The 141,437-nt window shown below is 51.2% G+C and overlaps 2 protein-coding genes and 1 pseudogene across 6 annotated transcripts in view; all 3 read left to right on the top strand.

The window, feature by feature from the left end:
- Positions 1–5,419, top strand: part of LOC146356710 (DLA class II histocompatibility antigen, DR-1 beta chain-like) — a 9,688-nt pseudogene extending 4,269 nt beyond the window's left edge. The window contains exons 2-5 of the transcript XR_014787126.1: positions 1–88; positions 1,712–1,740; positions 3,349–3,632; positions 5,323–5,419. The exon at positions 1–88 is cut by the window's left edge and continues 81 nt beyond it. The product of XR_014787126.1 is annotated as a DLA class II histocompatibility antigen, DR-1 beta chain-like (transcript). The remainder of the gene's footprint in view (positions 89–1,711; positions 1,741–3,348; positions 3,633–5,322) is intronic.
- Positions 5,420–38,507: 33,088 nt separating this feature from the next.
- On the top strand, positions 38,508–59,400 carry LOC146356709 (H-2 class II histocompatibility antigen, E-S beta chain-like). Its single transcript, XM_084831921.1, has 6 exons — positions 38,508–38,665; positions 44,484–44,762; positions 52,302–52,583; positions 55,572–55,685; positions 56,683–56,706; positions 57,751–59,400. The coding sequence occupies exons 1-6, from the start codon at positions 38,575–38,577 to the stop codon at positions 57,762–57,764; spliced, it is 804 nt and encodes a 267-aa protein (XP_084688047.1). The 5' UTR covers positions 38,508–38,574; the 3' UTR covers positions 57,765–59,400.
- Positions 59,401–83,281: 23,881 nt separating this feature from the next.
- On the top strand, positions 83,282–107,247 carry LOC146356708 (uncharacterized). Of its 4 annotated transcripts, none has more exons than XM_084831898.1 (6): positions 83,282–84,204; positions 95,860–96,138; positions 103,056–103,337; positions 103,895–104,008; positions 105,152–105,175; positions 106,249–107,247. In XM_084831898.1, exons 1-6 carry the CDS (start codon positions 83,538–83,540, stop codon positions 106,521–106,523), a joined length of 1,641 nt encoding a protein of 546 aa, XP_084688024.1. In that variant the 5' UTR covers positions 83,282–83,537; the 3' UTR covers positions 106,524–107,247. The 4 variants fall into 4 exon arrangements, with proteins under 4 accessions (XP_084688024.1, XP_084688025.1, XP_084688026.1 ...); XM_084831899.1 differs by having other exon boundaries at positions 106,245–107,247; XM_084831900.1 differs by lacking the exon at positions 95,860–96,138.
- The last annotated feature ends 34,190 nt before the right edge of the window (positions 107,248–141,437 follow it).

Here is a 141,437-nt window from a genome sequence, read left to right as displayed (position 1 = left end):
CCATATATGGCCAGCAGAACTTTGCCCACTTCGACAGCGCTCTGGGCAAGGATGTGGCCGACGCAGAGTGGGCTGAGCGCGATGTCCAGTGATGGAACAAAGACAAGGACAACCTGTGGGATTGGATGGCCCGGGTGAGGTCTGCCGGTACAATTACGACGGTATCTACAGGCCTTTTGCCCACAGGCTGCAGGATGAGTCTGGGGGCTTCTCCACATGGGGCTTTTATCCTGCCATTGAGATTGGTTACTCACGGAAGTTAGCGGGTCATTTACATGATGTCGGCAACCTCCAGGGTGTCTCCTGGGCGAAATGACCTTTATTCCGTTTTTTAAAAGATCGGAGATAATGAGCTATCAAATTACAGCATGTTGAGTTTCCTGGTAAAAAGAGGAAGTTGTGCAATACCACAGCGCCATCTAGTGACTGTATAATGATACATATAGAATACGCAGATAAGGGGGGAAATGGAGGGGGGGGAGGGAAGCAAGTGTAAAGACAGCCCGTTGAGATGCTGCATTTAAAATGGAAGTAGAAAGCCCAGGTAAAGTTTCAGGATTTCAGCTTGGTATAGAAATGTTCCAGAAGGCTCCTGCCCAGGGCCAGGCAACCAAGTGGGGGGCGGAGAGGAGAGGAGAGAAGGGGCATCTCTTCCAAGCACTGGGGGTAGGTGGGTGGGGATTCCATCCCCTTCCTGCTGCTGTGGGTGGGGGCTGCAGAGAAGGCCGCCTTTGAGAAAAGCCTCCCCTATTACTCTCCCGTCCCCAAACTGACTTTCTGTTCCCCCACCTCACCAGCCCCTCCCTGCAAGTTCCTCAGCCAGGCCATTTTTTAAGGCTTTGAGAGGCCAGGGGCGGGGAGGGGTTGAATATTAACTTGCAATTTATTATTAACATTTAGATGCCCCCTTGTTGACTAAAAAGCCCTCAAGGCCATGCACAGCCATTTAAAACAATAAAAATAAGGTTGAAAACTACACAATTTAAAAGGCTAAATTCAAGAGATGCACCTTCCCCCACCCCTTTCTCAAAGCCAGGAGTGGGGGCAATAATAGTCCTTGGGGTGGCATTGCAGAGTTTGGAAGCGACAGGGGAGAAAGCCCTTCCACACCTCCCTGGCGTTCCGCGTACAGGACCCTTTTTTTCCTATTTAAGCAACTCATATGAACATCAATAAAGTTAAACGAAAATGTGCAGTATTTATTTGTAATATTTATACTAATATTCATATTTATTTATTTATATTAAGTCATAATGACAAATAACATTCAGGTTACTGTAAAATTTATCATGTCACCCCACCCCCACCCCGCCCACACACACACACACACACACACACACACTTTTCTGTGCAGCAAATTCCGGTTTGTGATGGGCAAAAGCAATTTCTCTTAGAAGAGCCCAGTCTATTCCCAGAGCAGGTATCAGTGGCAGTCTTGACAGCAGCATTGTTGACCTGAATTTATTTTTCTGAAAAGATCGTTCGGAGAATGCGCTTTTATTTCTTCTTCACAATCTAAAATGGGGAGAGTTAGATAAAGGCAGAAAGCCCCCCCATCACAAATGAGAGATTGGGGGCAGCGGGGGGGGGGAGGATGAAGGAAGGAAGGGTTGGGCAGTGAGGAGGACACCGAGGGAGCTGGGGAAGGGGAGGCCGAGGCGGGAGGTGAGTGGGTTGAAAGGGTCCCCCCCTCTGTTTCTCTGCTCTGCAGTTTCTGGGGTTTGGTCTCCATGTGGGGGGGTACTTGTGACTCACTCCCCCCCAATACACAGATATAGACACAAGCAGAGCAGGCTCAGAGGCCCCAACTGAGCGGCCCCTCCCCACAGGCCACGGGGCAGCACAGGGAGACACACACAGAGCAAGAGCAAGCGGGAGCCCTGTGGCACCTTCAAGGGGAGCCATATAACACCCACCCACACGGACACACACAAGTCCAGGATCCGCCGGGGTACCTGGAAAGGACCTCCTGCCTGGACTATTTCACTTTATAGGAGGGTGAGAAACAGGTTTTTCCCTCTTTCTCCCCCACTCATCTCTCTCTGACCTGGTTCGCATGACATGGCAGCCCATCGTGGCTTTATTGACCCATGGGGGCGGCTGCATTGTGCCCGGTGCCAGCGGGTGCCATTTTTGCATGGCGCCTGCGGGCATCAGGCTTGCTGTAGCTCACCATGTCATGCGAACCCAGAGGACAGGAGTTGTTCGATGGTTGGACCACCCTTAGATAGCCCTAAAACCAGCCATGGCTTATTCCCCAGAGGCCACGGCCTAAGGGAAGGGCCAGAGGTTCCCCGTGGCTGTTCTTGATGGTAAAGTAGCTTCCTCATTCCAAAAACAACAGAATCCTCCCATCGTTTTCCATAGATATTGCCTCATAGCTAATCTGATGTCCTCCCCCATAAATCTGAGCTCACATCAAAACTCCTAGAAGATTCCCATAAGATTAAAATCTACAAAGAAGACTTCAACATACTCCTTTCATGGCAGATACAGTTTATTTTGAAGTATATCTTTGAGAAAACAACCCTTTATTCAACCTTTACTAAATCTAAGTACATAACTCTTTCTAGACATCGATATATCAAGCTTTTTAATTATCGTGCCTTGCACAATATTTTTTGCTCATTAATGGATATGTGAAAATGGTGCACCTTTACCCAGAATGAAACATTCTTACACCTCGTCCTCCTCCCTCACATAACTCTTTTCATTCTGAGTACTGAGATGAAACTCAGCATTTTCCTTTAAATGGATAATATCCCCCTGGCCTTGCCAATCAGCTTTTAACAGCAGTTACTCAGAATTCATCCAGTATTGTGAACTCGCCTCTGCCTTTGTGTGCCTTCTCTTTCCTACAATCACAATTTTTTACTTATTCACCTTTCCACTTTTTCAATCATGTATCATTCAGCATTTTCAGTAGTGCTTCAGTTGGCGTTTCGTAACAAGACAACTTTTCTTGCTTCGAGGGAGGGGAGTTACCCGTTTATCCCTGGACGCCTTCGCAATTCCGATACAGCAAAACCAGCCCTGTCTTAAACTCTGTGACAGACCCACTTGTCCAAACCGACGTGGCCTGAGAGATACCTGCAGCCTCCCTGTGCGAATGCAGCTTCCCTCTGAAGAAGGCCAGGTGTGGGGGAAGCCAGAGGGAGGGGCTGCGACCTCCCTGCCCTATTTGTGGACCCCCCAGGAGGGCGTCTGGCTGGCTGCAGAGGGAAAGAGAACGTTGCTGGCATTGCTGTGCCCAGAAAACCCTCCTCCGTTTTCTGGATCTCTCTCAGCTTCTCTTCCTTCCCCCTCTCACCCCCCTGGTGTCTCACACATGTTCTTCTATCCTTCCAGTTAAGCCCACTGTCTCCATCTCCCCCACCAAGGACGACCCCCTCTCCCCCCACACCCTGCTGCTCTGCACTGCGGCCAGTTTCTATCCCCTGGAGACTGAGATCAAGTGGCTGAAGAACGGGCAGGAGCCGGTAGGAGGAGGAAGGGGTCGCCTATGGGGAAGAGCTCTGGAACAGAGACTGGACATACCAGTCCCAGGTGATGCTGGAGACCACGCCCGAGCGGGGAGACATCTACACCTGCCAGGTGGAGCACCCCAGCCTGGAGACGCCCATCACTGTGCAGTGGGGTACGAGCCCCCCCCCTCTCTCCCCGTTTCCCCTGGAGACCCAATCCTGCAAACAGGTGGGAATTCCGCATACCTGTGTCACCCCTGACCTGCTCAGGATCCAGAAAGCCCACCCACCCCTTCTCAGGAGGTTCTCTGTTCCGATGGCTGTTGTAGTGAGAGCTGAAATCTGGAGCTGTCCCTCAATCCCCGTGCCACATTCCTGAGGATCAGCCAGGAGTTCCTGTTGTGCTTATTATTATTTATATAGTGCCATCACACAGGAACTTACAATCTAAAAATCAACATGGGAGGCAGAAGAAGGGCAACAGTGTGTGCAGTTCTGGCTACCACACCTCAGAAAGGACATTGTAGAGCTGGGGAAGGTGCAGAAAAGGGCAACCCGAAGAACCAAGGGACTGGAGCAACCCCCCAACGAGGAAAGGGCTTTAACATTTGGGTTTTTTTTTTTTAGCAGAGGCGAGTAAGGGGTGTTAAGGAAATATCTAAGGCAGGTTAGGTTGAACAGACAGGAATTTATTAAAGCACATCATAGCTGTGGGAGAGTCAGTCAAAACTAAGTCTCACCAAATACAAAAAACAGGATGCATTTATACAGACTGTTAGTTGGGGAACAAAGAAAATACACTATGCATGCTCAAGAGCTAATTTAACTCTGCAAGGGTCTTAGCAGCACAGCTGCATTCTTATCTTCAGGGATGAGCTACTTTGGTGGATAGGAATTTCCTGCTTATAATGAGCAAGCTACAATGACCTTCTCATGGTCATTCTCTCAATCCCATCAGGCACCTTGCCTGAACCAAACTACTTATGAAGCCTAGTTAGGCCTGCTTTTATGGGGGGAATGATGGAGGTGTAGAAGATTATGCCTGGTGTGGATAAAGTAGACAGGAAGATCTTTCTCTCTTTCTGTCATAATACTAGGACCCAGTGGGGTTATCCCATGAAGCTGAATGGTGGGAGGAATGGTTTATTCAGGACAAATAAAGGGAAGCTGGGTGAATGGTAGGTAGTAGAAGGATAAGGCGCATTGAGCCAATGAAGACATCACAATAGCACTCTCTTAACTATGCTCACGAGATTGTGAGGGGGCCTCAGGATTTATGCACCCCCTCTCCCTGGCCCCTCCCGTCTCCCACGATTTTGCCCCCGGCCCCATCAGCCTTGATTTTAGTTTCGTGTTACATCAGGACTAAGGTCACCTGCCCTTAACGCTAATGAAATTCCCTGCAAACTCTGGAAACAGCCTCCAATTTGTTTATTTGTTTATTTAATTTATATCCCGCCTTTTTTCCTCCTTAAGGAACCCAAGGCAACGTACATAATCCTCCTCTCCATTTTAGCCTCACAACAACAACCCTGTGAGGTGGATTAGGCTGAGAGTCTGTGACTGGCCCCAAATCACCCAGTGAGCTTCCATGGCCAAGTGGGGACTAGAACCCGGATCTGCTGCCTCCCAGTCCAATCCTGGGTCTGGGTTAGGGCTGGTACGAGAGATTGGAGCCAGACAAGGGGAGAATTGCGCCATCCCACCTTGTCTCCCAATCATTGATTATGTGAGTTGTTTTTAAAACTGTGGCTTGTTTTAACTGCTGTTGGGTCTGTTTCTTAGGTTGTGCCTTATTTTTACATTATTTTGTAGTATGTCGATTTGTGTAAGCCCCCTTGTGTACTTTTGTGAAAAGGTGGGGCGAGAATTCGTTCATCATGCTAGCAACAGCAGTGCAGGGCGCGTTGTTGAACTGTAGACTCCGCTACCACAAGGCGGAGGGATGGCCCTGAACTTGGGGGGCTTTAAAAGGGGATCAGACAGGATAAAGTTATCCATGGCCACTAGTCCTGATGTCTCCATGCCACCACAGGCAGGATGTCTCTGCGTGAGGCTTTTCTTATAGAATCATAGAATCATAGAATAGTAGGGTTGGAAGGGGCCTACAAGGCCATCGAGTCCAACCCCCTGCTCAATGCAGGAATCCAAGTCAGAGCATCCCTGACAGACGGCTGTCCAGCCTCGTCTTGAATGCCTCCAGTGTGGGAGAGCCCACCACCTCCCCAGGTAATTGGTTCCATTGTCGTATTGCTCTGACACTCAGGATTTTTTTCCTGATGTTCAGCCGGAATCTGGCTTCCTGTAACTTGAGCCCATTATTTCGTGTCCTGCACTCTGGGATGATCAAGAAGAGATCCTGGCCTTCTTCTCTGTGACAACCTTTCAAGTACTTGAAGAGTGCAATCATATCTCCCCTCAGTCTTCTCTTCTCAAGGCTAAACATGCCCAGTTCTTTCAGTCTCTTTTCATAGGGCTTTGTTTCCAGTCCCCTGATCATCTTTGTTGCCCTCCTCTGAACCCTCTCCAGCTTGTCTGCATCCTTCTTCAAGTGTGGTGCCCAGAACTGGACACAGTACTCCAGATGAGGCCTAACCAGTGCTGAGTAGAGCACTGAACTCAGTGCTGAGTTCAACTAGTGCTGAACTAGTACTTCCCAGGATTTGGAAGCGATGCTTCTATGAATGCAGCCCAAAATAGCATTTGCCTTTTTTGCAGCCACATCACATTGTTGGCTCATATTCAGCTTGTGATCAACAACAATTCCAAGATCCTTCTCGCTCATAGTGTGGTTGAGCCATGTATCCCCCATCTTGTAACTGTGCATTTGGTTTCTTTTTCCTAGGTGAAGAACTTGGCACTTGTCCCTATTAAATGCCATTCTGTTGTTTTCTGCCCAGCACTCCAGTCTATCCAGATCACTTTGAATTTTGTTTCTGTCTTCCAAAGTATTAGCTATCCCTCCCAATTTTGTGTCATCTGCAAATTGGATCAGCATTCCCTGCACCTCCTCCTCCAAGTCATTAATACAAATGTTGAAGAGCGCTGGGCCCAGGACTGAGCCCTGCGGTACCCCACTCGTTACCTCTCCCCAGCTTGAGAAGGTCCCATTGATAAGCACTCTTTGAGTCCGATTCTGTAGCCAACTGTGGATCCACATGATCGTTGTTTCATCTAGCCCACTTCGAGCTAGTTTGCTCATCAGGATATCATGGGGCACTTTGTCGAAAGCTTTGCTGAAGTCGAGGTATATGATGTCTACAGCATTCCCACGGTCTACAAGGGAGGTTACTTGATCAAAAAATGAGATCAGATTTGTCTGGCAGGACTTGTTTTTTGACAAATCCATGTTGGCTTCGAGTAATCACGGCATTGTTGTCAAGGTGCTTCCAGATGGATTGCTTTATGATCTGCTCCAGAATTTTCCCAGGGATTGATGTCAGACTGACTGGTCTGTAGTTCCCAGGTTCCTCCTTTTTACCCTTTTTGAAGATAGGGACAATGTTAGCCCTCCTCCAGTCATCTGGCACTTCCACCGTCCTCCATGATTTCTCAAAGAGAATAGACAGCGGTTCTGAGAGTTCTTCTGCCAGTTCCTTTATGACTCTAGGATGCAGTTCATCTGGCCCTGGAGATTTGAACTCATTCAGAGTAATGAGGTGTTCCTTGACCATATGCCTGTCGATCTCAAGCTGCAATCTTCATCCTGTACTTCGCCTTTGCCAGGGGGGTCATAGACCCTCTTTTGGGAGAAGACTGAGCCAAAGTAGGAATTGAGCACTTCTGCCTTTTCTTTGTCATCTGTTATCATTTTGCCATCCTTATTTAATAGCTGAACAACCATTTCTTTCCTCTGCCTTTTACTATGCACATAGCTGAAGAAAGGCTTTTTGTTGTTTTTAACATCCCTTGCTAACCACAGCTCATTCTCAGCTTTAGCCTTCCTGACGCCATCCCTGCAATTCTGTGCTACCTGCCTGCACTCTTCCTTTGTTGCTTGGCCTTCTTTCCACTTCCTATATGTGTCCTTTTTTGTTTTCAGGTCATCCCTAAGCTTTTTGTGAAGCCACATTGGCTTCTTCTGTTGTCTTCCACCTTTTCTTCTTGTTGGAATTGTTAGTGATTGTGCCTTGAGAATTTCCTTTTTTAAAAGCTCCCACCCATCTTGGACTCCTTTTCTCGCTAGCATCGCTTGCCAGGGGACCTTACTGATCATTGTTCTGAGTTTATGAAAATCAGCTTTCCTAAAATCCAGGGTACGCGTTTGACTACACTCGGCATTTGCTTCCCTTAGAACCAAGAACTCAAGTACAACATGGTCGCTTTCCCCCAGAGTTCCTGTAACTGCTACTTTCTCCACTAAGTCATCTCTGTTGGTTAGGATCAAGTCAAGGATAGCCGATCCTCTAGTTCCTTCCTCTGCTTTCTGTAGGAGGAAATTATCCGCCACACAAGTCAGGAATTTCCTGGAGGGGCCATGTTTTGCAGAATTTGTCTCCCAACAAATATCAGGGAAATTGAAGTCCCCCATTACTACTACATCATGCTTCCTTGAAACATTGGCTATTTGCTTTTCAAAAGTTTCATCCTCGTCTTCTCCTTGATTGGGTGGCCGGTAGTAGACTCCGACCACCAGGTTCCTTTTATTCTTTGCTCCATTTATTTTGATCCAGACACTCTCGATGGGGCTACCAAGCTCCTCCTCCTGTATTTCTGTGCAGAGATATGTATTTTTCACATACAGGGCAACCCCACCTCCCTTTCTGTTCCTCCTGTTCTTTTTGAACAAGTGATATCCTTCCATTGCTGTATTCCAGTCATGAGAGTCATCCCACCAAGTCTCAGTTATACCTATCAGGTCATAATTTCCCTCTTGTATTAAGAGTTCAAGTTCGTTCTGTTTGTTTCCCATACTCTGGGCATTCGTATATAGACATCAAAGACCATGTGCTTCATAGTCTGGCTTTCTTCCTACATGTGTCTGAAGACTATTACTGGGCGCTATCAGAGCTGTTCTCTCTGTTGCAGTGCATGCGCCTATGTCCATTGTTACCCCCAACATTACATCTCCCTTCCCCGTAGGATTCAGTTTAAAGCCCTCCTGATGAAGTTCTTCATGCTGTGGCAAAACACATTCTCCCCAGCCTTTGTGAGGTGCAACCCATCCCTAGCCAACAGCCCATCTTCCAGGAAGTATAGCCCGTGGTCCCAGAATCCAAATCTCTCTCGTCGGCACCACCTTCGTAGCCAGTCATTCACCCGGAGTATTTTTCGTTCCCTTTCTATCCCTCTTCTAACTACTGGAAGGATGGATGAGAAAACTATCTGGGCCCCAAAGTTCTTGAGTTTCCTTCCCAAAGCTTCAAAGTCTGACGTGATCTCTTCGTAGCTCCGCTTGGCGGTATCATTTGTTCCCACATGGATGAGAAGAAAGGGATACCTGTCAGTGGGCTTTATGAGTGCAGGCAACCTTTCAGTCACGTCTCTAATCTGTCCTCCCGGGAGACAACATACCTGGCGAGTCCATGGGTCTTCGCGACATACTTGGGTCTCGATCCCACGCAGCAAGGAGTCTCCCACTACTACCACTCTTCTCTTCTTCTTCTTGTAGGCCTGGCTTTCATCGCCTCTGTTTGACTGACCTTTAGCCTCTTGCTCACTCTCATGCAGGTTCCCCTGTGATTCTTCCTCTGCAGGCTGTCCTCCAGTCTCATCCGCAAGTACCTGGAATTGGTTCCACAGCTCCACTGCTTCCACTGGCGCAGAGTGGCGTCTAGTTCTTCTTCTCCTAACTGTCATCGTTTTCCAAGGAGTATCCTCTACTCCATTTTTCTTCACCTCAGCATTTCCCACTGCCTCATCTTGCTGTTTCTCTTCAAGCTTCTGGTCTGCCCTTTGCTGCTGTAGTTCCCCCATTCAGTCCAAGAACTCTTCGTGTTCTCTTATTCCCCGGAGGGTCGACAGTCGCCGCTCCAGTCCACTTACTTTTTCCTCCAGCAGCGTGATCAACTTGCACGTGTTGCAGGTGTAGGCCATGTTGTTCTCAGGCAAGAAAACAAACATTGCACACACCTTGCAGGTCACCACCACTGGAGAGTCTTGTCCTTCCATAGCCTCTTTTCCCTTTTTGTGTCTAGCTTTGTGATTGTTCTAGACTAGCCTGTGCCTGCTCCTCTTCTCAGTAGAGGTTAAAAGCAGAGTCCCACTGGTGTGGAAGTGTGTGTTACAAGACAAATAAATGGAAAAAAGTTAGTAAAAAAATAAAAAAAAAAGTTAGGGGCTTCCCCCTTGACCTCCCCTGCCGCACTCCCCTGGCCAACTCCTGTTTGCTCCCCCTGTCTGCTCGCTCTGGTCGCTCGCTCTCTGGGAGCTTGCCTGCTTCTGTAGTCCCTGGACCAGCTGGAGCAGCTTGCTGCTCTGCTCTGCTCAGCTGGGAGGCGGGAAACAGACTGAAGCTTCCCGCCCAGTCAGCTGCTGGGAGTACTCAGGCCACACACTCCCAATTCAGTTGGAGCTCTCAGGAGCACCTGGTGAGCTCACAGCCAGTCAGAAGGATAAAGGGCAGCCCGCTGAGCTTCCTGCAGCCCACTTACCTCTTAGCCTCTGTCTCCTTTGTCTCTTCAACCACTGCAACTCCCCTGGCCAACTCCCGTTTGCTCCCCCTGTTCGCTCGCTCTCTGGGAGCAATCGCCCTGCCTCGTTGACATAATTTTATGGGGTTTCAAATGACGATTTGCTTTTGCAACCCTCCCATATTTTCCCGCCACTTCCTCTGTCTTTTTTTTCCTAAGGAGGGTAGGGCTAGGGGCTCCCCACCTGGAAGCATCCTCTCAGTGCCAGTTTCTGGGGTACAAGAGTGGGGGGGGGGCTGTTGCGCTCATGTCCTGCTTCTGAGCTTCCCATTGGGGCCTCTGGTTGGCCACTGTGAGAACAGAGTGCTGGACTAGGGAGTCCCTCGGTCTGATCCAGCATCAGGGCTCCCTTTATGTTCTCATGGGAGAGAAGGGGAGGCAGGAGTAGCCATATGTGGTTGTTTCAGGGAACAAGGAAGCAATATGTGGTTGTTCCAGTTGCACGTGCTTGGGATCAGTTTCAGGGCCTGAGAAGCTGGGGGTTGTGCCAATGGCTTCTGGGACAAGGGCAGAGCCTTTTGAGGCAGGACACTCACTGATGGGGATGGGAACCCACCAGCTCCATAAAGCCTCCAGGAATAGGAGGTGCTCCAGGCTCTTGGGCTTTTTAACTCCCATTTCATAGAATCATAGAACAGTAGGGTTGGAAGGGGCCTACAAGGCCATCGAGTCCAACCCCCTGCTCAGTGCAGGAACCCAAGTCAGAGCATCCCTGACAGATGGCTGTCCAGCCTTGTCTTGAATGCCTCTGGTGTGGGAGAGCCCACCACCTCCCTGGGGAATGGATTCCATTGGTGTATTGCTCTAACAGTCAGGAATTTTTTCCTGATGTTCCGCTGGAATCTGGCTTCCTGGAACTTGAGCCCATTATTCCACGTCCTGCACTCTGGGATGATGGAGAAGAGATCCTGGCCTTCCTCTCTGGGACAACCTTTCAAGGACTTGAAGGGCGCTATCCTATCACCCCTCAGTCTTCTCTTCTCAAGGCCAAACATGCCCAGTTCTTTAGATCGCTTGAAAGTGCTCTGGAAGTGGGAAGTATTATTGCTGCCTGCTCTGACTGGCCATGGCTCTCCAGGGTCTCGGGCAGAGAGAGAAGGATCTCTCCCATCAGCTCCTCCCTTGCGTTCCTTCTTAGCTGGAGATGCCAGGACTGAACCTGGGGCCCCCTTCTGCCTGTGAAGGAGTGCTGAGCTGCGCCCCCCCCCCCAACTCTCATGCTGGGAGTTACACAGGCCCTGCCCAGGTTCCCAGCAGAGTTTCTGACACCAGGAAGGGGGTCCTTGTGCTTCAGTGCCACCCCATCTGCCAGGACAGCAGGAGGCCTCTGAGGAAGGTTTGCTTAGAAATACGCCCCTCAGGTAGAGGTCAGTTCAGCTGCTGGGTCCGGAAGGGAGGTTTTGTTTGGCAACAATATGGGAGTCTGGCTGGGCAGAGAAAAGAGGTGCGAGGGATTTACGCTTGAGGGGCAGTTCAAGGCCTAGTTCTGACCCTCCCAAACACCCCTCCGTGGATGAAACTGTGTCCCCATCCCTCTCTCTCTTTAGCAACACCCACCCAACCACCTGCAGGTAAGGTCTCTCCACACCTCTTCCCCCAATTCCTTGTGTGTATGTTTATCTTGCCTTTGCAGAAACATTTGTCCGAAGTAGCTTACGAATGTTTCCAAAAGACCACACAAGTCAGTATCCAGAGTGCAGCTCCTCTGCAGCGTGCAGAAACCCCTGCTCTGCGAGTCTCTTGGAGAAGAAACAAGCAAGCGTCCTGTGGCACTTTGAAGGCTTGCAGATTTATTCTGGCAGAACCTTTTATGGGCAGAACCCACTTCCTCAGATGCAAGATGGGTTATCCCCAGTTGTTTATTTATTATTAAAATTTACATACTGCTTAATATAATAAAATCTCTAAGCAATTTACATATAACAATATTAAAATTACAGCTTAAAAGACAGTATTAAAAACAACAAGTGCAATTACAACAATAAGAACAATACAAAAACAGCAACATAGTACATCTGCATGTTTAGTTATGATGATTAAAAGCCGAATTAATTGCAAGCCAGTTGACAGATGTATATGGATTGTTGTTGTTGTTGTTCAGTCGTTCAGTCGTGTCCGACTCTTCGTGACCCCATGGACCATAGCACGCCAGGCCTTCCTGTCCTGCGCTCTCTCCCAGAGTGTGCTCAAGTCCATATTCATTGCATCGGTGATGCTATCTAGCCATGTCATCCTCTGCCGTCCCCTTCTCCTTTTGCCTTCAGTCTTTCCCAGCATCAGGGTCTTTTCCAGAGAGTTTTCTCTTCGCATTAGGCGGCCAAAATAGTTGAGCTTCAGCTTCAGTATCTGTCCTTCCAATGAGCAGTCAGGGTTGATTTCCTTGATGATGGACTGATTTGACCTCCTTGCAGTCCAGGGGACTCGTAAGAGTCTTCTCCAGCACCACAGTTCGAAGGCATCCATTCTTTGGCGCTCAGCCTTCCTTATAGTCCAGCTCTCACAGCCATACGTTGCCACTGGCAAACCATAGCTTTGATTAGACGGACCTTTGTCGGCAAGGTGATGTCTCTGCTTCTTGCTATGCTGTCTAGGTTGGCCATAGCTTTCCTACCAAGGAGCAAGTGTCTTTTAATTTCATGGCTACAGTCACCGTCTGCTGTGATCTTGGAGCCCAAGAAAGTAAAATCTGTCACTGCTTCCATTTCTTCCCCTTCTATATGCCAGGAAGTGATGGGGCCAGATGCCATGATCTTCATTTTTTTAATGTTGAGTTTCAAACCAGCTTTTGCACTCTCCTCTTTCACCCTCAACAAGAGGCTCTTTAGATCCTCTTCGCTTTCTGCCATTAGGGTGGTATCGTCTACGTATCTGAGGTTGTTGATAATTCTCCCAGCAATCTTAATTCCGACCTCTGATTCATCCAACCCGGCGTTTCTCATGCTGTACTCTGCATATAAGTTAAATAAGCAGGGTGACAATATGCAGCCTTGTCGTACTCCTTTCCCAGTTTTGAACCAATCAGTTGTTCCATGTGTGGTTTTTACTGTTGCTTCTTGACCCTTGTACAGGTTTCTCAGGAGACAGGTAAGGTGGTCTGGTACTCCCATCACTTTAAGAATTTGCCACATTTTGTTGTGATCCACACAATCAAAGGCTTTAGCGTAGTCAATGAAGCAGAAATAGACGTTTTTCTGGAATTCTCTTGAAATCCAGTCAGAGGGGCTCAAAGTCATTGAAATGCAGGGGGTGTTCTGAGCAAACCTCTCATGTATCCAAGAAAAGCACACTGATAATTCAGAACTGGAAGAAATTGAGATAATACAGCCTTCCTAGTTTGACTGTGTTAATATAACACTACCAAAGGGGGAGATGCATCCTTGGTCTCAATTAAGCCCCTAAATGAACACAATCAAACTTGGTATGATTCTAGTTCAGCCATTTCATTCTGGAGCCTCTCTTTACAGCGGGTCTGTCATAATACCATGACCTTTTGGTTAGCAGCAGAGTATCCAAGGAGGCTGACGTGGTGGGGGTCCCCCTCTCTTGGCTGCAGCGCCCTGCCCTGCCTAGAATGATATTCTGGACCATCCATCATTCATTCTGAGTGGGTTGGTGGTGTGGTGTGAGGGTCTGCAGGGGGAAGGGGGTGGATGGTAGAGCCCCTGGGCAAGTCAACATTCCAGACCATTGTCTCTTCTTGTGCATCATCCAAATATGTACGTTTCTATTTACTTATGTTGTTTACTATACATTTCTATCTTCTCTCCTGCCTTTCCCCTCACAGCACTGATCAGCTAGTCCTTCCAGCTCTGAGCCCCAATACAGAAAACAGCCCTTTTCATAGCTCTTCCTTTTATTTCTTTCCTTGGAGGATGCAAAACTGGAGGGGGAGAAAAAGGGCTTCATCACACAAGGCTAAAAATCCTGCAATTTACTGGGGCTTCTGCTTCTGGAATCTTCGTGGGATCAGATCCGGTCCTTTCCACGTGGCATTAAAAAAACCTCTAAACTCCGCAATGAGAGCTATGCGATTCATCACAAAGCCACTAGGCAGCGCTGTTGTTTTATTTGTAATAAAAGCGACTTTAAACTGTACACCCTCATTTATATCGACCCCACGGAGGGGAAATGCCAGACTTGCCTCATCATGGAAAACAGCGCAATAGAGCTCACAAAGAGCGGGAGGTTCCTGGATGAGGGCTGCGTCATGTACAGGACCCACAGACTTCCGTGAGTAAGCAATCTCCATAGCAGGATAAAAGCCCCGTGTGAAGGAGCCCAAAGAGGAAGGACAAAAGAGAATCTGCAGCCTGGACCTCCTCCTGCTTGGACCTTCCGTCACTGGCTGGCTTTCCTGCTTCTGTTAATTTGTTGTGTGTGTGTGTGGGAGATAGGAGAAGGATTCATTCTGCCAAGTGCTGAGAAGATCCTTATCCTTCCCTGGATTTCTGATCAGGAGCAGAGAACTGGTCAGAGCCCGTTCCTCACCTGGCAGAACCATGCAGATGACCCCCTTCCCAAACGGGGTGAGACTCACTCCGGGGTCAGCTGCCTGCATTCACCTGGAGCTGCTGCATAGCATTGCGTCTGTCTGCGTTCACCTGTACTGCGTCTGCATTGCCAGCGTTCTGAGCAGCATCCCCGGGACACGCCAGCGGATTCCACTCTGAGTTGATGGATGGCTAATTAGAAGTGCTGCTGCCTGTTGCTGGAATTGCAGGAAATCACAAGGGTTAGTGGGATGGCATTGAAAAAGCTCACCATCTTTACTGGGCGGGGGGGGGGGAAGCTGCGTGGAAGAGGCTCTGCTTAGCATGCAGAAGGTCTCAGGTTAAGCCTCCTGCAGCAGGGCTGGGCGGGGAGCTGACAACCTGGTGCCCTTCAGATGTCTTGGGCTATGATTCCCACAATCCCTGAGCATTGGCCATGCTGGCTGGGGCTTAGGGGAGTTGTAGCCCAAAATATCTGGAGGGCACCACATTGCCTCCCGCTGGTGCAGACAGTGCTGAGCAAGGTGGACCAGGGCTCTGATTTTGTGTAAGATGGTGTCTTATGTACTATTGCAGCCTGGAGACCTCCCAATGTGTTGGACTGCAACTCCTTTCATAACCAGCCAACACAGCCTTTGGGGATGGTGGGACTTGTAGTCCATCCCATCTTGAGGGCACCAGGATGAGGAAGGGTGTATGTTGGTTTCCAAACCTGAGACATAGATCCCTTTTCACTTTGATTAGAGGAGAAGGGTTTTCAGTTCCCATATTAGAGGCAAACATTCTAATAAAAAACAGAATCCTTTTTGGTGGAGAGCTGCATGTGTGTCTTGGAGCAAAACAAGAGTGGTCTTTGGGAAAAGGTGGGGAGTTCTTAGGGTTTGAGCACCTGTCCGGTGGAGTGGGACTGGGAGGTCTATTCTGTGGAAGCGGCGGGTGTGTCTGACACAAAATACGTTTCCTGACAGTGCTGTCCTGTTTCAGGAGAGGCGCTCTTGAGGGGTTTGCGGGGCAGCATGCAGGCCTAGGAGAAAGGAGCACGTCCCTGGGAACTCAGGGTGAGCTGGCATCAATCTCCCGTCTGCTCTAACCCGAGCGATGTACTCCCTTCCCCTCCCAGAGTAAGTCCAAAACCTCTGCTGGCTTCCTCTGGGCCCAGGAGTCCTGGCTCCCCCTCCCCCCCGCCCTCTGCCGCGTTCCCATAATGGTCACCCCGCTCTGCCTTGAACTGCAGGGGGAACTGGCAGAAGGAGGCGGCCCTTTTACAGGGTGAGGTCCAGCAGCGCCTGGCGGACCCCCCTCTCCCTGGATCCCCTGCGGGAGGGTCGCTGAGTTTGGCTCCCCAAGGTGGAAGAGTGGGACCCCCCCCCCCGCTGCTTCCTGGCACTTCCATGGGTTTTGGTGGGCAGCCCACCAGCGGGCGAAGGGACCAGTCTGGGGGGGGGTCTCCCTGGGGTCCGACTCAGCGTTGGCCCTGCAAGCACGGCTGAGGGTCTTCGCTCGCAACTCTGAGAACAGTACCAAATCGCATAGCTCACCAAATTTGCGCAGGTCTCCCCGGCGCCACCCCATTCAGCCGCCTTGCAAATGAAAAAAAACCAAACCCATTCGGGGAGATTTGCCCGGCGGCGGCGGCCGGCAGCGGGAGAAGCGACAACCGCAAGCCCCCGCAGGCGTTGCTCCGAAAAGAGCCGCGAAGGGCGGAGCCGAGAACTCCCGTTCGCCGCCTTCAGGGGGACTCGGGGAAGCGTCGAGAGCCGGGGGACAGCGGCGCGTGTCGGCTCGAGTCCTAATGGCGAGCAGGTAGTGTCGCCGGATGGGAGGCATCCCCCGCCTTCGGAGCAGTCACTCCTCCCACCCCCTTCCTCGGTGCTTCTGAGCTGCACGGACGGGTCTGTATTTTCCCTTCGTATGACCCCCCTTCAGAAGTGCAGATCCGCCTCCGGGCAGCCTCACCATCTCGATTTCCTAGTACAATTCCCTACCGCACTTCTGCGCCTCGCTGGCACCTGTAACTACAAGGAAGGTGACGGGGTGAGGCTACACATAGAGGACAGGCGGATCCGCGCTTTTGCGCGCTCGTGGAAGACCGGAGCGGGGGGGGGGGGTCTACAGTCCCATTTGTGTCCTTGCAAAGCGGCGGAGGAAAACTAAAGGAGATCCATAGAAGTCTCCTAGCTCCTAGGTGGATTAAAGTTGGTTCAGAAGTGCTATTTGACACCAGTGAGGTTAGCAAAAACGAACAAGAATCTATCACTCTTGTGTTGGAGAGGATGTGGAATTAACGGTACTCCAATGCATATGTGGTGGGAATGTAGGAGGGTTAGAAAGTTCCGGGACAAGGCATTTCAAGAAATAGAAAGAATTACTGATCAAGAGATCTGTAAAACTCCAGAACTAGCTTTATTGAATACGTTTGTAAAAGAAAATAGAGAGATTAGAGAAAAAAAACATGAATTGGCTTCTTGTTGATAGCCGCAAGGCAATTAATTGCAAGTAATTGGAAGACAGCCTGGATGTTAACAATATCTATATGGAAAAAGAAAATCTGGGACATAGCAATAAATGAAAAATTGACACCGAAACTAAGAGTCTACAGAGGAATAAAGAAAAGAGACACTTTCAAGAAGGAGTGGCAAAAACATATAGACTGTATGAAGAGTACTTTGGCCACATCAAAAACAAGTCCTGCCAGACAAATCTGATCTCATTTTTTGATCAAGTCACCTCCCTTGTAGACCGTGGGAATGCTGTAGACATCATATACCTCGACTTCAGCAAAGCTTTCGACAAAGTGCCCCATGATATCCTGATGAGCAAACTAGCTCGAAGTGGGCTAGATGAAACAACGATCATGTGGATCCACAGTTGGCTACAGAATCGGACCCAAAGAGTGCTTATCAATGGGACCTTCTCAAGCTGGGGAGAGGTAACGAGTGGGGTACCGCAGGGCTCAGTCCTGGGCCCAGTGCTCTTCAATATTTTTATTAATGACTTGGAGGAGGAGGTGCAGGGAATGCTGATCAAATTTGCAGATGACACAAAATTGGGAGGGATAGCTAATACTTTGGAAGACAGAAACAAAATTCAAAGTGATCTGGATAGACTGGAGTGCTGGGCTGAAAACAACAGAATGGCATTTAATAGGGACAAATGCCAAGTTCTGCACCTAGGAAAAAGAAACCAAATGCACAGTTACAAGATGGGGGATACGTGGCTCAACCACACTACGAGCGAGAAGGATCTTGGAATTGTCATCGATCACAAGCTGAATATGAGCCAACAATGTGATGTGGCTGCAAAAAAGGCAAATGCTATTTTGGGCTGCATTCATAGAAGCATCGCTTCCAAATCCCGGGAAGTACTAGTTCCCCTCTACTCAGCACTGGTTAGGCCTCATCTGGAGTACTGTGTCCAGTTCTGGGCACCACACTTTAAGAAGGATGCAGACAAGCTGGAGAGGGTTCAAAGGAGGGCAACAAAGATGATCAGGGGACTGGAAACAAAGCCCTATGAAGAGAGACTGAAAGAACTGGGCATGTTTAGCCTTGAGAAGAGAAGACTGAGGGGAGATATGATAGCGCTCTTCAAGTACTTGAAAGGTTGTCACAGAGAAGAAGGCCAGGATCTCTTCTTGATCATCCCAGAGTGAAGGACACGGAATAATGGGCTCAAGTTACAGGAAGCCAGATTCCGACTGAACATCAGGAAAAACTTCCTGAGTGTCAGAGCAATACGGCAATGGAACCAATTACCTGGGGAGGTGGTGGGCTCTCCCACACTGGAGGCCTTCAAGACGAGGCTGGACAGCCATTTGTCAGGGATGCTCTGACTTGGATTCCTGCATTGAGCAGGGGGTTGGACTCGATGGCCTTGTAGGCCCCTTCCAACCCTACTATTCTATGATTCTATCATGAGAAGACAGGAGACCCTGGAGAAGATGCTGATGCTAGGGAGAGTGGAAGGCAAATGGAAGAGGGGCCGACCAAGGGCAAGGTGGATGGATGATATCCTGGAGGTGAGGGACTCGACCTTGGGGGAGCTGGGGGTGGCGACGGCCGACAGGAAGCTCTGGGGTGGGCTGGTCCATGAAGTCACGAAGAGTCGGAAGCGACTGAGCGAATACACAACAACATGAGGAAAGAGTCAAATGGAACAACCTTGGTGGAAGCCTATAGAAATCTATGGGACTCATGAAAAGAAGAAGACAATAAGGGAATGAAACAGGATGAATTATTGTTCTGGGACAAAAAGAGAAAACAAAGGGAGAAGAAGAATCCTGAAACCGTTTGAGCAGGGAGAGGGATTGGGGAGGGATCTTGATTCAATATTAACGGGTGTGTGTGTGTTTTTGTTTGTTTTGTAATTTCTTTTGGGGAAAAAAAAGTATCCTAGCTGAAAGGTTGTGTTGAAAGAAAAAGTGTAGTTGGCTTCAGCAATACTACCTCCTCAAATACGCTAAGAATCTCGGGAAGGCCCAAAGTTACAGACACATCAGGGACAAGGATATATTGACATACAAACCCTTCCAGAGCATAGCGAAGCTCATAAACACCATATAAATCATCATGACTAATTCTGGTTTTTTTTGTTTCTCATACTTCCATTTATTTTTTATTTGTAAGGAGATTGTTACCTTGCCGTGGTGCTGGAGCTTGAGCACCTCAATGATGCCATGAGCTAAACCATGAAGGGACAGCCAAGATGGGAAGGTCATGGCAGAGAGGTCAGACTAAATACGACCCCTGGGGAAGGAAACGGCAACCCACCCCAGTATTCTTGCCATGAAAACTCAATGGATCAGTGCAACCAGAGATACGTTGGTATACCATCGGAAGATGGGACTCCCAGGTTGGAAGATGGTCGAAATGCTACTGGGGAGGAACAGAGGATAAGTTCAACTAGCCCCAGATGTGATGACGCAGCTAGCTCAAAGCCGAAAGGACAGCTAGTGGCCGATGGTGCTGGTGGTGAACGATGAATCCGATGTTCTAAAGATCAACACACCTGTCAAGGAGGTTGCCCCTGCTGCCTTCTGAAATCCTCAGGTAGCCAGAATCAACACGCAGACAATAGGGCTCTTTTCCAAGGCTTTATTCCCATTCAATCTAATGACGCTTACAGATGCTAATTGCTTGATCCTACGAGTGAGACTTAAGAGAGCTGCCTACTCGGGGGTTCTAACCTTAGGAATTAGTTGATCTCCATTTGGAGGGAAACGCAGGAAACCTCTGTACTTATGAGCTAGGAGGACTGAGTCTACCCCTCTCCCGTGGGGCATCGGGGCGTCGCTGTTGCTGTCGCCCCAAGCAGGCTGAGGGCCTCCCTTGGTAATTGGTTCCATTGTCGTATTGCCCTAACAGTGAGGAGGTTTTTCCTGATGTTCAGCCGGAATCTGGCGTCCTGTCACTTGAGCCCATTATTCCGTGTCCTGCACTCTGGGATGATCGAGAAGAGATCCTGGCCTTCCTCTCTGTGACAACCTTTCAAGTACTTGAAGAGCACTATCAGATCTCTCCTCAGTCTTCTCTTCTCAAGGCTAAACATGCCCAGTTCTTTCAGTCTCTCCTCATAGGGCTTTGTTTCCATCTTTGTTGCCCTCCTCTGAACCCTCTCCAGCTTGTCTGCATCCTTCTTAAGGTGTGGTGCCCAGAACTGGACAAATTACTCCAGATGAGGCCTAACCAGTGCTGAGTAGAGGGGAACTAGTACTTCCCGGGATTTGGAAGCTATGCTTCTATTAATACAGCCCAAAAGAGCATTGGCTTTTTTTGCAGCCACATCACAGTGTTGGCTCATATTCAGCTTGTGATCGACAACAATTCCAAGATCCTTCTCGCTTGTAGTGGGGTTGAGCCACATAACCCCCATCTTGTAACTGTGTATTTGGTTTCTTTTTCCTAGGTGCAGAACTTGGCATTGATCCCTATTAAATGTCATTCTGTTGTTTTCTGCCCAGCGCTCCAGTCTTTCCAGATCACTTTGAATTTTGTTTCTGTCTTCCAAAGTATTAGCTATCCCGCCTAATTTTGTGTCGTCTGCAAATTTGATCCACATTCCCTGCACCTCCTCCTCCAAGTCATTAATAAAAGTGTTGAAGAGCACTGGGCCCAGGACTGAGCCCTGCGGTACCCCACTCGTTTCCTCTCCCCAGTTTGAGAAGGTCCCATTGAGAAGCACTCTTTGAGTCTGATTCTGTAGCCAACTGTGGATCCACCGGATCGCTGTTCCATCTAGCCCACTTTGAGCTAGTTTGCTCATCAGGATATCATGGGGCACTTTGTCGGAAGGTTTGCTGAAGTTGAGACATATTATGTCTACAGAATTCCCACAGTCCACAAGGGAGGTGACCTGATCCAAAAATGAGATCAGATTCATCTGGCAGGATTTGTTCTTGACAAATCCATGTTGGCTTCGAGTAATTCCTGCATTGTTTTCAAGGTGCCTACAGATGGATTGCTTTATCATCTGCTCCAGAACAAAAAAGCTTTCTTCAGCTACGTGCATAGTAATAGACAGAGGAAAGAAATGGTGGTTCAACTATTAAATAAGGATGGCAAAATGATAACAGATGACAAAGAAAAGGAAGTGCTCAGTTCCTACTTTGCCTCAGCCTTCTCCCAAAAGACGGTGTATGAGCCCCCTGGCAAAGGCAAAGTACAGGCTGAAGGGGCAGGATTGCAGCTTGAGATTGGTAGGCATTCAAGACGAGGCTGGACAGCCATCTGTCAGGGATGCTCTGACTTACATTCCTGCATTGAGCAGGGGGTTGGACTCGATGGCCTTGTAAGCCCCTTCCAACCCCACTATTCTATGATTCTATGACATGTGGTTTCTGTGGATGTTTTGGAGCTTATTATATCAATCCCATCTAGTAATGTGTGAGTGGTGAGTTTGGTTGATTTGGATCACTCAGGAGTTGCCATTCCAGCCTGTTTTCTGGAATACAGACTATGGCCCAGAACAGCTACTGAAATGTGGTTTACGTGGAAGTTTTGGAACTTTTTACATCTGTCTATCTAGTCTGGTGTGACTGGTGAGTTTGGTTGATTTGGCTCACTTGGAAGTTGCTGTTCCAGGCCATTTTTCTTCAATGCGGACTATTGCCCGGAACGGATATCAGAATGTGGTTTCTGTGGATGTTTAGTTGCTTGTTGCATCTCTGCCATGGAGGTATGTGTGACTGGTGATTTGGGTTGATTTCACTCATTCAGAAGTATCCATTCCGGGACATTCTGTTCTGTTCCGGATGTGTTCTGGGCGTTATGGTGTCAATAATAATACAATATTGCAAGGGTTTTAGTCTTAAAATACTGTACTGTCATCTGTCTGCAGCCTTCATGACCCTTTGGGTCCCTAAAATTTTACTCCAGCGTGCCATTATGAAAGGCTCTGGGACTCCCTGTGGTGACAGTTCGGGGAGTGCATTCATTCCCCTGCCAGTCGCTGCAGGATCCATGCTACATCGCCTTTCGGCCAAGGCATCCTGTTGCCAACAGGTTCTTCTCCACTGCCTCTGCAGAGCAATTGCTGAAGGGTTCCATTGGGCCAGGGGCCCCTTCTCCGCATAGCTACAGAATGCCCCTCCCAAGAGTACAATACTTGCGGAGGGGGTTAGCTGGATGGTTGTCGTCCATACTCAGAAGACGATTTTTCCAAGTTCATCCATGTTTCATATGATCTATAAAATCTGATCAACATATCCTACATCTTAGAAAGTGTAATGCATGAACTTATTTATTTCTTCTATTACATTCATATCCACCTTTTTTCCTCCTTAAGGAACCCAACTGGCCCAAAGTCACCCAATGAGCTTCGATGGCTGAGTGGGGACCAGAACCCAGATCTCCCAACTTCCAGTCCAACACTCTAACCGCTACACCACACTGGCTCTCTGAGATATGAGATAATTACGTGCTGAAACCCTGTGTACCCTTATCAGAGAGGCAGGTCTGGCTGCAGTAACCAGGCAAATAGATTCTTGTTCACAAACATGAATTGCTGTCATGGAATGTGTGGATAGGAGATCATTATGGCATTGTGGTGATACACACTCTTTCAAAAGGGGACAAAACTCGGATGCATTCAGACAAACACAATCTGATTTATTTAAAGTTCAGAAAGGTGACCGCATGAAAGTATGCGAGAGGTGTGTGTGTGGGAGGGCACAATGCACAGGCCCCACAGGAAATATGGTTACAGGGCAAAATCACTCCTCAAGACCCTCCCCCAGCACATGCAAACCAACTCTCGGGGTGCTTCCGGATGAGGCTTTTATGGTGCCATCGTCCTGCCCCATTCACTAGATTTTACATGGGGTCCAGATGTTGCCATCTTCCACTTGTAACCCTCCTGTCTTTTCCTACTGCTTTTTCGATCTTTTCTCTTACTGCAGAAAATCCATTAAAGAGTAAAAAACAAAATAGCTGCACAATGCCCTTCTGTCTGGAAGCACCCCTTATCAATTATTGACCAAACAAGAACTTGTTGCCACGAGTGATTTACCCAAGAGGAAGCCTTGGGGGAGGCATTTTCCTGCTAACAGATAGATCTAATAATGCTTAACATTCTAATGAATGAGCCTGCACCGTGACGAAGCTGCCAAAAAAGCCAATATGATCTTAGGGTGCATTTAATAGAAGCCGAGTGCCCAGATCACAAGTAGTTAGAGCTGGACGCTCGCTATTCTGTGCTGGTTAGATCTCATCTGGAGCACTGTGTCTCATTCTGGGTGCCACACATTAAAAAGGATATGGAGAAATTGGAACAGGTTCAGAGGAGGGCAGTGAAGATGGTCAGCTGTATGGAAAACAAGTTCTACAAGGACAGGATGAAAGAACTGGGCATGTCCAGCTTGGAGAAGAGAAGATGAAGGGGAGACATGACAGCCATCTTCACATATCTGAAAGGCTGCCATGTGGAAGATTGAGCAGGTTTCCTCTCTGTGGCTCCAGAGGGCAAGACCAGAATCAATGGGAGGACAGGGCAGGGAAGCAGATTTTGGCTAAACATTAGGAGCACTTCCGTAGCACAGCCTGACTGCCTTGGGAGGAAGCGGGCTCTCCTTCACTGGAGGTATTTAAGCAGGGTTGCTGTAGCTGCACTGTGCATCAATCCAGGGATTGGACTAGATGATTTGAGGTCCCTTCCCACTGTTTGCTTCTAATGCCAGGAACCAGAGCAGGCTCTCACCAAAGCCCTGGAGAGGCAGGAAGAAGTGGCCAAAATGCTCCACCTGAAGCCACCCAGGATCTTTGCTGAGCTTCTCTGGGACCAGGAATGTGGCATCCTCAGAAAGCCCCAGGGAGCGGAAGGAGACAGACAGCCTCTCAGGGCATGTCCCCCTCCTCTGCTCCCTGGAGGGAGTTGTCTGCAGGGTGCGGTCCTTCCCTCTTGGGGAAGGATGTTGGAGCCACTGGAACAGAGCCGTCCTGGAAGCAGGAGCTTCTGGATCCCAGGGATCCCATCCCAGGCAGGCGCTTCCTGCCAGATGTGCAGGAAGTGGTGACAAAGCTGAGGGGTGGCCTGGCAGGGCGGGTGGAGCCCCTATGCCGGGAGCGGAGAGGGCATACATGTTGGCCACCATGTGCTATCCCACCTCAAAGACGGCCTTTGGGAGAACTCCCTGACGGGGTGGCAGGAATCCTGCTGGGGCAACTGAGGGAGGCAAAGGCGAAGAGGGCTGGGGCAGGTGCCAGGGTGGGGGAACAGGGCACCATTTCTTCCAGCAGCAGCACGCCAGCAGGACCACAGGCCAGGGGTTCTGGGCCAAGGCAGTGCAGGCCGTGGTTGGGCAGAGAGGCACCCACCCCACCTGCCAGGATGACGCCGACGTTACCTGGCAGAGCCCACGGAGGACCTGTCCACAGACCCCAAGGCCTGCTGGTCGTCCCGCAGCCAGGTTTGGCCAGACCTGGCTCGGGTGGCCAGGGAAAGGCTCCACTGCCCACCGACCAGTGTCCCAAGCAAGAGGGCGTACTCTGTGGTGGGCGACGTGGTGACAGCCCACCACTCCTGCTTGGACGCTGCCTGAGTGGAGCAGCTGGCCTTCCTCCAAGTCAGCCTGCCCCTGCTGGGATGCCCACCCTCCAGCCCTCGGGCCAGTGGGCGGCACACTCCCTCACCCTGCTCTTTCTCCTAATTTGGGTAGCTTTTTTGTCTTTATTTGAGTCAGGCAGGGCATCACATTTTATATTATTATTATTATTATTATTATTATTATTATTATTATTATTATTATTATTATGGCTGCGCTTTCAGTACAGTAACTCAGCTCTGAATGAACCGAAGGGGATGCTCCTAGCATCTCTGTGTCTGCACCGGTCCTCCAGCCAGAGCATCATCATCAGTATAATTACTTCTGTATTGCCCTTCGGCTGTGCTTGCAGCGCAGGGCTGTAGCTCTGCCTGCAAGGGGAGGCTGTAGCATCTCTATGTCTTCCTCCGACGTCGCAGACGTCTGCCCACATGGCATGGGTCTGCTATGTGGATGTGCCCGCCTGGCAGGGCTGCTGTGTTTCCTTCCTGCCTCAGTGAAGACAACTGCCGTCATTATTGTCCAGGTGCCCGCCTTGCATGGGTGGATTTCTGCTTTCAGTGCTGCTCACCCCCAGGCCCCTGCTTGACTCTGCCCATGGGCTGCCCACTGTGCTTTGCCCTGGGCCACCCTCAGGCCCTCCCTTGCCACCCCCCCCTTTCTGGCTGGTGCCCCTGTGCCCCTGGTGCCTTCCCTGGGCACTGACTTGTTCTCAGACTTGCTCCATGGTTGCCCCAGTGCTGGGCCTGATCTCGCCATGGAAGACAGACATGTGGGGACAACGGTCATGCCAGAGAGGAGGGGCGGGCCCCCCTCCGACACGCTCACTGTCAACGTGGAGGGTTTCTCTCTCTCCCAGATGCTTCTGGGTTCTCCTCCAGACCCTTCAGGGAGCTAAAATGGCAGCAGAAGGCAAAGGGGCCTTTCTGGGCACCCCCCCACCAGTGTCCAGTGCTGTTGATGCTGGTGGGTGCTGAGCCTGGGTGAGGGAAGGGGGCAGCAGCCAAGGGGGTCGCTCTGAGGGGCTGGCAGGGGGGGCACTTATGGGTGGGGCCCGACTGGGGCTGGAGTTGCAGGCACAATTAATGGGAGAGGAGAAGGACGGGTGGGGCCACTCCCATAACTTTCGGCAGTGAGACAGGGAGACCAGAGACTACTGCAGGGGGGGGGGGCTTACAAAGCTCCTGATGGGAAACCAAATCCCCATAAAAGACCCCCTAATTTGGTCAGAAGCTCCACTCCAAATGACTGGGTGTGGTGGGGTCTCCCTTGCTCTCTCTCATCAAAGGGGGATGCTTGAATTCCAGGACTGGTGGGGGGGGGGGATAACAAACTTCATACAAAACGAGAATGCAAGACGTCCCTGGCGGAATGAGGCCCTGACCCCATTCTGCAAAAGGGGGCCAGTTTGGATGCATTTTCCTCAAGCTGGTCAACACCTCAACAGTCAGGAAGGGATTGTTGTTGTTGTTGTTGTTGTTCAGTCGTGTCCGATTCTTTGTGACCCCCTGGACCACAGCACGCCAGGCCTTCCTGTCCTGCGCTCCCTCCCGGACTGTGCTTAAGTCCATATTCATTGCATCGGTGATGCTATCTAGCCATGTCATCCTCTGCCGTCCCCTTCTCCTTTTGCCTTCAGTCTTTCCCAGCAGCAGGGTCTTTTCCAGGGAGTTTTCTCTTCGCATTAGGTGGCCAAAATATTTGAGCTTCAGCTTCAGTATCTGTCCTTCCAATGAGCAGTCAGGGTTGATTTCCTTCAGGATGGACTGATTTGACCTCCTTGCAGTCCAGGGGACTCGTAAGAGTCTTCTCCAGCACCACAGTTCGAAAGCATCAATTCTTCGGCGCTCAGCCTTCCTTATAGTCCAGCTCTCACAGCCATACATTACTACTGGGAAAACCATAGCTTTGATTAGACGGACCTTTGTCGGCAAGGTGATGTCTCTGCTTCTTACTATGCTGTCTAGGTTGGCCATAGTTTTCCTCCCAAGGAGCAAGCGTCTTTTAATTTCATGGCTACAGTCACCATCTGCAGTGATCTTGGAGCCCAAGAAAATAAAATCTGTCAGTGCTTCCATTTCTTCCCCTTCTATATGCCAGGAAGTGATGGGGCCAGATGCCATGATCTTAGTTTTTTTAATGTTGAGTTTCAAACCAGCTTTTGCACTCACGGCGGGGGTGGGGTGAGGGAGAGATATAATTTCTTGGCAGAATTGGGTATTTGCAGGCACAGCTGCCCCTTCTGAGGGGAACAGTCCTGCCAGGGTTCAGACGCATAGGTGCAGGGGGTGTTGCACAAAGGCCACCTCTCCAGGTCAGGCATTTCCAGAAAGGGATGTTCTTCTTGCCCCTCTTTTTGGTGGGCAATGGCTTTGAAAATGACACACCGGTGGCCCTAGGCAAGAAACCCGAGAAGGGTCCCTTATTTCAGACACACGTTCCTTCCTGTCCGCAGCGCAGACCTTGCGCTCTGGTCCCCCGGTGCTCAGGCCTCCTCGGTTTTCCCAAAGACAACTCCTGCTTCGCTCAGTGTCACGCACGCCGCTCTCCACCAAACGTGTTCCTTTTTACTAGAATGTTTGCCTCTCCAATCCAGGTGAGAAGGGATCATGGACACGAACTTCGGAAGCACCCTTCCCCAGCCCGGCACCCCCAAGTTGTGTGGGGTGGCTGTGCTGGCTGAGGATGATAGGAGTTATAGTTCAACACATCGGGAGGGTGCCCAGTTGGGGAAGGCTATAATAGGACACAGGAAGTGGCCTTGCACAGTCAGACCCTTGGTCAACCTAGCCCAGTATTGCCTGCACTGACTGGCAGCCGCTCTCCAGGGTTTCGGGCAGAGAGAGGGAGAGAGAGAGAGAGAGAGACAGAGGCCTTTCCCAGCCCTGCCTGGAGATGCTGTGGCAGATTCAGCCTGGGACCTGTTGTATTCTGAGCAGGGCCTCCAGCACTCAGCTACAGCCCCTCCCCTAAAAGCAGAGGGGGATGATTTTTTTCAATGCCCTTCGACTAAATCTTGCAATTTCCTGCAACTCCAGCAACTGCAGCTTCAATTAGCCGTCAATCAACTTAGAGTGGAATCCGCATGCAGGTCTCAGGGATGCTGCTCAGGACACCCAGCAAGCCGCTCCGGGTGAAGGCAGGCAGCTGACCCCGGAGTGACTCTCACAGCCTTTCAGGAAGGGGGTTGTCTGTGTTGTCCGGCCAAGTGAAGAAGAGAATCTGACCACTTTTCGGCTGTTGATCAGAAATCCAGGAAAGAGAGGAAGGAAACGGATCTCCTCTGCACTTGGCAGGATGATGCCCACCCCATCGACTCCCTCCCACCCACGTGCCCCAAAACAAGCTCAAAGGCAAAGCTGGCTGATCTTAGCAGGAGGAGGTCCATCTGCAACCCTCTTTCTCTTTTCAGTCTGCAGTTTTTCAACCCCTTCAGCTCAGCATCTTCAGTGGAAAGAAGCGAAGGGCCGAGCTTCATTAGTATAACCAAATGTCCTTTTCTACCTGCACCCCGGAGGACTAGCTGACGAGTGCTGTCAGGAAAGAGAGAAGAAAATCAAAATGTGGAGCACAATGCATAAATACAGGGGAGAAAATAGATGTCTGGGAGCTGTGCAGGAAGGAAAGAAGGTGGGGGACGCTGACTTGCCTTGGGGGGCTTAACCAGTCAACCCCCCTTCCTATTGCACCCCTCAGGGCCCACCACCCACCCACTCTGAGTGACTGAGGGACCTTCCAGACTGGCAGGCTATGCAGGGCAGGGGGCTGCAGCCCAGTGAGGGGGACCCCACCCCGTCAGCCTCCTCGGATGCTCTGCTGCTGACCCAAAGGTTATGATAGTATGACAGACCCACTGCAAAGGGGGGCCCCAGAATGAAATTGCTCATCTAGAATGAAAAGCAAGTTTGATTCTATTTATTTAGGGCTTAATTGATACTGGGGATGTACCTCACCCTTTGGAAGTGTTAAATTAGCATAGCAAAACTAGGAAGCCTGTATCAACTCCTTGCAGTGGTGAATTGTCATGTTGCTTTTCTTCTGCACATGAGAGGTTTGCTCAAAGCAGCCCTCACATTTCAGTGCCTTCGGGTCCCTCTGACTGGATTTCCACCCTCTCTTTCTGTACCGATCTGTCAGCTGGCTTGCAGTTACTCTGGCTTCTAATAGTCATAAATGTATCATGATGTCGCTCCATTGTACTGTTCTGGTATTGTTCTTGTTGTTTTAGTAGTTGCAGTTGTGTTTAATATGGTATTTTAAACTGTGATTTTAATATTGTTTTATGTAGACTGCTTGGAGATTGTATTATATTAAACTTTATGTACATTTTAGTAATAAACAAACAAACAAACAAACTGAGCATAACCCTTCTCACCTCCAAGGAAGGGGGCTCTGCCCATACACGGTTCTGCCATGGTAACTCTGCACCTCTTCGAAGTGCCACAGGACGATGGTTGTTTCTGCTGCAAGAGACGAACCGCGCAGCTGTGTCTGAATGCCGCAGGGGAGCTGCGCTTGGGAGACTGGCCTTCTGGGCTCATTTTGAAAATCCGTCAGCTGCTTTGGAGGAGTGTTTTTGGAAAGATGGGATAAAAATAAAAACCAAGGAACTGGGGAATTGTGGAGAGACCTCACCTGCAAGCTGTTGGATGGGAGTAGCTAAAGGGAGATTGAGAGAGAGAGAGCGAGAGAGAGAGGGACACACAGCTACATCCAAGGATGGGGCGGGGTGCCGCTTACTGGCAGGATTAAAACAAGACCCTCCTCCCCTGGGCCCTGAACTGCCCCTCAAATCACAAATGTCTCCTGCTTCTTTTCTCTGCCCATCCAAAATTCAGTATTGTTGCAAAACACAACCTGCCTTCTCAACCCAGCAGCTGAACTGGCCTCAGCTTGAGGGAAACCTTTCTAAGCAAACCCTCCTCAGAAGCCTCCAGTTGCCCTGGCAGATGGGGTGGCATCGAAGCACAAGGACCCCCTTCCTGGGGTCAATGACTCCCCTGAGAACCTGTGCAGAATCTGTGCAACTCCCAGCCTATGGATTTTGGGGAGGGGGGGATGTTGCTCAGTGTCCCTTTGTGTGCAGAAGTTCCCCCCAGGTTCAATCCTGGCATCTCCAGTTAAGAAAGAATGCCAGGGAGGAGGTGATCGGAGAGATCCTTCTCTCTCTGCCCAAGACACTGGCGAGCCACTGCCAGTCAGAGCAGGCTGTAATAATACTTCTCATTTCTACAGCACTTTCAAGTGATCTAGACCTTACAACAACAACCACCCTGTAAGGTGTTATTGTGAAATATGGATTTCAATTTACCCAGGACCACTCAGTTGATCAGCCTGAGAGGTTTGGGATCTTATGAGGTGGAGAAGAACACGCACACAACCGATGTAGATGAAAGAAAAGGAGGTTTATTGAAATAAAAGAAATAAGCAAAAGTAGAACCTCCCCAGAGAGTTACACGCTCTCTGAGGCTGAAGAGGTTACACGCTACAAACAGGTACGAACTCAGTTACAGAGAAATCTCAAAGAGTTTCAGGCTCTCTGAATCTCAAGAGGTTGCATGCCTCTTACATAAGAGCCCCAAACTAACAATCCTCAAGAAGCTGCGCCCTTCTCTGAGGCTTAAGAGGTGGCGCGCCTCGTAGGTAGGAACTTAGTTACCCAAATGTGGTGCATTAAATGACTAAATATACAGTTAGCCCCTGTTTGTCGCTCAGTTCCAGATCGGTCCATGCCACAAAATGGCCCACTGAAGCAACGGTGATACAGCGTCAGCCAGGCCCACGCCTGCTGCCTGATATCCAAACCAACAGTGAGTATGACGGAGCAAAGATAGCTGCACCCTGTCTAAGCCCTGGACAGTCAACTCCTCTCCCTGAATTTCACCCAGCACATACTCACCACAATGCTATCAGGTACATGGCCAGAGCACTCAATGCGCGTCCCGTGGGTCAAGGGTACTGTTGGTATGTGCACATACAACGATCCAGATGCAACACGCCCCTCCTGAACAATGGCAGATGCAGGGGTTTTATACCCTTTTTTCCTCCGTTGGGGCTCATGGGATCAAAGAGGGGTTCAGTATGCTCTTTGTTGATAATACATCATGTTCCCAATTTCCAGGATTGACATTTGTTGTAGACAGCCTGGCACCTCCTTCCGACTCCCCAACATTTCTCGAGGTTGTTCCTGTGGTCATAACTTGCCGTCCTCCGTTTTTATTGGCCCACGTCCATCTTCTGTAACTGATAGGTTGGCAGTCTTCAGCACATGCCAGAGCACCCCCGTCTGGCCCTGCTGCAATAAAACCATTCATGCTCCATTCACAGCTCCCCTTCCTGATCTGGGCTATTCACACGACCATGGACTGGTTTAGACTGTTGGCCTTTTCACATTTCATAGTGTTCTCAATGGACACTTAAATGTTTTGGGTGATAAAATACATTTCAGGATTTTTACAGTTCAGGCTTGTATTCAGGGTCAAACTTTGCATTCTATTTCTTTTCACACCACATTTGTTACATTGCAAAGAAAGCAAGAGTACACTGTGGTGCCTGATGTCCACAAGGTTATCTATTAGGAGCAGGGGGAGAAGTTATAGAGAGAAGCAATCTTTATGGACAAAAATCAAGTAAAGGTGGATTTAAGGAATAAGAGAAAATTAATAAAAGAAAATTAAGAAATAATAAAATTAAGAAAGAATAAGAAAATTAATAAATAATTAAATAATTAAAATAAATATAAGATGTAAGGGAAATATAAGTGGATATGAGGAGACATTAGAAAGACAACTTGAAGAAAAATAGGAAAAATAAAATCATTCTGTGTCATTATGATCCCTCATGCTGCAGGTGGGTGGACAGAGGCTGAGAGAAAACAGCTTGACTAAAACCACCTGGAGAGTTCATGGCAGAGGTGAGATTCAAACTTGGGGCTTCCTGAGCCACTGCTCAGTCTTTCAGCTGCTATCCTTGGAGAAGGGTGGTCTCTTTCCTTGGATCAGGCCCCAAGGTTTTGCATGGGTCTTATCCAGGTGGATGCGGGGGGAGCAGAAGCTGGGAGATTCCTGGGCAGCTTCTGCTGGGAGATGAGGAGGGGGAGCTGCACAGACAGACCCTGTCCAAAATTCCTTGATCCCTTCCCCACAGGGTTCCTCTGGTGCTACTCATCTCTCTCTCTCTCTCTCTCTCTCTCTCACTCACACACACACACACACACACACACACACTTGATTACCTTTCCTGCTCTTCAGGTCTGAGGGACAGTCCCACGAACATGAAGACCACACCCAGCACGGCCCCCACAGCCCCCATCCACACTTTGCTCCTGGCACAGTCTGGCCTCCGTGGCGCTGTGGAAGGAGGAGGAGAGGGAGCCTCATGTTAGCAGGAGGATCAGGGGCAGTCTGGCCTCTCAGCCTCCAGGTTTCAAAAGGAGGGTGCATTACACCCAGGCAGGTATTTTTCAGTCCCCAAGGCTGACCCCTCAAGGGATCCCAGATGCCAGATATCCCACTTTTCTTCATATTCCAGCTTATCGCCATTATTTTTGAAAGTGGGATAAACGAGAAAAGGCATGGGAGACGCCCTGGAGGCTGACAATGTCGTGGTAAGGACTCGCACACTTCTGAGTGTCCAGTCATGCGCATGCAATAAATTGCTCTTGTGGAGACACCATGAAATATACAATGGACAGGTGTGGGGTCTTCGTATGGGCTGACTGTGGATGAAATGGGAGTTTCCACACACAACAGCCTGGAGCGCCTCTTATTCCAGGGGGATATTTGGAGTCTGTGAATTCCTATTCCGTGGCCATTTGTACACGAGGCATTTATTGGAAGTAAAAAAAAGTGAGTTGGAAGTTTTTAAAAAGTGAGTTTTGGGGAGCCACTAGATGGCGCTGCTCCATCGCAAGCAATGGAAAGCCCCCTACGGCCGCCAGGAAGCAGCGTTTTCACTTGTGCCTTGTGGGAGAGTGCGCCCTCATCCTGCCGCCGGAGCAGAATGCCCTGCGACAGCTGCAGAATGTCCTTTAATGCAGAGGCGCCTTGTGTGAATTCCCACCCCCATCAGCGAGTGTTGGAGACCCTCACCATCCAAAGGCCTCCCACTCCTCCCCCAAAGACGCCGCCCATTCTCCCTTGCTGCCCTGGGTGCTCTGAACTGCCTCGCAGGACACCTGCCTGATGCCACCTCGACGACTCCCTCCACACCCCTCCTCAGAACCCACCTTTCCCCTGAAGCCCCTGGCACAACCCCCAACAACCACGTATTGCTTCCTTGGGGACATAGTAAAACAAATGACAGTACCTGCCCATAGGGAAAGTATGAATGCCCATGGGGAAACATAGGCTTCTACCTGCCTGTGGGGAGATCCCGAATGCCCATGGGGAGATCCCGAATGCCCATAGGGAAATGTAGGTGTCAGGGTGGACACTGAGCCCATAGAATCCCAGAGTAGTTCTGATTCTGAGGAAGAGGAGTCGCTCCTGGGAGAGGAGCGTGCTCATCCTTCCCAGGGCCAACAGCTGACGGAGATTCCTCCCACCAGCATTCCTAGCTTAGATAGCAGTCCTGGGAGTGACAGAGCGAGGGAAGCAGACTTGATGGATGCGCGATGCAGACACAGAGAGCGGCGCCAGATGGAGGGCGCGGAAAGGAGGCGTAGTGCCCAGTTGGTGTGCAAACAACGGCTGCGCCCAGAGGATCCAAGGGAAAAAGGGAGGGACTCTCCCTAGTCCTTAAGTTTAGGGGTCTGCCAGTAATTCCCTTTCAAACAGGGACCAACTGTTCCAACGTAGGGCATAGGTACTCTGCTGATCATATCTAGTTGCTAACAGTAGAATTGTTAAGTTGTAAAAGAGGAATAAAGCTTTGAAAAGAATCCCTTTGTCTGTGTCTGGACTTGGCTACTGGATTAGACTGAGAGAGGCCTCCAAGGAGCCCTTGACAGCTTGGTCCCCATTCCTCTTTTTTTCCCCTCTCTCTCTCACTCGCCCACAAGGAAGCTCGCGCCGTGCCGCACGGGGCCTTTCCAGATTACGGCCCAGATTAACCCTGTTGCTTTTTGCCTGGCTCTCCCCTCTCCATGAAGATCCATCCTGTTTTTCATCGGTCCTTGCTGTCCCCCCTGGTTTCTGGCGACCCTCATCACTCAGTCGGCTCCCCCTCGCCGCCAGTGCTGGTGGAGGGGGATGAGGAGTTTGAGGTTGCAGAGATTCTGGACTCCCGCCTTTCTCGTGGCCGCTTGCAATACCTGGTGGACTGGAAGGGGTACGGGCCTGATGAGCGATCCTGGGAACCCATGGAAAATGTGCATGCTCCGTTGCTGCTGAGGCGCTTCCACCAGCTATACCCCCACAAACCCGGGGCCCCAGGGGAGGAGCGAGAGGGGGGCCTCATGGGAGCGGGGATGATGTCAGGGTGGACACTGAGCCCATAGAATCCCAGAGTAGTTCTGATTCTGAGGAAGAGGAGTCGCTCCTGGGTGAGGAGTGCGCTCCTCTTTCCCAGGGCCCACAGCTGACGGAGATCCTCCCACCGGCATTCCTAGCATAGATAGCAGTCCAGGGAGTGACCGAGTGCGGGAAGCAGACTTGGTGGACGCGCGACGCCGATGCAGAGAGCGGCGCCAGATGGAGGGCGCGGAAAGGAGGCGTAGTGCCCGGTTGGCGCACAAACAACGGCTGCGCCCAGAGGTTCCAAGGGAAAAGGGGACTCTCCCTAGTCCTTAAGTTCAGGGGTTTGCCAGTAATTCCCTTTCAAACGGGGACCAACTGCTCCAACGTAGGGCATAGGTACTCTGCTGCTCATATCTAGTTGCTAACAGTAGAGTTGTTAAGTTGTAAAAGAGGAATAACGCTTTGAAAAGAATCCATTTGTCTGTGTCTGGACTTGGCTACTGGATTAGGCTGAGAGATGCCTCCAAGGAGCCCCTGACAGTAGGCTTCTACCTGCCCATGGGGAGATCCCGAATGCCCATAGGAAACGTAGGCTCTGGGCAGCCATGTAGAATGCCGCTCCTGGCTGCCTTAGGAGTTTCGTGCTTTGGGGGGGAGCAACTTGTGGCCCTCTGGAGGTTGTTGTACTGCAACACCCATCCTGCTGGCCGTGCTGGCCGGCTGGCTGTAGTCCAAGAACATCTGGAGGGCCACATGAACAAAATGCACCCACAGAACAGAACGGACCCTCTTTGCCAGGTGTCAAGGTGATGCCTGCACAATACAGAACACAAAATGCCGGCGGACGAGCCACCCGGGCGAAGCTTCTCAGTGCCATAGTTTTCTGTGAGAGGAACCTTCTTTTCCCGAGGGAGCCTCTGGGCATAGGAGCCCTCACCTCTTCCGAAGGGGCACAGATTAGGCCCTTCCTGACCCAGGGGTGGCAGGCAGCAGGACCTGAGCGTGGGGAAGCAGCATCCATGAAACGGCCCCCTCCTGCAAAACGGGCCGGGCTGCTCCCCGCTCGATCCTTCCTGCGAGCCCGAGTGGCGGGGGGCTCCCCTTGCTTGTGACGGCCATTCCTAGGGCCTCCCTCCCGGAGAAAATGGGGATGCAGGCCCCCGCTGCGGGGGGGGGGAGGGTGCGCGCACATGGGTTCCAGGGGGCGGGCGGGGGGTGGAAGCTGGAGGGGCTTTGTGAGGAGGCTCCGCTCCGCTTTTTGCTGACCACCGTCGCTTGGATCGTGGCCAGTTTCTCTGTTTCACTTCCAGGAACGCCGAGTCTGGCTGGGTGCGCGGGGAAGCGAAACCTGAGCGCCTCCGCAGCGCCAGCGGGAGTTTCTGGGGAGAGAAGGATGCGGCTGGGGGCTGGGGGACGCCGAGCGCTCAGGTGCTGCTTCTGCCCCCAGAGAGCTGGAAACAAATGGACGGGGGGGGGGGTGACTAGTCCCTGTGACCAGTGTGCATGAGTGCGTGTGTCTGCCCTGCCCTTGTACGTAGCTGGAAAGAGGTACAGAGTGCTGGAATCTCAGGATCTGACCCTGCACAGCCACCCCCCTCCCTCGCTCACTTCCCTTCCTTTCTGTTCACAGTCTTGGTGAAGCAGGATCTGCATGTGCCCTAGAATGAAGTGGTAGAGTAGACTAACTCCCTGCAAGTAGAAATCTAGCACACTGGGGAGAGAGGTTGTAGTTCAACCTGTTTCATAAGAACAGCCAAGGTGGATCAGACCAAAAGGCCTCTCCAGCTCAGCAGGCCGTCTGGGCTCTTTATCTTCCAAATTAAGTCTGGAAAATCAAGGTTAATTGTGGCATTGCACACATTTAATGGTTGAAATATGGCCCCAAAGAGAGAGATAATTATTTATCTTCTATTACAAAAATACAAATATTTAAATAAATGCACAAGGACAACAACATTAAATAGGAACTTCTAAAAAGAAGTGAAACCTAAATAGTTCCTCTGAACTGGAACAACAAAATAGTTTCTTATGATTGCAGTGAAAAAGCTGTACAAGAATTAACATCCATTTCATGATGCCTGTTCATAAATAAGACAAACGGGTCCCAACATGCTCCAAAGGGTTCCCACGGCTGTGCACAATCTTATGAGCGGACAAAAGTGGTGAGCTCAGCGTGAGGGCAAAACGTAAGACTACAAAGAGACCCATGCTGGATCAGACCACAGGCCCATCCAGTTTGCCACAGTGGGCAACCAGAGGCCCCAGTGGGAAGCTCAGGCAGGGCTTGAATTCAGTAGCAGACCCTCCTGCTTGTGTTCTCCAGAAAATGCAGGTACTATATAGCCTCCATGACTACTTTCCTATCTGCAGATAGGTTTTTCCCCACAGAGGGGAGCATTACAAAGGAAAGTGACCCACCAGCTGAAGTGGTACAGTCCATTCTACCACATTAGGAGGACTCTACCACCTCATCCTCTCCTCACCCATCCTGAGAAAGACTAGAGTGGGAATTCCGTTTGAACGCTGACGGTTCACTCATCAGGCTGTATCAGGGGTGGGGGTAGGGGGGCAACTGGACCATAGCACAGCTGGCTTGGGCCTCAACCCCCAGGACGTGTGGCACGAGAGATGGGGCTGTCTCCTGCTAAACTCCTCCCTCCCATGCCCTCCTGGCACCCTGTCAAAAATGCTGCTATGCCGATGTGTACAGGGCTGGACCACAACATACAGCCGAGTTTGCCTGCGCTGCTACAGTCCTGCACCTGCGTATAGCCTTCAGGGAGGCTCAGATGGCCAAGGCCTGGCAGGCAGGACGACCGGCACGGGTCTTTCATCGCCGCTGGGGGCTCAACCACTGCAAGGTGCCCGAATGCTGTCTATCAGAAGCCAGCTTCGTGAGCTGGACTCAATGCCTGGAGGCGTGTTTCTTTCCACCTGCACGCCTGCATGGCACGCAAAGGTTGCAACCCCGGAAGCGTCTGCAGGTGGGGCTGGGCGAGGCCTCCCCGCAAACCCTGAGAGCCCCCCCCGCAGTCCGTGGAGACGGTTCTGCTCTGGAAGGGCCGGAGGCTTCAGTCGGGGGTCAGGTGGCTTCCTCCGTTCCTCTTCGCAAGTGACCCATTTTGAAAGGACCCATTTTGCCAGCATTCGGTTCCGTGCTGAGTCCAGGGTTGTGTCTCACCCTGGGAGGCTCCTGCTCTGCAGCCATGTCCGTGCCGGGCCCCGCCTGGCTGCTTCCCTCGGCCCGCTTGGGCAGCCTGGTCCCTCTGATGCTCACCTGTGAAGGGGCCTCGGGGCTTATTTAATCTGAGCCCAGGGCTGGAAACGCTTTTCCAGACTGGTATTCGCCTCAGGATCGAACATGTGGTGGTAATAGAAATGTGCCCCTGAGCATGCGCAGAGTGCATTTACTTCCCTGTGGGGTAGCCTCAACAAGCTCAGGCACAAGTATCGGACACGTGGAGGACGCTGATTTTCCCAAGGAAGCCAGAACTGCTTGGCCCAGGCCTGGGCGGGAAGCAGGTCGGGTGCTGCCGGCCTTGTCTCGCCTGGCCTTTCCCTCCCCACCCCACCCCACCCCGCCCCACCCCGGCCCGCACGCTGGCTCTGCGCCGGGGCTTTCCAGGCCCGGCTGGTCACCGGATGCGGCCCCTGCGTGCCTGTCTGTCGAGGTTTCTGTTTCGCGGGGACTTTCATGAGTCGAGACTTGAGCTGCACCAATCGCAGGCTCCGGGCCGGCCCTGGTCATCGGGTGCTGGCAGGGAAGGCCTCGCCTTGCAAATCCGTCCCTCGAACGGGTCTTTCCAGGCGGCCCTGAACCTCTCAGACTCCTGCGGGCGGGACAGACTCGCTCGGGGTGTGTGGGGGGGTCAAAAATGAACCACCGCCAAGCCCCCCCCCCCGCCTCTCTGGGCCAGGCGTTCCACGTGTCCTGCTTTGGGCATGGAACACACGGGTGAAACCCACTGAAGGTCTCCCATGACAGGCCCCCAGAGCAGATTCGGGGGTCTGCGGGGGTCTGCAGGGGAAGAGCGGCCTGCCTGCCTGCCAGACCCCTCAAGGAGCGGGGGGAGCCCGGCCCCATCGGGAGAGCAGCCCCCTCCTCCTCCCACGCCCAGCACGGCCCCAATCCCAGGCCACACGTCCCGCCCGGCATCTCCGGGCTGCTCGTCGCCAAAGCCCATCGGACCAGCCGGCCGACTGACGCTCCGCTCGAGACGCGGCTGCCTCCTGGAGCCCCTCGGCTGCAGCCCCCCGGCCTGGAAGGAGGAGGAACCGGGGGGGCTCCTTAACCCGCCCCCCCCAGCCCAGACACAGAGGGCGAGAGAGACGCGGAGCCTCTCTGCCCCCCCTCCAGCAAACCTTCTCATACAGGGCGAACCGGCCGCGCTTCTGCCGGAGACGGATGACGCGGCTGAGGGGCGAATTCTCACTGGTGCGTCTCCCGCCCCCTCCGGGACTAAGGAGAAACATCGCTGCCCCCCATCACAGACCCCAAAGTTTCCCTCTGGGGCTGGAAGCAGATTTCTCTCCCGTCCTTGTGGGGCTGCAGCCATGGGGCCGGCCTGGGCTCCCCTGGTGACGATGGTGCTGCTGCTGGGGCCGTCCTTGGTCCCTGGGGCTGGAGGGAGGAAGGCGCCCCCAGGTAAGGGAGGGGGGCGAAGGGGGGTGGAGACAGACCCCTCCCGATGCCCCTCACCATCCCAATGGGACCCCTTAGGCCCAAAGGCAGGTGGTCCCTGGGGAGAGAAAAGGGGGCAAGAGGGGCCCAGGGAGGGGTGGGTGGAAAGGCGAAGCGGGGCCCCCGGGATCCTCAGCCAGCCCCCCACTTCTGCCTCCGCCCATTGCCTCTGGAGCTGCCTCGAGAGGAGTCGGGCACTGGAGGGTCTGTCGCCCCCAAGCAGGACCCTTTGGAGCGGGGGCGGGGGGAGGGTGAAAGAGGAAGAACAGAGCAGGGCAGGACGGGGGCAGGGAGGAGCTGGTGGCGTCTGCGCTGAAACGGCGCACTGAGCACACTGTCCTTGCTGGATCCGGCCAAGAAGGTCTGTCTAGTTCTCCCCCTTTCTCCAAGCGTGGCCCCCACGTGGCCCCCGCGTGCTCACAGAGCCACTTCCAGCCGCCCTTTCCCCTCCCGACGGGCAGAAGGGCTTTGCTGCCTTCACGAGGTGGGGGGGCCTCCCCAGAGAGAAGCAGGGATGGGTGGGGTGGACCGAACCAGCCCCTCCCATCGTCTGCCCCCCTCTGGGCTCCCCGCTTGGCAGCCTCCTCTTGAGCAAAGCTCACCAGAAGTGGGGAGAGGCTCTTCCGCCCACGCTCACCGCCTGCCCTGGCATCAGCCGAGAGCCCTTGAGCAGCCAGGGGGACGGGCAGGAGCCCAGCCTGCACCCAGCAGTCCCAGCAGGGAGCTGCAGTGATGAGGGACGTCTGCACCTGTGGAACTTCTGCCTGGCCCGCAGCTCTTAAGGGCAGAAGAGCCCTGCCAGGAAAGGGACGGTGGCCCCAACCCTTCTCCCGGTCGCTGCCCTTCCAAACTCCCCCCCTCCCCCCCCTCCCAATATGTGTAGAGTCCAGAGTGGAGGAGTTGAGGGTTGGAGGAGGGGACCCCCCTGCAGGGTCTGCCGGTGGTGGTCCTGGGAAGGCACTGCTCAACCCCCCTCCCCACTCCACGGCCCTCGGATGGGGTGGTGTCAGGGCCGGTATTTTTGGGCCTGAATTGTTGTGTTATGTCTTGATTGCAGGCTGAGGGAGTAACTTACATCAACCCTGCAGTGTTGTCCAGTGCTGTTTTCCTTAAACTGCAAGTTGGGGAAGAGAGTCGGGGAGGACAACCCTGCAGTGCAGACTAGTGTTATTATACGTCTTCCAGAATGGAGGGGCCTGTGGCCATGAGAGAAGGGGATAGGGCATCCCTGCAGTGTAGTCCACTGCTGGGATGGAGGCTGGTTGGGACCACCAGCCAAAGCTCCTCTTACAAAACAGCCTCAGCTTGCAGCACAGGTCCCCCGCTTCACTGGCAGCCCCCTCAGCCCCCTCCCGAGTCCAAATCAAGCCCTGAACTGCAGGTAGAATCTTCTTCCTCCATGGACTTGCAGTGTTCAAAAGCAAAACAGGAATGAAATGTTTTCGCATAAAAGGGGACCTGAACAAGGCTGGGGGGGGGGGACTCCTCCCTCTGCTGCTGCATTATTTTTCTGTGGGGAGAGGGAGCGACGTTCTGGGCACCTTCCCCTTCTGCCCCGCAAGAGAAGGAATCATGGAATAAGGTCTACTCAAACTGGTCCTTGGAGGGATCTGTCCAGGGCCACCCAAGACATTTTGCTGCCTGAGGGGAACCAGAAAATCTGCCCTGCCCCGTCTGTGCTCGGTGCGCCCCGCCTCCCCATGCACACACTGTCACACACTCCTCAGATGTCCGGTCCAAATTCCAGCTTCCCCATGAAGCTCCTGGGATCCCTTTGGCCCAATCGCAACCTCTCAGCCTGACCTACCACACAGGTTGTTGTGAGGATAAAATAGGGGGGGGGGAGAGAGGATTTGTACACCACCTTTAGTTCCTGGACAAAAAGGTGGAATATAAATATAATCACATAAAGTTAAGAGTAGCTGTGGTCGCAAAAACAGGATTCTGACAAAATGCTATAAACAGTTCAAAACAAGCCACCCAGTGTGCAAAGTGACCATGTGTGCATTGCACGGCTGCTTATGATGCGCACGCAGGGACACCCATGCACAAAGATGAGATGCATCAAGCGATTCTTAATAGTCCTGATGGAATTTGTCAGTTGGATGGTATATAAAGCTAAGGAAGCAATGCATTAAAATACCGGACTCTGAGATTAAATTTACAGAGACCTCGGGAAGGCAGCTAAGGCTGCAGTCCTGTGCACATTAACCTGGCGGAAAGCCCAATTGTACAGCCATCAGGAGTTTTAGGCGTCAGAAGTTTTAAGGGTGATGCAGTCGTGAGAGGCCCCCCCCCCAATCTCAGTTAAGAGTGTGCAAATCAGCTTTATGAGTTTGCTTTTTAAATAAAAGGTTCAAACGATGGGGGCATATTTGCAAGAGCAGGACAAGGGTCTGGCCATTCACAGCTCCAGACCCTCACTTCCTAAAGGCACATTATATCTAAAAGGGGTGACAAAAAAGGAGTAAATATAATTATACTAATGCTAACAATAAAGTTTATATAACCCAAAATTAAGTTTCAAACAGCTGTTCAACCTTTAACCGTGCATGAGATTGGGTTGATAAGGACACTGTTTTATTTTTTAAATACGTGAATGCCTCCTGTTCCCTTTACAGTAACATTTCTCTTGGGAACGGATTAAGCGCACCCAGAAAGAAAGCTGTGCTGGGGAATTAGAAGGACAAAAATGCAGGAGGAAGGGAGAGTTGCAGCAGACATTTATTCCTCAGAGACTGAATGTCAAACAGCGATTCTTTTTGCTCTTTGCTTCGAGAAGGACGGACACTAGTTGAGAGTGCTAGTCTCTGATTTTTTGTGTTTTCTTATCTTGCCTCTTCCTTTGTGCTGCCGCGTGCTTCCATACCTTACCTGGGGCCCTCCAGATGGCTTGGAATTCAACTCCCATCAGCCCCAGCCAGCATGGCCAATGGTCAGAAATACTGGGAGTTGTAGTCCAAAACACCAGGAGGGCACTAGGTTGGGGGAGGCGTGGGTCCGTCAGGTTGATTTGGGTTGCATTGTGTGAGATTATTTATAACGTATCTATACACACACAGAGAGGGAGAGATAAAGGTTTTCCCTAAAAGGTGCATTAAAAACATTTAAATAAGTAAATAAAAATATGGGATGATATGGCTTGAAAGGGGGGTTAGTCCCTGGAGGAGAAGCTTAGCAGTGGCCACTAGTCATCACGGCTATTTGCTGCCTCCCATCTCAGAAGCAGCATGCTGGGGGAGGTGGGCGGGAGGGGCGATTCTTCTCCTGCTCTGCCTGTGGGGCATCTGGCCAGCCACTGTGTGAACAGGATGCTGGACTAGAAAGGGCTTTGGTATGATCCAGCATCAGGGCTCTTCTCATGTCCTTAGTGTTGCATTTTCCTTCCTCTCCTCTTCCCTGCAAGCCCCCCCCTCCATAGCCCACAGTCTACTCCGGAGGGTCCCCAACTAGTGTCCCCAACCCCCTGGAGAGTCATGGATGACGTTCTGTCATGTGTGTCAGGGGGAGACACTAGTTGGATACTCCTCCCCCCACATATCCCGCATCATAAGGGGATGTGTAAAAGCCAGAACGAAACAGACCGGAATGGCCCCTTCATTTAAAAAAAAAACCAAAACACCATGCCCCAAATAGCGGCCTGTGTTAGAGGCACTTGGGGAGAATATTTTTTTGCTATTACAGGCAATAGTTCATATTCAAGACAAACAGCCCAGGACGGCAACTTCTAAGTGCGCCAGATCAGCCAAACTCACCAGTCACACATCGCTATATGGGACTGATAGAACCAGTCACAAAATGTCCACAGGAAGCGTGTTTCTGCAGCCACTCCAGGCAACAGACGGCACTCCGGAAAAATAGCCTGGAACGGCACCTCCCAAGCAAGCCAAATCCGCCAAATCCACCACTCAGAGGGATGGAATAAGCCGTTGAACCTCAGCAGAAACCTTATTCCAGCCTCTGATCAGAGGAATGGTCCATATTCCTAAGAACCACCAGGACCGATAAGTTCCAAGGGAGCCAAACAAAGCAAGTTCACCAGCTACACAGAACTGTTTGGGACTGATGCAAGAAGCCACAAACCCTCCACAGAAACCACGTTCTGGTACCAGGGAATAAATGGCCCGTCACACCAACTGCTGAGTGAACCAACCCGACCAAAATAACCAGGGGCACACACTGGATGGAAAACCTCCACACAAACCAGGTTCTAGGATTTGTTCCAGGCAATAAATATTATTCTGGGAAAATGGGCCAGAATGCAAATTTCCGAGTTAGCCAAACTAAATTCCCCCACGACAAAAAATCAGAACACATCCTCAGGAACCACATTCTGAGATCTGTTGCAGGCAACCTAACATATTTTTGAAAAATGGTCTGGAATGCCAATTTCCCCGATCGTGAAACCAACCAAATTCAAACATTGGACACTGACTGAAATTATCTATGACTTAAATAAGGGTATATGGGGCAATAGGCCATTGAGGAGGTCAGATTGCCGGTTCCGATGCATCCTTGCCCAGAAATTGTCATACGGTATTGGATCCAATGGGAGTACGTAGCCTAAAAGGCTCAGGTTTAAAGCCTCCCAAGCCATGTAACTTTCCACTGTCTGACTTGCACACAGGAGACATGCTGGAATTGTTTTCTGGGGTAAATTAGACCAAAATAGCTGGTTTAATAGACAAATTTAATTTGACGATGTCAAATGCTACTTAGTAAGGCTAAGAGTTAAAGGCAAGTTTCTGTAAATGTTTGAGTGTTTCGATTCCGTTACATTCCTGCAATAGCCATTAAAGGTGGCTTTTCAGTCTGACAATGAGTGGTTTCTCTGGACGCTTTGTGGCTTATCGTATCGATCCCATCCAGTCTGGGCTGCCTGGTGAGTTTGGCCCGGAACGGCAACTGAAACGTGGGTTTCCTTGAAGAGGGATTGTTGCCCAGAATGGATACTGGAACGGGGTTGCTGTGGATGTTTTGTGGCTCATTGGGCCGCCACCACGCAGTGATGTGCGACTGGTGAGTGGGGTCGATTTCGCTCATTCGGAAGCGGCCGTTCCGGGCTGTTCTGGGCATTACGGGATTAGTAGTAATACGGTGTTGGAAGGGTTTTCGTTCTAAAGTATTGTTCTCAAGAGTCTCTAACACCTGCCGCTACTTTTGGCATGGCTGTTTTTTTTCCCTCAATCCAGGGCCCTTTCTGGCCGGTTGTGGCTTTCACACCGTCCCGTCGTCAGTGTGCCCGGGGCTTCACAGAGCACGAGCGGGGAGGTCCCTGCCCCAAGGAGCTTCCAGTCCGGAACTGGGCCTGGGGAAGCAGCAGAGGGAGGGGAGGGGAGGGGAGGCCGGGGGGGGGGGAGAGGCTCACGAGAGGAAGGACAGAAGCGCCTCTGGTCCCGGGGGCGGCGCACGGCCCCGTTCTTCTCCACCGGGGAGGCGCACAAAAGGGGCTCCCTGACGGCCCCAGACGTGCCTTCCTGAGCCGCAGGTGTGTCGGTCTCCGGGTTAAAAACCTCTAGGCTGAGAGCCCCGCTGCGGCGCCTCCCGCGGGCTGAGGGCGGGCGCAGGTCCTGCCCCGCCGAGGGGCTGGCCGGAGTTGGTGGACGTGGGGGGCAGCGGGGTCTCCCTGACGGCCCCTCCCCGCCCCCCGCAGCCTCCCAGTTCCTGCACCGGGACAAGCAGCGGCAGCCCCTGCAAGGGCGGTGTGCGGGGGCGGGGGGCCTCCCGGGAGCTCTCGCCCCCCTGACCCTCCTCTCCCTCCCCCCCCGCCGCCCCTCCCCAGGGCATTTCCTGTACCAGGCCAAGGCCGAGTGCCGCTTCGCCAACGGGACGGGCCGGCAGCCGCAGGCGCGCTTCCTCGACAGGTACTTCTACGACCGGCAGGAGCTCGTGCGCTTCGACAGCGACCGCGGGGTCTACGAGGCCCTCTCGCCGCTGGGGGAGCCCGACGCCGCGTACTGGAACGGCCGGAGGGAGGTTCTGCAGGACGCGCGGGCCGCGGTGGAGCGCTTCTGCCGGCACAACTACGAGATCTTGGGGCCTTTCGCCCACGCGCGGCGGGGTGAGTGGGGCCCGGCAGGGCGGGCGGGCAGCAGGAGGGGAGAGGAGGGGTCTCTTGGGAGCGTCTCCGCGGGGGGGGCAGCCCTCTCTCAGGCGGCAGGGAAGACTCCGGTGAGGAAAGCCCCCCCCCCCAGATCAAAGGCGGTGGCGGGAAGGGAGGCAGAGGCGGGGTCGCTGGGTGGGTGGGGAGGGTCTCTCTCCCCCCTCCCCCCTCCCCCTTTCCCTGCACCCGTAAGCCCCCCAATACACAGACCTGCGCACAAGCCGGCTCAGAACCCCCCCTTGAGGCCCCCTCCCCACGGGCTGCACTGCAGGGCAAGAGCCACCACTTGCCGGGTGGCACCCTCAAGGGGACCCTGACAGCCCCCCCCCCAGAACACAGCCAAGTGCAGGATCCACCGGGGTCCCTGGGAAGGGCCTCCTGCCCGGACCGTTTCACCCTATAAGGGGGCGAAAAACACACTTTCCCTCTTTCTCCCCCGCTCATCTCTCTCTGACCTGGAACTCGTGAGACCGCAGCCCACCGTGGCTTCATTGAACCGTGGGGGCTGTTGCATCCCGCCACGTGCCCAGGGCACCATTTTTGCGCGGCGCCCGTGGGAGCCTAGCTTGCCGTGGCTTGCCGTCTCATGCGAACCCAGGCAGCAGAGGTTGTTTGAGGGTTAGGCGACCGTCCAGTAGCCCTGGAACAAGCCAGGGCTTACTCCCTTGGGGCCATGGCCTAGAGAACGGGCATTTCCTCCTGGAACGCCCTTGCCGGCCAGAGGTTCCCCGTGGCTGTTCCAGATGGTAAAGTAGCTTCCTCATGCCAGAAGCAAGGCGAAGCCCCACCTCTTTCTGTCCATGTGGCCTCATAGCTAATGTGATCTTCTGATGTGGAGCGGCATAGAAATATTGTAAATAAATAAATAAATAAATAATCTCCTCTCCCATAAATTTGAGCTCAACAGTCTCAACTCTTAGAAGATTCCCATAAGATTAAGAGCATAAGCAGAGCCCTGCTGGATCCGACCAAGGTCCATCTAGTCCCCCATTCTGTTCACACAGTGGCCAACCAGCTGTCGACCAGGAACCCACAAGCAGGGCATGAGTGCAGCAGCACCCTCCCGCCCATGTTCCCCAGCAACTGGTGTACATAGGCTCGCTGCTTCTGGTACTGGAGGTAGCACATAGCCCTCAGGACTAGAAGCCATGGATAGCCTTTTCCTCCAGGAATTTGTCCAACCCCCTTTTAAAGCCATCCAAATTGGCGGCCATCGCTACATCCTGTGATAGCAAATTCCATAGTTTTAACTATGCACTGTGTGAAGAAGTCCTGCCTTTGGTCTGTCCTGCACCTCCCACCAGTCAGCTTCGTAGGATGACCCCGGGTTCCAGTAATTTGAGAGATGCTGCAGCCCCTTGATCATCTCAGTTGCCCTTTTCTGCACTTTTTCCAGCTCTACAATACCTTTTTTTAGGTGTGGTGACCAGAACTGTACACAGTATTCCAAGTGTGGTCGCACCATAGTTTTGAATGTGGCAGTATGATCCTGGCAGTTTTATTCCTTTTCTAATTATGCCTAACATGGAGTTTGCCTTTTTTACAGCGGCCGCACACAGGGTTGACATCCCTGAGCTCTCCATCACACCCCCAATATCTCTTTCCTGGTCAGTCACCGCTAGCTCAGATCCCATGAGGTTATACTTGACGCTGGGATTTCTTGCCCCAACGTGCATCACTTTACACTTGCTTACATTGAACCGCATTTGCCATTTGGATGCCCTTTCTCCCAGTTTGGAGAGATCCTTCTGGAGCTCTTCACATTCCCTTTTTGTTTTAATCTCCCTAAATAATTTGGTGTCATCGGCAAACTTGGCCACTTCACTGCTCACTCCGAATTCCAGATCATTGATGAACAGGTTGAGAAGCATTGGTCCGAATACAGATCCCTGTGGGATGCTGCTATTTACTTCCCTCCCTTGGGAGAATGTACCATTTATTCCTACTCTCTGCTTTCTGTTCTTTAACCGGTGAGTGATCCATAAGAGGACCTCTCCTCTTATTCCATGCCTGCCAAGTATGCTCAGGAGTCTTTCGTGAGGGACTTCGTCAAAAGCCTTTTGGAAGTCCAAGTAAACAATATCTACCAGATCACCCTTGTCTGCATGTTTACTGACACTCTCAAAGAAATCAAAAAGCTTGGTGAGACAGGACTCACCAACCGTGCGGAAGCTGGGTCGATTCTTTCTCAGCAGGGCTTGTCCTTCTGTATGCTTACTAATTTTATCATTAATAATGCCTTCAACCAATTTGCCTGAAACAGACGTTAAGTTAAGCGGCCTGTAATTTCCCAATCCCCCCTGGATCCCTTTTTGAAAACTGGTGTTACATTGGCCAACTTCCGGTCCTCTGGTATAGAGGCTGAACTTAGGGACAGGTTGCATATTTTGGTCAGAAGATTAGTAATGTCATATTTGAGTTCTTTGAGCACTCTAGGATGGATTCCATCTGGGCCCAATGATCTCTTTGCTTTCAGTGTATCGATCAGGGTGAGAACTTCATCCTTTGTCACCACCATTTGCCTCCGTTCCTCAGACTCCCTTCCCGAAAACATCAGTTCCGGCAAGACTTCCATTTTCTGAAGAATGCTCTCTTTTCTCTAGTAGCTTCGTTCGCGCTGCTCGTAAACCATGCTGGAGACCTCTTGGACTTGGTGCTCCTTTCCTAACCTGTGCTACACATGTTAGCTGGGCTTCTATTATTGTGGCTTTAAACCTCCAAGCATTCTGAAGGGATCTAATCCTCTTGACTGCCCCTTTCAGTGTCCTTTTCACCGGTTCCCTCATTTTAGAGAGGTTTCCTCTTTTGAAGTCAAATGTGACTGTGCTGGGCTTCCTGGGCAATTTTCCACTTAAATATACATTCAGTCTGAGAGCCCTGTGATCACTGTTTCCAGTTGGTTCAGCAACATTTACATCTCACACTAGGTCCTGGGAGACGCCATTTAGGATTAAATCCAAGGTCGCCTCCCCTCTGGTCGGTTCCATGACCAACTGTTCTAGAGCACAATCGTTTAGGGCGTCGAGAAGTGTAACGTCCCTGTTGCGGCCGGAACATGCATTTATCCAGTCAATGTGGAGCTGACTGAGGTTGCCCATTATTACAACAATTCCATGGTTGGAGCTCTCCCTGAGTTGCTTTCTATTTAAGGGCCACTCTGAGCATTCTGGTCTGGGGGACAACAGCATGTTCCTAGCACGACATTAGTTTTGGAGCCTGGTGTTGTCACCCACGGCGCTTCTGGGGAAGAGCCAGCCCTTTCAGGTGCTCGACACTATGCCCGTTGACGTACAGGCCCCCCTCCCCAGTACGCCCTTCCCCGTCCTTCCGATAGAGCTCATATCCAGTGATGACCGCATCCCACTGGTTCTCTCTGCTCCACCAGGGTTCTGCAATGCCCACGGTATCCAGGTTTTCCTTTAAAAGCGAGCACTCCAACTCTCCCGCTTGGCTCAAGCCTGCTAGCATTTGCATCGAAACACCTACACGCAGTGTCCCTCCCCAGATGCCTCTGGTGTGTGCATCGCTTGCTGTGGGACTTTGGCCGCTCTGATTGGCTATTATGTTCTGCCACGTACTCCTGGCCTATTTCCTCCCCTCCTACATTTGGGCAATTGGACACATTTTCAACTTCATCCCTTTGGGATGATTTAACCCGAACCAGATGCTTCCCAGCTCTGGTCGGCTTCCCCCAGGGTTTAGTTGAAGAGCTGCTCTGCCCCCCTTCTAATGTTTAGCGCCAGCCGTCTGGCTTCATTTTGGTTCAAGTGGAGCCCATCCCTCCTGTACAGGCCCAGCTTGTCCCAAAGCTTTCCCCAGGCCCTAACAAATCTGAGCCCCTCCTCCCTGCACCACCATCTCCCCCATGCATTGAGACTCCTCAGCTTTGTCTGTCTAGCTGGCCCTGCGCGTGGAACAGGTAGCATTTCCGAGAAAGCCACCTTGGGGGTCCTGGGTTTCACCCTCCTACCTAGCAACCTAGATTTGGCTTCCAGGACCTCACGACTACATTTTCTCGCATCATTCGTACCAACATGGACCACAGCCACTGACTCTGCCCCAGCACCATCTCCTAGGGTATCTAGAGGGCTCGTGACATCCGCAATCTTCACACCAGGCAGACAGTTCACCATGCGGTCCACACGCCCATCACAAACCCAATTGTCTAAGTGTCTAATCATTGAATCTCCCGCTACCACAAGTCCCCCTCCCCCAGGAGGCACATCCTTGGTGCGAGAGGATACTTGTTCGTCTTCCGAGAAATGGCTCCCTTCCACGGGATCATTTCCCTCGTCCTCAGAATGACGCCCTCCTTCCCCTAGACCCGCATTCTCCGTGACAGCAGAGGAGCGGTCACCCTGGGAGTGGGACAGCTGATAGGTCCCTGAAGGTCTCATCCACCCACCTCTCTGCCTCTCTTAGCTTCTCCAGGTCAGCAACCTTGGCCTTGAGGGAGCGCATTTGTTCCCTGAGGGCCAGCAGCTGGTTACACCGAGCACATGCCCAGGATGCCCATCCAGCAGGCAGATAGTCGTACGTGTGGCACTCGGAGCAGTGCCCTGGATAGCCCCCACATACCAAAACATGCCAAGAAGGCTTCAACAGGAAGGCTCCTTTCAGGCTAGATACGTCCTGAAGTTTACCTTTGAGAAATCAACACTTTCCTCAACCTTTCTGTATTAAACCTCAGTAAATAAATCTTTCTAAACATCTGTATATCACACTTGTTAGTGATCATGCCTTGCGCAATATTATTTGCTCATTAATGGGTAAGTAGGAACGGTGCCCCTTTGGCCCTGAGTGAGGCGGTCTTACGCTCCTCATCCCTCCCATGATCTGGAACTAGGTGTGAGCAGGGAAGTGGCCCAAGTTTGCTGATGACACCAAATTATTTAGGTAGTTAAAACAAGAAGGGGTTGTGCGGCGCTCCAAAAAGATCTGTCCAGACTGGGAGAATGGGTGTCATTAAACATCAATATGACACCGCTGGGGGAGGTCCTCCAGAGAGGTGGACTGAGGGGTCGCCAGTCTGCAGTTGACCCCCAGCTCTCTCTCTGCTCTTCATCAAACCCGGTGAGGCAGTGGCTGTATGGAACCAGTGCCTGGCTGCGGAAATGGACTGGATGGGTGCCAGTAAACGGAGACCCAGTCCAGACAAGATGGAGGTACTGCTAGTGGGTGGTTCTTCCGCCCGGCCAGCTGATGCTCAGCCTGTTCTGGAGGGGGTTGCCCTCCCCCTAAAGAATGAGGATCATCGCTTGGGGGCGCCCTTGGACCCAGAAGAGTCAGTCGAGGAGCAGGTGGACTCGGGGCCATGGAGCACCTTTTATCAGCTGATATCCAACTACGTCCCCATCTGGGCAGAGGCAGCGTAGCTACAGTTATCCACGCTCTGATAATCGCTCGTCTGGATTGCTGCAGTGCGTTATACGTGGGGCTGCCTTTGGAAACAGACTGGAAGCTTCCGCTGGTCCAAGATAGGCAGCGAGACTGTTAATGGAGGCTGGCCAGCGTGGCCATATTATGCCAGTACTTTTCCATCTGCACCGGCTGTCAGCCCATGTCCGGGCCCAATTCAAATTGCTGGTGTTAACATGCAAGGCCCAAAATGGCTTGGGGCCATGTTACCCGAGGGATCATCTCCTCCCATATACACCTGCCTGGACCCTAAGTTCAGCTTCAGCAGCCCTTGTCTGGGAGCCCCTGCCAAGGATGTGAGGTGGGTGGCTACCAAGAAGAGGGCCTTTTCTGCTGTGGCACCCCAGTGGCGGAATGAGCTTCCCAGAGAGGTTCTCCTGGTGCCTGCACTGTGCTGTTTTTGGTGACAGGTGAAGGGCTTTTTATTTTCTCGGGCATTTTAGTTTTTCAGTTTCTGTTCTAAATCTGGGATTGTGTTTTAAATCTTTCCACTGTGGCTAGGTTTAATTTGTTTATTATACTGCAGTTTTAAACTTTAGAAGTTTAATATCCTATTTTATTGCCTTCTATTTCACGGTTTTTAATTGTTGTGAACCGCCCAGAGAGCTTTGGCTCTTGGGAAGTATGAAAATGTAACTAACTAAATAAAGAAAATGGCAAATGCGGTTCAGTATAAGGAAGCGTGAAGTGATGTGCCTTGGGGCAAGAAATCCCAGTTTCAGGTTAGTGCGCAGCCACTGTGAAAAGGTAAATTCCATGTTAGGCATAATGAGAAAAGGAACTGAGAATAAAACTGCCAAGATCATACTGCCCCTGTACAAATCCATGGTGAGACCACACTTGGAATACCGTGTCCCGTTCGGGCCACCACACCTAAAAAAGATATTGTAGAGCTGGAAAAAGTGCAGAAAAGGGCAACTGAAATGATCAAGGGGCTGGAGCATCTCTCCTATGAGGGAAGGTTACAGCAGCTGGGATTATTTAGCCTGGAAAAAAGGAAGGTGAGGGGAGACATAATAGAGGTGAACAAAGTCAAGCCTGGTGTGGAGAATGTGGGTAGGGAGACATTTTTCTCCCTCTCTCAAAATACGAGACCCCACTGGGGTCACCCCATGAAGCTGGATGGTGGGAGATTCAGGACAGAGAAAAGAAAGGCCTCCTTCACACAGCGCAGAGTTAAACTATGGAATTTGCTACGTCAAGATGTCATGATGGCCACCAGTTTCAATGTCTTTAAAAGGGGGTTGGACAAATTCCTGGAGGAGAAGGTTATCCATGGCTTCTCGTCCTGAGGGCTCTGTGTTACCTCCCGTAGCAGAGGCAGTGAGCCCATGTGCACCAGTTGCTGGGGAACATGGGCAGGAGGGTGCTGTCACACTCGTGTCCTGCTGGTGGGTTTCCCGAGGGGAGGTGGTGGGCCATTGTGCTTGGTCTGATCCAGCAGGGCTTGTCTTATGTTCTTGGTAACCCTTTTCATGTTGAGTGATGAGGTTAAACTCAGCAATTGTTTTGCAGATATTATCCAGACAGCCTTATCAACTAGTTTCTAATATCAGTTTACCAAAATTGATTGTGAACCTGCTTCTGTTTTTGTGTGTCTTCTCTTTACTACAATCACTCCTTTTGTCTTATCCACTGTTCCAAATTTTCGGTCACGAATCATTCAGCCTTTTCAATAGTGCTTCTGCTGGCGTTTCATAGCTAGACAGGCTTTCTTGCTTTGAGGGAGGAGAGTTAAGCATTTATCCCTAGACGCCTTAGCAATTCTGATACAGAAAAATCAGCCTTCGCCTTAAAATCTGTGACAGTCCCACCTGCCAACACCTGTGAGGCCTGACAGATACCTGCAGCCTCCCCGTGTGAGTGCAGCTTCCCTCTGAAGAAGGCCAGGTGCTGGGGAAGCCAGAGGGAAGGGCTGCGACTGCCCTGGCCTATGTTGGACCTCCCAGAGCGTCTGGGTGGCTGCAGAGGGAAAGAGTTTGCTGCTGTTGGTCTCCTCCATTTTCTGGATCTTTCTCAGCTTCTCCTGTTTCCTCCCCTCCCTCCCCCCACCATGACGTCCTTCTTCTTCCCTTCCAGTTAAGCCCACAGTCTCCATCTCCCCCACCAAGGATGACCCCCTCTCCCCCCACACCCTCCTGCTCTGCACTGCGGCCAGTTTCTATCCCCTGGAGATCGAGATCAAGTGGCTGAAGAACGGGCAAGAGGAGAAGGAAGGGGTCGCCTATGGGGAAGAGCTCCGGAATGGAGACTGGACATACCAGACCCAGGTGATGCTGGAGACGTCGCCCGAGCGGGGAGACATCTACACCTGCCAGGTGGAGCACCCCAGCCTGGAGACGCCCATCACGGTGCAGTGGGGTACGAGCCTCCCTCCCCCTTTCCCCTGGAGACCCAATCCTGCAAAGAGGGTGGGAATTCCACATTCCTGTGTCACTCCTGACCTGCTCGAGAGGCTGAAAGAGAGGCCCCAGCACTTCTCAGGAGGTGCCCCGTTCTGATGCATGTAAGCAAAAGCCAAAGTCTGGAGCTCCATGGGAGATCATTGCACCCACGACTTCCATCCAGCAGGCAGATCATCTTGCATGTGGCACTCGGTGCAATACACTGGATAGCCCCCGCCCCCCTGCCAGCGTTCTACATTCATAACTGGTTTTTTAGTTGGGTACGTTTTCCCTGGAAAACTTAGTTGTTTACTACAAGAAGGTGGGGAAATTATTTATAGTTATTTATTTACGTTACTTACTGTGAGTATGGAATAGGGAGGAAAGAGTTCACTGCTTTGGCTTCCTGGCACTGTTGCTAAACTCACACAGTTGCTTAACTCGCTTGTTTCCTGAAGCCTTGTCCCTGGGGCTGAGACGCTTCGTCCCTGGGGCTCCTCGCGCGGGGAGAGCTGGCTCCCTCGCACGCATGCCTCCCTAAAGAGACAGGCCCAACTGCGGCTGCAGTGAATCTGATTGGAGGGCCTCGTTTGAAAAGCAAGGGAGGCTGTGTGTGAACTCCTGATCAGCCCTGGCTTCCAGTGGCTGGGAATGTAGGCAGTTGCCCCCCAGGGAATGGTGATGCCTATCTAGGAAGGAGGACCATTAACAATATTGAATGGGAGACCTGTTGAGGGGAGATCCTCTGCTCAATGGGTCATTGGAGGGGACAGCAGACAAAGGGGAGGCGATTTGGGGAGGCTGTGGGTTGCGAGGTCTGGATCCTTTTCTGTGTGTTTTTTAAAGCTTAATTGATATGCTGTGTAAATTCAGTCCTGCTTAACTTCAGAAAGGAAGGAAAGGAAAGGTTCCTCCTGTGCAAGCACCGAGTCATTGCTGACCCCTAGAGGGGCGCCGCTTGCGCTGGCGTTTTCGTGGCAGACTGTAGTGGGCTGGTTTGCCCTGGCCTTCCCCAGGCGTGACCACCTTTCCCCCAGCAAGCTGGGTCCTCATTTTACCGACCTTGGAAGGATGGAGGGCTGAGTCGACCTGAGCCGGCTACCCAAGACCCAGCTTCCGCTGGGATCGAACTCAGGTCGTGGGGAGAGTTTCGGTTGCAATACTGCCGCCTACCACTCTGCGCCACACGAGGCTCGACTTAACTTCAGAACCAGCACTAAATGGGTCTGAAGCACCCCGGTGGGTAACCCAGCCAATTTCAACAGACAGACATTACTACAGACAAAATTGTAGACTGAAATCTATGTAAGGCTTTATTTCAGGAAAATACAAAATATAAAGCAAGTGGCAGGGTGGTTATATGAGCGCTAGAAACTTTCTCTATAATTACAGGGAAAGAAAGCTATACAAATAGAATATTAATTAAAGGAACGGCAGTTGCCAAAGCTGGTATTACGAATTTGGCTGATAGGGTAACGGCTTGAGCTTCTCGCCTTGTTATGCCTCCTCCGTCCAACTTTGTCCTGTTCACTGCTTGCGGTTTAAAGCTAAACTAAAACAAAACTAAACGTAACTAAAAGGTGTTAACTCTCCCGCTACTTCCTCCTGCACTTGACTTGGATATGAACACTATGCTAGAGCATTACTAAGTTCCTCGAGGCCTGTGAAGAATGGAGGTGGAAGTTAGCGTGAAAGGAAAAGCCCAAGACTTGGAAATAATTCTAAGCACCACCTTCAGACACAACTCCTGAGACTCAAGCTCAGAAATAATTCTAAGTTCTGCTTTCAGAAAATACTCTTAGTCCTTAGTTCAGAAAATATTCTAAGTTCCAAATAATAAGAGTCTCAGGAGGTCCACAGTGACCCACATCCTCGGGCCTGGTGGCGAGGCAGAAAGAGCGCAGTGAAGCAGCAGGAACAGCAGCGGGGATGGGCTCTCCCTGCCTGTCCTTCTGTACCCCCGCTCCGGTAAAGGTGGGGCCCTGAGGAGGGAGGAGAGAACCATCTCCCCATCAAAACGGGGCGTGTGTGGTTGGACCACCTGCTCACCAATCAGAGGTCCGGGGCCTCCTCTGTCTCCCACAGTTTCAGGTGTTTGGGAAACATCTCTGGCACCACTGCACATGGGTTACTTTGAAATGTCCCCAAACGTGGCCCGCAGCCCGCCACCTGGGCATGTTACCTGACTGACGCATTTCTCCCTGGTGCATCTCCTTTGATGCCACGGCCACCTTTGCCCGTCTTTGGCCATCTCCGCCCAAACACCTCCTGCCAGCTGTCGCTCGTGCGCAGGGCTACAGCTCCGCCGCCCGACTCGCCTCAAGGAAGGCCGCTCTCGTGTCAGCAGGTGTGCACCGCGAGATGCCGAAGCAGCCCTTCTCCTCCTCTTAGTGGGCCCCTGAGCAGGCTCCGTTCTGCCGCTCATCTCACTCACGCGCTCTGCCAGCGCTCCGTGGCCTTGCAAACCCTGTGAAGCCGCCTGTGAAGACAGCTGCATTTCCCCCCCTTCCTTCAAAGACAGTCCTGCCAAACCTTAAGAGTCTTAGCTAGTGAGATAAAATCCAGCAGCACAGAATCAGACCTCAAGGTCTTTTTGCCCAGGGGCCAAGAGCCTGGAATAGAAGACTGATTCGTAAATCCGAGTCTGGGGTCTTTCAGGGGCTCTTCTTGTAGGTCTCCGCAAACCCTCACTCAGGTCATTCAGCCATCCCAGATCAAATTGGCCACCCCAGTCTTTGTCAGCAATGCTATTTGACCCTTTCAGTGCCAGATTAACACCCTGTACTCTTAAACTTGCTTTACTGAATGCAAGAGACTGAGGAGAGGGCAGCAGCGTGGGCTGAAAAAGGCCCTCCCTGTGTGTAGCGCATGGAACGGATCCCCCTTTCGAAAGCTGGAGGCTGAGAGGCCAGACCTGCCCCGATCCTGCTGCTCACGTGAGGCTCCCCTTCTCCTCCTCCCACAGAGCCACGGAGGTCGGACTCTGCCAGGAGCAAAGTGTGGACGGGGGTCGTGGGGGCCGTGCTGGGCGTGGTCTTTGTGGCCGTGGGACTCGCCCTCTACCTGAAGAGCAAGAAAGGTAATCGTGTGTGTGTGTGGGGGGCGGAGAAGTGGTGGCACCAGAGGAACTTTGTGGCGAAGGGATAATTGAATTTTGGATGGGGGTTGCCTGCCTCGTCCACACCCTCATCCCCCAGCAGAAGCTGCCCAGGATAAGGTTTTCTAGCATCCCCCTGCAGAACGCCCTTCTAAAAGCTCCATGGGGCCTGTTCCAAGGGGAGAGGGAGAGCACCCCCCTCCAAGCACAGTGGCTTAGAGGTTGAGCTCTGAATCGGGAAGCCCCCAGGTGGAATCTCACCTCTGCCATGAACTCACAGGTGGCCTTAGGCAAGCCGCTCTCTCTCAGCCTCCGTCCTCCCACCTGCAGCATGGGGGACTACCTGACAGGGTGGAGGTGGTTGTCGTAAGGATGACAGCTGGGCAGTGCATGTGAAGCGCTTCGCATAGTTCAAAGCGCTGTGGAAATGGGAAGTGTTCTTGCAGCCTGTCCTGACTGGCGGCGGCACTCCAGGGCTCTGGGCAGAGAGAGAGGGGTCTCCTCCATCACTTGCTCGGGCCGGGCACCCTTCCTTCCCTGGAGATGCCGGGAAGGACCTGGGCAGAGGGACCTTCTGCATGCAGAGCAGGGGCTCGAATACTGCAGCCCCTCCCTTCCCACAATGCATATGCTAGAGTCGCACAGATCCTGCACCGGCGCTCAGGGGAGCTTTTGACCCCAGGAAGGGGGTCCTTGTGCTTCAGCGCCATCCCATCCACCAGGACAGCAGGACCCTCTGAGGAGAGTTTGCTTGGAAAGATCCCCCTCAAGCAGAGTCAGGTCAGCTGCTGGGTTGGGAAGGCAGGCTGCGTCTTGCCACAATCCCGGGTTTCGGCTGGGCAGAGAAAAGAGGCAGGAGGGGTTTGTGCCTTGAGGGGCAGCTCATGGTGGAGGGAAGGAGGGTCTCGCTTTCCTCCTCCCATAAGCAGCACCCCCCCTCCATGGATGTAACTGTGTCTCCGTCTCTCTCTCCTTTTAGCAACGCCCATCCAACCACCTGCAGGTAAGGTCTCCGCACCTCTCCCCCAATTCCTTGTGTTTATTTTCATCCTGCCATTTCAAAAGCATTTGTCCAGGGTAGTTTCCAAGTGTTTCAAAAAGACCCCGCAAAGCCGGCGTCCAGAGTGCAGCTTCTCTGTGGCGTCCAGAAGCAGCTGCCCTGCTAGTCTTTTGTAGCCGAAACAACCAGGAGTCTTGTGACACTTTAAAGAGTTTACAGATTTATTGTGGCAGAACCTTTTATGGGCACAGCCCACTTCCTCAGATGTCAGACGGGCTGTCCTCAGTGTGTGTGCTTATTTGTTTATCCTGAATAAAATAAAATAAAATCTCTTGAGTGGATTACATATAACAGTATTAAAATCACTGCTTAAAATACACCATAAAAACAATTGCAGCTACAACAGGAAGAACAATACAAAAACAGGAAATGGAGCAGCGTCATGAATAATTCCGATTATTACAGGCCAGATTAATTGCAAGCCTGTTGACGGATGTAGATGGATTCAGAGGGGGGAAATCCACTCAGAGGGGCCCAAAGAGATCAAAATGCAAGGTGCTTTCAATATAAGCACAGTGACAATTCACAAATTGAGATAATTTAGCCTTCCTAGTTTTGCTATGCTAATTTAGCACTTCCAAAAGGGGAGGTACCTCCTTCGTCCCAATTAAGTCCTAAATGAATAGAATCAAACTTGCGGGTCATTCTAAGATAGCCACTTCATTCTGGAGCCTGTCCAAATATGGTCTGTCAAAAATGTCTCCCTTTGGGTCAGCAGCAGAGCATCCGAGGAGGCTGACGGGGGGTGGTTCTCCCTCACTGGGCTGCAGCCCCCTGCCCTGCATAGCCTGCCAGTCTGGAAGGTCCGTCAGTCACTCAGAGTGGGCTGGTGGTGGCATGTGAGGGCTGCAGTGGGGAGGGGGGAGATGGGAAAGCCCCTGGGCAAGTCAACATTCCCATCCCTCCCCTCTTCTTGCACATCATCCAAACATGCTTTTTCCTATTTGTTTATGTGTTTCACTGTACGTTTTCATTTTTCCCTCCCAGCACTCATCAGCTAGTCCGTCCAGCTTCGAGTCCCAACATGGAAAATAACTCTTTTGAAAGCTGCTGGAGCTCTTTCCCTTACTTCCTGGAAGATGCAAAACTGGAGGGGGTGAAAAAGAGAGCCTGCCGCCTGGACCTCCTCCTGCCGCCACCTCCAGCACTGGCTGCCTTCTCCTGTGTCTCTGAATGTGCTTCTGGGGCTTTCTTTGGGGGTGGGGTGGAGTGGGAGGGGGATTCCTCCTGCCAAGTGCTGAGAAGATCCCTCTCCTTCCCTGGATTTCTGATCAGGAGCAGAGAACGGGTCAGAGTCCATTCCTCGCCTGGCAGGACCCCGCAGACGACCCCCTTCCCAAGCGGGGGGAGACTCGCTCCATGCTCAGCTGTCTGCATCCAGCCGGAGCTGCTGCGTCTGCATTGCAGGCGGTTCTGAGCAGCATCCCTGGGACCCGCCAGCAGATTCCGGTCTGTGCTGCTTCACCGCTGATTAGAAGTGCTGCTGCCTGCTGCTGGAAGTCACAAGGCTTAGTCGAAAGGCACTGAAAAAACTCTCCGCCTTGTACTGTTAGGGGAGGGGCCGTAGCTGCGTGGTAGAGCCCTTGCCTAGCGTGCAGAAGGCCCCAGGTTGAGTCTCCAGCAGCATCTCCAGGCCGGGCCGGGCTGGCAGCCTGGGCCCCTCGGATGTCTCGGACTCTGACTCCCGCCGCCCCCACCCCGAGCACTGGCCATGCTGGCTGGGGCTGGTGGGATTGTAGTCCAACGCATCTGGAGGGCAGCGCATTGCCTCCCCCGGTGCAGACACTGCTGAGCGAGGTGGACCAGGGGCCTGGCTCTGCGCACGGCCTCATATCTGCGTTAGGCCCGTCCTGTCGCCCGTGTGATAAATGCGGTTAAGCCTACAGGAGTTAAATACCAGTGGGAAATGAATCTGGAAATTTTTTCTTTCATGTTTGTGCTAATAGTTTGCTGTGATATATTATTCCAGGTCTAGGTCCAGGCGCTTACTGGAACCAGACAAGTTAGTGCTCTTTCCCAGCTTTTCCGATCATTACTAATTATAAGATCTGAATCTAAGAGAACTTTACAGGGCTTGCTTAATATGGTTTCCTGATTTTGTATCATCAAAATTTCAAAAGCGTTTTTTTCCCGGAGAGACCCGGCTTTCCTTAAGAACCTTAAGGCTATGCTTCTAAGCTGTGGATGCTGAAAAAATAAAGGTTGGGAGTACTGCATTTCATTCTGTATTTGTTCGTATGATTTAAATGTTCCTTTGTCTATGACTGCGGTTATTTCTATTAGCCTATGATGGTGCAATAAGGACAGGCTGCCTAACTGCGTTTCATCTGTCATCTCTTCACTGTACATAATAGCTGTTAATGGAGATAAACTGGACTTAATACCCTTTTAAATTTCAACCAGTTGTTAAACATGGTTTTGGTACATGGGTTCATTCTTAATATCTTTTTGTCAAATTTATTACAGGACCATAGAGTATTTTTCAACTCTGTTGAGACATGTTTTAATTCAGTTACTCTATCTGGATTAAACCATGTCTTCAAATGCATAAGCATAGCCGCAACATAATCATTTTTTATGGATGGGAAGGCCAATCCACCCTTCTCTGTTGCTTTTATTAAAGTTTTTTGTGCTCCTCTTGTTTTTTTCCCATTCCAGACAAAATCTAAGATTGTTTGCCAGTCTCCAAGTATCTTTTGTGGGGGGTAGCGCTCTTCAAGGACTTGAAAGGTTGTCACAGAGAGGAAGGCCCGGATCTCTCCTCGATCCTCCCAGAGCGCAGGACACGGAATCATGGGCTCAAGCGGCAGGAAGCCAGATTCCGGCTGCACATCAGGAGAAACCTCCTGACTGTCAGAGCAATACGACAATGGAACCAATGACCTAGGGAGGTGGGGGCTCTCCAAGCTGGAGGCGTTCCAGGCGAGGCTGGACAGCCACCTGTCAGGGATGCTCTGACTTGGATTCCTGCACTGAGCAGGGGGTTGGACTCGATGGCCTTGTAGGCCCCTTCCAGCCCTACTATTCTATGATTCTATCAACTAGTACTTCACTTGATTTGGACACTTTGTTGTTCAGTCGTTCAGTCGTGTCCGACTCTTCGTGACCCCATGGACCATAGCACGCCAGGCCTTCCTGTCCTGCGCTCTCTCCCGGTGTGTGCTCAAGTCCATATTGATCCACTATACTTCTATTAATGCAGCCAAAATAGCATTTGCCTATTTTGGGCTGCATTTTACACCATCCCCCTGGCTTGTCTCGACTGAGGAGATGGTTTTGGCTGCAAAAGAAGGCAGAGGCAGCTGTGTGTGTGTGTGTGTGTGTGTTTGCGTGCATGCGGGTGCGGGGGGGGGGATTAAAGCCCCCCCCCGTTCCTCCTCCTGCCAGGCTAAAGGGGCTGGGGCCAGTCAGTTGGCCTGTTCGTCTGGTGATCTGTGGCAAACAGCAGCTCTGAGATGCCCAGCAGGCCCCGTGACCTGGGATGGTGCACTCATTCAGCTCTTAGTCATCATGGATAAATCCACACATACTGAGAAATGCATGTGTGAATACATGACTCAACAACACTACAAGCGAGAAGGATCTTGGAATTGTTGTAGATCACAAGCTGAATATGAGCCAAAAATGTGATGTGGCTGCAAAAAAGGCCAGTGCTCTTTTGGGCTGCATTCATAGAAGCATAGCTTCCAAATCCCGGGAAGAACTAGTTCCCCTCTCCTCAGCACTGGTTAGGCCTCATCTGGAGTACTGTGTCCAGTTCTGGGCACCGCACTTGAAGAAGGATGCAGACCAGCTGGAGAGGGTTCAGAGGAGGGCAAGAAAGATGATCAGGGGACTGGAAACAAAGCCCTACGAGGAGAGACTGAAAGAACTGGGCATGTTTAGCCTTGAGAGGAGAAGGCAGAAGGGAGGTAGGATAGCATGATAGAATCATAGAATAGTAGGGTTGGAAGGGGCCTACAAGACCATTGAGTCCAACCCCCTGCTCAGTGCAGGAACCCAAGTCAGAGCATCCCTGACAGTTGGCTGTCCAGCCTCGTCTTGAACGCCTCCAGTGTGGGAGAGCCCACCGCCTCCCTAGGTCATTGGTTCCATTGTCATATTGCTCTAACAGGAAGTTTTTCCTGATGTTCAGCCGGAATCCGGCTTCCTGTCACTTGAGCCCATTATTCCGTGTGCTGCACTCTGGGATGATCGAGAAGGGATCCTGGCCTTCCTCTCTGTGACAGCCTTTCAAGGACTTGAAGAGCGCTATCATATCTCCCCTCAGCCTTCTCTTCTCAAGGCTAAACATGCCCTGTTCTTTCAGTCTCTCCTCATAGGGCTTTGTTTCCAGTCCCTTGATCATCTTCGTTGCCCTCTTCAAGGACTTGAAAGTCACTCACTGGGTGACTTTGGGCCAGTCACAGACTTTCAGCCCAACCCACCTCACAGGGTTGTTGTTGTTGTGGGAATAGAGACGAGGAGGATTATGTACCCTGCCTTGGGTTTCTTAAGGAGGAAGAAAGGGGGGATATGAATGAATGAATGAATGAGTGAAGAATAAAAAAGCTAGTTATAAAGGCACGTAAAGTGGCAGGAGACCCAGCAAGGCAGCAGGAGAGACAGGCAGCCCTGTGGCACTTAAAGACTGGCAAATGTATTGACGATGACGATGAACCCTTCTATTCTGTGATTCTGTGATTCTAGGATCTCTTTCGAAGGGGCAGAATTGAGACCCCTCGTCTCCCTCGGCCCTTTGAGAGGAAGGGGAGGGCCTCCGCTCGCTGGCATGGCGCCCGCCTTGGACGCAGAGGGTGCTGGGTTCAGCTCCCGGCACCTCCAGTTAAGGCTGGAAAGGCCTGAACCCCTGCAGGGCCACTGCTGTCGGTCAGTGTCGATGCTACGAAGAGAGGGGCTGAGGGGGCATTTTGAACGGCGGCCCATCCGTTTGAGCAATACATGAAGTAAACATGACTCTGTCTAAGATCACAAGCTGAATATGAGCCAACAATGTGATGTGGCTGCAAAAAAGGCAAATGCTATTTTGGGCTGCATTAACAGAAGCATCGCTTCCAAATCCCGGGAAGTACTAGTTCCCCTCTACTCAGCACTGGTTAGGCCTCATCTGGAGTACTGTGTCCAGTTCTGGGCACCACACTTTAAGAAGGATGCAGACAAGCTGGAGAGGGTTCAAAGGAGGGCAACAAAGATGATCAGGGGACTGGAAACAAAGCCCTATGAAGAGAGACTGAAAGAACTGGGCATGTTTAGCCTTGAGAAGAGAAGACTGAGGGGAGATATGATAGCACTCTTCAAGTACTTGAAAGGTTGTCACAGAGAAGAAGGCCAGGATCTCTTCTTGATCATCCCAGAGTGCAGGACACGGAATAATGGGCTCAAGTTACAGGAAGCCAGATTCCGGCTGAACATCAGGAAAAACTTCCTGAGTGTCAGAGCAATACGGCAATGGAACCAATTACCTGGGGAGGTGGTGGGCTCTCCCACACTGGAGGCCTTTAAGACGAGGCTGGACAGCCATTTGTCAGGGATGCTCTGACTTGGATTCCTGCATTGAGCAGGGGGTTGGGCTCGATGGCCTTGTAGGCCCCTTCCAACCCTACTATTCTATGATTCTATGATTCTATAAGGCAGCCGGCAACGTTGCTGATCCAACGGGAGAGGATGCTCTGGAACGGCCATTACGGCTACTCCCAGGAAGAGCCACGCAGACCGACTCCCCCGGCTGCTTGGGCTGGATCCGGGGGTGGCGGACGGCGCAGGGCAAGCAAGGGCCCAGGAATGGCTGCCTCCTCCCTAGAAGGTGGAGGCTCTGCGTCCCTAAGAAGGCCGTGAGGTTCTGCCCAGGCCTGGGCGACCCACAGGGGCTCGTAGCCTTCAGCGGCAGGCCCTCCAGACGGCTCGAGCAAGTGCGCCCAGTCGCGTGTTTCAGGGGAAGGCAGACGTCCCCCAGACGCGGGAACCCTTCCTGGCCCCGGGGTGGCGATCCGCCAGAGCCTGAGCGTGGGGAAACGGATCCACGGAACGGCCCCCCTCGCAAATGGGGCCGGGCCATGCTCCACGCTCAGTCGGCCCTGTGAGCCTGGGTGGCGGGTGGGCTCCCCTCGCTTACGGCGTCCACGCCCAGCCATTCCGGAGGACCCCTCCGGGGGAACTGGCGACGTCGGTCCCTGCGGGGGAGGTGTGTGCGGGCGGGGCACTGGTTCCGGGGTGGGAGCTGGAGCGGCTTTGCGAGGAGGCTTCGCTTGTGCTGGCCACAGCCTCTTGGACTGTGGCCAGTTTCTCTGAACGAACGCTGAGCCCCGCTGGGTGCGTGGGGAAGCGAAACCTGAGCGCCTCTGCCGCGCCGGCGGGGGTCTCTGGGGAAAGGATGCTGCTGCTGGGGCGCGGGGGGGCAAGCACCCAGAGTTGCTGCTTCTGCCACCAGAGAGGTGGAAACACATGGACGGGGGTGGCGGTGACTAGTCCCCGTGACCAGTGTGCATGAGTGTGTGTGTCTGCCCTGCCCTGCCCTTGTATGTAGCTGAAAAGAGGTACAGAGTGGCGGAATTTCAGGCTCTGATGCTGAAGAGCCACCCCCCTCCCTCGCTTACTTCTCTTCCGTTCTCTTAGAATCATAGAATAGTAGGGTTGGAAGGGGCCTACAAGGCCATCGAGTCCAACCCCCTGCTCAATGCAGGAATCCAAGTCAGAGTATCCCTGACAAATGGCTGTCCAGCCTCGTCTTGAAGGCCTCCAGTGTGGGAGAGCCCACCACCTCCCCAGGTAATTGGTTCCATTGCCGTATTGCTCTGACACTCAGGAAGTTTTTCCTGATGTTCAGTCGGAATCTGGCTTCCTGTAACTTGAGCCCATTATTCCGTGTCCTGCACTCTGGGATGATCAAGAAGAGATCCTGGCCTTCTTCTCTGTGACAACCTTTCAAGTACTTGGAGAGTGCTATCATATCTCCCCTCAGTCTTCTCTTCTCAAGGCTAAACATGCCCAGTTCTTTCAGTCTCTCTTCATAGGGCTTTGTTTCCAGTCCCCTGATCATCTTTGTTGCCCTCCTTTGAACCCTCTCCAGCTTGTCTGCATCCTTCTTAAAGTGTGGTGCCCAGAACTGGACACAGTACTCCAGATGAGGCCTAACCAGTGCTGAGTAGAGGGGAACTAGTACTTCCCGGGATTTGGAAGCGATGCTTCTATGAATGCAGCCCAAAATAGCATTTGCCTTTTTTGCAGCCACATCACATTGTTGGCTCATATTCAGCTTGTGATCGACAACAATTCCAAGATCCTTCTCGCTTGTAGTGTGGTTGAGCCACGTATCCCCCATCTTGTAACTGTGCATTTGGTTTCTTTTTCCTAGGTGCAGAACTTGGCATTTGTCCCTATTAAATGTCATTCTGTTGTTTTCTGCCCAGCACTCCAGTCTATCCAGATCACTTTGAATTTTGTTTCTGTCTTCCAAAGTATTAGCTATCCCTCCCAATTTTGTGTCATCTGCAAATTTGATCAGCATTCCCTGCACCTCCTCCTCCAAGTCATTAATAAAAATGTTGAAGAGCACTGGGCCCAGGACTGAGCCCTGCGGTACCCCACTCGTTACCTCTCCCCAATTTGAGAAGGTCCCATTGAGAAGCACTCTCTGAGTCCGATTCTGTAGCCAGCTGTGGATCCACCGGATCGTTGTTTCATCTAGCCCACTTCGAGCAAGTTTGCTCATCAGGATATCATGGGGCACTTTGTCGAAAGCTTTGCTGAAGTCGAGGTATATGATGTCTACAGCATTCCCACGGTCTACAAGGGAGGTGACTTGATCAAAAAATGAGATCAGATTTGTCTGGCAGGACTTGTTTTTGACAAATCCATGTTGGCTTCGAGTAATCACGGCATTGTTGTCAAGGTGCTTCCAGATGGATTGCTTTATGATCTGCTCCAGAATTTTCCCAGGGATTGATGTCAGACTGACTGGTCTGTAGTTCCCAGGTTCCTCCTTTTTACCCTTTTTGAAGATAGGGACAACGTTAGCCCTCCTCCAGTCATCTGGCACTTCCCCGGTCCTCCATGATTTCTCAAAGAGAATAGACAGCGGTTCTGAGAGTTCTTCTGCCAGTTCCTTTATGACTCTAGGATGCAGTTCATCTGGCCCTGGAGATTTGAACTCATTCAAAGTAATGAGGTGTTCCTTGACCATATGCCTGTCGATCTCAAGCTGCAATCCTGCCCCTTCAGCCTGTACTTCGCCTTTGCCAGGGGGGTCATAGACCCTCTTTTGGGAGAAGACTGAGCCAAAGTAGGAATTGAGCACCTCTGCCTTTTCTTTGTCCTCTGTTATCATTTTTCCATCCTTATTTAATAGCTGAACAACCATTTCTTTCCTCTGCCTTTTACTATGCACGTAGCTGAAGAAAGCCTTTTTGTTGTTTTTAGCATCCCTCGCTAACCTCAGCTCGTTCTCCGCTTTAGCCTTCCTGACGCCATCCCTGCAATTCTGTGCTACCTGCCTGTACTCTTCCTTTGTTACTTGGCCTTCTTTCCACTTCCTATATGTGTCCTTTTTTGTTTTCAGGTCATCCCTAAGCTTTTTGTGAAGCCACATTGGCTTCTTCTGTTGTCTTCCACCTTTTCTTCTTGTTGGAATTGTTTGTGATTGTGCCTTGAGAATTTCCTTTTTTAAAAGTTCCCACCCATCTTGGACTCCTTTTCTCGCTAGCATTGCTTGCCATGGGACCTTACTGATCATTGTTCTGAGTTTATTAAAATCAGCTTTCCTAAAATCCAGGGTACGCGTTTGAGTACACTCGGCTTTTGCTTCCCTTAGAACCAAGAACTCAAGTATCAGTCTCAGTCTCAGTGAAGCAGCATCTGCACATGAAGTGGTAGAGTAGACTAACTCCCTGCAAGTAGAAATCTAGCACACCAGGGAGAAAGGTTGTTGTTCGAACTGTCGAACTGTTGCTGGATTAGACCAAAAGGCCTCTCGAGCTCAGCACGCTACCTGGGCTCTTTATCTTCCAAATTAAGTTTGGAAAATTACCGTTAATTGTGGCATTCCACACATTTAATGGGTGGAATATAGTCCAAAAGAGAGAGAGAATTATTTATCTTCTGTTACAAAGATGCAACAGATTCCAAAATTATGTGTTAATGGAGGCTGATATCTTCCAAGTATCTCTCCCAATTTTGATAGTTTGTTAGCTGTAACTTCAGTATCACAGGAACTGAAGATACCTGCCCCAGTTCCCATAGCTCTCAGAATAGTGCCTCGTAACTCCCGCTTCCTTCTGTGGAGGATCTTGCTTGTACCTTGATTCCACCATCCCTCAAATATAGGATCAGCTGAATGTTTGCACTGTGGGTGGGTTCTAGTTCCATTCACATTATGGAAATACAATAATACAGTGTCTTGGGAGATTCGAGGGGCTTCCAAAATTCTTTGTTGTAACTCTGTTCTGTTAATTCAGGCTATATGAGGAACATGTTTAAATTAGGGATGTTGGATAATTTCACACGGACTCCAGAGAGGCCGGATTCTTTAGAATCTAGCCTCCCGGAGTCTGTGGCGGAATGGACTACCCCCCACACCCCCCGAAATCCTCCCCGGAATGGACCTATGTGGCTTCGGTGGCGGCAGCTCTGGCGGCGGCTCTGGGTTGTCTTCTGGCGCTGCTGGCCGGGCTGCAACCGCAAATGGTGGCCGCTATGCCAGCCGCCATTTGCAGCCGCAGCAGCCTGGCAGTGGCCGGAAGTCCGGCTGTGGCCGGCCCTGGCTGGCGGCTCTGCGGCCTTGCCGCAGAGTGAAGCCAGCCGGGGACGATTCCGGGGGGGAGGACCGGGTCGCCTCCCTCCGCCTGTGGACCCCAGCGGAACAAGGTAAGTGGGGTTTCGTACACCCCTAGTTTAAATATAGGAGAAGCTCGAGCCTTCAAATAAAATGTGTCCACATATATGGTTGTTGTTGTTGTTGTTCAGTCGTTCAGTCGTGTCCGACTCTTCGTGACCCCATGGACCATAGCACGCCAGGCCTTCCTGTCCTGCGCTCTCTCCCGGAGCGTGCTCAAGTTCATATTCATTGCATCCGTGATGCTATCTAGCCATCTCATCCTCTGCCGTCCCCTTCTCCTTTTGCCTTCAGTCTTTCCCAGCATCAGGGTCTTTTCCAGGGAGTTTTCTCTTCGCATTAGGTGGCCAAAATATTGGAGCTTCAGCTTCATTATCTGTCCTTCCAATGAGCACTCAGGGTTGATTTCCTTTAGGATGGACTGATTTGACCTCCTTGCAGTCCAGGGGACTAGTAAGAGTCTTCTCCAGCACCACAGTTCGAAAGCATCAATTCTTCGGCGCTCAGCCTTCCTTATAGTCCAGCTCTCACAGCCATACATTACTACTGGGAAAACCATAGCTTTGATTAGACGGACCTTTGTCGGCAAGGTGATGTCTCTGCTTCTTACTATGCTGTCTAGGTTTGCCATAGCTTTCCTCCCAAGGAGCAAGCGTCTTTTAATTTCATGGCTACAGTCACCGTCTGCGGTGATCTTGGAGCCCAAGAAAGTAAAATCTGTCACTGCTTCCATTTCTTCCCCTTCTATATGCCAGGAAGTGATAGGGCCAGATGACATGATCTTAGTTTTTTTAATGTTGAGTTTCAAACCAGCTTTTGCACTCTCCTCTTTCACCCTCAACAAGAGGCTCTTGAGATCCTCTTCGCTTTCTGCCATTAGGGTGGTATCGTCTGCATATCGGAGGTTGTTGATAATTCTCCCGGCAATCTTAATTCCGACCTCTGATTCATCCAACCCGGCATTTCTCATGATGTACTCTGCATATAAGTTAAATAAGCAGGGTGACAATATGCAGCCTTGTCGTACTCCTTTCCCAATTTTGAACCAATCGGTTGTTCCATGTCTGGTTCTTACTGTTGCTTCTTGACACTCGTACAGGTTTCTCAGGAGACAGCTAAGGTGGTCTGGTACTCCCATCCCTTTAAGAATTTGCCACAGTTTGTTGTGATCCACACAATCAAAGGCTTTAGCGTAGTCAATGAAGCAGAAATAGACGTTTTTCTGGAATTCTCTTGCTTTCTCCATGATGCAGCGAATGTTGGCGATTTGATCTCTAGTTCCTCTGCCTCTTCGAAACCCAGCTTGTACTTCCGGTAGTTCTCGGTTCGCATACTGCTGAAGCCTAGCTTGTAGGATTTTGAGCATCACCTTGCTGGCATGTGAAATGAGCGCAATGGTGCGGTAGTTTGAACACTCTTTGGCGTTGCCCTTCTTTGGAATTGGAATGTAAACTGACCTTTTCCAGTCTTGTGGCCACTGTTGAGTGTTCCAGATTTGTTGGCATATTGAATGCAGCACTTTAACAGCATCATCTTTTAGGATTTTAAATAGCTCGGCTGGAATACTGTCATCTCCGCTAGCCTTGTTGTTACTAATGCTTCCTAAGGCCCACTTGACTTCACTCTCGAGGATGTCCGGCTCAAGTTCAGTGACCGCACTATCATGGCTATCAGGGACATTCAGATCTTTCCTGTATAGTTCTTCTGTGTATTCTTGCCACCTCTTCTTAATCTCATCTGCTTCTGTTAGGTCCCTGCCTTCTTTGTCCTTTATCATGCCCGTCTTTGCACAAAACGTTCCCTTGAGATCTCCAATTTTCTTGAAGAGATCTCTAGTCTTTCCCATTCTGTTGTTTTCCTCCATTTCTTTGCATTGTTCATTTAAGAAGGCCTTCTTGTCTCTCCTTGCTATTCTCTGGAACTCTGCATTCAGTTGGGTATATCTTCCCCTTTCTCCCTTGCTTTTCACTTCCCTTCTTTCCTCGGCTACTTGTAAAGCCTCATCAGACAGCCACTTGGCTTTCTTGCATTTCTTTTTCTTTGGGACGGATTTCGTTGCTGCCTCCTGAACAATGTGACGGACCTCCATCCATAGTTCCTCAGGCACTCTGTCTATCAGGTCTAATCCCTGAAATCTATTCCTCACCTCCACTGTATATTCATCAGGAATATGATTTAGGTCATACCTGAAAGGTTTAGTGGTTTTCCCTACGTTCTTCAATTTAAGCCGAAATTTTGCAAGAAGCAGCTCATGATCTGAGCCACAGTCAGCTCCAGGTCTTGTTTTTACTGACTGTATAGAGCTTCTCCATCTTTGGCCTCAAAGGACATAATCAATCTGATTTCGATATTGACCATCTGGTGACGTCCATGTGTAGAGTCGCCTCTTGTGCTGTTGGAAAAGAGTGTTTGCTATGATCAGCATGTTCTCTTGGCAAAACTCTATTAGCTTTTGTCCTGCTTCATTTTGTACACCAAGGCCATGCTTGCCTGTTATCCTGGTGATTTCTTGACTTCCTACTTTAGCATTCCAATCCCCCATGATGAAGAGGACCTCTTTTGTTGGTGTTAGTTCTAGAAGGTGTTGTAGGTCTTCAAAGAACTGATCAACCTCAGCTTCTTCGGCATCAGTGGTTGGGGCATAGACTTGAATTACTGTGATGTTGAATGGTTTGCCTTGGATTCGTACTGAGATCATTCTATCATTTTTAAGATTGTACCCCAGTACTGCTTTTCCCACCCTTTTGTTGACTATGAGTGCTACTCCATTTCTTCTAAGGGATTCTTGCCCACAATAGTAGATATGATGGTCACCTGAATTAAATTCGCCCATGCCTGTCCATTTTAGTTCGCTGATTCCCAAGATGTCGATGTTCAATCTTGCCATCTCATGTTTGACCACCTCCAGCTTACCTTGATTCATTGATCTGACATTCCAGGTTCCTAAACAATATTGTTCTTTACAGCATCGGATTTTCTTTTCACCGCCAGACACATCCACAGCTGAGTGTCCTTTCGGCTTTGGCCCAGCCGCTTCACTCTTTCTGGCGCTACTTGGAAATACCCTCTGCTCTTCCCCAGTAGCATATTGGACACCTTCCGACCTGAGGGGCTCATCTTCCGGCGTCATATCTTTTAGCCTTGTGATACGTTCCATGGGGTTTTCTTGGCAAAAATACTGGAGTGGGTTGCCATTTCCTTCTCCAGTGTACCACATATATGGTACACGAAGTAAAAGATTGCAAGTCATGTCTTTACCTTCTACCTTTACCTGAAAATTATCTTTTCCATGAGTGATTGTTGTCCACGTTATGCTATTATTAATTTAACCCACTGTTGTTCAATAGGACTTTTACTGGTCCATTTTTCCAAGGACTTGTTCCACATTTGTACTGTGAAACCTAATGTGGACGGTAAACTTAGGCTACTTGTATGCAGATCAAATTGGAATGTTATATTACTTTTCTCTCCAGTTATGATATGGTTATCGCCATCTTTTGTCCACCATACACATCCCATTGGATCTGATATCTGCACAGTCATTATAGGACTTTGTGTTGTACTGTGGCTGTCTTTCCACTTCCAGGTCATGTCCGTGTGCTTCACTAACATTAAGATAAGCCGTGTGTTCTTAGCGTGGTTCCCTCAAAGTCCGACGTCATCTACTTCAGGTCCCCCTGTGCCTTGTCCAGGGGGAGTACGGCTTGGTCTTGGGATGTCAGCTACTTCGGGCTCCCCCCTTCCTGGGCCAGGGGAGTCCCTTTTGTTGGCTAGCGGGTTGGCTAGCAAGTTGTCGTCTGGAGCCTCAACCCTAGGTACCCGGGCGCAGTGGGTACAATGGATCCATGGGTCCTCGCCAGCAACCTTTAGAGCAGTATGGGTAGTTAATAGTACAACATGTGGCCCAGTCCACCATCCTTTCAAGCCGCTTGAGGTCCAAGCTCGAACGTAGACTTCTTCTGGCTGGAACTGGAGAGCTGGCACATCTAATGGCCGGCCCTGGTGTGCAGACACACATTCGCGGAGGCGGAAGAACTGGGCCTGTAACTGGGTTACATAAGAGGTTCGTTCTTCATCCCCCACCCAGCAATGAAACGTGAGGGGTGCCATACTCTCTAGCTACAGCTGGTGGCCTCCCATATAACAGTTCATGTGGAGACAATCCTAAGAGCTGCCTTGGGGCTGTTCGAACTGAGTACAAGGCCAAGGGCAGAGCTGTCACCCAGGTGAGTTGACCTGTTTTATAAATCTTTAACAGCCTAACTTTAAGGGTGGAATTCATTCGTTTTACTTGCCCAGAGGACTGCGGGTGATAAGGGGTGATAAGGGGTGTGTCGTTTCCAGGCCATCTGTAACAACCTTGCTAAGTGCGGTATAATTTCTGCAGCGAAATGCGAGCCCGTGCCACTTTCAATAATGTTGAAAAACCATCTGCATGGGTAGAGGCTTATCCTTGCTGAAAAGCCACAGCTGCAGAGGTGGGGAAAAAGCTTCTACAAGAGGTGGTGCCACGATTTGCCCCCCCCCCGTAGAAGCTTTCCCCCCACCTCTGCAGCTGTGGCTTTTCAGCAAGGATAAGCCTCTACCCATCCAGACGGTTTATCTACAACCACACGGAGATGTTGGCACCCTTGACGCTTTGGCACGCAAGCAAAACGGCAACTGAGCCCATGGCCTCCCCGCTTGGGGCCCCGGTGGCTCTGCTTCGGCATTTATTTTTGCTCAGGTGCCACGAGCCTGTAGTACACGCTTCACCACCTGATGGGTTCCAGGGGTGAACCACGCACGGCTGCCTGCCTTTGCTACACCTGCGGTGCCAACGTGACCCAGGGCACGCTGTGCCTGTGCCACCACACGTAATCCTGCCTTTGGGAGTACCAAGCGACCATCAGGGACCCGCCACGCTCCTTCCACAGTTTTTCTCATTCCTGCCTTAGCCCATATGTCGATCTTGCCTTGGCCGGCTTTGTCCCACCAAGATTCTAACTCTGCTTGAACCATCGCCTGCTGGTGCATTTCCTCGCCCCATCTTGTCTTGAGCTCCTGTGTGCGCCCTGCAGTGAACCACTGCTAATTCAGAGGGGGCATGGATGGCTTCTAGGAGTCTGGCAATTTCAGGACCATTAGCTATAGATTTTCCTGCAGCAGTCAGGAACCCTTGCTCTTTCCAAATGGCTCCAGTGGCATGACACACTCTAAACGCATACTTGGAATCAGTATAAACAGTAAGTGGCCTGTCTGCAGACATGGTGCAGGCAGCAGTTAGAGCTATCAATTCCGCTGCCTGCGCACTTTCATTGCTTGCCAAAGGGCGAGCGTCCAAAACTTCACAGACAGATACTACTGCATATCCAGTTTTCTGCTCCCCATTTACAATGTGAGATGACCCATCTACAAACTACATGTTGTCTGCCTTTGGCAGGGGAGTGTCCTTGAGGTCATCTCTACAGCTGTGGCTTTTTGGCAAGGATAAGCCACATTTAATTTCAGCATTTAATTTACACAACAAATCTCGCCTCAACAAATTCACCGGGCTATGATCCATTAGTACAAAGGCATGGTCTACTGTAAATGGGCCCACAGAAACCATGACCTCTGCACTAAGGGATTGAGGTCAAGGTTTCCCATCAATTTCCATCATATATTCTCGGCGTCCCGAGAGAGGCAATTTTGATGTATTTAGCATTGAAAATGTGGCACCAGTATCTATAAGGCATGGAAATGTCTCTCTATTCACCTTCAGATTCATTAAAGGACTAGAAGTTTTCAATTTCCAGCTATTCGGCGTGTCAGTTAATTCACCAGAAGTATCTACATAGATATCTCCCTCGCACCTTCATTGTGCACTTTTCATGGCTCCCATCAATGCCCCTTGGTATCCACCCACATTCTTTCCTTCTCGGGGCCAGTAGGGGCAGTCCTTTTTCCAATGGCCTGGATTCTTACAATAATTACAGATGTCTCGCTCATCTATATTTTGCTGAGACCCAGCACCAGATTGCACATTGGAAAAATGGCCTCCACTGCATCCCCTACCCCTTCCTCGACTATGGCCCCTGCCATGGCCTCAGAAGTCTGGGCCACCCAAGGCAGCAGCCAACATTTTGATGCTTGTCTCTTGTTCCTTTTTCCTCTCTTTCTTTCCTTTTTCCTCTCTGCCATTGAAAACATGACTTGCAATACTTAAAACCTTATCCACCGTTTGTTGAACAGCCTTTATTTTTGACCAATTCACTGTCTTCTTTCCCATTTGACACAATATTCTCATCATAGACTCTTGATACGTTGACACTTTTGTCCACCCAGCTGGAAATCTATAATCTCAAGTAGGTTCATTGTCTGGCCATTGATTTAAACCATCGACTGGGGTGGCATGCAACGCTTCCCCCAAATGCTGCCTCAGTTCAGAGAACTGAGCCGGGGTTAAAAGAGCTTCCATTAACTGGCGGCAATCCAAAACCGTGGGATTATAGGTTCGCAGAGTAGCTCTCACTTTTTGCAAAAAGTTTTCTGGATCTGCTTTTATATTTGGAGTTTTATCTTGCCAAAGAACAATATCCGCCGGATTAAATGGGAGATGTTATCTGGTGGCCACAGTGCGAATCTCTGCTGGGACAGCTGGGGGCACGTTATTGGGGCCAGCCGGAGTACCCGGGACAACTACTGAAGAATTTGTTACCAAAAGAGGGTAGAGCCCTTCCTCTGGACCACTGGGATATGGGGGCGGCCTTGATGGTGCCTGCAAAGGTGCCTTAGGGATTGACCCAAATTCCACTTCTGTACTTCGTTTTTGTCTTTTAGAAGCCTCATTTGCCCACAGATACCAGTAATCCATTTATCCTGGATATTTTTCTTCCAGGACTAGTCTCAAATCTCCTGAAGTGGATTGATCAAAGGATCCTATGTTTGGCCAAGTATGTGCTGTCCTGTCACTGGCCACCCTTCACTACACAAAATGGACATGCGCCTCTTTGACAAACCAACAGTACCAGATAAAGTATTCCAGATTCTCACCATTACATCCAAAGGCGACCCCAAAGGAACGCTACATTTGCTCCCCATTCTTCAGGTTAATAATTCCTAATACACGTATTTCAGTCACAATATGAATGACAATTAGGATTATTAATAGGAATAGTCACTGAGGCGCTCAGTGTCACTGAACAGAATCCACTCACCCTTTAGGACCTGGCCTTACTGAAGTCCCTCTGTCCCTCCATCTCCTCCAAGTTACCCTCAGGTGAACTCACCTAGTGCTGGCTGGGTCTTTGACGGAGTTTGGAGACAGAAGAACGACAAGCTGACTGGTCCTGCCACGGTCACCAATTGTGGCAAGAGGGGCAAAGGCCCCTCGGTATTCGATGGCCAGCTGATGTTCCAATAGATCAACTAGACACGGGTAAGCTTCTGGATCAAAAAGGCGTTTATTTGCTTGAGCAAAGGCAGAAGTTCTCAAAGAGAAGATCAGCCCTGAATATGGGGCGGTTTGCACCTTTATACTGTGCAGTAAACAAGTCACTTTGAAACAGAAGATCGCAGTTTCTAGGCAGTTTGCAGATGTTATCTCACAAGCATCAGGCTGTGGTTAACAAGTCACTTGAGCATAACACTACTTAGAAAAGCTTCGAACTGTTGTGTTGGGGCAGTCTCTGGCACATAAACAATCCCATCAGCCTCAGCTAAGGTTATACAGCAAACAAACATGGAATCACTTTGGTCAAGCTAGAAATCGCTTCCAATCAAGTTAGTGGTCGATTTTGGTGACAGTTCTGCTCAGCATCTAAACAGGTTACCTAAATCCGTGGGCCCGGTGGCACGGCAGAAAGAAGGAAGTGGAGCAGCAGCGGCAACAAAAGCACCCCCCCAGAGCCCCCATTCCCTGGGCTTTTATACCCCTGCTCTGGTCAAAGGTGGGGCCTAAGGAGCTATGAGACAATCAGCCTCCAGTAGGAAATGGGGTGCACGTGGTTAGAGCATTTGCTCACCAGTCAGAAACAAGGTGTCCCATCTACCTCCCATAATTCCATGTGTCTGGGGAATGTGTCTGGCACCATTACAAATGGGCTACTTTGAAATGTCCCAACATATGACTGAAAGTCTACCATCTGGGCATGCTATCTTGATTGACGCATTTCTTATTGGTATATCTTCTTTGAACTCTCAGTCATCTTTGGCCATTTTGGGTCATATCCGCCCAGACGCCTCCTCCTAGTTGTTGATCGTGCTCAGGGCTACACTTCCCTGCCCTGATCGCATTGCGTGGGGACATCCTCTTAGCATCGCGTCGGGACATCCTCTTAGCAGCAGGGGTGCTCCATGAGAAGTCAAAACAGCCCTTTTCCTCCTCTCAGGGGGCCTCTGAGCAGGCTCTATTCTGCTGTTCCTCTCACTGAGACACTCTGCCAGCACGTCGGGGCCTTGAGCAAGCTCTGTGAAGCTGCCTGCGAAGACTGCTGCATCCCGCCCTTTCTTCAAAGACAGTCCTGCAAAATCTCAGTTAGAGTCTCAGTTAGTGAAATAACATCATTTAGTATAGAATCAAACTTCACGGTCTTCTCGCCTAGGGGTCAAGAGTCTGGAATATAAAGCTGGTTACGAGTCTGGGGTCTTCTAGGGGCTCTTCTTGTAGGCCTCCCCCAGATTAAATCAGCCAACTTCTACTCTTTGCTAACCCTTTTTAGCACCAGATTAACACAGGGGGCTGGAGGGATGGGGTGTATGTGAGAGTGGACCGAACCAGCCTCTCCCATAGCCTGCCTCCCTGCAGGCTCCCCTCTTGGCAGCATCCTCTTGAGAAAAGCTCACCAGAAGTGCAGGAGATGCTCTTCTGCCCACACTCATCACCTGCCCTGGCATCAGCCAAGAGCTCCTTGATCAGCCAGGGAGCCGGGCAGATGTCCAAACTCTAGTTTGGCCCCAACAAGCTTTTTGTGAAGCCACATAGGCTTCTTCTGTTGTCTTCCACCTTTTTTTCTTGTTGAAATTGTTTGCAATTGTGCCTTTAGAAAAGATTCGTATAAACAAAGCTATGGTTTTCCCAGAGCAACATATGGCTGTGAGAGCTGGACTATAAGGAAGGCTGAGCGCCGAAGAATTGATGCTTTCGAACTGTGGTGCTGGAGAAGACTCTTACGAGTCCCCTGGACTGCAAGGAGGTCAAATCAGTCCATCCTAAAGGAAATCAACCCTGAGTGCTCATTGGAAGGACAGATCCTGAAGCTGAAGCTCAAACATTTTGGCCACCTAATGCGAAGAGATAACTCCCTGGAAAAGACCCTGATGCTGGGAAAGACTGAAGGCAAAAGGAGAAGGGGACAGCAGAGGATGAGCTGGCTAGATAGCATCACCGATGTAATGAATATGGACTTGAGCACGCTCCGGGACAGAGCGCAGGACAGGAAGACCTGGCGTGCTATGGTCCATGGGGTCACGAAGAGTCGGACATGACTGAACGACTGAACAACAACAACCCATTTTGGACTCCTTTTCTCACTACAGTCGCTTGCCATGGGACCTTACTTCTCTTGTTTTGAGTTTATTAAAATCAGCTTTCCTAAAATCCAGGGTACGCGTTTGGCTACACTCGGCTTTTGCTTCCTTTAGAACCAAGAACTCAAGTATAATAACATGGTCGCTTTCCCCCAGAGTTCCTATAACTGCTACTTTACCCACTAAGTCATCTCTGTTAGTTAGGATCAAGTCAAGGAGAGCCAATCCTCTAGTTCCTTCCTCTACTTTCTGTAGGAGTTTCCTGAAGGGGCCATGTTTTGCAGAATTTGTCTCCCAACAAATGTTGGGGAAATTGAAGTCCCCCATTGCTGCTACATCATGCTTCCTTGAAACATTGGCTATTTGCTTTTCAAAAGTTTCGTCCTCGTCTTCTCCTTGATTGGGTGGCCGGTAGTAGACTCTGACCACCAGGTTCCTTTTATTCTTTGCTCCATTTATTTCAACCCAGATGCTCTCGATGGGGCTACCAAGCTCATCCTCCTGCATTTCTGTGCAGAGATAATTATTTTTCACATCTAGTGCAACCCCACCTCCCTTTCTGTCATTCCTGTTCTTTTTGAACAAGTATCTATTGTGATGATTTGTGAATACATTTCTGAAACTGATCCTTTTGTATTAACTATATGTTCCAATAATATACCTTCAATTTAAGGGGAGCTTAAAAAAAAAAAGTGACCCACCAGCTAAAGTGGTACAGTCCATTCTACACATCAGGACGACTCTACCACCTCATCCTCTCCTCACCCATCCCTAGAAAACTAGAGTGGGAATTCAGTTTAAATGCACAAAATTCAAATATTTTAACCGTGACTCATCAGGAGGTATTGGGGGTGGGACTGCGGGGGGGAATGAACAAAGGTGCAACCTGCTTTGCGCCTCAACCCCCAGGACGTGTGGCAGGAGAGATGGGGTTACCTCCTGCTAAACTCCTCCCTCCCACGCCCTCCTGGTACCCTGTCAAAAATGCTGCTATGCTGGTTTGTACTAGGGCTGTGCACCACTTTGGTCTGAATCCCGAATCCTGAAGTGAAGCGGGCTGCTTTTGTTGTTTGTCTCTCTCCCCCCGCCTTTCTGAATTATTCAACCATCTTATTTGTTTTCTTTGTCTGCCTTGATTCTTTATTAAAAAAGCAAGAGATTTTGAAATAGTTGGGTTTTTCCTTGCCTGGCCATATTCTTTGGCCCTCATTCTCCCGCCCCCCCCCCCGCCGCCATCCTGTTCTAAGTCAACTATTTCTTTGTAGTGTTCTGACTAGATCCTTTCTTAAAAGACACAAAAATATATAGAAAAAGTATTTCCCTTTCCTTGTCCTTGGCTCTCCCCCCACCCGCCCTTCACAGTTCCCGTATTCCTTCCCTTCCCATTTTGGAACTCTGCTTGGAATATAAACCCCTTGCTTCTCAGTAGTTCTGTATTCACTTCCCTTTTGCTCTGGTGTGTCTGTGTGTGCGCGCCTGTTGTGTTCAAGCAAAGCGCTGGGCCCACATTTCAGAACACCGTGGGTGAAGCACTGCACACACATCAACAGCTCTTGTTTCAGTAACATACGACACTGTGTGGCATTGATTCCTGGTGGTGAAGGCTGAGGAGGGGACCCCCCTGCAGGGTTTGCTGGCGGTGTTCCTGGGAAGGGGATTTTTACACCCCCTCCCCACTCCACGGCCCCCTCCCCTGAGTGGGACGGGGTGATGGCAGGGCCGGCCCAAGACATTTTCTTGAGGTGCTGTGTTACATCCAGATTTCAGATTGGGGTTAGGCTGAGGGAGCAACTTACAACAACCCTGCAGTGTTGTCTAGTGCTGTTTTCCTTAAACTGCAAGTTTGGGAAGAGAGTTGGGGAGGACAACCCTGCAGTGCAGACCAGTGGTATTATACATCTTCCAGAATGGAGGGGCCTTTGGCCATGAAAGAAGGGCATAGGGCAGCCCTGCAGTGTAGTCCACTGCTGGGGCTGGTTGGGACCATCAGCCAAAACGCCTCTTACGAGACAGGGCTCACGTCCGCCTGCTTCACTGGCAGCCCCTCCAGCCCCTCCCAAGTCTCTATCAAGCGCTGAACTGCAGGCAGAAGCTTCTTCCTCCGTGGACTTTTCAAAGTCCACAAACAAAACATGAGTGATTTTTTTCCCACATAAAAGCGGACCTGAGCGGCGGGGGGGGGGGGGACAACACTCTTCCTTTTGCTGCTACCTTATTTTTTTGTGGGGAGGGGGCGCACACCCTGTTCCCAGTGATGGCAATGTTCTGGGTGTCTTTCCCTTCTGTTCTCCCGGAGAAGAAAAGTGAAATAAGGTCTACTCAAACTGGGAATTGCAGGGATGTGCCCAGGGCCGCCCAAGACATTTTGCTGCCTGAGGGGAACCAGATAATCCCCCCCGGCTGTGCTCTGTGCGCCCCCGCCTCCCAATGCACACACTGTCACACCCTAGTCAGATGTCAGGTCCAAATTCCAGCTTCCCCATGAAGCTCCTGGGATCCCCTTGGCCCAATCACAACCTCTCAACCTAGCCTACCTCACAGGATTGTTGTGAGGATAAAAATGGGGGTAGGGGGGAGGATTTGTACACCATCTTTAGTTCCAGGAGAAAAGGTGGAATATGAATGTAATCACACAAAGTTGAGAGTAGCTGTAGTTGCAAAAACATGGTTCTGACAATATGTGATAAATAGTTCAAAACAAGCCACCCAAGTGTGAAGTGACCATCTGTGCATTGCACAGTTGCTTATCATGCACACGCATGGACATACATGCACAAAGATGAGATGCATCAAACGATTCTTAATAGCCCTGACGGCGTTTTTCAGTTGGGCGGTATATAAAACTAAGGAAGCAATGAATTAAAATACCAGACTTTGAGATTAAATTTACAGAGACTGTGGGAAGGCAGCTAAGGCTACAATCCTGCGCACACTTACTGGGAGGAAGCCCAATGAGCAATTGGACATAGTGGGACTGACCTGAGTAAACATACACAGGATTGTGTGAGAAATCCTAAAAACTGGCACAATGGATAGTAATGCCTCAGTACTGGAAAGACCTCATCTTGCCCCCCATCTGTCGCCATCTTTTTCATGAGCATCAAGATGTGAAAGGAACTTTGCTATGAAATTTCTCCACCTGCCCCCTGCACTGTAAAGCACAAAAAGGCCCCAATCCTAAACACCCTTGCTGACGTAGGCTCCTACCTGCCCATAGGGAGATCCTGAATGCCCATCGGGAAACATAGGCTTCTACTTGCCCATAGGGAAACATTCAGGATCGCCCCATGGGCAGGTAGAAGCCTACATTTCCTATGGGCATTCATACTTTCCCTATGGGCATTCATGGTTTTCCTATGGGCAAGTCCTGTCACTTGTTTCAGTATGTCCCCTTGTTCCCTGAGATGACCACATATCACTAGAGCCCTGATGCTGGATCAGACCAAGGGACCCTCTAGCCCAGCATTCTGTTCCCACGGTAGCCAACCAGATGCCCCCGTGGGAAGCCCACGAGCAGGACAGGAGAGCAACAGCCCCTCCTGCCCCTGTCCCCCAGCAACTGTACAGAGAGGAGGAGTTTCGAAGAGGCAGAGGAACTAGAGATCAAATCGCCAACATTCATGGAGAAAGCAAGAGAATTCCAGAAAAACGTCTATTTCTGCTTCATTGACTACGATAAAGCCTTTGATTGTGTGGATCACAACAAACTGTGGCAGATTCTTAAAGAGATGGGAGTACCAGACCACCTTACCTGTCTCCTGAGAAACCTGTACGAGGATCAAGAAGCAACAGTAAGAACCGGACATGGAACAACCGATTGGTTCCAAATTGGGAAAGGAGTACGACAAGGCTGCATATTGTCGCCCTGCTTATTTAACTTTTATGCAGAGTACATCATGAGAAACGCCGGGTTGGATGAATCACAGGTCGGAATTAAGATTGCCAGGAGAATTATCAACAACCTCCGATACGCAGACGATACCACCCTAATGGCAGAAAGCGGGGAGGATCTAAAGTGCCTCTTGTTGAGGGTGAAAGAGGAGAGTGCAAAAGCTGGTTTGAAACTCAACTTTAAAAAAACGAAGATCATGGCATCTGGCCCCATCACTTCCTGGCATACAGAAGGGGGAGACATGGAAGCAGTGACAGATTTTATTTTCTTGGGCTCCAAGATCACCACAGATGGTGACTGTAGCCTTGAAATTACAAGACGCTTGCTCCTTGGGAGGAAAGCTATGGCAAACCTAGACAGCATAGTGAGAAGCAGAGACATCACCTTGCTGACAGAGGTCCGTCTAATCAAAGCTATGGGCGTGCTATGGTCCATGGGGTCACGAAGAGTCGGACGCGACTGAACAACTGAACAACAACAAATGTATGGCTTTGAGAGCTGGACTATAAGGAAGGCTGAGCGCCGAAGAATTGATGCTTTTGAATTGTGGTGCTGGAGAAGACTCTTATGAGTCCCCTGGACTGCAAGGAGGTCAGATCAGTCAATCCTAAAGGAAATCAACCCTGAGTGCTCATTGGAAGGACAGAGACTGAAGCTGAAGCTCAAATATTTTGGCCACCTAATGCGAAGAGAAAACTCCCTGGAAAAGACCCTGATGCTGGGAAGGATTGAAGGCCAAAGGAGAAGGGGATGGCAGAGGATGAGATGGCTAGATGGCATCACTGATGCAATGAATATGGACTTGAGCACACTCTGGGAGAGAGCGCAGGACAGGAAGGCCTGGTGTGCTATGGTCCATGGGGTCACGAAGAGTCGGACATGACTGAACGACTGAACAACAACAACATTTACATTTCACCAATGTCAGCAGCAGGGGAGCATGGGTGAGAAGGTGCTATTGCACCCATGTCCTGCTTGTGGGTTTCTCATGGGCATCTAGTTGGCCACTGTGTGAACAGAATGCTGGACTAAATGGACATTGATCTGATGCAGCACGGCTCTTCTTATGTTCTTAAACAGAGAGTACCTCTGAGCATATGCAGAATGCTTTTCTTTCACCACTGAGCACTTACATTGTCCCCCAACCAATTCTATTCCCCTCCATGCAACCATCCTTCCTCATCCTACCATCCTCCAGCAACTCTCCTCCACCTCCGTGTTGTTATGCACAAGCTCTCATTGTATCTTCTTGCCTATAACTTCATTTGTGTCAAGACATCACCAGGATTCAGCCAATGAGTCTCTTTTCAAAACTAGGGCTAAGTGATGGAGAAACTCTGAGCCTGCACTAAATGCCTTTCCCTCACCACTGAAGCCAGAGTCCATGCACCCCCCCCCCCAATGACAAAACATGCATGGGACTGAGCTGGAAGGGTGGTCAGTTCATTAGACGGAATTGGGTAGGCACTCTATTAAGCCTGCAGTACCCTGCTCACAACTGGGGACTTATTTCTGAGTAAACATGCAGAACATCAAGGTGCAAACCTCCCTGCAAAAGTGACTTGTGCTGGAATCCTATGCACACTTTCCTGAAGGTAAGCCTCATTGCACATAATGGGGCTTCTGAGTAGGCATACATAGGCTGGCATAAATGAGCAGTATTTATCTCGCCTCCACTTAAAAATCAAACCGAAACTTCTCAAAGACTTGAGTGAGGAGGAGGAGGAAAACCAGCCCTCCTGTCTGTTTGTATGAAGTCAAATACAGTTCCGAACTTCTCTTGCTCACGGAAGAGAATTCTCTTTAAGAATTCTCCAAGATATGCTCTGAGCGGAATAAAGAAGAGAGAGAAAGAACAGGGGAGGGGAGGGGAGGGGAGGGAAGACGAAAGGAAGAATGGGGATTGGAGGTGCGGGGTGGTGGTGGTGGTGGAGAGAATTCCCTAAGCCTAGTGGCTCCTTTCAGAGAGGTGGTACTTCAGAGGAATTTAGGAGGCTGTGGAGGGTTTGTAAGGATTGCACGTACTTAAATGAGGTGAGGTGGCCCACATCCACAGCCCCTGGCCACGTTCTCCCCATGACAGGGCCACCAGCCTGTGTCTGGGCAGGCTGAGCCGAGGGTGCAGGGAGGGCTCCCCCTCCCTCAGACCGGTGTTCTGCCATGATGGGCTCCTTCTCCATGCAGGAGAGAGAGAAAAGCACCCTCCATGTGGAGAGCGAGCAGGTGGGGGGGGGGCTCCTCCTCACCTCCTCTCTGGCATGACCGTTGCTCCTGCACGTCCATCCTTGTGGCAAGTCCAAGGCAAGTCCAAGAGCAAGGTGGTGCCCCAGCAAGGGCCAAGAGCCCAGCGTCACCAGGGGAGGGCCTGAGGGTGGCCAAGGGCAAAGCAGAAGTGGGCAGCCCATGGGGCAGAGTCAAGCACGGATCCAGAGGTCAGCAGCACAGAGGATCCCCAACAAGAAGCCGGTAGAAAGAGGCTGATTCCAGCACTGGGGAGATTTCAACTGAAGGCCTTTGTAGCCTGAGCTCCCAGAGCCCCACCCAGGGCTCAGCCGCAGTTCACCACAGGCCCTCTTGCAAGAGCCCTACTTGTGAGGAGGCCCTACTCACAAGGAGACCACCTTTGCTGCTTCTCATGACAGGTGGTATCCCCTCCATGGGGGCTGACAGATCCCCAAATTTCATGCACGTCTGTGCAACCAGTGTAAAGTTATAGCTCTTTGCTTTGAGAGTTTTTGTTGAAAAAAAGTCAAATTTTACCTATGCCTAGCACAAAAACTACTGGGCCAAACGGTCTGAACTTTGGCAGGTGGAATCCGCTCCAAGGGAGCTGAGAGCTCCCCAAATTCCATGTATTTATCTTGGAAACTGAAAACGTTATGGCTGTTTCTATTTTCCAAAGCACGTCAATGGGAAAATGTCATAGCAGAATGATTGGCATATCTGAATCATGCTTCAGATCTGAATCCGAAATGAAGCCGATGGTGTCCGAAGCGGTCTGAAGTGAAGTGGGGGGAGCGGGGTCTGTGCACAGCCCCAATTTGTACAGGGCTATACCACAACATACACCTGTGTTTTAAAAGCCCTTGGCCCAGGCCTGGGCGGGAAGCAGGTCGGGTGCTGCCGGCCTTGTCTCGCCTGGCCTTTCCCTCCCCACCCCGCCCCGCCCCGCCCCACCCCGGCCCGCACGCTGGCTCTGCGCCGGGGCTTTCCAGGCCCGGCTGGTCACCGGATGCGGCCCCTGCGTGCCTGTCTGTCGAGGTTTCTGTTTCGCGGGGACTTTCATGAGTCGAGACTTGAGCTGCGCCAATCGCAGGCTCCGGGCCGGCCCTGGTCATCGGGTGCTGGCAGGGAAGGCCTCGCCTTGCAAATCCGTCCCTCGAACGGGTCTTTCCAGGCGGCCCTGAACCTCTCAGACTCCTGCGGGCGGGACAGACTCGCTCGGGGTGTGTGGGGGGGTCAAAAATGAACCACCGCCAAGCCCCCCCCCCGCCTCTCTGGGCCAGGCGTTCCACGTGTCCTGCTTTGGGCATGGAACACGCGGGTGAAACCCACTGAAGGTCTCCCATGACAGGCCCCCAGAGCAGATTCGGGGGTCTGCGGGGGTCTGCAGGGGAAGAGCGGCCTGCCTGCCTGCCAGACCCCTCAAGGAGCGGGGGGAGCCCGGCCCCATCGGGAGAGCAGCCCCCTCCTCCTCCCACGCCCAGCACGGCCCCAATCCCAGGCCACACGTCCCGCCCGGCATCTCCGGGCTGCTCGTCGCCAAAGCCCATCGGACCAGCCGGCCGACTGACGCTCCGCTCGAGACGCGGCTGCCTCCTGGAGCCCCTCGGCTGCAGCCCCCCGGCCTGGAAGGAGGAGGAACCGGGGGGGCTCCTTAACCCTCCCCCCCCAGCCCAGACACAGAGGGCGAGAGAGACGCGGAGCCTCTCTGCCCCCCCTCCAGCAAACCTTCTCATACAGGGCGAACCGGCCGCGCTTCTGCCGGAGACGGATGACGCGGCTGAGGGGCGAATTCTCACTGGTGCGTCTCCCGCCCCCTCCGGGACTAAGGAGAAACATCGCTGCCCCCCATCACAGACCCCAAAGTTTCCCTCTGGGGCTGGAAGCAGATTTCTCTCCCGTCCTTGTGGGGCTGCAGCCATGGGGCCGGCCTGGGCTCCCCTGGTGACGATGGTGCTGCTGCTGGGGCCGTCCTTGGTCCCTGGGGCTGGAGGGAGGAAGGCGCCCCCAGGTAAGGGAGGGGGGCGAAGGGGGGTGGAGACAGACCCCTCCCGATGCCCCTCACCATCCCAATGGGACCCCTTAGGCCCAAAGGCAGGTGGTCCCTGGGGAGAGAAAAGGGGGCAAGAGGGGCCCAGGGAGGGGTGGGTGGAAAGGCGAAGCGGGGCCCCCGGGATCCTCAGCCAGCCCCCCACTTCTGCCTCCGCCCATTGCCTCTGGAGCTGCCTCGAGAGGAGTCGGGCACTGGAGGGTCTGTCGCCCCCAAGCAGGACCCTTTGGAGCGGGGGCGGGGGGAGGGTGAAAGAGGAAGAACAGAGCAGGGCAGGACGGGGGCAGGGAGGAGCTGGTGGCGTCTGCGCTGAAACGGCGCACTGAGCACACTGTCCTTGCTGGATCCGGCCAAGAAGGTCTGTCTAGTTCTCCCCCTTTCTCCAAGCGTGGCCCCCACGTGGCCCCCGCGTGCTCACAGAGCCACTTCCAGCCGCCCTTTCCCCTCCCGACGGGCAGAAGGGCTTTGCTGCCTTCACGAGGTGGGGGGGCCTCCCCAGAGAGAAGCAGGGATGGGTGGGGTGGACCGAACCAGCCCCTCCCATCGTCTGCCCCCCTCTGGGCTCCCCGCTTGGCAGCCTCCTCTTGAGCAAAGCTCACCAGACGTGGGGAGAGGCTCTTCCGCCCACGCTCACCGCCTGCCCTGGCATCAGCCGAGAGCCCTTGAGCAGCCAGGGGGACGGGCAGGAGCCCAGCCTGCACCCAGCAGTCCCAGCAGGGAGCTGCAGTGATGAGGGACGTCTGCACCTGTGGAACTTCTGCCTGGCCCGCAGCTCTTAAGGGCAGAAGAGCCCTGCCAGGAAAGGGATGGTGGCCCAGCCCTTCTCCCTGTTGCTGCCCTTCCAAACTCCCCCCCTCCCCATATGTGTAGAGTCCAGAGTGGAGGAGTTGAGGGTTGGAGGAGGGGACCCCCCTGCAGGGTCTGCCGGTGGTGGTCCTGGGAAGGCACTGCTCAACCCCCCTCCCCACTCCACGGCCCTCGGATGGGGTGGTGTCAGGGCCGGTATTTTTGGGCCTGAATTGTTGTGTTATGTCTTGATTGCAGGCTGAGGGAGTAACTTACATCAACCCTGCAGTGTTGTCCAGTGCTGTTTTCCTTACACTGCAGGTTGGGGGACAGAGTCGGGGAGGACAACTCTGCAGTGCAGACCAGTGTTATTATACGTCTTCCAGAATGGAGGGGCCTGTGGCCATGAGAGAAGGGGATAGGGCAGCCCTGCAGTGTAGTCCACTGCTGGGACGGAGGCTGGTTGGGACCCTCAGCCAAAGCTCCTCTTACAAAAGAGCCTCAGCTTGCAGCACAGCCCCCCTGCTTCACTGGCAGCCCCCTCAGCCCCCTCCCAAGTCCAAATCAAGCCCTGGGCTGCAGGCAGAATCTTCGTCCTCCATGGACTTTCAGTGTTCAAAAGCAAAACAGGAATGAAATGTTTTCGCATAAAAGGGGACCTGAGCAAGGCGGGGCGGGGAGGACTCCTCCCTCTGCTGCTGCATTATTTTTCTGTGGGGAGAGGGAGCGACGTTCTGGGCACCTTCCCCTTCTGCCCCGCAAGAGAAGGAATCATGGAATAAGGTCTACTCAAACTGGTCCTTGGAGGGATCTGTCCAGGGCCACCCAAGACATTTTGCTGCCTGAGGGGAACCAGAAAATCTGCCCGCCCTGGCTGTGCTCTGTGCGCCCCCGCCTCCCCATGCACACACTATCACACACTCCTCAGATGTCAGGCCCAAATTCCAGCTTCCCCATGAAGCTCCTGGGATCCCTTTGGCCCAATCACAACCTCTCAGCCTGACCCACCTCACAGGGTTGTTGTGATGATAAAAATGGGGGTGGGGAGAGGATTTGTACACCACCTTTAGTTCCTGGACAAAAAGGTGGAATATAAATGTAATCACATAAAGTTATGAGTAGCTGTGGTCGAAAAAACAGGATTCTGACAAAATGCTATAAATAGTTCAAAACAAGCCACCCAAGTGTGAAAAGTGACCATGTGTGCATTGCACGGCTGCTTATGATGCGCACGCAGGGACACCCATGCACAAAGATGAGATGCATCAAGCGATTCTTAATAGCCGTGATGGCATTTGTCAGTTGGATGGTATATAATACTAAGGAAGCAATGAATTAAAAGAGAGATTAAATTTAAATGAGATTAAATTTACAGAGACCTCGGGAAGGCAGCTAAGGCTGCAATCCTGCGCACGCTGACCTGGCGGAAAGCCCAATTGTTCAGGCAACAGGAGTTTTAAGGGTGATGCAGTCATGACAGCCCCCCCCCCCCGCCCATCTCAGCTAAGACTGTGCAGATCAGCTTTATGAGTTTGCTTTTTAAATAAAAGGTTCAAACGATGGGGGCATATTTGCAAGAGGAGGACAAGGGTCTGGCCATTCACAGCTCCAGACTCTCACTTCCTAAAGGCACATTATATCTAAAAGGGGTGACAAAAAGGAGTAAATAAAATGATACTAATGCTAACAATAAAGTTTATATAACCCAAAATTAAGTTTCAAACAGCTGTGCAACTTTTTAACCATGCATGAGCTTGGATTGATAAGGACACTATTTTGTTTTTTAAATATGTGGATGCCTCCTGTTCCATTTACAGTAACATATCTCTTGGGAACGGATTGAGCACACCCAGGAACAAAGCTTGCGGGGGAGAATTAGCAGGACAAAAATGCAGCAGCAAGAGAGAGTTGCAGCAGACATTTATTCATCCGAGGCTGAATGTCAAACAGGGATTATTTTTGCTCTTTGGAGAAGGACGGACACTAGTTGAGGGCGCCAGTCACTTATTCTTAATGTGTTTTCTTATTGCCTCTCCCTTCATGCTGCCGCGTGCTTCCTTGCCCTACTGGGGCCCTCCAGACTTCAACTCCCATCATCCCCAGCCGGGATGGCCAATGGTCAGGGATACTGGGAGTTGTAGTCCAAAACACCAGGAGGGCACCAGGTTGGGGCAGGCTGGGGAGGCGAGGGTCCATCAGGACTTCTGTCTGTGTTGGGTTTTTCTGCTGCTGCTGGTTGATTTGGGTTGCATTGTGTAAGATTATTTATAACGTATCTATACACACAGAGAGAGGGAGAGATAAAGGTTTTCCCTAAAAGGTGCATTAAAAAAGTTTAAGGAAATAAGTAAAAATATGGGATGATATGGCTTGAAAGGGGGGTTAGTCAAAGCATGGAGGAGAAGCTCAGCAGTGGCCACTAGTCATCATGGCTATTTGCTGCCTCCCATTTCAGAAGCAGCATGCAGGGGAAGGTGGGCAGGAGGGGGCGATTCCTCTCCTGCTCTGCCTGTGGGGCATCTGGCCAGCTACTGTGTGAACAGGATGCTGGACTAGAAAGGGCTTTGGTCTGATCCAGCATCAGGGCTCTTCTCATGTCGTTAGTGTTGCATTTTCCTTCCTCTCCTCTTCCCTGCAGCCCCCCCGCCCCATAGCCCACAGTCTACTCCGGAGGGTTCCCAACTAGTGTCCCCAACCCCATGGAGAGTAATGCATGACGTTCTGTCATGTGTGTCGGGGGGAAACACTAGTTGGATACTGCCCCCCACCCACATATCCTGCATCATAAGGGGATGCGTAAAAGCCAGAACGAAACAGGCTAGAATGGCCCCTTTATTTAAAAAAAAAAAGACCCACCATACCCCACACAGTGGCCTGTGTTAGAGGCACTTGGGGAGAATATTTTTTTGCTGTTACATGCAATAGTCCATATTAAAAAAAATAGCCCGGAACGGCACCTTCCAAGCAAGCCAAATCCACCAAATCCACCACTCAGACGTGACTCCATGGGAGGAATGGAATAAGCCGTTGAACCTCAGCAGAAACCTTATTCCAGTCTCTGATCAGAGGAATAGTCATAGAATCATAGAATAGTAGGGTTGGAAGGGGCCTACAAGGCCATCGAGTCCAACTCCCTGCTCAATGCAGGAATCCAAGTCGGAGCATCCCTGACGGGTGGCTGTCCAGCCTCGTCTTGAATGCCTCCAGTGTGGGAGAGCCCACCACCTCCCTAGGGAATGGGTTCCAGTGTCGTATTGCTCTAACAGTCAGGAATTTTTTCCTGATTCTCAGCCGGAATCCGGCTTCCTGTCACTTGAGCCCATTATTCTGTGTCCTGCACTCTGGGATGATCGAGAAGAGATCCTGGCCTTCCTTTCTGGGACAACCTTTCAAGGACTTGAAGACTGCTATCCTATCTCCCCTCAGTCTTCTTTTCTCAAGGCTAAACATGCCCTGTTCTTTCAGTCTCTTTTCATCGGGCTTGGTTTCCAGTCCTCTGATCATCTTTGTTACCCTCCTCTGAACCCTCTCCAGTTTGTCGGCATCCTTCTTAACGTGCGGTGCCCAGAACTGGACACAGTACTCCAGATGAGGCCTAACCAGTGCTGAGTAGAGGGGAACTAGTACTTCCTGGGATTTGGAAGCTATGCTTCTATTCATGCAGCCCAAAAGAGCATTTGCCTTTTTTGCAGCCACATCACATTGTTGGCTCATATTCAGCTTGTGATCACCAACAATTCCAAGATCCTTCTCGCTTGTAGTGTTGTTGAGCCACGTATCCCCCATTTTGTAACTGTGCCTTTGATTACTTTTTCCTAGGTGCAGAACTTGGCATTTATCCCTATTAAATGTCATTCTGTTGTTTTCTGCCCAGCGCTCCAGTCTCTCAAGATCACTTTGAATTTTGTTTCTGTCTTCCAAAATATTAGCTGTCCCACCCCATTTTGTGTCATCTGCAGATTTGATCAGCATTCCCTGCACCTCCTCCTCCAAGTCATTCATAGAAATGTTGAAGAGCACTGGGCCCAGGACTGAGCCCTGCGGTACCCCACTCGTTGCCTCTCCCCAGTTTGAGAAGGTCCCATTGATAAGCACTCTTGGTGTCCGATTCTGTAGCCAACTGTGGACCCACCGGAACGTTGTTTCATCTAGCCCACTTTGAGCTAGTTTGCTCATCAGGAGATCATGGGGCACTTTGTCGAAAGCTTTGCTGAAGTCAAGGTATGTTATGTCCACAGCATTCCCACAGTCCACAAGGGAGGTGACCTGATCAAAAAATGAAATCAGATTTGTCTGGCAGATTTGTCAAGAACAAATCCATGTTGGCTTCGAGTCATCACTGCATTGTTGTCAAGGTGCTTACAGATGGATTGCTTTAGAATCTGATCCGGAATGTTCCCAGGGATTGATGTCAGACTGACTGGTCGGTACTTCCCAGGCTCCTCCTTTTTGCCCTTTTTGAAGATAGGGACAACGTTAGCCCTCCTCCAGTCATCTGGCACTTCCCCCATCCTCCATGATTTCTCAAAGAGAATAGACAGCGGTTCTGAGAGTTCTTCTGCCAGTTCCTTTATTACTCTAGGATGCAGTTCATCTGGCCCTGGAGATTTGAACTCATTCAAAGTAATTAGGTGTTCCTTGACCATATGCCTATCGATCTCAAGCTGCAATCCTGCCCCTTCAGCCTGTACTTCGCCTTTGCCAGGGGGGTCATAGACCCTCTTTTGGGAGAAGACTGAGCCAAAGTAGGAATTGAGCACCTCTGCCTTTTCTTTGTCATCTGTTATCATTTTGCCATCCTTATTTAATAGCTGAACAACCATTTCTTTCTTCTGCCTTTTACTATGCACATAGCTGAAGAAAGGCTTTTTGTTGTTTTTAGCATCCCTCGCTAACCTCAGCTCATTCTCAGCTTTAGCCTTCCTGATGCCACCCCTGCAATTCTGTGCTATCTGCCTGTATTCTTCCTTTGTAGCTTGGCCTTCCTTCCACTTCCTATACGTGTCCTTTTTTGTTGTTGTTTTCAGGTCATCTCTAAGCTTTTTGTGAAGCCACATTTGCTTCTCCTGTTGTCTTCCGCGTTTTTCTTACCTTTGTGGAAGCCTTGTTGATTCTTTTTCAGCAGGGCTTTTCCTTCTATATGCTTATGAATTTTATCTTTAATAATGCTTTCAACAAATTTACCCAGACCAGCTGTTAAGCTAACAGTCCTGTAATTTCCCAGATCCACCTTGGATCTCTTTTGAAAAATTAGTGTTACATTGGCCATCTTTCAGTCCTCTGGTACTGAGGCTGATCTTGGGGACATGTTGGATGTTTTGGTTAGAAGATCAGCAATTTCATATTTGAGGTCTTTGAGAACTCTAGGATGGATACCATCTCGGCCAGTGTATTGTTGTTGTTCAGTCGTTAAGTCGTGTCCGACTCTTCGTGACCCCATGGACCATAGCACGCCAGGCCTTCCTGTCCTCCGCTCTCTCCCAGAGTGTGCTCAAGTTCATATTCATTGCATCAGTGATGCTATCTAGCCATCTCATCCTCTGCTGAGGTATATGATGTCTACAGCATTCCCACGGTCTACAAGGGAGGTTATTTGATGGAAAACTGAGATCAGATTTGTCTGGCAGGACTTGTTTTTGACAAATCCATGATGGCTTCGAGTACTCACTGCATTGTTTTCAAGGTGCTTACAGATGGATTGCTTTATCATCTGCTCCAGAATTTTCTCAGGGATTGATGTCAGACTGACTGGTCTGTAGTTATATCCACCTATTATCCACCTATATCAACGTATTAGTTGTTTCACCTAGCCCACTTTGAGCTAGTTTGTTCATCAGGATATTGTGGGGCACTTTGTCAAAAGCTTTGCTGAAGTCGAGGTATATTATGTCTACAGCGTTCCCACAGTCCACAAGGGAGGTTACTTGGGGGTTGGACTCGATGGCCTTGTAGGCCCCTTCCAACCCTACTATTCTATGATTCTATTTTATGATCCAAAAATGAGATCAGATTCGTCTGGCAGGATTTGTTCTTCACAAATCCGTGTTGGCTTTGAGTAATCACTGCATTGTTTTCAAGGTGCTTCCAGATGGATTGCTTGATAATCTGCTCCAGAATGTTCCCTGGGATTGATGTCAGACTGACTGGTCTGTAGTTCCCAGGTTCCTCCTTTTTACCGTTTTTGAAGATAGGGACAACATTAGCCCTCCTCCAGTCATCTGGCACTTCACCCGTCCTCCATGATTTTTCCAAGAGAACAGACAGTGGCTCTGAGATTTCTTCTGCCAGTTCCTTGATTACTCTAGGATGCAGTTCATCTGGTCCTGGAGATATGAACTCATTCAAAGTGATTAGGTGTTCCTTGACTATATGCCTATCGCTCTCAAGCTGCAATCCTGCCCCTCGCTAACCTCAGCTTGTTCTCAGCTTTAGCCTTCCTGACGCCATCCCTGCAATTCTGTGCTACCTGGCTGTACTCTTCCTTTGTTGCTTGGCCTTCTTTCCACTTCCTATATGTGTCCTTTTTTGATTTCAGATCATCTCTAAGCTTTTCGTGAAGCCACATTGGCTTCTTCTGTTGTCTTCCGCCTTTTCTTCTTGTTGGAAGTGTTTGTAATTGTGCCTTGAGAATTTCCTTTTTTAAAAGCTCTCACCCATCTTGGACTCCTTTTCTCATTAGCATCGCTTGCCATGGGACCTTACTGATCATTGTTCTGAGTTGATTAAAATCAGCTTTCCTAAAATCCAGGGTACGCGGTTGACTACGCTAGGCTTTTGCTTCCCTTAGAACCAAGAACTCAAGTACAACATGGTCGCTTTCCCCCAGAGTTCCTGTAACTGCTACTTTATGCACTAAGTCCTCTCTGTTGGTTAGGATCAAGTCAAGGATAGCCGATCCTCTAGTTCCTTCCTCCACTTTCTGTAGCAGGAAGTTATCTGCCACACAAGTCAGGAATTTCCTGGAGGGGCCATGTTTTGCAGAATTTGGCTCCCAACAAATATCGGGGAAATTGAAGTCCCCCATTACTACTACATCATGCTTCCTTAAAACATTGGCTATTTGCTTTTCAAAAGTTTCATTCTCATCTTCTCCTTGATTGGGTGGCCGGTAGTAGACTCCGACCACCATGTTCCTTTTATTCTTTGCTCCACTTATTTTGATCCAGATGCTCTCGATGGGGCTACCAAGCTCATCCTCCTGTATTTCTGTGCAGATATATGTATTTTTCACATACAGTGCAACCCCGCCTCCCTTTCTGTTCCTCCTGTTCTTTTTGAACAAGTTACATCCGTCAATTGTTGTATTCCTGTCAGGAGAGTCATCCCACCAAGTCTCAGGTATACCTATCAAGTCATAATTTCCCTCCTAAAAGATGATGCTATTAAAGTGCTGCACTCAATATGCCAACAAATTTGGAACACTCAGCAGTGGCCACAAGACTGGAAAGGGTCAGTTTACATTCCAGTTCCAAACAGGGTCAAATCAGTTAATCCTAAAGGAAATCAACCCTGACTGCTCATTGGAAGGACAGATAGTAAAGCTGAAGCTCAAATATTTTGGCCACCTAATGCGAAGAGAAAACTCCCTGGAAAAGACCCTGATGCTGGGAAAGATTGAAGGCCAAAGGAGAAGGGGACGGCAGAGGATGAGATGGCTAGATAGCATCACTGATGCAATGAATATGGACTTGATTACGCTCCAGGAGAGAGCGGAGGACAGGAAGGCCTGGCGTGGTATGGTCCATGGGGTCACGGAGAGTCGGAGACGACTTAACGACTGAACAAAAACATCAAAAATTAAGAGTTCAAGTTAGTTCTGTTTGTTTCCCATACTCTGGGCATTAGTATATAGACATCAAAGACCATGTGCTTCATTGTCTGGCTCTCTTCCTACATGTGTCTGAAGACTATTATTGGGCGCTATTAGAGCTGTTCTCTCAATTGCAGTGCATGAGCCTTTGTCCATTGTTACCCCCAACTTTACATCTCCCTTCCCCGTAGCATTCAGTGTAAAGCCCTCCTGATGACGTTCTTCATGCTGTGGCCAAACACATTCTTCCCATCCTCTGTGAGGTGCAACCCGTCCCTTGCCAACAGCCCATCTCCCAGGAAGTATAGCCCGTGGTCCCAGAATCCAAATCTCTCTCATTGGCACCACCTTCGTAGCCAGTAATTCACCTGGAGTGTTTTTCTTTCCCTGTCAATCCCTCTTCTAACTACTGGAAGGATGGATGAGAATAATATCTGGGCCCCAAAGTTCTTGAGTTTCCTTCCCAAAGCTTCAAAGTCTGACATGATTTCTTTGTAGCTCCACTTGGCGGTATCATTTGTTCCCACATGGATGAGAAGAAAGGGATACCTGTCAGTGGGCTTTATGAGTGCAGGCAACCCTTCAGTCAAGTCTCTAATCCATCCTCCCGGACAACAACATACCTGGAGAGTCCATGGGTCTTTGGGACATACATGGGTTTCGATCCCACACAGCAAGGAGTCTCCCACACAGTATTCTTCTCTTCTTCTTGTTGTGAGCCTGGGTTTCATTGCCTCTGCTTGACTGGCCTTCAGCCTCTTGCTCGCTCTCATGCAGGTTCCCCTGTGATTCTTCCTCTGCAGGCCATCCTCCAGTCTCATCCTCAAGTACCTGGAATCGGTTCCACAGCTCCACTGCTTCCACTGGTGCAGAGTGGCGTCTAGTTCTTCTTCTCCTAACTGCCACCCTTTTCCAAGGAGTATCCTTTACTCCATTTTTCCTCACCTCAGCATTTCCCACTTCTGCCTCAGCTTGCTGTTGCTCTTCAAGCTTCTGGGCTTCACTTTGCTGCTGTAGTTCCCCCATTCTGTCCAAGAACTCTTCGTGTTCTCTTATTCCCCGGAGGGTCGACAGTCGCCGCTCCAGTCCGCTTACTTTTTCCTCCAGCAGCGTGATCAACTTGCACTTGTTGCAGGTGTAGGCCATATTTTTAAGAACCACCAGGAACGATAAGTTCCAAGTGAGCCAAACAAAGCAAGTTCACCAGCTACACAGAACTGTATGGGACTGATGCAAGAAGCCACAAACCCTCCATGGAAACCACGTTCTGGTACCAGGCAATAAATGGCCCGTTACACCAACTGCTGAGTGAACCAACCCAACCAAAATAGCCAGGGACACATACTGGATGGAAAACATCCACACAAACCAGGTTCTAGGATTTGTTCCAGGCAATAAGTATTATTTTGGGAAAATGGCTCAGAATGCAAATTTCCTAGTTAGCCAAACTACATTCTCCCACAGCAATAATTCAGAACACATCCTCAGGAACCACATTCTGAGATCTGCTGCAGGAAACTTAAAATATTTTTGAAAAATGGTCTGGAATGCCAGTTTCCCAGATGGTGAAAACAACCAAATCTAAACATTGGACACTGACTGAAATTATCTATGATTGACATACGGTATTGAATCCAATGGGAGTACATAGCCTAAAAGGCTCAAGTTTAAAGCTTCCCAAACCATTTCACTTTCCACTATCTGACTTACACACACAGGGAAAGATTCAGGAGACATGTTGGACTTGTCTTCTGGGGTAAATTAGATCAAAATAGTTGGTTTAATAGACAAATTTAAGCTGATGATGTCAAATGCTACTTAGTAAGGCCAAGCATTAAAGGCAAACTTCTGTGTACTGGAATGTGGTTGCAACAATCCCTATTCAAGGAAATCCACGTTTCAGGTGCTGTTCCAGGCCATAGTCCATCTTCTGCAAAACAGCCCGGAACGGCAGCTTCCAAGTCAGCCAAATCAACCAAACTCACAAGGCCCACCAGACTGGATGGGATCGATATAATAAGCCATAAAACGTCCAGAGAAACCACACATTGTTAGACTGAAAAGCCATCCTTAATGGCTATGCAGTAATATAACAGAATCGAAGCACTCAATTACAGAAATTGTAATTTTGCTGTGGATGTTAACAGTTGCCACTATTTTTGGCATGGTTTTTTTTTTTTAAATTAACGGCCCTTTCTGGCCGGTTGTGGCTTTCACACCGTCCCGTCGTCAGTGTGCCTGGGGCTTCACAGAGCATGAGTGGGGAGGTCCCTGCCCCAAGGAGCTTCCAGTCCAGAACTGGGCCCTGGGGAAGCAGCAGAGGGAGGGGAGGGGAGGGGAGGGGAGGCCGGGGGGGGGGGAGAGGCTCACGAGAGGAAGGACAAGGGTGCCCAGGGTGGTCCTGCCCTCGCCTGAGTCCCGGGAGGGGCTTTGCTTCTGCCGAGTTGCAGCAGCAGTAAAAGCCCGGAGTTCTTGAGGCCGTTTTCTGCTTCGGGACACGAGGATACCTGAAGAGCCCCGAGGCTGGATCAGGCGCACGGCGCGCCCAGTCCGGCGTTCCGTTCACACTGCGGCCGCCCGGCTGCCCGCGGAACCCACCAGCAGGGCCCGCGCGCGGCAGCGCCTCCCGCCATGCTCCCGGCACGTGCCGCGCTCGGCTCGCTGCCTCTGGTCCGGGGGCGCCCTGACGACCCCAGGCCTGCCTTCCTGAACCACAGGTGTGCCGGTCTCCGGTTTAAAAACCTCTAGGCTAAGAGTGCTCGCCGCGGCGCCCCCCACGGGCTGAGGGCGCTGACAGGCGGGCAGACCCCTGCCCCACAAAGGGATTGCTCAGAGTTGGTGGACGTGGGGGGCAGCGGGGTCTCCCTGACGGCCCCCCCCGCCCCTCCCCCCGCAGCCCCCAGTTCCGGCACCGGGACAAGCAGCGGCAGCCCCTGCAAGGGCGGTGTGCGGCGAGGGGGCCTCCCGGGAGCTCTCCCCCCTGACCCTCCTCTCCCTCCCCCCCCGCCGCCCCTCCCCAGGGCATCTCCTGGCCCAGGCCAAGGCCGAGTGCCGCTTCGCCAACGGGACGGGCCGGCAGCCGCAGGCGCGCTTCCTCGAGAGGCACGTCTACGACCGGCAGGAGCTCGTGCGCTTCGACAGCCACCGCGGGGTCTTCGAGGCCCTCTCGCCGCTGGGGGAGCCCGACGCCGAGGACCTCAACAGCCGGAGGGAGCTTCTGCAGGGCGCGCGGGCCGCGGTGGAGCGCTGCCGGCACAGCTACGTGACGGCCCAGAGCGGGCGCGTGGTCGGGAGGAGAAGTGAGTCTGTCCGGGAGGGGGGAGGGCGACCCCCGTCTCTGCAGCCCCCGCACTGAACTGGCTTCCTCGGCCTCCTGCCGCCCCGCCCCCTCCCCAGGCCTCCCGCAGCCCAGCCCCTCCCTCGGAGCCCCGCCCGTGGCCCCCCAGCTGCGACCCCCCCCACACTCCATCCCCACCGCAGCCGCCGTGCATAACAGTGATGGTGGCAACAGCAGGGCAGCGGTGTCTCTTTCCTGCAGCACCGCCCGGAAGGGCTTCGCACGTTTCGAAAGAGGCATGTGAAAAGATCCCCCCCCCCCCGTGCATGAAGCATCTCTAATGAGAAATGAACTAGCCAGAAGAAGAGGTAAAGAAGCCACGTCCCAGTACAACAGGGGTGATTCTGGCCACCAAGACATCCCAGTGGGGACAGCGGTGCGCTCCTTGACACTAGGCCAGGGCGCAGACCAGCGATCCGTGTGCACAGGTCGAACACCGCTGGAGCATGACAGTGAGCGACTGAGCAAGGGCCTGTCTCCACACGCCACACATGCACTGAATGGGACACGTCAACCCCGTAGCTCATCCATTCAAGAACCCTGTCCAGGCACTCTTCACAATAACACACCCCTTTGTTCAGCACATCCAGGGCACAATCCCAGGCACGTTTAGACAGGAAGAGAGCCCAACGGTATCGGGAGCCAGGCTAGGGAACGCTGGGAGCTCTGCACCTTCTTCTTTCTGAACATACTTTGATTGCGCCCTGCATTTTCATCTTCCCTCCTGCAATTGTTGTTTATTCGGTCAGTCGCTTCCGACTCTTCGTGACTTCATGGACCAGCCCACGCCAGAGCTTCCTGTCAGCCGTCGCCACCCCCAGCTCCCCCAAAGTCAAGTCCGTCACCTCCAGAATATCATCCATCCATCTTGCCCTTGGTCGGCCCCTCTTCCTTTGGCCTTCCACTTTCCCTAGCATCAGCATCTTCTCCAGGGTATCTTGTCTTCTCATGATGTGGCCAAAGTACTTCAGTTTTGCCTTTCATATCCTTCCCTCAAGTGAGCAGTCTGGCTTTATTTCCTGGAGTATGGACTGGTTTGATCTTCTTGCAGTCTAAGGCACTCTCAGAATTTTCCTCCAGCACCACAGTTCAAAAGCATCTATCGTCCTTCGCTCAGCCTTCCTTATGGTCCAGCTCTCGCAGCCATAGGTTACTACAGGGAATACCATTGCTTTCACTATGCGGACCTTTGTTGTCAGTGTGCTGTCTCTGCTCTTCACTATTTAATCCAGTTTTGTCATTGCTCTCCTCCCACGAAGTAAACGTGTTCTGATTTCCTGGCTGCAGTCAGTGTCTGCAGTAATCTTTGCACCTAGAAAGACAAAGTCTGTCACTGCCTCCACGTTTTCTCCCTCTATTTGCCAGTTATCAATCAAGCTGGTTGCCATAATCTTGGTTTTTTTGAGGTTGAACTGCAACCCAGCTTTTGCACTTTCTTCTTTCACCTTTGTCAGAAGGTTCCTCAGCTCCTCCTCGCTTTCAGCCATCAAAGTGGTATCATCTGCATATCGGAGATTGTTAATGTTTCTTCCAGCAATTTTAACTCCAACCTTGGCTTCATCAAGCCCAGCACGTCGCATGATGTCTTCTGCGTACAGGTTGAATAGGTAGGGTGAGAGTATACAACCCTGCTGTACTCCTTTCCCAATCTTAAACCAGTCCGTTGTTCCGTGGTCTGTTCTTACCGTTGCTACTTGGTCGTTATACGGATTCCTCAGGAGGCAGACAAGTTGACTTGGCGTCCCCATACCACCAAGAACTTGCCACAATTTGTGATGATCCACACAGAGGCTTTAGAATAGTCAATAAAACAGAAATAGATGTTTTTCTGAAACTCCCTGGCTTTCTCCATTATCCAGCGGATATTGGCAATTTGGTCTCTAGTTCCTCTGCCTTTTCTAAACCCAGCTTGTACATCTGGCAATTCTCACTCCATGAATTGCTGGAGTCTACCTTGCAAGATCTTGAGCATTACCTTCCTGGCATGTGAAATAAGTGCCACTGTTCGATAGTTTGAACATTCTTTGGTGCTTCCCTTTTTTGGTATGGGGATATAAGTTGATCTTTTCCAATCTGGTGGCCATTCTTGTGTTTTCCAAATTTGCTGGCATATGGCATGCATCACCTTGACAGCATCATCTTGCAAGATTTTAAACAGTTCAGCTGGGATACCGTCATCTCCTGCTGCCTTGTTATTAGCAATGCTTCTTAAGGCCCATTCAACCTCACTCTTCAGGATGTCTGGCTCTAGCTCACTGACCACACCGTCAAATCTATCCCCGATATTATTATCCTTCCTATACAGATCTTCCGTATATTCTTGCCATCTTTTCTTGATCTCTTCTGCTTCTGTTAGGTCCTTGCCATCTTTGTTTTTGATCATACCCATTTTTGCCTGGAATTTACCTCCAATGTTTCTAATTTTCTGGAAGAGGTCTCTTGTCCTTCCTATTCTATTATCTTCTTCTGCTTTCGCACATTGCCTGTTTAAAAATAATTCCTTATCTCTTCTGGCTAACCTCTGGAATTTTGCATTTAATTGGGCATATCTTCCCCTAGCACTGTTGCCTTTTGCTTTCCTTCTTTCTTGGGCTGCTTCCAGTGTCTCATCAGACAGCCATCTCGCCTTCTTGGTCTTCTTTTTCTTTGGGACTTTTTTGTTGCCGCCTCCTGAACAATGTTGCGAACTTCTGTCCATAGTTCTTCTGGGACCCTATCTACTAGGTCTAGTCCCTTAAATCTATTCTTCACCTCCACTGCATATTCATGAGGAATATTAGTGAGCTCATATCTGACTGATCTGTGGGTCTTCCCTATTCTCTTGAGTCTGATTCTAAATTGTGCAATAAGAAGTTCGTGATCTGAACTACAATCAGCTCCAGGTCTGGTTTTCACCAACTGCATAGATGTCCGCCACCTTTGGCTACAAAGGATGTAGTCAGTCTGATTTCGGTGTCGACTGTCTGGTGAAGTCCATGTATAAAGTCGTCACTTAGGTTGTTGGAAGAGAGTGTTTGTTATGCACAGTGAGTTGTCTTGGCAAAATTCTATCAGCCTATGTTCCGCTTCATTTTGTTCTCCCAGACCATGCTTGCCTGTAATTCCAGGTGTCATTTGACTACCCACCATTCCAGTCTCCTGCAGTGAAAAAACATTTTTTTGGCATACTATCCAGTAGGTGCTGCAGATCCTCATAGAACTGATCTACTTCTGCTTCTTCAGCATCTGTGGTTGGGGCGTATATTTGGACCACTGTGATGTTAAATGGCTTACCCTGAATTCGAATTGAGATCATTCTGTCATCTTTTGGATTGTATCCAAGCACTGCTTTAGCCACTTTATTCTTAATTATGAAGGCTACTCCATTTCTTCTGTGGTCCTCTTGTCCACAGTAGTAGATCTGGTGGTCATTTGATGTGAAGTGTCCCATTCCAGTCCATTTCAGTTCACTGACACCCAAAATGTCTATCTTTAATCTTGACATCTCCCCAATAACCACATCCAATTTGCCCTGGCTCATAGATCTTACATTCCAGGTTCCTATGGTGTGTTGATCTTTAGAACATCGGATTCGTCGTTCACCATCAGCACCATCGGCTGCTAGCCGTCCTTTCGGCTTTGAGCTAGCTGCGTCATCACATCTGGGGCTAGCTGAACTTATCCTCTGTTCCTCCCCAGTAGCATTTTGACCATCTTCCAACCTGGGAGTCCCATCTTCCGATGGTATACCGACATATCTCTGGTTGTACTGATCCATTGAGTTTTCATGGCAAGAATACTGGGGTAGGTTGCCGTTTCCTTCCCCAGGGATCGTATTTAGTCTGACGTCTCTGCCATGACCTTCCCGTCTTGGGTGTCCCTTCACGGTTTAGCTCATGACATCACTGAGGTGCTCAAGCTCCAGCACCACGACAAGGTAATGATCTCCTTTGCTGGAGCCCTCCTGCAATACTGCCTACTTTATCCGTGGAGGGTTTTTTCCTTTTTCCAAATGAATCAGGATAATCTTCTCTGCCCTTCTTTTGGCAATTTATCTTACAGTTTCATAGGTAAATTCTGGAAGAGAAAGAAGGACTGTGGTATTATCGACATTTAGCCAGCAATCCCGCACCTACTTTCCTGGGAGTAAGCCCCGCTGAACACAGTGGGACTAACTTCTGAGTGGTGATTGCACTGTTAATGACTGAAATACAGCCCTTTGAGCTCAGTGGGGCTTGAATGTATAAGATTACAGGGTAGGACAAATATCTTAAGATCATGCGAATAGATATATAAGGCTCCCAGAGCCGTTGTCAATCAACCAGAAAACAAAGCAGCCCAGGCCCACAGGCCCATGATCTAGAAAGACATGACACAGAAGGAAAAGGGGTTGGGGAAGGAAGAGGGAGAAATTGAGCAGATTTCCTTGCATGTCCCACCTGATTTAGCCCTCATAGCCACTCAGTAGCGTTCCAAAAACCAGTAGCTGGGGCATAATCATAAAAAGCAACAGGGCTGCTCCCCCCACTTTTTGTTGTTGTTCAGTCATTCAGTCATGTCCGACTCTTCGTGACCCCATGGACCATAGCACGCCAGGCCTTCCTGTCCTGTGCTCTCTCCCGGAGCGTGCTCAAGTTCATATTCATTGCATCGGTGATGCTATCTAGCCATCTCATCCTCTGCCGTCCCCTTCTCCTTTTGCCTTCAGTCTTTCCCAGCATCAGGGTCTTTTCCAGAGAGTTTTCTCTTCGCATTAGGTGGCCAAAATATTTGAGCTTCAGCTTCAGTCTCTGTCCTTCCAGTGAGCACTCAGTGTTGATTTCCTTTAGGATTGACTGATTTGACCTCCTTGCAGTCCAGGGGACTCGTAAGAGTCTTCTCCAGCCCCACAGTTCGAAAGCATCAGTTCTTCGGCGCTCAGCCTTCCTTAGAGTCCAGCTCTCACAGCCATACATTACTAATGCAAAAACCATAGCTTTGATTAGACGGACCTTTGTCGGCAAGGTGATGTCTCTGCTTCTTACTATGCTGTCTAGGTTTGCCATAGCATTCCTCCCAAGGAGCAAGCGTCTTTTAATTTCATGGCTACAGTCACCGTCTGCGGTGATCTTGGAGCCCAAGAAAATAAAATCTGTCACAGCTTCCATTTCTTCCCCTTCTATATGCCAGGAAGTGATGGGGCCAGATGCCATGATCTTAGTTTTTTTAATGTTGAGTTTCAAACCAGCTTTTGCGCAATTGTGCGGTAGTTTGAACACTCTTTGGCGTTGCCCTTCTTTGGAATTGGAATGTAAACTGACCTTTTCCAGTCTTGTGGCCACTGTTGAGTGTTCCAAATTTGTTGGCATATTGAGTGCAGCACTTTAACAGCATCATCTTTTAGGATTTTAAACAGCTCAGCTGGAAGACTGTCATCTCCGCTAGCTTTGTTGTTACTAATGCTTCCTAAGGCCCACTTGACTTCACTCTCGAGGATGTCCAGCTCAAGTTCAGTGACCGCACTATCATGGCTATCAGGGACATTCAGATCTTTCCTGTATAGTTCTTCTGTGTATTCTTTCCACCTCTTCTTAATCTCATCTGCTTCTGTTAAGTCCCTGCCTTCTTTGTCCTTTATCATGCCCGTCTTTGCACAAAACGTTTCCTTGAGATCTCCGATTTCCTTGAAGAGATCTCTAGTCTTTCCCATTCTGTTGTTTTCCTCCATTTCTTTGCATTGTTCATTTAAGAAGGCCTTCTTGTCTCTCCTTGCTATTCTCTGGAACTCTGCATTCAGTTGGGTATATCTTCCCCTTTCTCCCTTGCTTTTTGCTTCCCTTCTTTCCTCAGCTACTTGTAAAGCCTCATCAGACAGCCACTTGGCTTTCTTGCAGTTCTTTTCCTTGGATTTCGTTGCTGCCTCCTGAACAATGTTACGGACCTCCGTCCATAGTTCCTCAGGCACTCTGTCTATCAGGTCTAATCCGTGAAATCTATTCCTCACCTCCACTGTATATTCATAAGGGATATGATTGAGGTCATACCTGAAAGGTTTAGTGGTTTTCCCAACGTTCTTCAATTTAAGCTGAAATTTTGCAACAAGAAGCTCATGATCTGAGCCAGAGTCAGCTCCAGATCTTGTTTTGACTGACTGTATAGAGCTTCCCCATCTTTGGCTGCAAAGGACATAATCAATCTGATTTCGATATTGACCATCTGGTGATGTCCATGTGCAGAGTCGTCTCTTGTGCTGTTGGAAAAGAGTGTTTGCTATGATCAGCGTGTTCTCTTGGTAAACTCTATTAGCTTTTGTCCTGCTTCATTTTGTACATCAAGGCCATACCTGCCTGTTATCCCGGTGATTTCTTGACTTCCTACTTTAGCATTCCAATCCCCTATGATGAAGAGGACATCTTTTGTTGGTGTTAGTTCTAGAAGGTGTTGTAAGTCTTCATAGAACCGATCAACCTCAGCTTCTTCGGCCTCAGTGGTTGGGGCATAGACTTGAATTACTGTGATGTTGAATGGTTTGCCTTGGATTCGTACTGAGATCATTCTGTTGTTTCTGAGATTGTACCCCAGTACTGCTTTTCCCACCCTTTTGTTGAGTATGAGTGCTACTCCATTTCTTCTAAGGGATTCTTGCCCACAGTAGTAGATATGATGGTCACCTGAATTAAATTCACCTATTCCTGTCCATTTTAGTTCGCTGATTCCCAAGATGTCGATGTTCAATCTTGCCATCTCATGTTTGACCACCTCCAGCTTACCACAACAAGGCAGTGATCCATGAAGGGGTCCCCCCACTTTACCCCCTCCTAATTTGAGGAAATCAGCCAGGAGCAGGATAACGTGTTCCTTTTCTTGTTCTGCCTCGGCTTCTCTGTGTCTGTCATGAATGTCCTTCTTCTTTCCTTCCAGCGAAGCCCACAGTCACCATCTCCCCCACCAAGGAAGACCCTGTCTCCCCCCACACCCTCCTGCTTTGCACAGTGACAGGATTTTACCCCTTGGAGATTGAGATCAAGTGGCTGAAGAACGGGCAGGAGGAGAAGGAAGGGGTTGGCTACGGCGAAGAGCTCCGGAATGGAGACTGGACGTACCAGACCCAGGTGATGCTGGAGACGATGCCTGGGCTGGGAGACATCTACACCTGCCAGGTGGAGCACGCCAGCCTGGAGACACCCATCACCATGCAGTGGGGTATGAGCCCCCTCCCTCCCCCTTTCCCCAGGAGACATAATCATGCAAACAGGAATTCCCCATTCCTGTGTCTGCCCTGGTCAGGCTGCAGAAAGGCCCCCACACTCGTAGTGGGAGCCAAGGTTTGAGCTGCGCCTTGTTGATGATCACATGGAATCATTGTGCCTGTAAACTACTCTAGTAGCAGCCTGTCTACACCAGTTGCTGGGGAACATGGGCAGGAGGGTGCTGCTGCGCTCCTGTCCTGCTTGTGGGCTTCCCACTGGGGTCTCTAGAGAGCCAGTGTGGTGTAGTGGCGAGAGTGTTGGACTGGGAGCTGGGAGATGTGGGTTCTAGTCCCCACTCGGCCATGGAAGCTCACTGGGTGACTTTGGGCCAGTCACACACTCTCAGCCCAACCTACCTCACAGGGTTGTTGTTGTGAGGATAAAATGGAGAGGAGGAGGAGAATGTAAGCCGCCTTGGGTTCCTTGCAAGAGGAAAAAAGGCGGGATATAAATGCAATAAATAAATAAACAAACAAACAAACAAACAAACAGGATGCTTCTCCTTCACAGAGCCGCGGACTTCGGACTCTGCCAGGAACAAAGTGTGGACGGGGGTGGTGGGGGCCATGCTGGGCGTGGTCTTTGTGGCCGTGGGACTCTCCCTCTACCTGAAGAGCAGGAAAGGTAATCAAGTGTGTGTGTGTGTGTGAGAGAGAGGGAGAGAGAGAGAGATTGGTGGCACCAGAGGGACCTGGTGGGAAGGGGATCAAGGACACTAGAGTAGGGGTTGCCTGCTCTCTCCCGTTCTTCACCCCCAGCAGAAGCTATCCAGGAACCTCCCAGCTTCTGCTCCCCCAGGATCCACCTGGATGGGACCCTTTTAAAAGGTTGGGGCCTGATCCACACTGGAGGTGTTCAAGACGAGGCTGGACAGCCACTTGTCGCGGATGCTCTGACTTGGATTCCTGCATTGAGCGGGGGGGTTGGACTCGATGGCCTTGTAGGCCCCTTCCAACCCTGCTATTCTATGATTCTGTGATCCAAGGAGAGTGACCGCCCTCCTCCTAGTGTAGTGGCTAAGACACTTGAGTGGTGAATTGGGAAGCCCCCAGTTTGAATCTCGCCTCTTCCGTGAACTCACCAGGTGGCCTTGGGCAAGCTGCTCTCTCTCAGCCTCAGTCTCCCCAGCTGCAGTATGGGGTACAGTAACACTGGCATACCTTACAGGGTTGCTGTCGTCAGGTTTAGATCACTTGAAAGCACCACTGAAATGTTCAGCATTATTACCGCCTGCTCTGACTGGCCATGGCTCTCCGGGGTCTGGGGGAAGAGAGAAGGATCTTTCCCCTCATCTCCTCCTGGCGTTCTTTCTTCACTGGAGCTGTCAGGACTGGACCTGGGTGGGCCTCCTGCATGCCAAGGAGCGCTGAGCTATGCCCCCTCCCCTCCCCCAAATCCACATGCTGGCACTTGCTCAGACCCTGCGCTGGTTCTCGGGAGTTTCTGGCCCCAGGAAGGGGGTCCTTGTGCCTCAGTGCCAGCCCACCTTCCAGGAAAACAGGGGGCCTCTGAAGAGGGGTTGCTTGGAAAGATCCCCCTCGAGTAGAGGTCAGTGCAGCTGCTGGGCCCAGAAGGCAGTTCCTGTTTTGCAACAATACCGGGTTTTGGCTGCGCAGAGAAAAGAGGCACGAGAGGTTTGTGCTTTGTGGGGCAGTTCATGGTAGAGGGAAGGAGGGGTGATGTTGTCATCCAAATAAACAGCACCGCCCTTAAATGGGTTTAACGTTCTCCCTCTCTCTCCCTCTCTCTCCCTCTCTCTCTCTCTAGCAACACCCATCCAGCAACCTGCAGGTAAGATCACTGCACAACTCCCCAAGTCCCTGTGTTTATTTTTATCCTTCCTTTCCAAAATCACTTTGCTCAAGTGGCTGACAAATGCTTTAAAATGGCCCCACAAAGCCAGTGTCCAGAGTGTGTCCAGAAGCCGCTGCCCTGTGAGTTTCTTGCAGCAGAAACTACCAAGAGTCTTGTGACACTTGAAAGAGTTGCAGATTGATTGTGGCAGAACCGTTTATGGGCAGAGCCCACTTCCTCAGGTGTGTGAAGGGCTATCCTCAGTTTGTTTGCTTTTAATACTGAGATACAGCTTAATATATTAAAAGCGCTTACAGTTTACATATAACAATAATAAAATCACAACTTAAAACACTGTTAAAACAATTGCAACTACTACAACAAGAACAATATAAAAAAGGAGCAGCATCATGATCAGTTATGAATATTACAAGCCAGATTAATAATAAGGCAGTTGAGAGATGTATATGGAAACAGAGGGGGGAAATCCAATCAGTGAGGCCCAGAGGTACTGAAATGCAAGGGCTGCTATGAGCAAAACTCTCATGTATATAAGATATGCGCAGTGACAATTCACATCCACGAGAAGTTGAGATCATACAGCCTTCCTAGCGTTGCTATGTTAACACTTCCAAAGTTGCAGATACATCCCTGGTCTCAGTTAAGCCCTAAATGGATAAAATCAAACTTGCTGATCACTCGAAGTCAGAGAACTTTATTCTGGAGCCTCCCTTGACAGCTGGATTGTCAAAATATGATGACCTTTGGGTCAGCAGGAGAGCGCCCAAGGAGGCTGACATCGTGGGGGTCCTCCTCGCTTGGCTGCAGCCCCCTGACCTGCACAGCATGACATTCTGGGACATCCGTCAGCCCTTCTGAGTGGGTTGGTGGTGCGGTGGGAGGGGCCACAGTGGCCAGGGGTGAATGGGAGAGCCCCAGGGCAAGTCAATATTCCCAACCATCTTCTCGCACACCATCCAGATATGTAGTTTCCTATGTATTTACGCATTTTACTGTGCAGTTTCCTTTTCTTCTCCCCTCCCTTCTCCCTCCCACCACTCGTCAGCTAGTCCTTCCAGCTCTGAGTCCCAACATGGACAACATCTCTTTGGATCGCCACTGGAGCTCTTTCTTTTACTGCATTCCTTGGAAGATGCAAAACGGAGGAGGGAGGAAGAGAGAAAAGAGAATCTGCAGCCTGGACCTCCTCCTGCCACCACCTCCCACTGGCTGGCCTCTGCTAATTTGGGGGTTTGGGGGAGGGGAGGGGGCTTCATCCTGCAACTTTTTAAACTTTGATTCTGGGTTGCTGGGGTGGAGGGGAGAGAGATGGGAGGCAGATTAATCCTGCCACATGCTGAGAAGATCTTTATCCTTCCCTGGATTTCTGATCAGGAGCAGAAAACTGGTCAGATTCTCCTCCCCACCAGGCAGAACTGTACAGATGACCCCCTTCCCAGATGGGAATGAGATTCACTCTCAGGTCAGGTGTCTCAATGCACCCAGAACTGCTGCATCTGTCAGTCATGTTAGGCGTTCTGAAAAGCATCACTAAAACGTTCAAGCGGATTCCTCTCTAAGTTGATTTACTGCTAATTAAAACGGTTGTTTCCTGTATCTTGAGCAGCAGGAAATCACAAGATTTAGTTGACCGGCACTGAAAAATTATCCATGTACTGTTAGGGGAGGGGCTCTAGCTCTGTGGTACAGCCCTTGCTTTGTATGCACAATGTCCCAGTTTGAATCTCCAGCAGCATCTCAAGCCAGGGCTGGACAAGGCCTCTCTCTCTCTCTCTCTCTCTCTCTCTGCGTGAACCCCTGGAGAGCAGCTGCCCGTCAGCATAGAGCACAGGTGGGGAACTTGGTGTCCTCCTGACTTTTCCCTCTCCATCATTATACAAACGAAGAAAGAAATTACAACCCAAACTAAAGTACAACATTACACAGTTGCGACATGTCTAAAGTACTACATAGATTTAATCCATAATATTACAAATAAACAATCTTTTAACCCTCCGTGTCATGTTGTCTCACTGAACTCTGCCACAGGGAAACACGGGTAGGTGGAGGGGGAAAGGAGGCAAGGGTTGATTGACACACATGAGGACAGGGACCCCATCGGACTCGTCTGCACTGGACAAGCCATGCGCTACTTTGCTGTGCTGGATTAATTTCTCTGGCAAGGCAATTTCCCACACTCTCGCTATCCACTTTTGCACAGGTGTTTTTGACTACAATTCCCATACATTCATACTTTCCCTATGGGCATTCACGGTTTTCCTATGGGCAAGTCCTGTCACTTGTTTCACTATGTCCCCTTGTTCCCTGAGATGACCACATATCACCAGAGCCCTGATGCTGGATCAGACCAAGGGACACTCTAGCCCAGCATTCTGTTCCCACGGTAGCCAACCAGATGCCCCTGTGGGAAGCCCACGAGCAGGACAGGAGCGCGAGAGCCCCTCCTGCCCCTGTCCCCCAGCAACCGTGCGGAGAGGAGTGCTTCCTCTGACCCTCCTGGAGGCATATGCGGCCACAATGACGAGATACCATCGGGGATGTGGCGCAGCTCAAGACTTTGGGTCTCATCGGAACCCAAGGGCCCCTGGAGAGTGTGGGGCGGGGTGCTGCTAGGTTCTTAAGAGATCTGGGGCACAGGCCCATAACGCAAATTTGCGCATGCATCTCTGAGGCTAAGCGGACCTCTAAGAAGTGTGTGTGTGTGTGGGGGGGGGGGGCGTGCATGCAGTGTGCTTGCGTATGTGTATAGATTACATACATACATACATACATACATATGAAGTGTGCATTGACCCCCAACCCCACTTCAACTCAGTCCCCGATTCAGCATTTTGGAAAACATCCCGCTTCTGCTCAGGCCAATTTGTAGTCGGACCACTTCAGCTCAGCACCAAACCTGAGTCAAGGTTTGGGAAAATGAATCTTTATGCTTCCTGTTGACTACCATGGGGAATTAGGAAAAACTAACTTTTTTCTCTTGGTCAGAACCAGATAATTTCTGGCATAGCAGCCCCCTAGAAGGGGATTACACCTGCCCAATGTCAGAAAAATAGGTGCAGGGTTTGTATTTTGATTTTCTTTTAAAGGGAGCCGCCAATAACGTTTTTATTCCTTGGAAGAATTGGATACTAATTTCAGGATTCATTGCCCCACCAGAGGAGATGATGCCTGCCAAATTTCAGAATGATAGCCACAAGGTTTTGTGCAAGGGTGGCCTTGGCATTTTGAGGTCTCCAAAAGAGGACATACTTATCTCCCGATGTTCCTTGTGGACCATTGTTCTGAAAGTTATAGACAGTCTAGAGTTGTCCCTAAGTAACAAACCAGCACCCCTTCATGGATCACTGCCTTGTTGTGGCAAAGGGGCTTGTGTAACTCAGTAATGCCATAAGCTATGAGTACGAAATTAAATAAAAACGACTGTGTCTATGGCAGCTGGCAACAATTCTGATCCAACAGGAGAGGGTGCTCTGGAACGGCCCTTTTGGCGACTCCCAGGAAGAGCCATGCAGACCGCCCCTCCCGGCGGCTTGGGCTGGATCCGGCGGGTGACTCAAGCGCAGGGCAAGCGAGGGCCCAGGAATGGCTGCCTTCTTCCTAGAAGGCGGAGTCTCTGCGTTCCGGGGGCCATGAGGTTCTGCCCAGGACTGGCAACCCACAGGTGCTCGTAGCCTCCTGGGATGGGCAGGGGGCAGCTCCCGCCCGCAGAACTGCCCACCCACCAGCACTTGAGAGAGGAAGCCAGGGCAGCGCAGCCATCCTGAGCCACAGAGCGGGAGCAAAGAGGCAGCCTCACGAGGGCTCAAGCAAGTGAGCCCGGTCACCTGTTACAAGACAAGGCAAACGTCCCCGAGACACGTGGGAGACCCCTTCCTGACCAGGGGTGGCAGGCAGCAAGACCTGAGCGTGAGGACACAGCATCCATGAAAGGCCCCCTCTTGCGCAAGGGGGCCGGGGCTGCTCCCCGCTCCTTCGCTCCTGCGAGCCCGAGTGGCGGGGGGGCTCCCCTTGCTTGTGACGTCCATTCCTAGGGCCTCCCTCCCAGAGAAAATGGGGATGCAGGTCCCCGCTGCGGGTGTGTGTGTGTGTGTGTGCGCGCACATTGGTTCCAGGGGGGCGGTCGGGGGGTGGAAGCTGGAGGGGCTTTGTGAGGAGGCTTCGCTTTGCCTTTTGCTGGCCACAGTCGCGTGGATCGTGGCCAGTTTCTCTGTTTCATTTCCATGAACGCTGAGTCCGGCTTGGTGCGTGGGGAAGCGAGACCCGAGCGCCTCTGCAGTGTCTGCCCACTGCCAGGGCTCTGGGGAAGGAAGAATGTTGCTTGGGGGTGGGGGGGGGGCAGTGCCCAGAGGTGTTGCTTCTGCCACCAGAGAGCTGGAAGCAAATGGATAAGGGGCTGGCTAGACCCAGTGACCCGTGCGCGCGCGCGTGTGTGTCTGCCCTCCCTGTGTATATAGCTGAAAAGAAGTACAGAGTGGTGGAATTTCTGGCTCTGCCTCTGCAGAGGCACCCCACCCCCCTCCCTCGCTTACTTCTCTTCCATTCTCTTCCCCGTCTCAGGGAAGCAGGATCGACACATGAAGTGGGAGGGTAGACCAACTCCCTGCAGGTAGAAATCTAGCACATTGGGGAGAAAGGTTGTCGTTCAAACTGTTGCATAGGAAGAGCCCTGCTGGATCAGACCAAAACGCCTCTCCAGCTCAGCAGGCCGTCTGGGCTCTTTATCTTCCAAATTAAGTCTGGAAAATCAAGGTTAATTGTGGCATTACAAACATTTAATGGTTGAAATACGGCCCAAAAGGGAGAATGATTTATCTTCTATTACAAAAATACAAATATTTACATAAATGCACAAGGACAACAACATTAAATAGGAACTTCTAAAAAGAAGTGAAACCTAAATAGTTACTCTGAACAGCAACAACAAAAATAGTTTCTTATGTTTGCAGTGAAAAAACTTTACAAGAATTAACATCCATTTCATGATGCCTGTTCATAAATAAGACAAACGGGTCCCAACATGCTCCAAAGGGTCCCCACGGCTGTGCACAATCTCATGAATGGACGAAAGTGGTGAGTTCAGCGTTAGTGCAAAACACCGTGTCTCTTGTGTAAGACTACAAGGAGAGCCGTGCTGGATCAGACCACAGGGCTGTCCAGTTTGCCACAGTGGGCAACCAGAGGCCCCAAGGGGAAGCTCAGGAAGGGCATGAATTCAGTAGCACCCTCCCGCTTGGGTTCGCTAGAAAATGCAGGTACTATATTGCCATCATGACTAGTTTCCTATCGGCAGGAAGGGCTTTTTTCCACAGAGGGGAACTTTAGAAAAAAAAACCTGACCCACTAGCTGAAGTGGTACAGTCCGTTCTAACCACATTAGGAGGACTCTACCACCTCATCCTCTCCTCACCCCTCCCTAGAAAACTAGAGTGGGAATTCAGTTTGAATGCACAAAGTTCAAATATTTTAACCTGCATTGAGCAGGGGGTTGGACTCGATGGCCTTGTAGGCCCCTTCCAACCCTACTATTCTATGATTCTATGAACCTTGACTCATCAGGAGGCACCAGGGTTGGGAGTGGTGGGGGGCAACTGGACCATAGCACAGCCTTCTTTCGGCCTCGACCCCCAGGACACATGGCAGGAGAGATGGGGCTATCTCCTGCTAAACTCCTCCTCCCGCGCCCTCCTGGCACCCTGTCAAAAATGCTGCTATGCTGACTGACTTGTACTAGGGCTGTGCACCTCTTCGGTCCGAATCCCGAAGCAGGCTGCTTCGGAGGTGCCTTGGCATGATCTGAAGTGGATCGGAACAGCACCGAGGCGCCCTGAAGCGAAGCAGCTCATCCTGGCAGTGCCTCGGTCCACCTTGGAGATTCGGAGCTCTTCTGATGCCTTCTGAAGCTCAGACCGCCTGTCTCCGAAATGTATCAACTTGAGAAGGAACAGGGAGGGGGAGAGGAGGAGGCGGAGGAGGAGGAGGAGGAGGGAGGGAGTTTTGGTGAATGGCAACTCTAGTTGCCAAGTTAGCGCTGAAACCAGCAGTCTCCAGTCAGTGACAGCGGTGGAAGAAGGAGGGGAAAGTTGGATATACTGGAGAAAAAAGCCTATGTTTGCTTATTGAGAGAGAGAGAGAGAGAGAGAGAGAGAGATCTGGAGCTTTGTAGTTATTTGGCTAGATTTGGGGTGTTTCTGTGTGTTGAACCCTTTCCCACCCAGCCCTTCTCCCTCGCTTTCTTCTAGATTATTTCTTTAAAAACCAAAAATATTTAGTATCTCTTAGCTTGTTGTTCGGCTAAGAGAATTATTCAACCATCTTATTTGTTTTCTCTGTCTGTCTTCCTAGATTCTTTATTTAAAAGAAGCAAGAAATATTGAAACAGTTGGGGGTTTTCCTTGCCTGGCCTTGTTATTTGTCTCTCCCCCCGCCCCCTCACCATGCTCAAGTCAACTATTCCTTCGTAGTGTTCTGGCTAGATACTTTTTCAAAAGACACAAAACATAGATAGAAAAAGTATTTTCCTTTCCTTGTTCTTGGCTCTCCCCCAACCTGCCCTCTCAGTTCCTGTATTCCTTCCCTTCCCATTTTGGAACTCTATATCTTTTCCCCTAAAAAAATAAAACAGAAACCCCTTGCTTGTAGGTAGTTCTGCATTCGCTTTCCTTTTGCTCTTGTGCGTCTTGTGCGTGCTTGTGTTGTGTTCAAGCAAAGCACAACATCCACATTTCAGAAAAACAAAGCACCACACACACCCCAGCATCTCTTATTCCAATAATATAATACTACGCTGTGTGGCAAAGCCAGCAAGCCCAATCTGAGGCCTCTTCAGGGTCTGGGCAGGGGCAGCGGTAGGCGAGGTGCCACTGGGACTAGCAGCGCTGGTAGGCAAGCTGGCTCTGCCCCAGTCCAGTTAGGGCGTCCTGGTGTAGCAGGGCAGCAGAGTGTGGAGGCAAGTTGCAGTGCCCACCTGGCAGGGTTGCTGTGTTTGCGTCCTGCCTCGGCCAGACAAGAGACCACTGTTGTCCTTCCTTCAAGTCAATGTGAAGCTGAAAAGGACAGTAGGACTAGGGGAGAGGGGTTTGCACTTCAAAGAACCCTACAGCAGAGATTAGGGATCGTGACCTCCTCCTAGCCACAGTTTAAACGCCTAACTCCTCTGATTACCCCTTTCTGCCCTTTGGTTTGAGTTTCTGAACTACTGGGCCGATCTGTACGAAATTTCACAGGTGGTATCCCCTCCATGGGGGCTGACAGATCCCCAGATTTCATGCACCTCTGTGCAACCAGTGAAAAGTTACAGCTCTTTGCGTTGAGTTTTTGTTGAAAAAAATCGAATTTTACCTGCGTCTAGCACAAAAACTACTGGGCCAAATGGTCTGAACTTCGGCAGGTGGAATCCTCTCCATGGGAGCTGAGAGCTCCCCAAATTCCATGTATTTATTATGAAAACTGAACAATTTATGGCTGTTTCTATTTTCCAAAGCAAGTCAATGGGAAACTGTCATATCACAATGATTTGGATATCTGAATCGCACTTCGGATCTGAATCCAAAACAAAGCCAATGGGGTCCGAAGTGAAGCGGAGGGCGGGGTCTGTGCACAGCCCCAATTTGTGCAGGGCTGTACCACAACATGCATCCGAGTTTGCCTCTGCTGCTGCGGTCCTGCTCCTCTGTATGTCCTTCAGGTCGGCTCAGATGGCAGAGGCCGGGCAGGCGGGACGACCGGCACGGCCTTTCACCTGGTCTTCCATCTCAGCCGGGGACTCAGTCATTGCAAAGGGCTCGGATATTATGCATCAGAAGCCAGCTTCTGGGAGTGTGTTTCTTTCCACCTGCAGGCTGGCTGGGAAGCAGAGTACCCCTGAGCATATGCAGAGTGCACAATGTACAGCCGGTACATGTGCCTCTGGGATTCAGGGCAAGGGGCAGGGGCCCAGGGAGGCACCGTCCCTTGAATGGATTAGGATCAGCCAGGGCCAGTCTGAGTCCTCCTGCCTTGCGGAGTTCAGCCAGAGCCTGCCGGCAACTGGTGATGTCGGCCTCAATCTATCAGCGGATTGGGCGGGATGGGAGCCAAAAGGGGGCTATTCTCAGAAAAGGGGGGGGGCTGTCCGGAAAAGGCACTGGGCTGGGAGGGGGCGGCAGGAGGGAGCAAGATGCGGGAGGGAAATTCTGTGCAAAAGGAGCGTGTGTGTTTGCTCAGCGAACTTCTGTGTTGCCTCCTGCCTGAGGGGGCTCAGACGGGGTCCGGCCAACCTTGATTCCTGCCCCCCCGGAGATTAAAATCCTGATGCTCTCTGCCCCCCCCCCCACACCCAGCCCCTGATCATGGGCTGAGCAGCATAAAAACAGCACACTGAAAGTGATCAAAGGTGGATCAGGGCCTCTTTTCAGGACCACCAACACCGCGAATCCCCACTTCCCCCAGAGGCGCGAACATGAGAATATGCGAGCAGCTCTGAGCCTGGACCGGCCCCAGGGACCCCCTAGTCCAGCACTCTGTTCCCACTGCGGCCGACCAGAGGCCCCCCGCGAAGCCCGCAAGAGGACACGAGCGCCAGGGACCCTCCCGCGCCCGTTCCCCGGCAAGTGGTCCTGAGCGCTGTGCTGCCCCTGCCCCTGGCCGCCGTCACAGGGCAGCAGGTGCTTTGCACTGAGCCCCCCCTTGCAGTAGCCCTTGCCAGCAGCGGCCCTCCCTACGCGTGCAGGAGCCCTTCCTTCCCTCTCCCGCCATTCAGCGCCATGGGACGACCCCGTGGGTTAGGGGAGAGGGGCCCCGGCTCAGGGGCTGAGCACCTGCGGGGCACGCAAGGGCTGCACCCCGGAAGCGTCTGCAGGTGGGGCTGGGCGAGGCCTCCCCGCAAACCCTGAGAGCCCCCCCAGTCCGTGGAGACGGTTCTGCTCTGGAAGGGCCGGAGGCTTCAGTCGGGGGTCAGGCGGCTTCCTCCGTCCTCTTCGCAAGTGACCCATTTTGAAAGGGACCCATTTTGCCCCCGTTTGGTTCCGTGCTGAGTCCAGGGTTGTGTCTCACCCTCGGAGCCTCCTGCTCTGCAGCCATGTCCGTGCCGGGCCCCGCCTGGCTGCTTCCCTCGGCCCGCTTGGGCAGCCTGGTCCCTCTGATGCTCACCTGTGAAGTGGTGGCATTCACCTCCGGATCACACATGTGGTGGTAATAGAAATGGCCCCTGAGCATGTGCAGAGTGCATTTACTTCCCTGTGGGGTAGCCTCAACAAGCTCAGGCACAACTATCGGACACGTGGAGGACGATGATTTTCCCAGGGTAACCACACCTGCTTGGCCCAGGCTCTAAGCGGGGGCTTTCCAGGCCCGGCTGGTCACCGGATGCGGCCCCTGCGTGCCTGTCTGTCGAGGTTTCTGTTTTGCGGGGACTTTCATGAGTCGAGACTTGAGCTGCGCCAATCACAGGCTCTGGGACAGCCCTGGTCATCAGTTGCTGGGCGGGGAAGGCCTCGCCTTTGCAAAAACCATCCGTGAACGGGGTCTTTCCAGGCTGCCCTGAACTTCTCAGACTCCTGCAGGCTGGGGAGACTCACTCTGGGGGGGTGTTGTTGTTGTTCAGTCGTTCAGTCGTGTCCGACTCTTCGTGACCCCATGGACCATAGCACGCCAGGCCTTCCTGTCCTCTGCTCTCTCCCGGAGTGTGCTCAAGTTCATATTCATTGCATCCGTGATGCTATCTAGCCATCTCATCCTCTGCCGTCCCCTTCTCCTTTTCTGACATTCCAGGTTCCTAAACAATATTGTTCTTTACAGCATCGGATTTTCTTTTCACCACCAGACACATCCACAGCTGAGTGTCCTTTCGGGTTTGGCCCAGCCGCTTCACTCTTTCTGGCGCTACTTGGAAACACCCTCTGCTCTTCCCCAGTAGCATATTGGACACCTTCCGACTTGAGGGGCTCATCTTCCGGCGTCATCTCTTTTAGCCTTGTGATACGTTCCATGGGGTTTTCTTGGCAAGAATACTGGAGTGGGTTGCCATTTCCTTCTCCAGTGGACCACATTTTGTCAGAACTCTCTGCCATGACCTGTCCGTCTTGGGAGGCCCTGCACGGCATAGCTTATGGCTTCACTGAGTTACGCAAGCCCCTTCGCCACAACAAGGCAGTGATCCATGAAGGGGCTGGGGGGGTGGGGAAGGGGTAAAAAATGAACCACTGCCAAGGCCCCCGCCCCCGTCTCTCTGGGCCAGGCGTTTCACGTTTCCTGCTTTGGGCATGAAACAAGCAGGTGAAATCCACTGAAGGTTTTCCACTGGCAGGCCGCCAGAGCAGATTTGGGGGGCATGCAGGGGAAGGGGAGAAAGTCTGGTTGTGCAAGCAGAAGCCCCTTGCACAAAATCGGATCCTGCCCCAAGAGTCTCGGGGCTCCTGCAGGACTCACAGATCGACTGGGGTCCGTATCAGCCTGGCTGCTTCCTCAGAGGCATGAGGGGTCTCCTTGGATGGTGGTGAGGGGTCTACATGCATATAGGCACATGGAGACCAACAGCAGCCCCCAGAACAGGCTCTTCTTGGGTGGGGGCAGTGAAGGTGCAAAGTGGCTGGGGGGAGGCTGGACTGCCTGGCCAAGACTCCTCACTTATTCGAACAGAGCCCCAGGTGGTCCCAGATGCTGCCCAGGCCCCCGAGGGCCCATCCAGTCCAGCACCCTCTTTCCCACAGCGGCCAACCAGGCACCCCTGGGGAGCTCACAGGGACGGTCACATCCAGGGGGCAGCAGGGAATGGATGGCGCTTGGAGGGTCTTTTCAGTGGTGGCCCCCAGTTACAGAATGCCTTCCCCACTGAGGGAGGGGCTGCAGCGCAGTGGTAGAACACCCGCTTTGCATGCAGAAGGCATGAGAGAGACGCGGAGCCTCCCTGCCCCCCCCCCTCCAGCAAACCCGTCTCCTCGCGGAAGACGAACCGGCCGCGCTTCTGCCGGAGACGGATGACGCGGCTGAGGGCGAATTCTCACTGGTGCGTCTCCCGCCCCCTCCGGGACTAAGAAGAAACATCGCTGCCACCCATCACAGACCCCAAAGTTTCCCTCTGGGGCTGGAAGCAGATTTTCTCTCCCGTCCTTGTGGGGCTGCAGCCATGGGGCCGGCCTGGGCTCCCCTGGTGACGATGGTGCTGCTGCTGGGGCCGTCCTTAGTCCCTGGGGCTGGAGGGAGGAAGGCGCCCTCAGATAAAGGGAGGAGATGGGTGAAGGGGAGGCTGGAGAAAGACCCCTCCTGATGCCCCTCACCATCCCAATGAGACCACCTTAAACACAAAGGCAGGTGGTCCCTGGGGAGAGAAAAGGGGGCAAGAGGGACCCAGGGAGCCTCCGAGGCCCAGGGAGGGTGGGTGGAAAAGCGAAGCGGGGCCCCCAGGATCCTCCCCCAGCCCCCCCTTCTGCCTCCGCCCATAGCCTCTGGAGCTGCCTCGAGAGGAGTCGGGCACTGGAGTGTCTGTCTCCCCCAAGGAGACCCCCTTGGAAGGGGGGGGGGAGTGAAAGAGGAAGAACAGAACAGGGCAGGACTGGGGCAGAGAGGAGTTGGTGGGGTCTGCGCTGAAAGGGCGCGCTTAGCACACCGTCCTTGCTGGATCAGGCCAAGAAGGTCTGTCTAGTTCTCCCCCTTTCTCCAAGCGTGGCCCCCACGTGGCCCCCGCAGGCTCACAAAGCCACTGCCAGCGGCCCTGTCCCCTCCCAACGGGCAGAAGGGCTTTGGTGCCTTCACGAGGCGGAGGGGCCTCCCCAGGGAGAAGCAGGGATGGGGGGGGTGGACCGAACCAGCCCCTCCCATCGTCTGCCCCCCTCTGGGCTCCCCGCTTGGCAACCTCCTCTTGAGCAAAGCTCACCAGAAGTGGGGAGAGGCTCTTCCACCCACGCTCACCGCCTGCCCTGGCATCAGCCGAGAGCCCTTGAGCAGCCAGGGGGACGGGCAGGAGCCCAGCCTGCACCCAGCAGTCCCAGCAGGGAGCTGCAGTGATGAGGGATGTCTGCACGTGTGGAACTTCTGCCTGGCCCGCAGCTCTTAAGGGCAGAAGAGCCCTGCCAGGAAAGGGATGGTGGCCCCAGCCCTTCTCCCTGTCGCTGCCCTTCCAAACTCCCCCCCTTCCCCCCATCCCAATATGTGGGAATGAGGAACACCTCATTACTTTGAATGAGTTCCAATCTCCAGGGCCAGATGAACTGCATCCTAGAGTCATAAAGGAACTGGCAGAAGAACTCTCAGAACCGCTGTCTATTCTCTTTGAGAAATCATGGAGGACGGGGGAAGTGCCAGATGACTGGAGGAGGGCTAACGTCGTCCCTATCTTCAAAAAGGGTAAAAAGGAGGAACCTGGGAACTACAGACCAGTCAGTCTGACATCAATCCCTGGGAAAATTCTGGAGCAGATCATAAAGCAATCCATCTGGAAGCACCTTGACAACAATGCCGTGATTACTTGAAGCCAACATGGATTTGTCAAAAACAAGTCCTGCCAGACAAATCTGATCTCATTTTTTGATCAAGTAACCTCCCTTGTAGACCATGGGAATGCTGCAGACATCATATACCTCGACTTCAGCAAAGCTTTCGACAAAGTGCCCCATGATATCCTGATGAGCAAACTAGCTCGAAGTGGGCTAGATGAAACAACGATCCGGTGGATCCACAGTTGGCTACAGAATCGGACTCAAAGAGTGCTTCTCAATGGGACCTTCTCAAGCTGGGGAGAGGTAACGAGTGGGGTACCGCAGGGCTCAGTCCTGGGCCCAGTGCTCTTCAACATTTTTATTAATGACTTGGAGGAGGAGGTGCAGGGAATGCTGATCAAATTTGCAGATGACAAAAATTGGGAGGGATAGCTAATACTTTGGAAGACAGAAACAAAATTCAAAGTGATCAGGATAGACTGGAGCGCTGGGCAGAAAACAACAGAATGGCATTTAATAGGGACAAATGCCAAGTTCTGCACCTAGGAAAAAGAAACCAAATGCACAGTTACAAGATGGGGGATACGTGGCTCAACCACACTACGAGCGAGAAGGATCTTGGAATTGTTGTCGATCACAAGCTGAATATGAGCCAACAATGTGATGTGGCTGCAAAAAAGGCCAATGCTCTTTTGGGCTGCATTCATAGAAGCATCACTTCCAAATCCTGGGAAGTACTAGTTCCCCTCTACTCAGCACTGGTTAGGCCTCATCTGGAGTACTGTGTCCAGTTCTGGGCACCACACTTGAAGAAGGATGCAGGCAAACTGGAGAGGGTTCAGAGGAGGGCAACAAAGATGATCAGGGGACTGGAAACAAAGCCCTCTGAAGAGAGACTGAAAGAACTGGGCATGTTTAGCCTTGAGAAGAGAAGACTGAGGGGAGATATGATAGCACTCTTCAAGTACTTGAAAGGTTGTCACAGAGAAGAAGGCCAGGATCTCTTCTTGATCATCCCAGAGTGCAGGACACGGAATAATGGGCTCAAGTTACAGGAAGCCAGATTCTGGCTGAACATCAGGAAAAACGTCCTGAGTGTCAGAGCAATACGACAATGGAACCAATTACCTAGGGAGGTGGTGGGCTCTCCCATACTGGAGGCCTTCAAGACGAGGCTGGACAGCCATTTGTCGGGGATGCTCTGACTTGGATTCCTGCATTGAGCCGGGGGTTGGACTCGATGGCCTTGTAGGCCCCTTCCAACCCTACTATTCTATGATTCTATGATTCTATGTGTAGAGTCCAGAGTGGAGGAGTTGAGGGTTGGAGGAGGGGACCCCCCTGCAAGGTTTGCCGGTGGTGCTCCTGGGAAGGCACTGCTGAAACCCCCTCCCCACTCCATGGCCCTCGGATGGGGTGGTGTCAGGGCTGGTATTTTTGGGCCTGAATTGTTGTGTTATGTCTTGATTGCAGGCTGAGGGAGTAACTTACATCAACCCTGCAGTGCTGTCCAGTGCTGTTTTCCTTACACTGCAGGTTGGGGGACAGAGTCGGGGAGGACAACCCTGCAGTGCAGACTAGTATTATTATACGTCTTCCAGAATGGAGGGGCCTGTGGCCATGAGAGAAGGGCGTAGGGCAGCCCTGCAGTGTAGTCCACTGCTGGGATGGAGGCTGGTTGGGACCTTCAGCCAAAGCTCCTCTTCCAAAACAGCCTCAGCTTGCAGCACAGGCCCTGCTTCACTGGCAGCCCCTCAGCCCCCTCCCGAGTCCAAATCAAGCTCTGAGCTGCAGGCAGAATCTTCTTCCTCCATGGACTTTCAGTGTTTAAAAGCAAAACAGGAATGAATTGTTTTTGCATAACAGGGGACCTGGCGGGGGGGGGGGGGCTCCTCCCTCTGCTGCTGCATTAGTTTTCTGTGGGGAGAGGGAGCGACATTCTGGGCATCTTCCCCTTCTGCCCTGCAAGAGAAGGAATCATGGAATAAGGTCTACTCAAACTGGTCATTGGAGGGATCTGTCTAGGGCCACCCAAGACATTTTGCTGCCTGAGGGGAACCGGAAAATCCCCCCCCTATGTGTGCCCCCACCTCCCAATGCACACACTATCGCACACCACTACCCAGATGTCAGGTCCAAATTCCAGCTTCCCCGTGAAGCTCCTGGGATCCCCTTAGCCCAATTGCAACCTCTCAGCCTGACCTACCTCACAGAGTTGTTGTGAGGATAAAAATGGGGGCAGGGAGAGGATTTGTACACCACCTTTAGTTCCTGGAGAAAAGGTGGAATATAAATGTAATCATATAAACTTAAGAATAGCTGTAGTCGAAAAAACATGATTCTGACAATATGCGATAAATAGTTCAAAACAAGCCACCCAAGTGTGCAAAGTGACCATCTGTGCATTGCACGGTCGCAGAAAGGTAAGATGCATCAAACAACTGTTCATGGCCATGATGGCTTTTGCCAGCTGGGCGGTATATAAATCTAACGAAGTAATTTTTTAAAATACCGGACTTTGAGATTAAATTTACAGAGACATTGGGAAGGCAGCTAAGGCTGCAATCCTGTGTACACTTACCCGGCAGAAAGCCCAATTGCTCAGGCATCAGGAATTTTAGGCATCAGGAGTATTAAGGGTGATGCAGTCATGAGAGGCCCTCCCCCCATCTCAGTTAAGAGTGTGCAAATCAGCTTTATGAGTTTGCTTTTTAAATAAAAGGTTCAAACTATGGGGGCATATTTTCAAGAGGAGGACAAGGGTCTGGCCATTCACAGCTCTGGACCCTCACTTCATAAAGGCACATTATATCTAAAAGCCAGATGTGTAAAAGCCAGAACAAAACAGGCTAGAATGGCCCCTTCATTTTTTTTTAAACCATGCCCAAAATAGTGGCCTGTGTCAGAGGCACTTGGGGAGAATATTTTTTTGCCATTCCAGGCAATAGTCCATATTCAAGAAAAATGGCCCAGAAAGGCAACTTCTAAGTGCGCCAGATCAACCAAACTCGCCAGTCACACATTGCTATATGGGATCGACAGAATCAGTGACAATATGTCCACAGGAACTGTGTTTCTGTAGCCATTCCAGGCAATAGACGGCACTCCAGAAAAATAGCCTTGAACGGCAACTTCCAAGCAAGCCAAATCCACCAAATCCACCACTCAGACGTGACTTCATGGGAGGGATGGAATAAGCTGTTGAACCTCAGCAGAAACCTTATTCCAGCCTCTGATCAGAGGAATGGTCCATATTCCTAAGAACCACCAGGAACGCTAAGTTCCAAGTGAGCCAAACAAAGCAAGTTCACCAGCTACACAGAACTGTTTGGGACTGATGCAAGAAGCCACAAACCCTCCACAGAAACCACGTTCTGGTACCAGACAATAAATGGCCCGTAACACCAACTGTTGAGTGAACCAACCCAACCAAAATAACCAGGGACACATACTGGATGGAAAACATCCACACAAACCAGGTTCTAGTGTTGCAGAACCCAGAGTCAGAGAGACCACGGAGTGAAGGAAAAAGAGATTCTTTATTTAACACGCGGGCTTAAGGCTGGAATCATTTCCAAAGAGCCAGAAGCCCCGAAATACATCAGCACATTGTTTTTATAGATATTGTGACACATAGGAAATGGCTCCTCCTCCCCCTCCCGCGTGGGGTTGCAGTCCTCAACATTTCTTCTCCCAGCACCATTGTTTATAATACAAGAACTGGGTTATAGGGTAGCCATGATAAGGAGAGAACAGCAGAGAACAAGATATACAATTGTATGACCTTTGACAAGACAAGGAATTCCTGTGTCTCGTCAGCTTACAACAATATATTCAAGGGAGAAAGAGCTCAGCAAGAACGTGAAGCATGATACTGCAAGAGGCTACTTAGTCTGACCCCCGATATGGCTGCTACACTAGGATTTGTTCTAGGCAATAAATATTATTCTGGGGAAATGGCCCAGAATGCAAATTTCCTAGTTAGCCAAACTAAATTCCCCCATGACAAAAATTCAGAAAACATTCTCAGAAACCACATTCTCGGGAAACTTAACATATTTTTGAAAAATGGTCTGGAATGCAAATTTCCCAGATGGTGAAAACAACCAAATACAAACACTGGACATGGACTTCAATTATCTATGATTTTAAATAAGGTTATTTGGGGCAATAGGCAATTGAGGAGGTCAGATCACCTGTTCCCAATGCATCCTTGCCCAGAAATTGACATATCGTACTGAATCCAATGGGAGTACACAGCTAAAAAAGCTCAGGTTTAAAACCTCCTAAACCATTTACCTTTCCACTGTCTGACCTACACACACAGGGAAAGATTAAGGAGACATGTTGGACTTGTTCTCTGGGGTAAATTAGACCAAAATAGTTGGTTTAATAGACAAATTTAATCTGATGATGTCAAATGCTACTTAGTAAGGCTAAGAGTTAAAGGCAAATTTCTGTAAATGTTTGAGAGTTTCGATTCTGTTATATTACTGCAATAGCCATTAAGAAGCCCTCAGGTGGAATCTCACCTCTGCCATGATCTCACAGGTGGCCTTAGGCAAGCCCCTCTCTCTCAGCCGCAGTCCTCCCACCTGCAACTTGGGGGATTACCTCACAGGGTGGTGGTGGTTGTTGTAACGATGACAGCTGGGCAATGCATGTGAAGCACATGGAATAATTCAAAGCGCTGTGGAAATGGGAAGTGTTCTTGCAGCCTGTTCTGACTGGCGGTGGCACTCCAGGGCTCTGGGCAGAGAGAGAGGGGACCCCCATCACTTGCTCCTCCCGGGCACCCTTCCTTCCCTGGAGATGCCGGGAAGGACCTGGGCAGAGGGACCCTCTGCATGCAAAGCAGGGGCTCGAACACTGCAGCCCCTCCCCTCCCCAAAATGTGTATGCTGGGAGTCGCACAGATCCTGCACCGGTTCTCAGGGGAGCTTGTGACCCCAGGAAGGGGGTCCTTGTGCTTCAGCGCCATCCCATCCTGCAGGACAACAGGAGGCCTCTGAGGAGGGTTTGCTTGGAAAGATCCCCCTCAAGCAGTCAGGTCAGCTGCTGGGTCAGGAAGGCAGGCTGTGTCTTGCCACAATCCTGGGTTTCAGCTGGGCAGAAAAAGAGGCAGGAGGGGTTTGTGCCTTGAGGGGCAGCTCATGGTGGAGGGAAGGAGGGTCTCGCTTTCCTCCTCCCATAAGCAGCACCCCCCCTCCATGGATGTAACTGTGTCTCCGTCTCTCTCTCCTTTTAGCAACGCCCGTCCAACCACCTGCAGGTAAAGTCTCCACACCTCCCCCCCAATTCCTTGTGTTTATTTTCATCCTGCCATTTCAAAAGCATTTGTCCAGGGTAGTTTACAAGTATTTCAAAAAGACCCCGCAAAGCCGGCGTCCAGAGTGCAGCCGCCCTGCTAGTCTCTTGTAGCCGAGACAACCAGGAGCCTTGTGACACTTTAAAGCGTTTACAGATTTCTTGTGGCAGAACCTTTAAGGGGCAGAGCCCGCTTCCTCAGATGCCAGACGGGCTGTCCTCAGTGTGTGTGCTTATTTGTTTATTCTGAATAAAATAAAATAAAATCTCTTGAGTGGTTTACATATAATAGTATTAAAATCACAGCTTAAAATATACCATCAAAACAATTGCAGCTACAACAATCAAGAACAATATAAAAACAGGAAATGGAGCAGCATCATGAATAATTCCTATTATTACAAGCCAGATTAATTGCAAGCCTGTTGACAGATGTATATGGATTCAGAAGGGGGAGCCCATCCCATCTTGAGGGTACCAGGACGCGGAAGGTTGTATGTTGGTTTCCAAAATGCAGATCATTGATCCCTTTTCACTTTGATTAGAGGGCAGAGTTTTCAGTTTCCATAGTAGAGGCAAACATGCTAATAAAAAACAGAATCCTTCTTGGCGGGGAGCTGCATGTGTGACTGGGAGTGAAACAGGACTGGCCCTTGGGAACAGGTAGGCCGGTCAGAGGACTTGAGTGGCGGCCCAGTAGAGATGGAGGGGGGGTCTCCTCTGTGGAAGTGGAGGGTGTGTCTGAAACAAAATGCATTTCCCGACAGTGCTGCCCTGTTTGAGGAGAGGAGCTCTTGAAGGGTTGGTGAGGCAGAACGCAGGTCCAGGAGAATGCAAATATGATCAGTATCCTGGGCCATTTTGGGAGGGACAGGCTCCCGGGGTCTTGGGTGAGCTGGCATCCGGCTCTTCTCTGTTCCCTCCCAAGCAAAACACACACACCCCTCCCAGAGTGAGTCCAACCACTCTTCTGCCTTCCTCCTCTGCAGGGAGCCCTGGCTCCCCCCCCCCTGTGTTTCCATCGTGGTGGCCCCACTCTGGCACGAACCGCAGGGAGGACTGGCAGAAGGAGGCGGCCTCTGCACGGGCCGAAGTCCAGCAGCCCCTGGCGGACCCTCCTCTCCCTGGATCACCCGCAGGAGGGTCATTTTCTCTGGCTCCCCAAGTTGGAGCAGGGGAGCCACGCCTTTCTTCCAGTTTAAACAACAGAGAGTATAATCAGATTTATCAACAAAACCAGCAAATATCACAAGGTTCCCATTAACACTGCACATTCTCTTGATTTGTGCTACACCAGTACATTACAAATAAGGGCCACTTTTCTAAAAACCCATTATTTTGTTGTCTTCCCTCTCTAACCCTTACTACGTTGGTTAACTTAACCATATATATTATTTCCCATACTTTGATAATCCAGTCATCAATTGTGGGGGCTTCCAGTTTTTTCCAGTTTGCTGATATCAGCATTCTGGCAGCTGTTACTAAATGCACTCTCATCTCTGTGTCGTCAGATAAAACAACTTCCTTAACATAACCATTGGATCCAAAGGTGGTCTATACCCCGATATAATCTCAATTTCATCTATTATCTTTAGCCAATAGCCCTTAATCACTGGGCAAAACCAAAAAACATGGGCAATATCTGTGTAAGGCATTTTACTTCTCCAGCACCTATTGTCAACCTTATGATAAATGCGGTTAAGCCTTACAGGCATTAAAAACCAGCAGAAAATAAATTTGAAAAAAAATTCTTTCAGGTTTATGCTAATAGTCTGCTGTGATATATTATTCCATATCCAGGTCCAGGTGCTTACTGGAATCAGACAAGTTAGTGCTCTTTCCCAGCTTTTCTGATCATTACTAATTATAAGATCTAAATCTAACAGAACTTTATAGAGCTTACTTAATAAGGCTTCCTGATTTTGTATCATCAAAATTTCAAAAGTGTTTTTTTCCCGGAGAGGCCCGGCTTTCCTTAAGAACCTTAAGGCTATGCTTCTAAGCTGTGGATACTGAAAAAATAAAGGTTGGGAGTATTGCATTTCATTCCATATTTGTTCATATGATTTAAATGTTTCCTTGCTATGACTGTGGTTATTTCTATTAGCCTATGATTGTACCATAAGGATAGACTGCCTAACTACGTTTCATCTGCCATCTCTTCATTGTACATAATAGCTGTTAATGGAGATAAACCTGGACTTAATACTCCTATAAATTTCAAGCAGTTGTTAAACAGGGTTTTGGTACATGGGTTCGTTCTTAATATATTTTTTATCAAATTTATTACAGAGCCATAGAGTATCTTTCAAATCTGTTGAGACATGATGTTTTAATGCAGTTGCTCTATCTGGATTAAACCATGTCTTCAAATGCATAAGCATAGCTGCAACGTAATCATTTTTTATGGATGGGAAGGCTAATCCACCATTCTTTGTTGGTTTTGTTAAAGTTTTTTGTGCTCCTCTTGTTTTTTTTCCATTCCAGACAAAATCTAAGAACACTGTTTGCCAGTCTCCAAGTATCTTTTGTGGGGGGTAGAGCTCCTCAAGTCTTAAAAGGCTGTCACAGAGAGGAAGGCCGGGATCTCTTCTCGATCCTCCCAGAGCGCAGGACACGGAATCATGGGCTCAAGCGGCAGGAAGCTGGATTCCGGCTGAACATCAGGAAAAACCTCCTGACTGTTAGAGCAATACGACAGTGGAACCCATGACCTTGGGAGGTGGGGGGCTCTCCCACACTGGAGGCATTCAAGAGGAAGCTGGACAGCCATCTGTCAGGGATGCTCTGACTTGGATTCCTGCACTGAGCAGGGGTAGGACTCGATGGTTCTATGAACTAGTACTAGGCAGAGGAAGCTGTGTGTGTGTGTGTGTGTGTGTGTGTGTGTGTGTGTGTGGAGGGGGAGGTGAATTAAAGAGCCCCCCCGTTCCTCCTCCTGCCAGGCTAGAGGGGCTGGGGCCAGTCAGTCGGCCTGTTCGTCTGGTGATCTGTGGCAAACAGCAGCCCTGAGATGCCCAGCAGGCCCTGTGACCTGGGATGGTGCCGGGCTGGGTGGGGGAACAAGGATGACTCCTCTCACTGGCCAGGCTGGGCTCCCCCCACCCCCGGTTTCCCTTCTGGGGCTGGAGGCAGATGTCTCCTGTCCTTGTGGGGCAGCAGCTATGGGGCCAGCATTGGGTCTCCCATTCACGATGCTGCTGCTGCTGGGGCCCTCCTAGGTCCTGGAACTGGAAGCAGGAAGGCGCCCCCAGGGAAGGAGAAGAGCTGCGTGGAGGGGGGAGGAGGGGGCTTGAGGAGAGACCCCCTTGTGCTCCTGAGCGTCCCAGTGGGGTGCCAAGTAAGCCTCCCCTGTGGAGGAGACCCCTCAGCCCAAAGGCAGGTGGTCCCTGGGGAGAGAAACGGGGCCAGAGGGATCCAGGGAGCCTCCAAGGCTCAGAGAGGGGTGGGTGGAGAAGGGAGTGGGGCCCCCCAGGATCCTCACCCCCAGGATCCTCACCCCCGCCTTCTGCCTTACCTCTTTGCCTCCAAGGAGGACCCTTGGAAAGGGAGGGAAGGAGGGTGGTGGTGGAAGGGAGAGGACGGCTGGGGCAGAGCTCTCTGGGGAGGAGCGGAGGTGGCCTGTGTGTGCTGAAACGCCCCACTTAGCAGAAAGGTTTTGCTGCCTTCCAGAGCTGCACAGCAGGCAGACGTTCAACAGAGGAAGCGTCTTTCCTCTGCATCTCTGCCCTAGAAAAGCTGTAGCTGCTAAAGGTGGAGGACCCTCCCCAGAGAGAAGCAGGGGGGCATAGGGATGGGGGGGTGAGTATGGACAGAACAGCCCCTCCCATAGAGGAGGAGATGCTCTGCCGTCCCCTCTGACCGCCTGCCCTGGCATCAGCCAAGAGGCCTTTGAACAGCCAGAGGGATGGGCAGAAGCCCAACCTGGACTGAACAGTCCCAGCAGGGAGCGGCATTGATGAGGGATGTGTGCACCTGTTGAAAGTCTGCCTGCCACACACCTCTTATGGGCAGACATGCCCTGCCAGGGGAGCAGTGGAGCCCCCAATCCCTTCCCTTTCACTGCCTTTCCCAACTCCCCTGCCCCACTTTCCACCCAGTTTGCCAAGGTGAGTTCAGAGTGCAGCATCTGACTCCCTGCAGGGTTTGAGAACATAAGAAAAGCCCGGATGCTGGATCAGACCAAGGGGTGCTGGTGGTGCTTGCAGGGAGGCACTGTTTAAATGCCCTTCCCAGTCCACGGCCCCCTCCCCTGAGTGGGATGGGGTGGTGTCAGGGCTGGCCCAAGACATTTTCTCGCCTTAGGTGCTGCCTTATGTCCTGATCAACGCCACGCTTTTAGATGAGTTGAATAAATAAAAAATTATACGCCCCTTGCAGGATGGAGGGGCCTTTGGCCATGAGAAAGGCTCAGGGCAGCCCTGTAGTGTAGTCCACTGCTGGACTTCCTCAATATACCTCGACTTCAGCAAAGCTTTTGACAAAGTGCCCCATGATATCCTGATGAGCAAACTAGCTCAAGGTGGGCTGGATGAAACAACGATCCGGTGGATCCACAGTTGGCTACAGAATCGGACTCAAAGAGTGCTTATCAATGGGACCTTCTCAAGCTGGGGAGAGGTAACGAGTGGGGTACCGCAGGGCTCAGTCCTGGCTGGGCCCAGCGCTTCTAGTTCTACTGCCCCTAACTGTCACCCTTTTCCAAGGAGTATCCCCTACTGCATTTTTCCTCACCTCAGCCTTTTCCTCTTCTGCCTCAGCTTGCTGTTGCTCTTCTAGCTTCTGTTCTTCACTTTGCTGCTGTAGTTGCACCATTCTGTCCAAGAACTCTTCACATTCTCTTATTCCCTGGAGGGTCGACACTCGCCATTCCAGTCCTCTTACTTTTTCTTCCAGCAGTGTGATCAACTTGCACTTGTTGCACGTGTAGGCCACGTTGATCTCAGGCAAGAAAGCAAACATGGCACAGACGTTGCAGGTCACCACCGCTGGAGAGTCTTGTCCTTCCATAGCCTCTATTCCCTTTATGTTTCTAGCTTTCTGATCGTACTGGAATTGCCTGTGCTTTGTCCTCTATTCACTGGAGGTTAGAAACACCGGCCCACGGGTATGGAAGTGTGTATTTCAAGAAAAAGAAATTTGAAAAAATGAAAAAAAAAAACAGCACAAAAAAAACGTTAGGGGCCCCCTTGACCTCCCCTGCCCTACTCCCCTGGCCAACTCCTGTTTGCTCCACGTTTGCTCGCTCTGGTCGCTCGCTCTCTGGGCCTCTTGCTTGCTTGCTTGCTTCTGTAGTCCTGGACCAGCTGGAACAGCTTCCTCTGCTCTGCTCAGCTGGGAGGCGGGAAACAGACTGAAGCTTCCTGCCCGTGCAGCTGCTGGGAGTACTCTGAGTACTCATTTACCTCTCTCTGACGTGGTTCACGTGACACAGCAGCCCACCGTGGCTGAATTGACCCATGGGGGCTGCTGCGTGGGGCCGGGCACCCATGGGTGCCTGGCTTGCCTGGGCTTGCTGTGTCATGCAGGCGAAGCAGTGGTATGGCAAAGCTATTGCGATCCAAACTTTCCCAGAAAATGGGTCAAAGGCTGCATCAACCACATCTTGCGTACTCACCACGTCAAGTAAGGACTGAGCTGCCCCGTAGTAGATCCAAGGAGCCTCAAAGGCTCAGGGAGGGGTGGGTAAAAAGTGAAGCGGGTCCCCCGGGATCCTCAAGCAGCCCCCACGCACCTCTTCTCTCTCACCCCATTGCCTCTGGAGCTGCATCAAAAGACGTCGGGACACTGGAGGGTCTGTCGCCCCCAAGGAGGCTCCCTTGGAAGGCGGTGGGAGTGAAAGAGAAAGAAGAGAACAGGGCAGGACCGGGGAAGAGAGGAGCTGGTGGTGCGTGTGCCTGTGCTGAAATGGCCCACTGAGGAGACAGTCCTTGCTGGATCAGGCCAAGAAGGTCCTTCTAGCTGGCCGCCTTTCTCCAAGCCCCCCAGGTGGCTCCTGCAGGCTCAGCAAAGCCATTCAAGAGGTAGGGGAGCCTCCCCAGAGAGAAGCAGGGGGCCATAGGGATGGGGGGGATGAGTGGACCAAACCAGCCCCTCCCATCGTCTGCCCCCCTCTGGGCTCCCCTCTTGGCAGCCTCCTCTTGAGAAAAGCTCACCAGAAGTGGGGAGAGGCTCTTCTGCCACGCTCACTGCCTGCCCTGGCATCAGCCGAGAGCCCTTGAGCAGCCAGGGGGACGGCAGAAGCCCAGCCTGCACCTAGCAGTCCCAGCAGGGAGCTGCAGTGATGAGGGAGGTTTGCACCTGTGGAACTTCTGCCTGGCCCGCAGCTGTTAAGGGCAGAAGAGCCCTGCCAGGAAAGGGATGGTGGCCCCAACCCTTCTCCCTGTCACTGACCTTCCAAACTCCCCCCTCCCTCTCCCCCCCATTCCAATATGGGTAGAGTCCAGAGTCGGGGAGTCGTGGGTTGGAAGAGGGGACCCCATTGAAAGGTTTGCCAGTGGTGTTCCTGGGAAGGGACCATTTAAACTCCCTCCCCACTCCATGGCCCCCTCCCTAAGTTGGATGGGATGGTGTCAGGGCCAGCCCAAGACATTTTCTTGAGCTGTTGTGTTATGTCCTCATTGCCGGTTGGGGGTTAGACTGAAGAAGTAGCTTACAACAACCCTGCAGTGTTCTCCAGTGCTGTTTTCCTTACATTGCAGGTTGGGTGAGACAGTTGTGGAGGACAACCCTGCAGTGCAGACCAGTGGTATGATACATCTCCCAGGAGGGAGGGGCCTTTAGCTAGGAGAGAAGGGCTTAGGGCAGCCCTGCAGTGTAGTCCGCTGCTGGGACTGAGGCTGGGTGAGATTATTCGCCAAACAGTCCTCAGCTTGCAGCACAGGTCTGCCTGCTTCAGTGGCAGCCCCTTCAGTCCCCCCCAAATCATAGAATCATAGAATCATAGAATCGTAGGGTTGGAAGGGCCCTACAAGGCCATCGAGTCCAACCCCCCGCTCAGTGCAGGGATCCAGGTCAGGCCCTGAGCTGCAGGCAGAAGCTTCTTCCACTGCGGACTTTTCAATGTTCAAAAACAAAACAGGAAGGGGTTGTTTTCAACAATTAGTTTTTGCTAATAAAGTTTATATAACCCCAAATTAAGTTCCAAATAGCTATGCAACTTTTAACCATGCATGAGACTGGGTTGATAAGGACACTATTTTATTTTTTAAATGTGTGTATGCATCCTGTTCCATTTACAGTAGCATTTCTCTTGGGAATGGATTAAGCTCACCCAGAAACAAAGGTGTTTCTGGGGAATTAGAAGGACAAAAACATAGCAGGATGAGAGGGAGAGAGTTTCAGCAGACATTTATTCATCAGAGATTCAGTGTCAAACAGCGATTACTTTTGCTCTTTGCATGGAGAAGGATGGACACTAGATCAGGGCGCCACTATTTTTCATGTGTTTCCTTATGTTGCCTCTCTCTCCCTTTGCGCTGCGGCGTGCTTCTTTGCCCTACCTGGGGCCCCCTGGATGGCTTGGACATCAACTCCCATCTGCCCCACCCAGTACGGCCAGTGGTCAGGGATACTGGGAGTTGTAGTCCAAAACACCGGGACGGCGCCAGGCTGAAGGAGGCTGGGGGAGATGAGGGTCTGTCACCGCTTCTGGCTGTGTTCGGTTTTTCTGCTGCTGCTAGTTGATTTGGGTTGCATTGATTTATAATGCATATATAGATACACACGGAGACAGAAAGAGAGAGATAAAGATTTTCTCAAGGTGCCTAACAAAACTTTTAAATAACTAAATAAAAAATATGGGATGACATGGCTTGAAAGGGGGTTATAGAATCATAGAATAGTATCAATGGCCGCGAGTCATGATGGCTCTTTGCTGCCTCATAGAATCATAGAAGAGTCATAGAATAGTAGGGTTGGAAGGGGCTACAAGACCATCGAGTCCAACCCCCTGCTCAATGCAGGAATCCAAGTCAGAGCATCCCTGACAGATGGCTGTCCAGCCCCATCTTGAATGCCTCCAGTGCCCAGAGAGAGCCCAGCACCTCCCAAGGTCATTGCTTCCATTGTCGTATTGCTCTAACAGTCAGGACATTTTTTCCTGATGTTCCATCAGAATCCGGCTTCCTATCACTTGAGCCCATTCTTCCGTGTCCTGCACTCTGGGATGATCGAGAAGAGATCCTGCCCTTCCTCTCTGTGACAACCTTTCAAGTACTTGAAGAGTGCTATCCCATCTCCCCTCAGTCTTCTCTTCTCAAGGCCAAACATGCCCAGTTCTTTCAGTCTCTCCTCATAGGGCTTTGTTTCCAGTCCCCTGATCATCTTTGTTGCCCTCCTCTGAACCCTCTCCAGTTTGTCTGCATCCTTCTTAAAGTTTGGTGCCCAGAACTGGACACAGTACTCCAGATGAGGCCTAACCAATGCTGAGTGGAGGCGAACTCCAGCCTCCAGTTTCAGAAGCAGCATGCTGGGGAACATGGGTGGGAAAAGGCAATTCCTCTCCTGCCCTGCTTGTGGCCTTCCCACTGGGGCATATGGCTGGCCACTGTGTGAACAGAATGCTGGACTAGAGAGGCCAAACCATTTAACTTTCCACTATCTGACCTATACACACAGGGAAAGATTAAGGAGACATGTTGGAATTGTTTTCTGGGGTAAATTAGAGAAATATGTTTGGCTTAATAATAGACAAATTTAATTTGAGGATGTCAAATGCTACTTAGTAAGGCAAACAGTTAAAGGCACATTTCTGTAACTTTTTGAGTGTTTTGATTCTGTTACATTACTGTGATAGCTGTTACAGGTGGCTTTTCATTCTAAGAATGTGTGGTTTCTGTGGAGGTTTTGTAGCTTATTATATCGACCCCATCCAGTCTGGTGGGCCTGATGAATTTGATCGATTGGTCTCACTTGGAAGTTGCTGTTCCGGACCTTTCCCCTCGAATATGGACTGCTGCACAGAATGGGTATTGGTATGGTTTTGGCATGTGTGTATGTGTGTGTGATTAAATACAGGGCCCATCCCGGCTTTTACACCGTCCCCATCCTCAGCGTGCCGGGGGCTTTACAGAGCACAAGCGGGGAGGCCCCTGCCCCAAGGAGCTCCCAGTCCAAACCTGGGCCCTGGGGAAGCAGCAGGGCGAGGGGACGGGAGGCTGGGGTGCGTGGGGGGAGACTCTGAGCGTCTGTTCCAGCTGCGGGTGCTTCTTCTTGGCCACGGGCTCAGCAAGAGGAAGGGCGAGAGTGGCCAGGGCTGTCTCCCGCCTGTCCCGGGAGGGGGATCTGCACTGCCCAGTCGCAGCAGCAGCACAATTTCTGAAACTTCCGAAGCTGTTTTCCGTGTGGAGCAGCTGGTTCTTCTCCACCAGGGGAGGCACAAAGAACGGGGGGCTTCATACCGACCCAGGAGGCCTCCTTCCTGCACGACGCGTGTGCCGCCCCCCTTCAAAACCTTCCGGGCGCAGGGTCCTCGCTGCGACGCCCCTCCTGGGCTGAAGGCGCTGGGCGGCGGGCGCAGGCTCCTTTCCCCGAAGGGGTGGCCAGAGGGGGGCTCTCCTCTCTCGGCGGCGCAGCCGGAGCCCCGTCTGTGGAGCCCCGCCCGTTTCCCTGACCGACCCCCCTCTCCTGCTCTCCAGCCCCCCTTTTCCCAGCGCAGAGGACGTCCGAGTGCCGCTTCGCCAACAGGACGCAGCCTCTGTGCCTCCCGGACTGGCGCCTCTACGGCCGGCAGCGCTTCACCCACTTCGACAGCACCCTGGGCCGGTGGGTGGCCGACGCGGCGCGGGCTGAGCAAGACGTCCGGCGGCGGAACCAAGACAAGGCCGGGCCGCGGGGCTGGATGGCCCGGGTGGAGCTCTTCTGCCGGCGCAACTACGGGGTGGTCGAGCGAGGGCGCGTGGCCGGCAGGAAAGGGGAGTGCGCCCGGGAGGGCGGGTTGCGCGGGGGGCAGGGCAGCGGGAGGGGAGCGGGACCCCCTTCTCGCCTTCCCCTGAACCGGGCCCCCTGCCCTTCTCCCTGCCCAGCCCTTCACCGGTCCTCCTTCAGCCCCTCCCTCGGAGCCCCCTGGGGGTCCCCACGGCGAAGGCGACCCAGTCTCCCCCCACACGCGCTCCATCCCCAGCGACAGCGCGGGTTCCATTACAGCCCCCGCAGCAGCGATGATGACAACGGCGGGCCGCGGCGTCTCTTTCCTCCGGTAGCTTCTGAAAAGGCTCCGCATATTAAAAAAGGGCTTCATCAAGAGGCCCCCCTCCAATGCGAAATCAATTAGCCAGACAAAAAGGCGGCCCTCAGGTAAAAAAACCACATCCCACTACAAGAGTTGTTGTTGTTGTTGTTGTTGTTGTTGTTGTTAGGACAAGAGTTATTCTTGTTATCCCCAAGGAATCCCAGCACGAAGACCTGTGCACCCCGTGACACGTGAGCCGGCGTACAGACCAGCAATCTCACATCTTGAGCATTACACGTGAGCAACTCAGCAAGGGCCTGTCGACACGCACTGCGCGTGCATTGAATGTCGCACGTGAACCCCCCTGGTTCATCCACTCAAGCGCCCCGTCCCGCCCAGGCACTTTTCGCAGCAACACGCCGTTACCTCCAGTACCTCCAGGACGCAATCCCAGGCGTGTTTCGCCCCACCCGCCCTCGCCCCGCTCTCTGCAGCTCAGGGCGGAGCGACTTCCCTCGTTGCTTTGCGGCTAAGTCAGTGGTGGTGCCTGGTGCAAATCCCCGCGGAGAGGCCGCCCGTGGAGACCCCATCGCGGGGGGGGGGCTGTGGGGGGGGAGCGGCTGGCGGCAGCCCCGCGAGGGAGTCTCCTGCTGTTAGCCTCGCAGGCGGGGGCTGGGAGACACCCCTCCGGTGGCAGCCAAGGTCGGACTAGTTAAATGGCCCCCGAGGGCCCCCACCCCCGCCCAGATGCAGCACTCCCCTGACGTGCATTCGGGCGTGTTGTGCTTCTGAGAGTAATAATATAATGATTGCCAGGGTTAGAAGCAGCGGGATCTCCTCTGTTTGCTGCTCCCTCTTCTTTTTGGGGGGGCGGGGGGAGCAGGCGCTGCTGCCCAGTCGGAGCTACATCGAAATCTTGGGGCCCTCCGCTGACTTCTCTGGGCTGCTCTCGCGTCTATTTCCTCTGCACCCTAGACCCCCACGGCTCCCTCCTTCAGCCCCTCTCACTCACTTGGCTTCCTCTCCACCCCCACTCACTCGGGGCCCCATCAGTCTCAGCCCCCCCCCGCAGATCCCCCCTTTCCCCAAACTGCGACCCAAGCTCCCCCCCCCCGTCTCTCTGCCTCTCTCTCTCTCTCTCTCTCACCCTCCGCCCAGTTTCAGGTCGGCCGCCTTAGCACGGGTGGGCGGGTGGGGGGGCACCCTCACTTGAGGATCGGCCCCCGGAAATTCATCTTTCGGGGCTTTGCCAATTTGAAGCAACAGCCCCGCCCGAGGAGAGCTCCAACGGAGCTGCCGCCCACTGTGCGGATGGAGAGGGGGCAAGGGCTGGGGGCGGGGGGCTGACGACAGGCCTGCCAAGCAGGAGCGCTGAAAGGCGGGTGCAGGCTCCTGTCTCCCGAAGCGAGTGGACCGCCTGCGCACCTTGCCCTTTTCTCTCTGGTTCCATGAGGACTACAGGCTTGACCTTTAAAAGAAAGAAAGAAAGAAAGAAAGAACAGAAAGAACAGAAACCTGGCCGTCTGGTCCAGCGAATGGGGCCAGAGTCCCTTGAAGCTGGCTAAAGCGGGGGCAACATGGCAGCCGAATGCCACGCGGCGCAGCCTGAGCCTCTCCCTGTCGGCCCCCCCCTTTCCTGACGGACCCCCCCATCCTCCTCCTGCAGCCCCCCAGTTCCTGCTCCAGGGGAAGCCCGAGTGCCGCTTCACCCAGAGGACGAGGCAGGCGCGCCCCTTCCCCGGGGAGACCTGCGGCCGGCACAGCTGGGCCCACTCGGACAGCGCCCTGGGCCAGGGGAGCCGCCGACGCTCCACCCGCCAAGAACCGACGTCCTTGCTCTTCTCTGCCCCCCCCATACTCCTTCAGCCTCAGCCCCTCCTTCGGAGCTGCCCCCCCCCCGTACGGGTGGGTTCCCATGGCAGCTGCGAGCCAATCTCACCCCCCCCCCACACTCGCGCACACTCCATCCCCAATTTCCAGGGGGAGGGGGCTGCAGTGGCTGTATAAGCCCCACTGGGACAGCACACCCGTTCTCTTCCCATGTCCTCTGTATTAAGACTGAAACAACCTCATGACAGCACAGAATCATAACTCAACTGCAGCGATACATGCGAAATACAATTATAAAAATAACAGTAACAATTGTTGTTGTTCAGTCGTTCAGTCATGTCCGACTCTTCGTGACCCCATGGACCACCACAGCACGCCAGGCCTTCGTGTCCTGCGCTCTCTCCCGGAGCGTGCTCAAGTCCATATTCATTGCACTGGTGATGCTATCTAGCCATCTCATCCTCTGCCGTCCCCTTCTCCTTTTGCCTTCAGTCTTTCCCAGCATCAGGGTCTTTTCCAGACAGTTTTCTCTTCGCATTTGGTGGCCAAAGTATTTGAGCTTCAGCTTCAGTATCTGTCCTTCCAGTGAGCACTCAGGGTTGATTTCCTTTAGGATTGACTGATTTGACCTCCTTGCAGTCCAGGGGAATCATAAGAGTCTTCTCCAGCACCACAGTTCGAAAGCATCAATTCTTCGGCGCTCAGCCTTCCTTACAGTCCAGCTCTCACAGCCATATGTTGCTACTGGGAAAACCATAGCTTTGATTAGACGGACCTTTGTCGGCAAGGTGATGTCTCTGCTTCTTACTATGCTGTCTAGGTTTGCCATAGCTTTCCTCCCAAGGAGCAAGCGTCTTTTAATTTCATGGCTACAGTCACCGTCTGCGCTGAGCTTGGAGCCCAAGAAAATAAAATCTGTCACTGCTTCCATTTCTTCCCCTTCCATATACCAGGAAGTGATGGGGCCAGATGCCATGATCTTAGTTTTTTTAATGTTGAGTTTCAAACCAGCTTTTGCACTCTCCACTTTCACCCTCAGCAAGAGGCTCTTGAGATGGTCTTCGCTTTCTGCCATTAGGGTGGTATCGTCTGCGTATCTAAAATAATAACCATAATGATCATGATAATAATAATGATAATAATGGAGCAGTGGAGTTTCCTTTCTACAGTAACTTCTACTTTATATTTTAAAAGAGTTTTATAAAAAAAAAAATTCCTCCAATGCATGAAAAATTTAGTTGGAAAAAATGCTGCCCACAAGAAAAAAACCCACATTCCAGTACAATTATGAGAATTATTTTTTTATTACCAAGAACCCTGATATGAACATATGAACAACTATAAGTCCAGAAATTTGTGTGCAGAGATTGTACATATGTTGAACGTTGAGTTTTTTAAAAAGGAAATTCTAAAGGCACAATTACAAACAATTCCAACAAGAAATAAAGGGGGAAGACAACAGAAGAAGCCAATGTGGCTTCACAAAAAGCTTAGAGATGAACTGAAGACAAAAAAAGGACACATACAGAAAGTGGAAGGAAGGACAAGCAACAAAGGAAGAGTACAGGCAGGTAGCACAGAATTGCAGGGATGGCGTCAGGAAGGCTAAAGCTGAGACCGAGCTGAAGTTTCTAAGGGATGCTAAAAGCAACAACAAGGCTTTCTTCAGCTATATGCATAGTAAAAGACGGAGGAAAGAAATGGTGGTTCAGCTATTAAATAAGGATGGCAAAACGATAACAGATGACAAAGAAAAGGCAGAGCTGCTCAATTCCTATTTTGGCTCAGTCTTCTCCCGAAAGAGGGTCTATGACCCCCCTGGCAAAGGCGAAGTACAGGCTGAAGGGGCAGGATTGCAGCTTGAGATCGACAGGCATATGGTCAAGGAACACCTAATGACTTTGAGTTCAAATCTCCAGGACCAGATGAACTGCATCCTAGAGTAAGAAAGGAAATGGCAGAAGAGCTCTCAGTCTATTCTCTTTGAGAAATCATGGAGGACGGGTGAAGTGACAGATGACTGGAGGAGGGCTAATGTTGTCCCTATCTTCAAAAAGGGCAAAAAGGAGGAACCTGGGAACTACAGACCAGTCAGTCTGACATCAATCCCTGGGAAAATTCTGGAGCAGATGATAAAGCAATCCATCTGTACGCACCTTGAAAACAATGCAGGGATTACTCGAAGCCAACATGGATTTGTCAAGAACAAATCCTGCCAGATGAATTGGATCTCATTTTTGGATCAGGGCACCTCCCTTGTGGACTGTGGGAATGCTGTGGGCATCATATACCTCGACTTCAGCAAAGCTTTTTACAAAGTGCCACCACAACTTTAGAACTGGAGATTCATGAAAGTGTTTTCCAAAATGTCTCTACAGTGCTTTGCTTGGGGCTGGGGTTTGGTGTGGGGGGGGGGGGGCGTGAGGCCTGTTTTTTTGAGGAGCTGCTTCTTTTTCAATCTGTTTCTATGGGGTGTACTAAAACAGCCCTCCTCACTTCATCACCATTCAGGGTCTGTCAAATGGGGGAGGGACATTTCAATATTTGTTTTTTGTTTTTTTTAGAGGGGAACTACCCCGAACATTTCTGGTCTTTGTGTGCTTACATTTCCTATCTTCTTTCTGCCCAGGATGGGGCGATGTCCTATATCTAGTACTGGACCAACACCTTCCGGGAGGAGAATAATGGCAGATGGCAGACGGCCACTCTGAGAAGCTCTAACTCTGAGCCAAATTTCCCTAGGCATTTTTTGGGGGACCACCTGTCCCCCACAAAAGGGGAAGGGAAATTCTGCTCATTTGGCAGGAGCTGGAGAGCTAGCACAGTTTTGGTGTGGGGTGGGTGTGTTTGGTTTACTTTAATTAAGTGAGGTGATGGGGCTTCCCCAATACTTTTTAGTTTGGAAAAAGCCTTGTGTGGCCACTCAGGGTGAATGTGAGGAGCCCCACAACCTCCTGACCCTGCTGGGTTTCCTGCTTGGGGCAGCCAGAAGATTTCACTGGCCCTCGTGTGTGTGGCAGGCAGGCAGGCAGGCAGCTGCACAAGGCTTTCCCCAAAATTTAAAAAGAGAAAAAAGGCCCTTGCTACCTTGTTTAAGTAAGGTAAGCCAACTCCGCCATTTTCTCAGGTGGTTTCTTTTCACTCCACCCCACCCCACCATATTGCTGACAAAACATCAGCTAAGAGGAACTGAGTGGGTAAAATGTACAGGAAGAGTGAAGATGGGGAACAAACTAAATAGGCTGAAAGAAGTGTGGCAAAAACAGCTGCTCAACTATCAACAGACTATGTGCCCAGATAATCCATAATATAGCCAAGACTGCTCTCGTCTGGAACAAGCAGAAGCTGTCTCGCTCGGGGTCTCTGCGCATGTTAACCTAAAGTGCCCTGTTCCATCTCAGGCCTTCCTGCCAGACAGCCTCTCCTGCTCCCCCTCCAGCTCCTACCTGGGATGAGGGCATCTTTGCGGCAGTCGTACAGCATCCCCAGCTGGAAGGGGCGGCCCAGGGCTGGCATCTCCAGGGCATCAACTGACTGGGCCATGGCTCAGCTCCTCCAGTCACTCTCCCCTCCACCTCCCTGCAAGAAACAACAGGCGAGATGGAGGCAGGATGGACCTTTAAGCACAGGGAGGGTGGGTGGGTGGGAGAAGGACTAGAGGCATCATCAACACAAAAGTCAGGCCTGCGAGGGAAAAAAGGGGCAAAATGTTGCAGCATGAAACAAAATTGAGACTTTCTACTGGGTTGATGTCAAGGAATGAAATGCTCCCCCATCCGTACTTGCTTTTCAGGGAGAAGATCAGATTCTCAAAGGGAAAGGTGGGGTAGAAAAGGAGAAAGAAAGTGCTGATGAAGATCTTTCCTGATGTGCTTGAGCGGGGTGGGGTGGGGGTGGATTAAGTGACATTTCACAAATATTGCATTTTGAACATGCCAAAATTGGGGATGGAGGGAAGGGCTATGGAGAAGATTCTCCTTAAGAACCATATGGGAACTGCATCCATGTCATCCTAAGAAAATCAGCATGGGCAGTATAACAAAATCATCACAGTTATCACCCAACCAGTGTGCTCGGGAGTACTTCTTCTTTGAAGTATTTCCTGGTTTTGGATTAGTATAACTGGGAAAGCTGCACTATTTCTCTTTCTCCTGTGCACGAACATTTGCACGGAGAAAGTTAGGAAGCCAGTCAGAGTGTAAAGAACTCCCCTTCCCCAATGGGTCTCCTGTTCCTCCCCCACCTTTGGAGAAGGCAGATGCTCAAGAGAGCAAAAACCCAGCCTGATGGGTTCCCAGCAAGATTGGAGCTCAACTCCATCTCCCCTTCTGGGGCCTGATCTACATGGCCACTTTAGTTTGGAGAGAGAACACATCAGGGTCATTCACTAAAGATGGTGCTGTCACCCAACCCTCTGGAAAAGGCGCATTTTCAGAAAGTCTTTTTAGCGCGTCCTTTTTCCTTAAATGCGGCTCCCGTGTGGTTCTGCCGCAGTGTGCCCCGTCCCCCCGCATTAAATCCTTGATGTGCCTCTGTGACCTGGCAGTGATGTGGCCAAGGGGCAGGGCCACCTCCCCCCCATTCCCCCCTTTTCCCCATTCACAGTAGGGCGCTTTTGGACACAGGCTCCCATTCCCACTTGGTACTACTTGGCGCTGTTTCATCCTTTCACTATATCGCAGTAGTGCTGTTTTCCCATTCACAATATGTAGCCTAGTGCACTAGCTGTTTCACCCATTCACAGTGTGCAGCCCGTTTTTCCCTTTCATGATAGCGCAGTAGCACTGTTTCAAGCTCTCATAATAACGCAGTAGCTGCTTCACCCATTCAGATTATGTAGCCTGCTTTTCCTGTTCGCACTAGCGCAGTTTCTTTTAATCTTTCACAATATCCCAATGGTGGCTGAGAGGGGAGAGGTGTGGGGTCAGCTACAGGGACTTAATTCAGCTCTTCCAGTAAACTTCCCTGAGCAGGGGATCATGGACAGGGGCAAGGAACAAGCCTCTCTCATTCGCTGAGCAGCACTGATGGGGTTGGTGACATTCAGTTCTACTCCGCCCACCCAACCCCGAAGTATGGGGGTTTCAAGTGCTGTGTGACCTGTGAAAGTGGGGTTTTAGTAGGGATGTCAGAGAATTCCACCACGGATCTCAGTGAGGCCGAATGCCAGTGCATTCAGCCCCCCAAAATCCGTGGTAGAACGAAGCCCCCCACCCTTCGAGAAGGCACGCAAAACGGGACATCTACCTGCTGCCGTTCATGCAGCTTTGCGAATGTTGGCTGCGTAGCTGCTGCCATTTGCATCCCTGTATTTTGCCGTGATAGGCTATGTAAATATTTATGTAGCCTATCATGGCAGAACAACAACAGCAAATGCAAATGGCAGCGGCTACAGCGGCCGCCATTTGCATTCCCTTTTTTTTTTGGCCGTGATAGCCTACGTAAATATTTACGTAGGCTATTACGGCAAAAGAGAGGGGCACAAATGGCATAGTGGCCACCATTTGCGCCCATCTCTTTTGCCGTAATAGGTTACGTAAATATTTATGTAGCCTATCATGGCAAAAAAAAAAAAAAAGGGAACGCAAATGGCGGCCGCTGTAGCCGCCGCCATTTGCGTTCACTGTTTTGTTTTTGTTTTTTGCCGTGATAGGCTACATAAATATTTACATAGCCTATCACGACAGAATACAGGGATGCAAATGGCGGCAGCTACGGCAGCCACCATTTGTGTCCCTGCAGGCTGCCCAGTGGCTGGATGTCCAGCTGCGGGTGGCCCCAGCCGGCAGCTCCGCGGAATTGCTGTGGAGTGGAGCTGGCCGGAGAGAATTTCAGGGGGAGGGACGGAGCACCTCCTCCCCACTGCAAATGTCACCCTTTGAAAAGGTAAGTGACTTTCGTACATCCCTAGTTTTTAGGGAGTGTACACTCTGCTTTTCTTGCTTCCTGTGCCCCTGACAGACCAAAGCGATTTCATGAAAATCCGGATATAACCAGAAAGCGCTTCTCATTCCATTTCCACGTAGATTGGGTTTGGGTCTTCCTGGAGCTGAAGGAAAACTGCACAGATAAGAAGCACAACAGGAACTGCTGGTGTACTCCAAAGGACACTGCCTTTTACATACAGATTTAAATTAGAACTCTGCAGAAATTTCTCAGGATAGGTGTTTTTTTTTGGCATATTCATAGGAAAGAGGTGGGTATTGGAGAAAGAAAAGTGGGGTGGAGAAGTTCTGATGACTTTTGGAGGTACGTTGGGGGCAGAGGACACATCTGCTTATTTTTTAGCAGTCAGAGACAGTAGCACATTCAGAAGCTTCTATTTTTAATACTTCCCCCCAAGACAGTCCTACAACTCCCAGCATTCCCCAGCCAGCATGTTGAGGACGTTTCTCTGTCTAAACATGCATAGGATTACACCCACAAACAGCTTTGCTGCCACTTTCCCATGGGGGCAGAATCACTTACTTCCAGCAGGATCCGTCTCACCCCACAGTGAATCTGAGGAAGATCCTCCAGG

This window comes from Heloderma suspectum, chromosome 2, assembly GCF_057233095.1.
Source record: "Heloderma suspectum isolate Gila_16-S chromosome 2, 16-S_ref, whole genome shotgun sequence".
Classification (NCBI taxonomy): domain Eukaryota; kingdom Metazoa; phylum Chordata; class Lepidosauria; order Squamata; family Helodermatidae; genus Heloderma; species Heloderma suspectum.
This window is presented reverse-complemented; position numbering and strand designations above follow the sequence as displayed.

What these genes read in the sequence shown, in the direction of transcription:
- LOC146356709 (XM_084831921.1), top strand. Translation starts at nt 38,575, where the DNA reads ATGGGGCCGGCCTGGGCTCCCCTGGTGACGATGGTGCTGCTGCTGGGG. An exon ending in TTTCGCCCACGCGCGGCGGG is followed by an intron (nt 44,763 to 52,301) that starts GTGAGTGGGGCC and finishes CTTCCCTTCCAG; the next exon opens with TTAAGCCCACAGTCTCCATC. An exon ending in GCCCATCACGGTGCAGTGGG is followed by an intron (nt 52,584 to 55,571) that starts GTACGAGCCTCC and finishes CTCCTCCCACAG; the next exon opens with AGCCACGGAGGTCGGACTCT.
- LOC146356708 (XM_084831898.1), top strand. Translation starts at nt 83,538, where the DNA reads ATGACAGGCCCCCAGAGCAGATTCGGGGGTCTGCGGGGGTCTGCAGGG. An exon ending in AGGGAGGAAGGCGCCCCCAG is followed by an intron (nt 84,205 to 95,859) that starts GTAAGGGAGGGG and finishes GCCCCTCCCCAG; the next exon opens with GGCATCTCCTGGCCCAGGCC. An exon ending in ACCCATCCAGCAACCTGCAG is followed by an intron (nt 105,176 to 106,248) that starts GTAAGATCACTG and finishes CTCGTCAGCTAG; the next exon opens with TCCTTCCAGCTCTGAGTCCC.